The following is a 144,179-nucleotide window of genomic DNA, read 5'->3' on the forward strand; positions in this document are numbered from 1 at the left end:
TGGGAAATAACTGATGCAGTGAATACAAAATGCTATGATAATTTTGTATTTCTCCTGAGTGTTTTTTTCCCTTGAAAAATAATATCTCTTCAATAATAGAGCACACATTTTTTCATTCATTCTATAGCTAAAGTTTCCAACAGTGCTTGTTTTCATACACAACTGATAGTTTTTTCCACTTTAAATGAAATCTTTTTATCTGAATGGAGTGAACTATTCTGTCCAGGAAAGGAGAGGTTGTACTCCTATAGGAAATACACAGTGATTCAGATCATTTTAGGAAAAAAATTAACCTAGACGTGGTATGAAGACTGGTTGCTAAATACCACATTTACTACCACAGTTTCCATAGTGATTTTCAGACTGTAGCAGGCTGGAGGCTAAACTAGAAAAATAGGCATAAATACAATTTATGATAGAAATAAGGACAGTATTTAGGAGCATCTGTTTGTCCCAGGCACTGCACCAAAGCCAGTAACAGATAACTTTTCAGAGTCCTACCATCTACTAAGTGAAGCAGAAAGGCATTGCTATCTTTCTATAGTTAGAAAATTGAGTTACAAAGAAATTGAAAGATGTTTCTTTCACAGTCATATAGGAAGACTGCTACAGAAATGAACTCCGATCTGTTGAGTTTCAGACCAGGTTATAAAACAGGCTTCAATTTTCCATTGAGTAAATTTACCCCATTTAACTGTTACTCAAACTGCAGATTAACCTCCTGTGCTGACAGCCAGAAGGAGCAGACTTGCATGTAAATCCAGTATCAATTTGTGGAGATTAGCTACTTCCAAGTAATATTATTTCCTTCTATCATGTCAATATTTCTGCCCACAAAGGAGTCTCAGTGCATAGGGCATTTTAAATTTGGGATCCGAAACTGGCTTTTAATTGCTTTGCCAATTTAAAACTTGTGAGTACAATCAGACTGTAGCAAAACAGGGACACACAAGTCCAGTGCTGGTAATTAGACTATCATTGGTTCAAACATTTCCAAACTTTCTCTGTGAGATATTAATTGCCCACTGTGAGTTTCAGGCAAGCTGCCACCTCCAGGAACGAGCTCTGTTAGACAAACCCTCTAGCTCAGCACTGAGCACCATTTCAGTAGGCTAAGAAAAGAGCTACAGATACATGCACTCAAGCCCATGTTCAGAAACTGCACTGTGCCACTACAGGTTAGGGCTTTCTTAATTCACCTTCAGACAGACAAATCTTTCTAAAAGTTCACCACGAAAGGCACAGTGACTCTGAATATGTGTTTGTGTGAAGTTCACCCCTAATCTTTACATGAGCTAAGAATTATTCCTACGCCTTTTATATATCTCTTTTTTTTCCCCCTTGTTCTCTTTCTGCAGGCTGTTCAGATAAGGATTTTCATTGTCATTGTTCCCACTCTACTCAGAATAAGTGGAGTGTATGAAAAAGCCAAAATCACAAAAGGACTCGCAAATACTGATGCCACCATTGGACTTGAATTTAAAGTTATCTCACAAGGACACTGCTAACATTTATCCTCCTCTCTGTAGGCCAACAAATTAAAATATTACTTGAAGTCTCAGATCAGTTTCTGCTAGAGCATTTCATTTTGACTGATGTCCTCTATTAATATCAGGGATGCTAGTTAGCTTTAAGACACCCCAAAGGGTAGTCAGCTAGTTAAAACTCCACATGAACCTCATGCCAGCTGTTTAGCCCCTTGAAAGTTTTGCTGAGCATTGACAGAAGACCTTATCAATCATTACAACTAAGAGCCTTCAGACTGTCCCTTCTAAGGGAAGTCAGCTGAAGTACCATCTGCTACTTTGCTTTCAAAACTCATTGGTCTCCTCTAAGCCAGCCACTTCACTTTTGAAATTACATTTCTTTTTCAGGAGAGTGATGGGCTGATGAAGAAAACTTTTTGTTTTAATAATCAGCAGTTTCTATGATGTGACATAATTTTTGCAGTGCTCAGGGCCTTTTACAAATCAAAAGGAATCCAACTAAAACAGTAATTAATGTCAAATGACTAGTCACATACGGTCGTATTTAATTAAAAAGTTCTAATCTTTGATTAAAACTCCTCACACGTTCTTGTGACTGCAAACTGTTGTCTAAAAAGAGAAAGTAATTGGGTACATAATCTATTGTGTCTTCTAAATGACACCTGCTAATTGTCTCAGCAGCAAATGGCAACAATTTAATTTAGGAAGTCAAAAAGTTTATCTTACATGTTCAACAGATTTTTTTTCTATATTATATTCCTTTACCACATTAGAAAGATCTCCTCCTGAGTGATCTTTATGCCTCTAAAAATTTTCTGATCTCTAGCAGCATGATTTCCTATAGTAAATTCAAAAGATATAATTTACTGGACCATTCTTTTAATGTGCAGTTAATGTTTTAAATGCCATTAATCTCTCTTTTTTTCTAAATATTGATTTATCTGAACAGTGGATGCTGCAAACAGGTTTTTATACTCATAGCTTACAAGGAGAAAACCAGGAGAAGTAAGCCACAGACATTAGCTCCACAGGAATTCTGGAATTCAGAATTTCAGCTGGTGAAAACTGGCAGCTATAGCCACATACAGCACTCTATTGACCTTGTCCCTTTTCCTCATCCTCTTGGGGTCTTAGCTTCAGTACCAGCAGTACAAAGAGCAGAAGTGCCTCAGAGGGAAGAATATTCCTTACCAGCTTCTACTCTTTTTTACTTTTACTCATCAGTGAAGAGTGCAACTGTGATTTAGCAAAAATTATAGTCACTATTATGTTTGTGTTTACTGCTGAGGTGCTCTTTTTTTCTAGGCTTATGGTTAATCTGCTAGCTATATTTTTTCTTTCTGTCTTCTATGGCATGATCATTTGATGTCTGCAGTTTTTCTGAACTAGAATTGTAACACTCCAAATCTATTGGAGTGAAATTCCCAACAAGCATTTTGTCTGCTTTATGTCTTATTTTACCAATATATTAAAAAGCTCTTTGGCATGTTGAATGAAGCATACTCAGAGAAGAATGCCATCACTGTCTTTTGACAGCATATGTTTCAAAGCCACATGTAATCCAGAGCCAAATGGTAGGTGAAGTGTGTCTGCAAATATATTTTGGTTCTGATGGCTTCAGACACCAGTGAGCTGCGACACCTCCAGTCAAAACTACCTACTTAGGCACATTTTCAACTTTCTTGCAACTGAAAACACATCTGGACCCACCCTAGTATCAGGCACTGGGATGCTGCCACTACAAAAGGACCATTGCTACCCAAGTGGTGGTTGTGAAGGTGTCCATGTGGAGTGGCTGGATGGGATCTCCTAACTGAGTTGAGTTCTACAGAGAATTCTAAGTCTTCTTTTTCATCTATAAATTTACAAAGAAAGGAAAGAACTGCTTTCACTGCTGTACAGACAGAAAAACTGGAGCACAGCAAACAGAAAACAACTATCCAAGATCATAGGCCTACTCAATAGTAGATTCAGCAAAATAAACTTGCATCATCTGATTTCCATATTCCTTCTCTACAGTCAAAATATAAAAATAGCTATCAATACATGTGAATGTATAGAGACAGATAACAATATAGGTGATCTAGAAAGCTTTCCGACTTTTTCTACAGTAAGTTGGCTGCCGCATAGGATAGTACATAAATGCAGCAGAAGTGTTGACCACATTTTTTTTAACATAATCAACTTTCAAATATCTGAATTTGAGTTCCTCGGACAAATAATCTCTTCTGACTTACCTACAGTTTCTTCAGTTATTCATCTTCTGTTCCTGCCTGCTTCATGCCTTCATTATCTCTCACCTGCTGTGACCTCTTAGCCACTGTAACCTTCTTCCTTCTAATCTCTCTCCTCCAGTCCACTCCAAACACTGCAGCCAAGGTTATCTTTCTTGTTCGTGACTTTGATCATGTCAAGTCCTCTCTCAGTCCCTTGGGTGGTTTTCTGTCTCATTACTCTACAATGTCAAATTTCTCCTCTTCAATTTTGAGGCTTTGCAAGAGTCTGCCTAACTCCACAAGTGGACTGAGTCCTTACTCCTTCCTGGTTCTGATACAGTCCTGATTACTGTGTGTATCCATATCTCATGCATGACTTCCTTTTTCTATTCCTAAAACTGTTTACAGTGCCTAAAATATCCTCTCTGCTCTAACCTGCCAACGAACTTAACACTCCTCTTTCATGTTTCTTTGCTCATTCTGTGTAAATTTGTTTATGAGTGCTTTGGAGCAAGAGGCTTGTTTTTGAAAATTCGAGGTGTTTGTGAAGTTGCAGGTATAACAACGAAGTTGACAAAATAATTACAAAATTTACTTCATCCACTTGCATCACACTGTAAATAAATATACAAAGTAGCATTTAAATATACTCATACTAAGTAAACAAAAGAAATGTCTCCAATTCTCTTCTTCAGATTTATAGTGCGGCAAAGGAAAGGAATAGTGGTTACTATGTGTGAGTCAGATATAATTGACAAATTTGATTCCGTCATCAGATTGCCTTTCTTTTGAAGGCTGACCACAACCATCTGGTATGTATTTAAACCACAGCCTGAACTTTATGGTGGAGTAAATTTTTGATTCTCATTAAGATATGACCCCTGAAATATTATATGAGCTCTGTGACTTTCTCACAAGAGTCTTGAGCCATCCATTAATTTTGAAATAAATATGGTGCCCTTCAACAAAACAGCTTCTACAGGTATGCCTAAATCTGTAAAGCACAAAAAAAATGTTTGTGGGCAAAAGTTTATGGCAGCATTTTGATTTCTCCCCTCCTTAAAGAACAAACAAACAACAAACAAAAAAACCCACAAACAGAACAGAACCTTTTATTCCTAGGAGTTTCCTAGGCAAGGGGCATTTCAGCTTGTTTATCACACAAATCTTCCCCATAACTCAGCTATTAAGCAACAAGATTCTATAATCTATTGTGAGTTAAATTAATGTTTGTAAATCTTTACTGTTGATGGTATTATAATACCAGAAACATCTAAGGGTAACTGCTATCAGTTTTATTGATAGAAGCAGTGGGAAATTGAAAGAAAAACCTGCAACAGCAAATCAGTAACTCTTTCTGAAGCAAATGCAGTGTATGAGATAAATTTCTTTTAGTTTAGCTATGAAATGAACTAACAAAAGAAATAACAAAAAATTCCTGGCCACAAAAGATTTGCATTTTGATATGTAATTAACTTGATTAATTAGACGTATGGTTCTTAAACTGTAATGAGTATACAAATGAGAAAAAAAATTTAAAAATTCTTTATCTGATGCCACCAAATGTGGGAAAACAATCCCCCTCCAATTTATCAAAGTAATTTGAACAGAAAAAGAGATAAAATGTGTAATTATAAAGTGATATAGGAATTAATCTGATTGAGAGCTCAACATTCAACACTGGTCACTAGCTGCTTAAATTCAGACATGCTTTCACATTTGTGACACTTACACATCTGGAGACACATGCCAACTTCATCTATCTGCTCGAACAGTGTTGGTAAAAGTTCTTTTTATTATTCTTTCTTTGAAATACATCAACAATGCTAGAAAAATTGACACCTATAGTGAAAACTCGTTGTTAAATTCGACCACACCTGCTAATGTCAGGTGTAATTGCACTGGTTTTAGCAAAAATGTACCACAGATTCTACTCCCACTCTGTGGTGCTAGTGAGTTAGTGTTGATAATGACCAAATCTAAATATTTTGATTGCAAGTACTGGATTTGAAAAAGGAAATTAAAAATTCAAATTTCACTGAAACAGACTAGCTTTTCTTTTTCAGTATATCTCTGAACCAAACTGAAGCAGTGTGGCAGCCAAGTATATTTACATACTTAATTTTAAATAACTTACATTACCTTTTAATAGGATTTTTTTTTTCTAGCTGGTATGGTAGAAATCTTACAAATTAGTAACCCCAAACAAAAATCATTGTCATGCTCACCTATACTAAAATTTAAAAAATCACCTCTATTTTGAGTACCACAGTGCATATTTTTACTGTCTCCACAGTGAATGGCAAAATTGTATAGGCAGGAAGGCAGGCAGGCAGGCAGGCAGGAAGGAAGGAAGGAAGGAAGGAAGGAAGGTAGGTTAGTTTAGGACATGACAGTAGTCAAGCACTGTTCAATAGCCCGTGGGTCTCAGTTTCCTTGTTACTGTGGAACACAGCAGCTTTCCATTTAACATTCCAATTTTCTCCCTGTGTGATTTTCAGTGATGTGACATTTAGAAGGGATGACAAAATCTCAATACTTGTTTATCCCATAGGTCAATATTCCAAATAGTTGTCTTGATGCATTAGAAATGTTAGCTGCATTACTGTTAATATTGACACCTGATATTTACTTCACAGAAGTAAAAAAGGTCATGTTTTTATCATCTCTTTCTTCCTAATTAATTGCATAAATATGTTTAATACTGGAAAAGACCTGTTAAACCCAATGAGAATTTGTTCTGTTCAGAAGGGTAAGTGCTAGGCCTTGGTTACACTAGAGCCAGCTATGACGAGATTTAATAATTTTAAATTCATGCCATTTATGCACAACAGTAAGTCCCCCAATATACTTGTATTTGCATAACTCTGGGTAGTAACCATCTTTGTTCCCTTTATGTGATAAGGCGTGAACACTAATTATTGTCATTTTTCTTTTTTTGTCCACTGAGTGGAAGGACGACATGCATTAGAATCTACCAGAGAGCATCCACAGCTTCAACTCTAAATGAACATATTGAAAAAGAATAATGTCTCCAAACAGAATAAAGAGATTAATATTCAAATTTACTCACTACTTAGTAGAAGCCCTACACTTTGAATATGTGGGCATTTAGGGATGTGTTGTTTAGATCTGCCAAGTGTAATATTGTATTGTATCTTATTTTAAACTCTTTGAGCTAGACAGCAGAGACAATAATTTGATCTCTTGAGGTGTTTCAAAATCCTCCTGTGAATTTTTGACATTTTTCTTTCATGCATTTACTCTATGATAAGTGGCTTTTCAGAGGTTTGGGTCCAATTTCCTTGGGACTGTAGCCAGTTGTTTGAGAAAGCTGCTGTTTACTACAGGACAATAAACAGTGGCCCCTGTTTGTGAATTCTTCCTCATAAAATCTGTAAACCAAAGAGCTTGCTACATGAAATGCTTTAGAAAAGTCACAAGCAAAACTTTAGAATTCTCCTCATTCATTTGTTAAAAAAAAAACAAACAACCAAAAACCCCTGAAAGAAATTGTGATTAAAAGTTCATGAATAATTGTTTTTCTTTAGAAATTCAATTGCATGGGGACTTCTGTGATTTTCTCATCATATGAGCCAAATGATACAAGGATCACACAGATGAAGGCTGAAATCTGGTTATGCTTTGATGAACTTTTAGTTGGAAAATGCAATAAGCAGCTACTTGGTCTGCAAGAGCAGAATCAGGACTACAGTCATAATATCACAGAGACAATTTATGTCTGCTGAACAAGTGAGTGCTATACTAACATGACTAAAGCCTTTAAAAATCAGAGACAATGATCAGAAACACCACATTAGAGAAGAAAATAGCAAAGCAATTGAAAATGCATTTCTTCAGCAGTTTTCTATATGATTATGCATTGTAATAAGAGTTCAATAATATCTGAATTAGGACATTTTTGTGACCTAATACATTTCATGCAGTTTGACACCTCATATTAGCAATTATTTTATCTTTCTTGTGGTCGTATGTGGTCTTCTCCAACACACAGGTTTTTTGATAGACATTCATCACTGCAGGATGAGAACATCTAATACTAGTGCACCAAAACTACAAATTAATCTGCTTTAATTTTGTTCTGGCACCCTTGCTTGAAATAGAAGTGTGTGACCTGCTTCATCTTTATAAATTAAAATTACCTACATACTATTTTGCATATATTTTCACTAAAGCAAGCTAAATAAAGAGAAAAGCCTTGCAACTGAAGCAGAAACTTCCTAAGGTGTAAAATGGTCATTGTTTCTCATGAGATTTCATTCCACTGTATCGAGTCTGTCCACCAGAGATGTCAGTCCCTCTCCAGATAAACTGTATTTATGTCAGACTGTTCTAATGACACAAAACCCCAAAACTGTCAACCAGTCGTCACAATAGACTCTGTCTTTTTGATACCCTGAGTCATTAAGCACCTTCAGATAAGGGTGAGATGTTGAACTTGGCTGGTGTGCTCTGAGACAGGCTTTGTGCCCTCACATGTCAGGTGGCAGCAAGCATTATGCATGCCCTGTAGTACCCTGACAAACAGAGTTCCCCTGCCAGTGAGGGTGTGTTTACAGCATTACACAAACAGGATATAAGTGATCCTGATCATCATTCACCATAACCAAATGGCATGTTCTTGTGCCTTAGAGATGCTTACATGTGCTTAGTTTGTATTTTCAAATAAGTTTTTAATTAAAAAAGCAAATTTTACTTCTTTGGTAAAGATTTAAAGAACAATCCTCCAAAAAGCATTTCATTTAGGTTTGATATGAGTTACTGCATGTTAAACAGGAACTAGCTATTAAGAAATACAGAGTAAAACAAGGATAAAAAACCTAATTATAAGTCCCTACATCTAAATAAATGTATTTAAAATAACTATGCCGTTTTAGTAACATAACTGACTCATTAGCTCTAAATGAAATACCTGTAATGTAAAACAAATCTTACCTTAAAACATTACCCCTCCCAATATAGTAGACTCTCCTTTATACACCACAGTGGATGTGCTTAGTGAAATAGGCAAATGGCAGAAGTTAGCCCTTTAAATATTTAATGCCACTGCACATTAAATAAAACTGTCTGCAACATATATTTTGTAGTGATTTATTTGCAATTCAGATGTTATCTCTAGATGTATGTAGAACCGCTAAGTCTGCTAACAATTTTAGAAATTATAATAAAACAGAAAATTGTAGCAATTCATTTATGTTAATTTACTGACACTAAATTCCTTAGGGCAGCAGCCATGAATACACTTTCTTATATAAAACTAAACCTGTTTTGGTACCTAACACATCAACATTAATGACAGAAACACTACCCAAGATTTATATTTGCATAGATTTCTTTCTTTGTCTTACTTTACTTTTTGCATAGTTTATCCAACATATTTATGTACTCATCATTAAGATGCCTTAAAGGACCTAATTTCCAGGACATGAACATTAAACAATTTTTTAAAAAATCAAGCCTGTTTTATATGTCTTTAATAAAGATAGAAAAATTCACTAAGCGTTTTTAGTGGTCTTAAGGACACAGTATTTCATATTTTAATTTTAGGATCTGTTTTTGTTATTGCAGCAGGTTTTAGGATTTTTTAAATGTTAATTTTGCACCTTGGTTATTACATTCTGTTCCGGCGTTTTTATAGCACTGGCTTCTGACTAATCACTTATGACAAGACTGTAAGACAACAGTTTGCCTGCAGAAAGGGGGATGTATAGCAGAACCATCCCAGGAGCAAACAGAGAAGGGAATTATGACTTTTAGAAACATTATTTCCTCTCTCACTTACCCCTGGCTCTAAGGGGGGCACAAACCCCTACTGCTCTGTGCTGGCAGCCAACTGTCAGTTCAGCTTATCTCAGAGGGCCAATGTGTTGAGGGGATGAAGCCAAAGTCCTGCATGGCCTTGAGCACCAGCTGCCAATGTCCCATCAGGACAGGGACCAGTGGCCCCTCACTGGCTGCTGTCATCACTCTCCAGCTTTTGCTGTGACCTGAAGTCACACTAGCCCATGCCAGAAAGCAAGCCCTCAAGTCTCCCTTATTTTCCTGCACAGTGGGGATAAGAGTATTTGACAATCCTATTTGGTGATTATGCCACTGAAAGCAGTATAGAAACCTCAATTTGGTAGTCAAACAAGGCAAAACAATAATCTCCTACCCCACTACCCAGTTGTAGATAAACTGAACACATTGGGCAAGAACTACATTTTGTAATTCCTGAGAGCAAATTCCTCATACGTGGATCCCTCCCTGGATTCTCTCTTGCCATCAGGAGATGAAAGGGAGCTTCGTACAAATAAATGGCTTGTGTTGCACCTACAGATGTGTCAAACTTTGAAAACCTCATGCTCTAGACAGCCTTGCCTTGCTGCTAATTGGTATGTTTTTCTTTAAAAAGTGAAGATTCTAACCTTTTACTTGACAGATATGTGGGCAAAATGCCACACAACATTTTGAAAGCTTATCTATAGTCTGCTGCTTACAAGTGTTGTTTATGTTGGAGCTCACACAGGAGTATACAAATGAAAAGGGTTAGTCGGAACAAAACTGGATGGTTGGTTTCAATAGACATCTATTGAAACCAACTATCCAGTTTTGTTCCTACTACAAAAAGTCTAAATATGTTGCTCCCTTTAAAAAGGCATACAAATGTAACACTTGACTCACAGATTTTTTTTTTATTATCATAATTTATTCTAGTAGTGTCCCTGAACTTTTGGGATAGGGTGCAAAGACAGTTTCATTACCTATTTTGGGTTGTTTTTACTTTAGGTTTCATTTTTTTTCCTTCTAATCTTCTGAAATTGTAGCTAGGAGAGAGTAAATGGGATTCCATCTCTCTGAGAGATTTAGCAACAGAATTGTTTACAGAGTTGCAATCAGTCATGTTTAAAGCAGAGCTACTAACTGCATAACTAAATAAGGGAATACTTGGAAACAAAAGGGTTGCATAACAGGTAAATTTAGCTTGTAGAATCTTTAGTGTCCAATGCATAAGAAATTTTATACACCCTTAGGAGAGTTTGAAATTTTGTCAAGCAGTACAAGATGCTAGCTTAGAAAAACTAAAATGAAAAAAAAATGGAAATAACTAATTAGCAGAAATCTAGCTTAACTCCTTGGTTGTTGCTGTTACTGGTTTTGTTTCCAGAGTGAACTTTATCTCCTGCAAATTGATCTACACAGATTACTTGGCACTTACAGTTCAGGCTTACTCTCTTCAGGGAACTGGAACTTGATTTACAGCTGCACTTGGAATTCAAAAGTTTTAAAGTTTTATCTTCATCCCACCTGGTGAATTTCTGTGGATCAGGATTACCTAGTACTTTACATGTGAATTATTCTGGAGTCTTCCTCAATTTTCTGCTTTCTACCAAAACTGGAAGGTGGCAGCATCAGCTCTGAAGACACTGGTCTTCCTTCACATGAAAATTGTTGATACTCACATGTCTGACTGATGTTACAGTTTTTAATCTCTAAGCAGTGCTCTGTGAGGAAAAAGTGATGCACTGAACGTTACCACACTGCCTTGGCTACAGCCAGTAAACATTAGGTCCCAAGAAATTTTAATACTGAAATACGAGGAGAGAGAAGAGATTCAGTGACAAGCTATATTGAGGTTTCAGTGAATTCCAATGTATTAATTACTATTAATAAAATTAATATAATGATATTGTTATGGACTTTCATGTACAAGAAGCATGAGAAATATCCAGTAGCTTTCTGAGATGCTGTTGGGTCAGTAATTTTGTCTGATATAATGTTCTTTTTAATGAAGAGAAGGAAAATATTTGCTCCATACCAAGTCTCACTGAGAATAACTTTAAAGGTAGGATATTTTTCTTAGAGTTCCAGCACATGATTTTGCCCTTAAACAGCTCCCATGAAATATATTTATCAACAATTTTAGGGTCTTTTATTTATAAAGAATTTCAGGTTAGGGTCCCCATTTTCTTTGATTTCCCTAATCTTTCATATAATCAGATATGTTTAGAAATGTTACTTTGACAACAAAGGCCTGCAGTGACAGAACAAGAGAGAATGGCGTTAAAATGAAAGAGGGTAGGTTCAGGTTAGGTATTAGGAAAAACATCTTTACTGTGAGGGTTATGGGGCACTGGTACAGGTGGACCAGAGAACTTGCTGATCCCCATTCATGGAAGCAGTCAAGGCCTGGCTGAATGGGATTTTGAGCAACCTGATCCAGTGAAATGTGTCTGTGTCCATGTCAGGGGTGTTGGACCTAGATAATTTTAAGGTCCCTGCCAGCCCAAATCATTCTGTGATTCTATGATTTTGGCTTCTCCAACTTTGTCCTCTATCAGTACTTCTGTCTGCAAAATATAAATCATTTAGCCAGATCTTTGAGTTTGATCTGCTTCTACCTTTTCCTTCAAGCTAGCACTATCAGCGCTCCCAACAAAGTTTTAAATCTCAAAGATAAGATACTACCCAAAGCAAAGCTTGATAAAACATCCTAAATAAGACAGAATAGAAAAGGTGCAGATGAACATCCACTGGCTCACGCTGATGTAAAATGCCAGGTCTTCTTGTCCATGCATGGTCCCAGTCTGGCAGCTCTGCAGGTTTGCAGATTATGCAGAGTCCACTTCCCAAGCCCAAGAGAATATTTACTTTCCTTCCCTTCTGAGACTTTATAGAGTAGTTCTGTTCCCTGCTTTTCTCAGCATTTATTGGAGTTTCTACTCCTGATTTTGTTTTCTTTCCCCCTTCCTCCTTCTCATTTTTATCCTGCATTAAATTTCTTTATTTGACCATTCCCAAGGAAGGCACAATATTTCCAGAGTGCAGCCTAAGCCAAACGGGAACAAGACAATGAAAACTTGTCCTGTCCTGCCACATAATCTCTGAAAGACATAGGACTCATTAACCATTAGCAATAACTGCAATAAAATTAATTCCATCTACTAAACCAAGTATTTAAAAAATTTTAATTATGTTTATAAATGTCTAAACAAATATTTAAATCATTATATTAATGACAGGTCTATGTGTTCTAATCTCTGAGAAACTTGTCACAAAGAATTCACAAAACAGATTTTCATCAGTGAAGTACTTCATTATTCAGTGAAGTAAAGCATATTGTCCATCTCTATATGTTTTGATGTAATTTACTGTGCAAACAAAAATCGTCAGGTTTGAGAAAAATCCATATAATATTTGCTTCAAAAAAGTTTTAAAATGCTTTGGAGAATATCCTTTATTTGAAAACAGAGATATTTCCTTTCCTTTTTCACAAGACCTAGTGTCTGTATTTACAGTATATTCCTATCTCACTGGTACGGGCAGTGCATGCATTATGTTAACATGCCAAGTCATACGATCATATCACTTTGCCATGTCCTAACTCCAGCACTGGCATCATGTTATAATCAAATGGCCAAAGTGTTTTCTTTTAAAATGTTTTCATTTTTTAAAGGAAGCTATGCAAGTAAAAACACCAGCCCCCTTGACCATTATCTGAGTGTGTCTGTCTCTTCATCATTCTGCCCAGCAGCTCTGTGCGCTACTGGACAATTTCAATCAAATTTGCAAATGGTTTAAAGGTGGCTTTAGTTTAAATTTCATTTCAGTGAGTGGGTATGTATGCAATACAAACTGATACCCTGAGAGAAGTCAAGGTAGCTGTTGTACCTTTCCAGGCAGCTGCTGCCTGGCCCAGCAGCATGTCCCTCTCAGCCAGCCACTCATAGCTGCAGGGCAACCATCAGACACAGGAGGAATCTGGTACTAGTGGCAGAGAGAAAATTAAAAGACACACCTGTAGGAAACCAGTTTTCAGTATTTCAATTGCTCTTAAAGAAATTGTTTTTAAAAAACTCATTAAGAAAACTTAGTCTGTTTGAAACACGCTGAGTTTTATCTCAGTGTGCCCTGTTTTCACTGTAAAAAAAAAAAAAAGCGAAAAATGTTTCTGTATATTGTACTAAATAATCATTAAATAATGTGGCTGAAAAGAGGCATAAGAATACAGATCCTAAGACCTCACATCTGGCCTAAAACTCACCCTTACTGTAAGCCCAGTAAATGCTTGTGGGTGTATGTTTGTTTGTGTTTCCAAAACGACCCAGGTACAACTGTAACCATAATATTCCCGGCTACATAGAAGCCATGGGTATCAACTATTTCAGTGAGAATTTCACACTTAGTTCCTACTCACTAATTCAGTTTGCCTGAAGCCTTTTAAAGAGTCCTGTGCCCTGCTTCAGCAGCCTTTTCCTACTCCTCCTTCTTCTTGGGTCCTATCCTCCCATTAGCCCACTAACACCATTTGCAGACACTTACCCTCTCTTGCCTTTACCTACTGCCCTGTTATTTTGTATTCCCTTTCTCAGCAATTCTCTCTTGAACACGTCTTGCTGGTGTGACCTCACAATTACATTGACATAAATCTGCTTACATACAGAGCAACAAAAGGGGTTTCATCTGTTGTTCTGTTACAACTTTGAAACAATACTAACAAACAGAAAGAAGTCTTTGTCTATGCAAGTTGTACTACTTTGCTACTATGGGATAGATCAAATCGGTCAAATGGTTTCTATTGATTTCATTGACTTTCTGAACAGAACTTCTACAAAAAATAAATCTTTCCACACCACAATTTGTTGATCACACTTTTAGTCTTTTTAAAAGAGAAACAGATTTTGTACATTTTAATCCTCATAGTAACTGGTCTTAATGGCTGCATATTTTTAACAGTTCATTTACCTCATTTTCAGATTCTGTAAGAATGCTTGATGACTACCATCTAGTTAGATGCTTTCTGCTCTTTAAGAATATCACTACTGCCACCCTAAACACACCCACATCTCATCTTTGTTACTAAAAAGAAGCTGACCTGAGGAAATGTCTTCATTTTCTATGAGTATTAGAGTATATAAATATAATTTCACTACAGTACTTTTTGGTTTACAGCTATGGCTAAATAATAGGCTGGACAGTTTTGTCATGGCTTCCTCACACAGGTAAAGCACATGTTTGCTTATTAGCAGGTAATTAATTGTCTTATATATGGATTATTTGTTCCTCAAATTTGATCCTTGGCCTTTCTAATTTTACTTCTTTCTATTGGTCTCAAGCTGATTGGATTTGGGCTTTCCCAAAGATACATTTTAGGCTCAAATACCTTAAATACTGAACCTTGACATTTAACTATATTGATCTTTTCCTTGCCTTCCTATTTTCTTTTAGTTGTTTAGGGATTATTTGTTCTGAGACTCCTCTGCTATGCTTAAGCACCCTCCCCACCAAGACAATAGATTTTCATTTCAACACTTCTGTTTCTTATTTATTTCCTTTTTTTTTTTTATTTTTTGAAAGAAGAGAGGTTTACCTGTCTTTGCTAAAGATAGAATAATAAAGTACTGGATTTCATCATGAACACTTCACAAAAAAAACCAAAACAACTGAATACGGTTGTTATGTTTTCAATAAATTTTAAAAACATGTTTGGAGATGTGTTCTGTTGCTACTTGTTATTTAGGTTAACATCAAACCATAGCTTCCAATAAACAAACATTCAAAGTATTGAAAAGTAGCATTCCAAAGCATAATTTAACTCCATACATAGTTAATTGTTAGGGCTGTTATATTGGACTTTGCTCCTCTGTTGAGCTTCTCCTTCACAGAGTATTTAATGTGCTTTTATTGATTTGGCAGACAGTACAAGTCTTCTATGTGTGCATTTCTATTATTAAGGATTTGTGATTTTTCTAGGTATTAGCCTCTCCACAGACAAGCTTTTTCTCCAAGCACTTTTTAAATTTGTTTTCTTTTTTGTTTGCTTTTTCAGCAACAAACACAAACTATATATTCCACATATAGTGACATGGCACAACATATAGATATTAATTGCATTCATGCGCATTACCATCATACCTTTAATTTCCAACTCTTCCTTGTGAAAAATACAACAATTTCTGATGAATGAATATGAAATTATGATGCCAGTCTAAGCTATCAAATATGTAATGTGTGCTAAAAATTGCCAAAAAGTATTATAGATATACTGTAAAATCATCAAACTAATAAAACATTCATTACTTGCACAGGTGGATTAAAATCAATAAATGCCATTTTGTTGTTATAAACTGTCTGATGCAACAAACATTAGCCTGACAGAGGCATATATTCATAAGCAGGCGTGATTTTTTAATATGTATTTTTCCAGTTAGGCATTTAAGTCTTTATTGACTTAAATAACATAATTTGAAAAGATGTGAAGATGGCATGATTTCCAAGAAATCATTAGAAATAATTAATAATCATACCTGACAATGAGTATTAACATGCAGCTCTGCTCAACTTAACACCACAAAACCAAGTGACTTGTAGAGCAAGGAGTTTCATTTATCATTATCACCTGGTACTCAGCCAGAGGTTTGAAGATCCAGTGCTAGTGTTTCAGATTTTATTTTTCCTCTAAGTATTCCATGCATGTCGTTGGTATCAATGGATTGTTGTAAGCTGCAAGATGTTTGATAAAAAAAGACAAATTTTACAAGCAAAGACTCGAGTTACTTGTACCAAGGGTTATATAGTTTTTCCCTTAATTCAGAGTCCCAAGTACTTGTTTTAAAAACTGCAGAGTGCCTTAAAATGTATTGAATTCACTGTGGAGTAAGAGTATTTATTGTGTAATGCTGAGTCATATAAAAAAAAAAGTACTCACCAGGCTGAAGAAAAAAAAAAGTGATGAAGACACTAGCCTCCTCCTCCTCCAAAAAAAAAAAAAAAAAAAAGAAAAAAAGAAAAAAAAAGGAAAATTCATCCTGGGTTTTGAGGCTGTTTTTTAAACCAAAGACGAGAAACACTGTCAGAAATATATTACGTATTATATGCCACCGTAATACAAACCATTTTAATTTTTTTTTTAACTCCTGCTGGTGTTTTCATGCTCTGAAAGGAAACTATTGTTACCACATGTGCACACACTTAGGCACAGTGCACGGCCCACAGTATGCAAGCACACAGACACAGAGGCACACACACTCTCACGCCCCGCAGGACGCACGCACACGGGATATACCCCAAATGCAGCAGTACCTCTGGCACGCTAGAGGGAGCCATTACATAATTGCAATGACCCTTCCCCCCCCCCCCCCCCCTCAATTAGGAGAACTAGCGAGGAAAAATCTCTGGACATCCTAACACATCCTAAAGGTTTGGCATAAACTGCAGAATAAGGAGAGGAAAGCAGAGGACTCGAGTTGCAGTCAACCGAGGTCTCCTGATAGCTCAGGGGCTTACGCTGGTGTTTGTTCCACTTTTAATACCGCGCTGCTTTTATAGGGAACTTCTCCAAATATGTGACTTAGCCGAGCACGCCAAATTCCCTCAGCCAATGTGAAGCCCTCATGCAGAAAGCAAAGCCCATTTTGTAAACATATCCTTTATTTCATCTGTCCGTCGCTCTCACACAGAAAGTTGGCTCGGCTGACAGTAGTGGTTTTCTGCTGCCACTAATGTATGTATAGTTTATTTATACACTGCATTTTAACACGGCATTAGTTCTATAACGGTTACCAGCAGACTCGCTCTGGACGGCAAACTATCTGTTTCACAGCTACAAAGAGGTCCTCAGGACGAGAAGATGGGTCTGGAAAGAACACTCATTTGAATTTATAAATCTGCAAGACTTTTTCCAAGTCATATTATATTTATGGACATAATAACTCAGGGCTGAAGGTTATTCTATTGAGCAAGGCAAACGAGCAGCTGCCTTAACTGACTCTTTTAAGAGACTAAGAGACGCTCCTAAAATAATTCAGGAGAGTCTTATAAGTGCTCCAGAGTTGATTTTCTTCCCTTTTTTTTTTTTTTTTTTTTTCCTCCTTTCCCCTCGATGATTCTTGCTACTTACACGCTCGTCACAAATGGCAGCTTCATTTCCGTACGCACGGGTCGAGACCGGCCCTCCGGCAATCCGAGCACGCCTCAGTCCTCCCCCCGCCACCTCCGCCTCAGTCCTCCCCCCGCCACCGCCGCCCCCGGCCGGGAGCCTCCCTCGCGCGCCGGGGGCGGGGGCGGGCGCCGCTGCGGCCCCCGGCCCCTCGCGGCGCGGCTGCCAGCGCCCCGCTCCCCGCCGCCAGGGGATGCGCTCCCGCCCTCGGGAAGCGCCCCTCCGGGAGGGCGAGACCCGCTCGGGGCGGCTCCCGCAGGGCCGGGGCGGAGGTGGCGGGGGGTGTCTCCCCACCCACACGCCCCTTCTGTCGCCGCGCATCCCCGGGCCGGCGGTCACTCGGGGACCGCGTGGCGGAGCCAAGCCTTCTCCCTCGCGGTGCTCTGGGCGAGTTCGGGGGCGCCGCGTCCCCCCTGCTTCCCCACCCGTCAGCGCGGAGGACTTGTTAACACGTCTTACAAATAAATAAATAACTAAATAAACAAACAAGGGCGGCGGGGAGGCCGGGTGAGGGGGAGGCCGGGTGAGGGGCAGGCAGGGGTGAGGAGCCGGGGTCGCGGCGCTGCGATGCGCGAGCGGCCAGACACCGCAGCCCGCGCGAGCCGCTCGCGCGCCCCGCGTCCCCCTCGGAGCCGATCTAATCAATGGCACCCAGCGCCCGCCGCGGCCCCGCCCCCCGCCCGCCTCCTCCCATTGGCCGGGCCGCGCCGGGGCCGGCCGGCGCCGCCGCCGCCCATTGGCTGGCGGGGAATCCGTATCAATGTTTAAGCCTCGGCGTGAGGTGAATAGAGGCAGTCGGAGAGCGGCGCTGGGCGAGCGCGGCGCGGCGCGGCGGCCCCGCGAGTGCTGCAGTGAGGGAGGCGAGGAGGGGGGAGAGAGAGGGAGAGAGAGCGCGGCAGAGCGCGGCTCCAACTGTTGAATTTTCACTGAATTCTCCACTTACCTGCGGGCGGCTGGTGAAATGGATCTGGTTTATCGGAGATCGGCGTTCGCTCCGCGTGCTGCCTGGCTAAGACTGGCGACCGTCTGTTTGCGAGGGGCCACCCATCAATGAGGCAGAGAAGAATAATTGTTTTTTCTTCTTTTTGCGTTTGAAAGCCTCCCCGCCACACGTTGCAGAATTAACTGTGTACTTTGAGTCCGGACTCAAATAAAGGAGAAAAAACAGTGCAGAACTGAGACTGGGAACTAGATCTGTGAGCTATGTATTGGAAACCTATGTTTTTATTGCGGTTTTTTTTTTTCCTTTTAATGTGAAAGATCTCTGATATATTTCACACATAACACTGAGGAAAGGTGGTTAAAAACACTCAGCAAAACAGGAGACAGACGCGCCTCTGTGCCAGTGAGTGGATAACAGCCTTGTTTTCCTGATCCTCAGTCTCCCGGAGAAAGAGGTATAGTAAAAGTGTAGCTGGATCCGACACCCCCACCTTCTTCTTTTTTTTTTTTTTTTTTCCCTTCTTTCTTCCCTCCTTCCTTTCCAAAATATAAATCTGATTAATTTTCTTTCCTGTCTATAGAGTGAGTCAGAGAAGCGTTAGGAAGAAGCTGCAACTAATGTCTGTGAAGGGAGGAACATGAGGCGATAGTGAATGTGATTTGTTCCGCTGGATCTGACTCATCCAAGCAGATTGAAACACCTGCATTTCTGGATTTGCCATTCATTTATTTCAGGTTGTTAAAAGAACCTGAAATAATATTTTGTTACCCTTCCCCAGTATTTACCTATACACTGTATCACTAGGAAAGGTGTATATCAGAGAGGGGCAACGCATCTGGCATTGCTGCCGCTCTTCTCCCCTGTACCAAGATGCTCAGAGAGACTGTTAAAGCTTTGAAAGGACTGCAAAAAACGCCTCACACTGATCGCGGAACTGTATAGGTTTTAATATTCGCGAATTAATCGATTAAAAGATCGCCCACTTTATTCATCGCCAGGATTGTTTTTCCTCCTCTTCTCACCTCCCCTAAATGAAGAGGGCTAGGCGGCAGTGTCATTGGAAGGAGACGCTGAATAGAAAGAAAAGAGAGGCACTTGATAGCGCAGCCCTGTGAATACAGAGACTGTTTCCCTTTTAGCGAGACTAAGAAAAAGAGAGAGTGTGTGTGTGTGTGTGTGTGTGGTGGCTTTTCTTTCTTCCCCCGCCCTCCCACCCCCTCTTCTGCTTCTCTTTTTTTTTTTTTTTTTTTTTTTTTTTTTTTTTTTTCCAAATCTATGCGTCCAGCCATGGGTTGCCTGTTGCTTTCCTCTCGGCTGGAGAGAAAAGCAAACTAGAATTAAACTGCATCGAGAAAAGTGCAGCTCCTCAGACACGCATACGCACACACGCATAGACACACGGAGAGAAAGGATGTGGTGGTGGCGGCGGCTACTGGCCTGTCTTAAAGAAACCCAAGCGTGCTGCTGATTGAGCTTTCTCTCAAAATATATATTTACTGCTAGTGATGACGGTGAACTGGTGGGTTTCTTAATTTTTTCACCCCAAAACGACGGGTGGGAGGCTGGTAGTAAAGGGGGAGGAAGGAAGCTATAAATCCGAACACTAGTTTTTGCGGGCGGGGGCGGAGTGGTTTGGGTTTTGGGCTTTTTTTTTTAATGTGTTTTGTTTTCCCCTCTTGCCCTGCAATCCTCATTCCCTCTCCCTCTGATTCGGGAAGGAAACAGTGACCCAGGGTGTACGAGACAGAGAGGGGGGAAATACCGACGGCAGCGAGATGCAGCTCTCCGCCGCAAGCAATGCAAGATTAGATCTCTAAATGCAGCAAAACACTCCCTGAAAACCAACAACCCCGCGGTGCAATCAGACATTTCACTGCCGCTCACTGCACACGAAGAGAGCTTCAACAACAAGCTGAGACTTTTTTTTTCCCCTTCTGTCTCTCTCCTACCCCTCCACTCCATCAATCGCATCACAAGCGATGAGTAGCAAATAAGCTTTTTTACCTCTGCTACAGACCTGTGACCATCCCCTTCTTCTATGTATATATAAATACACATATTTAAGAAATATTTCTGATCGTTTTTAGAACAACAACCACTGCCGCCGGGTTTTTTATTATTGTTATTATTTTTATTATTCTTTGTACATCTGCGGGGATTCAAGGATCGGGAACACATCGCCTGCCCGGAGGAGAAGATCTTTTGCAAATTTTCTGATTTTTGAAACCCTCCCACTGCCGAAGTTGGACATACGAAGTAACTGCGAGGGGACTGTAAGCACGGCAAGCTCTTGCTGAAACGCTGCCGAAGCTGCTCCCTCCCCTCCCCCGACCCCCCCTCTTGCTCCCTCCCTCTGAGCTACATGGTCTATTTGCTGCCTCTCATCCTGTGTCTCTGCAGATGTTTTAGAGCAACAGGTTCAGGAACTTGAAATATAGGGGTGGGGAAAGAGAAGGGAAAAAAAAAATCAAAACCAAAAAGGAAGGAAAGAGAGAGCCGTCAGAGGAGGAAGAGCAACCCCAGCGCAGGAGGCAAAGAAGACGGGGACAACCCTGGTCGTCGCTGCTGCTCCTGCCGCCCCCACCCCTGCTCGGGGATGTACCTTTCCATTTGTTGCTTCTTCTTCTGCTGGGCTCCCGCCCTGTCGCTGAAGAACCTGAATTACTCGGTGCCGGAGGAGCAGGGAGCGGGCACGGTCATCGGGAACATCGGGCGCGATGCGCGGCTGGCGGCAGGCGCGCCGGGAGGCGGGATGCTGCCCGCGGAGCGCGGCGTTCCCGGCGGCGGCCCCGGGGGCGGCCGCGGCCCCAAGTCCACCTTCCGGGTGCTGGAGAATTCAGCCCCGCACCTCCTGGACGTGGACGGGGAGAGCGGGCTGCTCTACACCAAGCAGCGCATTGACCGAGAGGCGCTGTGCCGGCGCAGCGCCAAGTGCCAGCTGTCCCTCGAGGTGTTCGCCAATGACCAGGAGATCTGCATGATCAAAGTGGAGATTCAGGACCTGAACGACAACGCGCCATCATTCCCCTCTGACCAAGTGGACATGGACATCTCTGAAAACGCTGCACCAGGCACCCGCTTCCCCCTCACCAGCGCCCACGACCCAGACGCTGGGGACAATGGTCTGCGCACCTACCTGCTCACTCGTGACGACTACGGCCTCTTCTCCCTCGATGTGAAGTCCCGTGGTGATGGCACAAAGTTTCCGGAGCTGGTCATCCAGAAGCCACTAGACCGCGAGGAGCAGAGTCACCACACCCTGGTGCTGACGGCATTGGACGGTGGTGACCCACCGCGCTCAGGCACGGTGCAGATCAATGTGCGCCTCATTGACTCCAATGACAACAGCCCCATCTTTGAGGCAGCCTCCTACGTGGTAGAGCTGCCAGAGAACGCGCCACTAGGCACGGCAGTCATCGACCTCAATGCCACTGATGCCGATGAGGGTACCAATGGAGAGGTCCTCTACTCCTTCAGTGGCTATGCACCTGAGCGCGTCCGTGACCTGTTTAGCATCGACCCACAGAGCGGCCTCATCCGTGTCAAGGGCAACCTGGACTATGAGGAGAGTGGCCTCATTGAGATTGATGTCCAAGCTCGGGACCTGGGGCCCAATCCCATCCCTGCTCACTGCAAGGTCACTGTCCGCCTCATCGACCGCAACGACAATGCTCCCACTATTGGCTTTGTCTCCGTTCGCCAGGGAGCTCTGAGTGAGGCTGCCCCACCGGGCACTGTCATTGCCCTGGTGCGGGTCACCGACCGAGACTCAGGCAAGAACGGCCAGCTCCAGTGCCGGGTGCTGGGCGGTGGTGGCGGGCCTGGTGCCGTTCCTTTCACCCTGGAGGAGAACTATGACAACTTCTACACTGTGGTCACCGACCGGCCCCTGGACCGTGAGACGCAGGATGAGTATAATGTGACCATCGTGGCACGTGATGGGGGCAATCCCCCACTTAACTCCACCAAGTCATTTTCTGTCCGGATCCTTGACGAGAATGACAACCCACCCCGCTTCAGCAAGAATCTTTATGTGTTGCAGGTGCCTGAGAACAACATCCCTGGAGAGTACCTGGGCTCAGTCTTGGCCCAGGATCCTGACTTAGGCCAAAATGGGACAGTGTCTTACTCCATTCTGCCTGGGCATGTGGGAGATGTCTCCATCTACACCTATGTCTCTGTCAACCCCACAAATGGTGCTATTTACGCTCTGAGGAGCTTCAATTATGAGCAGACAAAGCACTTTGAGTTCCGCGTGCTGGCCAAAGACTCGGGTTCACCCCACCGTGAAAGCAATGCCACAGTGCGCGTCACCGTGCTCGATGTCAACGATAATGCACCCCTCATCGTCCTGCCCACCCTCATCAACGACACTGCTGAGCTGCAGGTGCCACGCAATGCTGGGGTGGGCTACCCTGTGGGCACCGTCCGCGCCCTGGACAGTGACTTTGGGGAGAGCGGGCGCCTGACGTATGAAATTGTGGAAGGCAACGAGGAGCACCTCTTTGAGATGGACCCCACCAGTGGTGAGATACGCACCTTGCACCCCTACTGGGAGGAGCTCAGCCCTGTGGCTGAACTGGTAGTAAAAGTCAGTGACCATGGCAAGCCCAGCCTCTCTGCTGTGGCCAAGCTCATAGTCAGGGCCTTGGCAGGGCCCCTGCCCGAGGCTGGCGAGCCGCAGGTGAACGGCGAGCAGCATCGGCGGCCGCACTGGGACTTGTCGCTGCCGCTGATTGTGACACTGAGCACTGTCTCCATCATCTTGCTGGCTGCCATGATCACTATTGCTGTGAAGTGCAAGCGAGAGAACAAGGAGATCCGCACCTATAATTGTCGCATTGCCGAGTATAGCCACCCTCAGCTGGGAGGAGGGGGAGGCAGTGGCGGGGGAGGAGGAGGCAGTGGCAGTGGAGGGGGCAAGGGCAAGAAGAAGAAGATCAGCAAGAATGACATTATGCTGGTGCCCAGTGAGGGCGAGGACAGCCGAGGTCCCCTCAATGTCATGAACGTGGTGAGCAGCCCATCCCTGGCCACCTCACCCATGTACTTTGACTACCAGACCCGCCTGCCCCTCAGCTCTCCCAGGTCTGAGGTGATGTACCTGAAGCCCGCCTCCAACAACCTGACTGTACCCCAGGGACATGTGGGCTGCCACACCAGCTTCACAGGGCAAGGGACTAACGCCAGCGAGGCTCCCCCGAGCCGGATGTCCATAATTCAGGTAGGAGACTTTTAGAATACCCTGGACCTCACTTTAGACACTGGTTTAACTTTCCCTTTCGTCTGCAGTGCAATCTGCTGTAAGGCACCACTGTAGGACCCAACACAAGTCACTAAAGAGAGGTGGACTTAATGGAAGTGAAACCAGACAACATCTGGTGGGTCTGGTTCTGCTGTCTCATTGATGTTTCCCATGTGATTCAAAAGAAAATGCCCCGTGAAACACAGAGTTACGGCAGTGCCGAAGATGTGCATGTGAGAGTGTGGGCAGGCATTTAGCTCATTTGAGGCGTGCTGGGGTATTTTCCCAGGAGACTGTCAGACAGAGGTGGGCACTTCCACAGGTTTCACTGCTCTTTGGTTTGGGGTGGAGAAGAGGGAGGGCATTTCTCAAGTGGTCCTACCACCTGCAGTAACTAATAGGACAGGGAAGAAATTGCACACTGAGGACATCTATTGCAACAGTGTATTATAGCCCTCCAATCTTGTATATAAATATGAGCTATCATTCCAAGATGTATGTTTTAATTTTTTTAAAGTTTCCTTCTTCAGAATATATATCCATAAATATATTTTTTGACAGTATCATTGGGGCCCCATTGCCTCCTCCTCTCCCCATAAGCAACTAATCTTTCAGTGCTGAAAATTCTGCTTAGTCAAATAGAAAGAAAATGTATGTGATGACTCCCTTCTACCTCCAAGTGTTAACAAAACTCACATCCTGTCATAAACCAACAAAACAACTAGTCAGATTTCCAGTAGCCTGAGTCAACATTGATGATTGCTTTATAGTGAAAGACTTACACACTCTGTCTTCCACCAAAGCTCATTTAGAAATTGTAGCTGGGCTGCATTCTGCTGCCAATTATATCCACACTGTCCTCTACTAACTTTTGTGAATGTGAGAAATGGCAGAATTTGGACCATTGGATATAGAATACTAATCAAAGAATGACTTAATTTTTAGCAGGTAGTTTAAAGTCGAAACTCAGAAGATTTATTTCAGAGCAGTGAACTTGCAGAGTGAAGGTGAGGGCAGAAATTGGCTCCAGTTGATTTAATTTAAAGTATTACTTCATGATTAATGCAGCTTAATGTTCAAACACTACAGGTATGTTCCAAAGTGATTTTTAACGTTCGGATTGAAAGCAGGCTCTGGATAATGACTATTAAATATATTTGAAATGTCATATCTGTTTTATCCTGTGGTTCTCCCAATATGCTGTTCTGAGTCATAGGGGAATGAGCTGAGCGTATCAGAAGTGACACAGACTCATTTTGTGTATGCAGCTAGTGGGAAAGAAGTTGCACTGTAGTCACTTGATGTACCCAAAGAAGATTCATAATACCTTGGAGTTACCATGCCCTGTGATCTGTGAACACCAAATGTTCTACTTGCCAGCTGTATCTAATACTTTAAACTGAATAGAAATGGCCAGTGGTAATTGACAGATTGAAGAACCAAAATTTAAGTAATCGATGACCTGGAAATGGAACATTTATAACTGGGAAAAAAAAATAGAAAAAAAAAAGGAAAATAAAACCTGCCTGTACAAGGTCACTGTAAACTAATCCTCAAGTGACTATTGACTTGTGTCACAGAAACAATTTCATTTTATGCCTATCATGAATTTGTGTTGCTATCAATTAGGTGAGTGGAGCGATACTTAAAATCTGAAATTGATTTTAACAAAAAGTGACACTTTAGGAAAGAGTTTAGGTTAGGGCACAACCAGAGATAATTTGATCTATTACTCATGCTTTAAAAAACAAATAACTTTCCATGACACTGGTTTAAGTAATGTCAACTTTTTTTTTTTTTACTGTAAAATGGAGTTGTCAGAAAGCTAAAAAAGAAACACTCCACATTTTTTTCCTACTGACAAGTGTAATAGTTACTAAAAGACAGAAAATTATACTTTCCTACCGCCATGTAATGTCTATATAAAGCAATTAATTAATGTATTGATGCTACTGAATAGTAAAGTTTCACTTGTAGTGTAAATCCCTATGGAAAATGATTCCTTCTTTTTTACAGTGTTCACTGTATAAGATCAATCATTATTTTTTTTTTCCCTGAAATCTATATAAAGGTAAAAGAGGAATTTCCTCCCTTAAAAAGTGTGTTGTGGTTTCTATAAGAGTTTTCATTATGACAACTATGGAAAATGCTAACTGAAACTCCTCATAACATATACTTATATATCTAATGCTGGTCTTGTTTTCCCTTATTATCTACACAGAGTGTTTTGGAGGTTTTCATGGTCCAGTCTGTAGATTAGAAAACATTTGGTTCTACCTAGTGTACAGCCTGTTGAAACATACTTACTGATACTATATTTTGTAGTTGTATTGGCAAAACAGACACAGCAAGAAACAGTGTACTTGGTTTCTATTTAGAAAAGGCTCAGATTTAAAGTAGCTGGAGGGGAAAATTGATCCTCTTCACTGTACTTTTGCATTACTAAAATACATTTTGTATTCTCCATCTCCACATCCCTGGAGTAAATTTTATATAAAATTTGCATTTAGAATGTAGGCACTACTTTATGTCTGGTCCTGTACTTCTGCCTCATGTAAAATTTAAACTGCAGACTTAAGAAGAAATAGTAAAGGATCAGCCCTCTCTCTGGATCTACTATATCTTGAATCACTCCAAGAAACCTGTGTCTGCATATGTAACTTACACAGTTAGGAGTCAAGGGTGTAGGCAGTGGGGAAAAAATAAAATCCAGCTGCTTTATCATCTGTTTTAGTTAATCAATCCAGTTAAGCAATTTTCTTCAGTACCTCAGTAAAGGGAAGGTTAACAATTGTGTAAGGGTTCTCTAACATATGTTCTGATTAGTTTTTACAGATATATTTTTGAAACATGATAATCCCATTCTATGTAATTCATACAATGGAACAGCATTTCTTCATTCTCATTTTCTTGGCAAATGTTTAATGGCACAATAATCTTTAAAACATTATATGCACATACATATATATGTGTGTATATATATATGTACATACTATATGGAGATGTATATACATGCTAAATATTATATTATTACTTAGTACCTCCAATTGATTCTATAAATATTTAATAGCAAATAAATATTTTCTTTCTCAGTAAGATTCAAATTTTCTCACTCTTATTAGGAGTGCATATTTTTTTTCCTTTCACTTTCTAGTAAGATCTAGTGAAGCCAGTGGGCCTTATGGTTCCCTTATTTCTCATGAAAGTATTTTACTATACAGATAGCCCAATTTATATCAACAAATACCTGTGGAGTAAAGTGTTACTTAGTGACTAGGGGTTTCAGACTGACCCAAAAGGACCACCAGTTGAATGAAATACTTCCTGATATGGGTAAGAGTGGTGTAATCTTGCCTCTCTTTAAGTGACTTCTGTTTCACACTAATCACACAATTTGACAGCTTGTGTGTTTGCTCATTACTTTGCAGCATCCACCTATGTACCACAGTTGCCTGTGCTACTTATATATGAGTCAATGAACTTCTTCAGTACCATAAAAATGGAATAATTTAAACATGCATGCATACATATATGTATAAAATGTTGGCTGGAAAGATGAGGATGCTGTATACATGTAACTTTTATTGGTGCAAGAGACTTGCAAGTTCTTAAGCCCTCTGAAAATTGATCATTTGTGATTTGATGTGCACCTGAGATTGATGTGCATTAAGAAAAGTGTTTGGTAACATACTGAGAAGTTACACATTTACACTTCACCAGCCCATGTTATATTGTTCTTATCTTCAGCAATCATTTTCTAAAGATAGTTTAGAAACAGTGCTTTCAAGCAAAAGTCTGTTACAAATATTTAAATATTGGGCAGTGCTGTACAGTTCTCATTGCCAGGGTCAAAAGTCCATGTGACTTTTGAATCACTTAAGAGCCCAATTATTAATTTTTATTGAGAAGAAGGAAAGCAGGAGAAAATGGAAACTCAACATGGCTGAAAGAAGATTTCTGTTCACTCTAGACATTAAAGAAAATTTGGCTCATCTCATTGTGGTGACCTACTCACCTGACTAAAAGAAACAGAATTTTGCTTTATTTTGAAGTGCAGACATCAGGAAAAAAAAAGTATAAACATACATAGAGGTGTATCTCTTCTACCAAAATTTTGAGTTAGTTAGTTTGCCTTTCCCTGTGTGAGAAAATCACAACTTCTTCTTGAAGATTTTCAATAGGTAAGAGTAGATGGATAAAGGAAAACAAATAGTTTCTTTACACAAATAGCTTCCAGAAATAGATTCCTCAACGTGAAATATCAGTAGTGTAGAAAACTGTCTGCAATATGCAAGAGTAGTGTTGATCATCCTAGAAATTATTTATTGCTATACTTGTGGTGTAATTGGGGAGTTTTGTAAATCAAGAATAAGGTGGGTGTGAATAAAAAAAGAGGGTGTCACAGCTTTTGTTAAACAACAGCTAAAAGTGAATGTGCAGAAAGAACTCTCAAGCTGGGGATCGCACTATCTGCTGTACCAGGCACTCCCACTGCATTTCAAGATAAAGTACAGATCATTCTTAATACTTCAGGCACCTGATGTTTATGATGTGACAATAGATTAGTGTCAAGCCCCAGTGCAGCTTCATCTCCAGGTGTCTGGTAATACCTAACAAGATAGAGTCTTCAAGGGAAATAAAAAACCCATGAGCCACATTAGTGCTGCTCTGTCTTTAAATGAACTATTTCATACCTTGAGAAACTTCTGCTCAGAAATTTCAAGATTACAAAAGGAAATCTGCAGCTGCTGCATATAAGGAGAAGCAGCTTTCATCAGAGAAGTTGCACTCATCCTCAGAGATTTAAATTCCCATCTGAAAACAGAGGTATATATGTTTTTTTAATATCTCCTACTTCAACTGAGGAATATTATTCTCTGTTCTCACTAGAACTAGTACAAGGTAACATGTTTCACCAAGAGGATACTAGAGCACAAAACATTTGCAAGTTTTCAGGTTTGTACTCTATATATTCCAGAGATTCCCAGCTGCATATTCTAGGGATGTATCTAAAGACACTAATTGTGACATGCAATTCTTGAACTACCTGCCTATGTATCATTATTGTGGCTTTAATAGTATTTTGCAAGGCTAGATGTTTTGCAAAATAATTCCTTTGAATGCTTGCATTTTGTTAATACAGTCTGCAGCTCTTTGTACAGCCTGGTTTTGTACATTGCACATTTGTGAACAAGGTGTTACATTGTTCTGCAGCTTTAGTTTCATTCACTGGATGAAGTCCATTCTAGAGTTGACTAAGGGCGAAACCTTTCCTATGCGTCCATGAAGCTTTGATTAATTTTTTTTGTCAATGTGCACAGCATAGTATAGAGGCACAAAACACACATATTTTAGGACCAGATCTGGCAACACAACATTCACTGTGGCATGTGCACAGGCTGCTGAAATAGACAGAGGAACCAGAATTTAACTCCTTTTTTGTGTTACATCTGTCCTGGTCTTGATCTGAGTTCTCTGCTGGTGATATTTATAGCACTATTATTTTAAAAGGATCATTGTTAATATACAGGTCTATTTGAAATCTGATGAACTTTCCAAGATGAAGAGCTGTAATAAAGAACAATAAAAAAAAAAATAGAGAAAAAAACAAATTAAGAATCTGAAGTGGAATATACATATTATGAAAAAGAAAACAGTCTTTCCAGAACAGAAATTCTTGTTAACAAAACCAAGAAATTCTTGTTACAAAAAAATAAGTATAATAATATCTCTGTAGAACTTGCTGTTTTATAAAAGGCATGAAGCAAGTTATGTAAGATTGAGTGTCACAGCTCTCAACTGCTCTTAAAGTTGTCTGAGCTTTCTACATCTTTGTATTCACTGTCACTACCTAAACTTAGCTGGAAAGATCCCTACAGTTTTCTGATTATCAGTGCAATTTCAGTGATCAATCTTTTGAAGAGTTATCTATAACAACGTATTTTCTCAAGTTTCTGTTATCCTTCCCCATGTTGATAAAAGGCAGTTATTACTCATAATTCAGTCAGTAGCATAATTTTGACTTCATAAAAGATTTTGGTGGTTCAAGAGTGAATCCTGATGAGACCTCTATGGAATGCAGCTAAGAATACTATGATTGGGCCCTTCATTTTGAGGTTTTTGGGTTTTGTTTTTTGGTTTTTTTTTTTTTTTTCTTATGCCATCTTTACAAACAACTAATGAGACTGGAATTTAGATGTTTTTGTAACTATGATGTGAAGTGTAACACAGCATCATAGAATGGCTTACGTTGGGCAATACTTTCAGGATTCCAATGGTAAACCATCAAATCTGATGTTTAACCCAGAATAATCGTGTGTACAGTGGAAAAGAAATCAAATACTCCATTGAACATATTGCTGAACATATGCTACAACATGTTTTCATATATTTCTGAAACTGTGAATAATGCAACATTATTATTAAAACTTATTAAATATTTTTACATGGAAAATTAGCAATAGGTATGTGTGAAATAGTCACAAATATTTCTTGGTATTTAGAAAGCATAGATACAATCTGGTTTCTCTGGTAAGACAAAAATATCATTCAAAAATTCCTCCCAAGTCACAACATCTGGATGTGAACCAGCTGTGATTTAATTAAAAAAATAGTATTTTTTTTTTGTCTTTTTTCCCCAGCATTTTTTTTTCTTTCTCTTCTCTACCTTCCTCCTTGGGAAGCATTACCATATCAGCTAATATTTACATATATGTTTCTAAGTATCATGCCTAATTTGTTCTTTCTTTTGTTGTTTCTACAAAAGTTAAAAGTCTCAAGTTATATTAGTTTTAGGTTTGGCCAGGCAAGGCACTCATTCTACATGTATATGGGTTGTTTTTTGGAATTGCTTTTGGTTTTTTCTGAAGAAAACTTATATGTTGCATGGCAGAATTCTTCAGATACTTCTTCAAGCCTGAGGAGCACCTGCATGTATGAAGAAAAGGCATTTTGACACTAGTATTAATGTTTTCCAATAGGTAAAAAAAATTCCGTGATGAGAACTTAAACAAGGATTTATTGACCAGAGCAGAAACACAGCTCTGTTTTTATCTTTAAAATATAGAAGCGATCCTCTGATGCCAAAAGGTCAGTGTGGAGCAGTTGGGACAAATTTTTGCAGCAGACAGCCTGAAAGCTTTATGCTTTATGCTGAAGTATGGCTACTTCAGCTGTAAGAGAAGTGATAAAATTAGTGCTAAAGTGTTCAAAAGTACAGGAAACAAGTAAAACTCTCAGGGGACTGCAGGGTCTTGCCTTATTAGAAAAAAGTGGAAAAAGAAAAGTAATAGAAAAAAAGTACTAGAAAGAGAGAGGTAAAATTACTGGGGAAAAAAGTTCCTTGAGCTTAAGTGTTTTATTTGTTAAGTTTTTAATGGAGCATCAAGGATATTAACAAGTCACTGCTTTTGTTGATGAGATGAAACAGACTAATGTGCAGCTACCATAATTCTTAGCCAAGGGTGCATTCTAAGCCCTACTAATCTACTTGTCATAGTGCAACCTCTGTTTTTCAGTCTGCTGTTGACTTTTTTTTTTTTTTTTAACAGAAGAAGATTCTGGATTAATTACTGTAAATCCTATGAGAAAGGAAAAAAAAGTAAATTATTAAGCAGTTTTGATAAAATACTCAGTATTAAGTACTACATTCAAGAAGAAGCAAATTCTTATGAATGTCCCTGTTAATTAGGATATTAGACAGTGCTTTAAATAACCTTCTTGAGCAGTCATATATTTTCTAGCTAAATCCCAGAGGGTACTGATACATTTCCTTCTTAATAAGGTCACATAAGAGCCAGCTCTTTCTCCTATGGCTTGCTTCCACTCGGGAGTGGTATTACCTGTAGGGAAAGGTACCAGATCAATTCATTCACTTGCTTGACATGAAATCTCTTTCTTTTTGTCCTGAAAACTGAGGAGTCCCTCTACATACAAAGACAAAACTCTATAGTTTCAGTCAGTTACTAGTGTTATTTGTACAGAGGAACAGCATAAAGATCAATTTATATCTCACTTTGGTTCACTGAGGGTATCTCCTTTTCCAACCCTCAAGACCATCAGTCCCATATTGATCTATTTTCAATAGAATAAGGTATAAGCAATCTAGGCATGTTAAGTCCTTCAAATTAAGATATTTGATTTTAGCCATGGACCTTTCTACTGACTCTGTGGCATATGTATCAGATCAGAGTTTCTCACATTCATAAAGTACTTTAACAGAAAAGTTCCTAATCTCATCCTGTTCCCTGCTGGGTGGCTTTGTGCTGCTGTCCCTGCAGCCTGCCAAAGGAGAACTCCAAAGGGGAAAGGAAAAGTCTTGTCATGGGATGTAAATGCATCATTTCAGGTGTGTGGGTGAGACCTCTAGTTGACACATTGTAGGTTCTTGCAGTGATAGTCATGCAGAGCTTTTTTCAGAGGGTGGTTCAGACCATCTACTGATCTGTATATGGCATGTGTGTATTGCCTGGACTAGTTCTAATGACACTCTGATTATTCATATTTCCAGGCCTTTTTCTGGAACACTTCCAGGCACTTTTATTATATTGAAATGGCTCTTACAGTTCATTGAGCATCCAGCATAGTACTGTTGAATATGATTGGTGCATGTGCATATATTTATTAAAACAAAAAAAATCAGGCAGTTAAACTGCATAATTGTGGGAAAACGAATCATAACAATAAAAGACCATTTAAGTTAACAAGCTTTGTGACCAAAGAATAAATGCAGGTTAGATAAATGAGACTCTAGATGTAACTAATCTACATAAATAAGCTTCAGTCTGAATAGAGGATAGAACTGTATTAAAATAATCTTAAAATGTTTTAAAAGTATTTTACTTTAATGCTTTTATCATTTCTAGTTTAATTTCATCATGTTTTAAACATTTCTTCTCTATTAAAAGACCTGAGTTAAGTGATAAACTACTTTTACATGCTTTTATGTTTTGATTAACAATGTTTACAATGCAAAAAAAAGTCTAAACTAATACAAGTAAACAAAAGTAACATCATAAGTTTTCATTCTGGTTTGGCTGTGTTGTATGTCAAAAACATAAAGCATTTTTAATGTCTTAATTTTAATTTTTTTATGTGGCAATGTTTTTTGATTGATTTTTAATTAAAGAAAAACATTAAAGGGAACATTTAAAGGACAATTTCTTGTTTACTGTCTTTATCAGCAGAGAGCAGCCTTTGTAGTGTGTGAAAGCTGGTGCATTAAAAATCAATTTCAAGTCTTCAAAGCTGTAAACTCTTGCTTGCTTTGTAGATATATACTGTTTTTAAAATCATTGGAAGCACAGTTGACAATTGAATTAAAACAAAAGGTAAATAATGGTTTCATGAACATTTGAAGGATTTTAATGTATTTTTAATAATAGCTACGGGAATTTTTTATAGCAACAGACATGTGAATAACAATTTGTAGCTTTTAAATGCATAATTTGTTCCCAAAGACAGTTTTGTGCATTCTTTTATTAAGAGAATTTTGTTTAAAACTTCTCTTGTTGTTATTCTGTTGTTTTTACTGAATACTATGATTCAAACACAGAACATGTCAGTCAGTTTCTTTACTTACTATATTTCTGTCTCGCTCTTCGCTGATTGCTAAGCAACCACTTATGATTGTTTAGCTATGAATCAGTTTAAAAAAAAGGTAAGCTGAAGTGGGCTAAACAAATGTTCATTAATTCTTAATGAAAATATTTAAATTCTAGAAAATTTTAAAAGTAACAAAGAAAGGAACATTGTCTTAGCGATGTACCTCAGATTCAGCACTTGAGTGGCTGCCAGCAGAGTCAAAAATGCTCTTTTTGTGCAAATCTAGAAAAAAGCATGTCCTTAGTCAGTGCCTGAGTAATTTTGAGGCCTGTGGAAATATACATATATATGTATAATTAAATTAATAATATTTCTTTCAGGGTAGGATCATTAAAACACGTAATCAGTGATCGTTTTAATTTAGGTCGAGAGAAACATAAAGTTAAATAGATCATTTACAGGTGTGGGGTTGCTGATGTGCATAAGCATGTGCAGAATTCAGCCCAGAATCTGTTATTCTGTGTTACCTGAACTGCTCCCTGTTGCCTCTCTCCTTTGCTTTAAGAATGCTGCCAAGCTGCAAAAGCTGTTAGTTTCACTTAGCCTCCAACTACATTTTCTTGTATTCTGTTGAGATAGTCCTGATGTCTTGATTTCTTGCAGAGACTTGAGTAATTTGATATGCAGATTTGAAGATCATAAAAACAATCCAGCTTTGATGATCATGAGCCAGATTATCCAGCCACAGCTGTAAAGCACCAAGTGTGTTCTTTTGTGATCTCTTCAACATTTCAGTGGATCAAATGACAATAAGGATATAGTGGAATTTAGAGTGCTTGGGAAATAATGAAATTAAAAGCCTTTTTAAAATGACAGCCAGACAGCTTAGAAACTATTATATTTCTAGGCTATGGGCCAGATATGTAACTGTGTGTACACATGCATACATGGATATATTCAGAAAAGAGAGCAGAATGGAATCAAAAGATCTATCTAGATGGATAAAAAGCATTATTAATGAGCAATGTGCATCTAATTTTTTTTTTTTTTTTAATATTGTATATGATCTCAACAGAGCTGTGTAGCAGTGTTTTGGAAGATGCTGTCAACATGCACCTTTTGCTGCAAACTAGAAAGCATAAAGTTTAGAGACAAATGATGTTGTCATTTTTTTTTCCTGAGGCAAGAGTATTGGTAAGGAAGGACCTCATTTTCCACTTCATGATGGAATCCTGCTATCAAACCTCAGGATTGAGAGTGATGATTAAAAGGAAGTATAATTCATGCAACATGTGAAAAGAAGCGGCACTTAACTGATTCCACAGCCTGCATAAGTTATTAAAAAGCACATGATAATTTGCATCTCATAGCTCCAAGGCGAGAAATATATCAGTCAGCTTTGTAGCCTTTGAGTGAAAAGGAGGTGAAAACAAGATGTTGTCTATCTTTAAATATACAGTCTAAATTTTGTCTAAATCTGAACATGTATTTTGTCTGTTTAAACCACATGTAGCTTCTTTTCAGGTGTAACAGGCAATAGTATTGCAAGGGGCAGAAGCAACTGTATCAATTAATTTTATTATGTATTCATTGGCCATCACATACGTGATCTTTCCCAAAAGTATATTTCTCATTATAGCAAAAATGTGATGTAACAAAATAATAATTCCTTCAAGCGTGAAATAACTAATGTGAAGTATTTTCCTGGGCTCATTTATTTCAAACAACCTTCCAGAATTTTGAAGAGAACTTCAATTTCAGTTCATTTAATATATGTATAGACCACAAATAGACTTTCCTTCATCCCCTGATATTGGCAAAGGAAACTTAGAAATGAATATCTGGATTTCCAGATTTTGACCTATTTGTAAAGCAAGAAGAAGCTGTTTCTATTAAACAAATTTAAGCTTTGGGAATTTTGGTTAGCAACTGCAAAAATACTTAGAAAAATTACTTGCGGTTATACTTGTCTTGCTGATACCTGTGAATGAAGAAATAGGTGCGCATGCTGAATAACCATGGGAGGAGAACACTTTTTTAAGGGAAAGTTTTTGTTCTGATTTAAGTTTTGGGTTTTCTATAGTGTTTTATAATAAAGACAATTACATAGTAATTTGGGTTAGAATGCATGCCCAGTTCCCCATCTCAAAACCCAATTTGTTACTACCTGTGGCTATTTCTATTAAAAAAGAAACATAATTACTATGAGTCTCAGCAGTCTATGAGTAAATTTTTGCAATTACAATGCTTCCCTTGGGCAGATATATGAAAATGGCAGATTAATTCCTGCCAGTCTATTCCTTGCACATTCTTAAGGTTACTGGTAGCTTGGACTATCATTATATTGGTGATGTTTATTATCCTGTGGCTAAGGTTAAAGAAGGAATGCTACTATAAACCCTTAGGACTAGGATGCTATACCACTGCCTTGCAAAGTCTCTGTGCTCAAGTGTGGTCCACAGCATACTAGGAGCAAGATACCACTTTTGTTTTCATGGAAAGTGGATGATTTTGCTGTTGATTCCAGCATTGCTTAGAAGGATATTTTGTATTTTATTGCTTTATGCCTCAAAAGATTTAAATAAAAACACCAAACAAACTCAAGTTTAATAATTCTTAGGAATTTATCAGGATGTTAATAAAGCTGCAGGTGGTTCCTTAATATTTTATAGCTTTTATTTTATTCCACATAGCACAATGCATGAAACACCAGTAATCAAAGATGGCCCTGAAATTATATAAATGAAGAAATTCCCATGGAAATAATTCATCTTCCAGTGTGTTTCTCTACCTGTAAACAAGTTTTGAGAGCATATGAGTACATGAATTGCATGCAAAGGCAGTGCTCCTGGAGATCACTCTCTGCAGCTAGGCACCTAACTCCATATTGAATTCCAGTGAAGTTGGAAGTTGGTGTGGCTTCACATGGGCTCATGATCCACCTGCAGGGAGCAGCATTAGTCTGTGTTACACATGATCTGGTTTGAGTATCCAGGAAGAGCAGTATGAACAATCCCACATTATTTATTTTACATTTTGCATGAACTTTTGTTTGAAATTTCTTGCACTGCACCTGGAGTGTTTTGTTTTCTTTTCCCCGTTTGAAAGAGGTTTCCACATATGCCACTTCTGGATGTCAACTTGGGGACATCTGTGATGTGGACATTATTTAGAGAAGGTTTCATTAACTATTTTCTTTGAGAGGTCATATATAAAATTTTAAAAAGTAAAATATATATGCATCCTTCAGTTGATATTCAATGCATTCCACTTTGGAAAAAAGTGCTCACACATACTGGTGCTGAGCATCCTGCTAATTAGAGAGGAAGTCCATAATTAAATCCCTGTGTTCTAACAAACCCCTCAGTCAAATATTAGCATTCATGTTCAGTCACTCTATCCCCGGTGAAACCTGCAGCAGTGTCCTAGATATTGACAAACCAACACTGCTTTGGAACAGAACGATGACTTTATCTAATCCTGGAATCTTTGCAGAGAACATATCTTATGTGGATCTTCTTAATTTTACAGAAAGATCTGATTTCAGAGTCTTGATGTGGCAAGCCATAATGAGAAGGGCGATCCAGAACATTTTTTTCCCAGTCTTTTAAGAACTTACGGGCCAAAGTCAGCTTTTAAATGCCTATGAAGGTAGAGATTACCTGTGTTAAGTGGGTGTTGTGTCCTAGATGAGGTGATCCTATAAAGAAAGGTAGCTAATTTTTCTTTTACTTGTTTTGAATCAATTTAATGTACAGTACCATCAGAAGACATTGCAGTAGGTTAACACTGAAGTGACAGAGTTGTGGATGCATGCACACAGCCCTGTGTAAGAATAGCCTTATTTTTTTTTCTGTCCAAGTCTACTTGACCACTGCTGCTATGCTCATGGTATAATGGTGTATTCAGTCAAACTTTCCATTTTATGAGGTACCTCATCATAGACACATGACTGTTATGACTTTAAAATATATTTAGGGACAGAACCTCTTGCTAAATTTGTGCAAGCCTAAATTATTTATTTTATGTCACAAATAATAAATCAACTCATCACCATCTTACAGCTGAAAATCTCCTTGCATGGCCGTGTGAGTCTGTAAAGCTTGATGATCTACTATTCTGTCATAAATTCAGCCATTATTTTGGCAGCATATTTAGTGCTTTCCTAGTGCTTAGAGGAAATAATTATGCAAAGGTATTTGTGTGAAAGTAGGGCTTTGTATCTTGTCACAAAATGTTTAGAAAATACCTTGTTGAATATTTTTAAGAAAAAAGTGGAAATGAAGAGTTGCATGACCTAAATAAGGAATTAGACAAAATCTTGAAATGTAAGTTTTAACATATGTGATATTTTTCTGACTTCCTAGGGAATTTGACGGAATCACTGCTTTTCTGGTGTGAGATTTTAGAAAGAGAAAGGGGATAAGGCGGCAGCTTTAAAGAAAAGGAGGTGATCTAGATTTACCCCTTTTTTCTGATCGCCACCTAGGAAGAAAGCTTCAGTGTTCCTCTTTGTGTGTGTTTTCTGTGCAGGCAGTGTGGCTTCAGAACCAAATCCTGCTCCATCTTTGTTGCTAATTTCTTTCACTCAGTAGGGAGGAAACACAGAACTGGAATTTGCTGCCTAGCTAATCACCTTTCCCGTCACTGCCATTACAAATCTGTTCAAATGCAACTTTCTTCAGCATACAACATATGTATCTGTGGGAATGTAGCACACCATGTAAAGGCTCGCTTAGCTGGTAATTGAAGTAAGCAGACTGATCCAAGGGCTATTGAAACCAGTTTGAAAACACCCATTGATTTCGCTGGACCTCAGGTCATGGCTTGTGGGAGTTTTATTGTTGCCTTTAGTGCGAGTGTGGGTTGGACAGAAAAAGGTAAACACACTGGGTAGATGTTAACACCAAGTTAACAGATTTTAAATATCCAGTGTCTCTGTTTTCTCCTTACTAAATATGATAAGTACAAAACAGATTAACAGTTTCTAAAGGCCATAATTTGTTCTCCTTCTCCACCATCTAGTACTGTGGTGTTTATAAGCTTTTATCTGTTCAGAAAACATTTGGGTTATGTTGCTCTTAGAAACAGGAAATAAGCAGTGGTAAGAATAGGAAAAAATTTCACTTTACTTACTGGCTTCACTGAGAATTTCTGCTAAGTAAGTCTCAAAATTAAAAAAAAAAATAAAGCCAGGAGATCAACATTGAATGTGAAAGACAGAAAGAAAGAGAGAGAGAGAAAAGAAGAAAGAAAGAGAAAGGGAAGAAAGAAAGAGAGAGAGAGAGAAAGAAAGAAAGAAAAAGAAAGAAAGAAAGAAAGAAAGAAAGAAAGAAAGAAAGAAAGAAAGAAAGAAAGAAAAAGAAAGAAAAAAGAAAGAAAGAAAGAAAGAAAGAAAGAAAGAAAGAAAGCAGTTGTTCTCATGCAGAAAAATGGGTTCTAAACATTTTTAAATTCTAAACAAGTACTTTGATCATATCCTTACATTTCAAGGCAGTATTTCAAAAGTCTCCCCTTTATTTTTAAATTTCCTTTAAATTCTAGACTTCATATTTAACATGAAAAATCAAAACAAATCCAACCGACAAATGCTATCAAAGACACACTCCTATGTGTATTGTTATTTTGAGTTCATGGTATGATATTCTTAGAATAAGCTGGATATTGTGATAAGTGCAGATTTCATTCTAGTTAGCTAATTGTAATTGAGTCTGTTATGCAGTAAACATAGTATCTGTTAGGAATACTAAGGTAGACTCAACATGGTGGGAGCCATAGATAAAAGGAGCATTAAAGCGTTTCAAATTCAATCCTTAGGTTTCATTGCACCCATCTGCTACCAGAAAATATAATGGGCAGCTTGATTCATTGACCCTTAACTGTCATTTTTGAACCATGTTTTCTTAAATCTATATTTTCAAGTCAGACTTAGAGAGTTAATTTGGTAAGAGAATACCCAGTATATTTTAATGCAATTACTTTTTTTCTTTTCTTTACTTTTTTTTTTAATATATAATCAGATTTAACGGTCGCTTGTATGTTCTACTAATCCAGTGAAAGTAGTTATTTCATATTGAATGTGGTTAAAAGCAACTAATGTTCAACTTCATTAAGACTTCTATTAAATAGAAGTTTTGCTGAATTTCTGCTATTTTTTAATTCATGAACTAATACCTTTTAGTAATTATTTCTGGGGATTTCTGTTACACTAGAATTACATTTACATGTTTCATTTCCACAAAGACTATACAGCACAAGGGCTAAATACAGATTGAAACTGTGGAGTGCTTTGTATTTTGTTTCCAAAATATATTTTATCTCTTTCCTTTTGTCCTTTTGTGTTCTGAAGCAGATATTATCTTTTTTTTTTTTTGGGAGGGGGGGGTTGTTGGAGAGTGGGGTGGATGAAGTGCCTACATCTCTTAGCAGATCTATATGTGTGGCACACAAGTAGACTGTGTCACAAAATAGCAGTTTTACTTAGTGAAAGCAGGAAACAATGTGATAAATGAGGGTAATTTAATGTTTTCTCAGCAATGGCAAACTATTATACTGTTCCGTCATCTGAAGTTTTTATAATGGAAAAAAGTGGTACATGTATTTCTTTACACAACAGGACATAATTCCTGAAATATTTATGTAATATAGAGACAGATGTATGTAACCTAACCTTATAATCCCATTTCACAGCTTTCCCAAATACTGGGGAGCTCAATAAATGGGAAGCCGATTATATTGGCACTGTAACTCTATTAATAGGATTCGGATTTGCCTTATTGACAAGCCAGTACTGTTAATATGATCCAGTATATTAAATTGACAGGAAAATTGGAGCGATAGAATGTATCTACATCCTAATTGACAGGGAAGCTCTTTCAAAAGGTTCTTAATGTGGTTTTTATTGACAGAGTAGCTTCAGTAAGTACATATCATTGGTGAGCAGTGTAAATTTATTGGATGCAACTGTACTAGCAGATTCAGGTGCAGCTATTGTTTTGTCTTCCCATACTTCCATCTTTGCTTTGCTATCAGTTGTGTAAAACTCCCTTGTAAGACCTTTATAAATGCTTGTTACAACACCAGTCTAACTGCAGCGCTCACAGGCATTTGACAAGTTGTGAATTATTTTAAATGTGTTCATCATTTTTAAATGAATAGCGGCAGTGCAGAGCAATGCAATAATGTGTCATGAATTTCATTATGTTTATTTATCGACGCTGTGATAATGTTATTGTACTTTCAGCTTGAGCTCTTTCTGTGGTGTGATGCTTGGCACTTCTTCCTACATTCTTATCTTGCATCTTCTCCAAAATGTAGTTCAACTTCAGAACTCATATTACAATTCCTTTTTCCTAGTCACATTTGACAACTTTCCACATTCTCTTCTGGGATCATGCTAATTTCATTTCACTTCTTGTTTCTCCAGTGCAAAATAAAATAAGGCTCAGAAACCTGAATTAATTATAAAAAACCCAGCAATCTGAGTTTGGTCTGGAAAATCTTGATTCCCTTTTCCATAGGAGAAAGTTTTGGGTTCAGTTTCCACAGTTTTTCTTCGTCACAGCTTGCTTAGAGAGAGATGTCTGACCTTAAACACACATCCTGCACTGGTAGAGAAGCTGAAGGCTTCTGTTGAGCTGACTTCCCTGCCGACAAAGAGACAAGCTTGTTCCTCAAATGCTTAAATCTTTTATTTCATATCAGAAAGTCTAATGTGGGTCTGGTCTCACCTCATCGTTTGAATGTCACTCAGGTCTACTTTTTTACCAGGATCACTTAAAATTATGTCATTCTATAGTGACCTTTTTAGCTTCAGTCTTCTGACTTGGTGCAATCATCAGTGAGATGAGAGGAACCTTGTCTGAGCCTTGTGATTTCTAATCCTTGCACTGTGTTAAATTTCCACAGCCCAGGCTTCTGACATCTTTAGTGTCCTATGCATTGCAGAGTAAACTCTTGTAAAAATTTTAAAAATAGTTAATTTCATTAAACAAATAGTGAAAACAACTGAAATAATCTACAATGACTTAGTATGATACCCTAATCAATAAATCAACCATAATTAATTTTGGTAACAAACATGGTACTTGCTAAGTGAAAACAGTGCATGGATTAGGCATTTATACAGGGAGACCCGCATTCCTTTGCTTATGGGAGAGGATGGTAGTGTCTGTCCTCAGAGTTTCACTTTTCAGAAGTCACTGTGCAATTGACTGAAGAGCTCAAGACCTGTTCCTCTCACAGTTTTGCTTTTCTCTTTCAAGCGAAAGAGAAGACACGAGCCAACACCAACCAACACTTTAAGAGAGAGTACAGCAGCTTCATGAGTGATATTGCCTTGTGCATTTGCCTGTTTTTACTGCCCTGTGTTTTCAATGTGCTTTTGAAGAATGCTATATATGTCAAAAATGCACATAAACACACTGTAGGACTTTTAACACCAAAATACACATCTTGCAGCAAGTGTGAAATTTCCCAAATACGTACAAGTCATATAAATTATATATCAAGGGCATTTTCAAAGGAATGAGAGTGGAGAGCACATAGTAGGATAATATTTTTTTTTAAATAGCCTATTTAATTTTGTCCTTGAAAAAAGTAGAATAACCTATGAGAGGTTTATGGCCAGTTTTTGTTGTTGGCCGGTTTTGTTGTTGTTTGTTTTTGCTATTGGGATAGTGAATTTTCTTAATGAAGTAAATCTTGTGGAAGCAAAAACTACTATTTCAGGCTAACTATACACACTCACTGGCAGTCTTATACTAAGAAGTCTTTGTGAAAAATTGTACTATGTTGAACCCACACTGTTCCTAACAAAATGAAGACAATTGTCTGCTCTTTCAAAACTCAATTTGGCAGAATACAATTCTTTTGCCTCCAGAAGAGATTACCATTATATAAGGTCTTTGTTTCGTGGGGGAAGGGTGAATACTTGGAATTCAGCTTTTAAAGAAAAGGCACAGAAGATGCTTGAATTAGATATTAAGTTGCAGTCTGATAAAGGTGAGAGATGTTTCATTTCATTTTTGCATTTAATGTTTAATTAAAAAGAAGTTAGAGTCAGCAAAGACATTTTGCTTTATTATAGTTCCAGGTAGGAACACCTACATAAAATGGAGCTGCATTAAATAATTTCAGAAAATGTGATACTTCTTCTTGTAATTCTGAAAAAAAATTATGAATATTCTAGTCATCTAATATTCATAAATCTGATTAATGTCTAAGTCTTTTTTACATATTTTGGAGTACATCTTTTCCTTATATGACAATTATTTCTAGGCATAATTTGTCAAGAATACTTAAATATTGAATTTCTCTCTCTGTCCCTGTCTCTTTCTTTCTGACCTCCTCTTTTTCTTTGTAGGCATTGATTTTTTTATTGTTTTATTAGACAGACCTGTTGAGTTGCAAATTCTTTTAAAAAAAAAATTCTCCAATTTTATTCAAACAGTATGGGATACAATAAATATTGCTAGAAATCTTCAAAACTGTGGCATAAAAAGTTTTTTATTAAAAAGTAAAGAGAAAGAGAAAAATAGCTAGGAACCTCTAATTTTTAAGAAACAGTCTGCTTTTTGCAGCAATTCTTGGAAGCAGAAGACTTATGAAGTTGTCTACTGTTCTCTTACTGAGCAATAGCAGATTATTTGAAACCTGATTGATTAATATGGTGCTGTAATTCTAATCCTGAATTTTAAAAAAAATAGTGTGTGCAGAGCCACAGTAGGACACCTTTGTATCTATAAAAATAGCATAATATTTCAACAGAAGTAAACACATATACCTTGTGAATATGAATTTATGAAAAGATAAAAAAAGGATAAGAGATTAATATAGCCCATTGCTAAAAATATTCTCCATAATTCATTGTGTAATGCTTGGCCCAGGCTGGTTCAAGCTGTTTCCAGTGATGAGGCTTTTACTGGTTTTTTTAATATGAGTTTATTTAAGGTTAATGGGTCCTATGAAGAATTTGTTTCTCGTACTCTGTTCTTGGCTATAATTTTTCATTATCCTTTCTCTAAATTAAACTTTTGGAAACTATAGCCATTCCAGAATTAATTAGTAGAAACTTAACAGTTGACTTTCAAAATTTTGAATGGCTTTATTTCTGAATCTATAAAATTTAGTATTCCAAATATACTTGGCAACAATTTTAGTTTATCTAGGTCCTCGTGTGGTCATAATATACAAGTCCTGACAGGTGCAATAAACTGAATAGTTTTGTTGACAGTTGATGCACTTGGAAAGATATTCTATGTGATGTTCATGAAAACACTGTCCAGTTAATGATTTTCCAAGTCCCATTATTGGACTTTAGCAATTATATTGTCACATTTGAAATTCCATACCAGAAAATCCAACCAGCTCAAGTTACCTAGGGAAGTTCTGGGTGCTCCATCCCTGGGGGTATTCAACACCACGTTGGATGGGTCTTTGATCAACCTGAACTGGTGCAAGGTATCCCTACCCTTTATGGGGAGAGAATGGGTATCCCTATCCATTATGGGGTGATGAAATTTAAGGTCTTTTCCAACCCAGACTGTTCTATGATTCTATGAAAAGTATATTTTGCACAGGTTTAATTTGCCTCTTCTTTTATTTTCCTTCTGTTCAATTCACTGAAAAGGTAACAAAATCAAACTGTATATTTTCTGAAAGGATGTAACCCTTTCTTTTTAAATTTTTGCAGCTTTTGAAAGGTTCCTATGCATTCTGACCTCTTTTTAAATGGCTTTTTTTAATGAGCTTCAGCTTCTGAGAAAGCTGAATCAAATGCTTGTACAGAAATCCTCAGACATTTTTCTGCAACATTACACTAATGACGGTGTTCCTAAAATTTCATATTTGATCCAGAGTCACATATTAGAACAGATAGGTAGAAGAAAATATTTGTAAAGGTCTGTTACAGCATCTGTCAAAAAAGAATTTCTGTTGAATGGTTTAAAGGATACTCTCATTGGAAATTAGCTGGTTCCACTAATCTGTGAAAATGGGCCATAAAACCAGGGCCGCTCCTCTAAAATGGCTTTGGACAGGTAGGTTGGTATCACAGACTTTAGTTTTCTGATGGCAGTGGACATTATTGCTTTTTTTTTAAATTTTAGATAACATTTGTCCTGCTACTGGACAACCTGTGCTGTGGAAGCTGCTGGTGATCTAGTTGATACTCCAGCCCTCAGTCCTGAATTACAGATATAAAAAAAATCACATTTCTTTACCATTTAACTCTGGTGACTTTTGGAGACAGATTGTTCCTGGAGATTTTTTTGGAGGGAGGGTGAGAACAAGGGTGGAATTTGTTTTATTTTGTTCTTCAGAAAGTTAACGATGCTGGCATTTGAATAATTTTTGGTTATTTAGCAGCAGACTGCAATTCCAGGCAATTCACTTCTGACCTGATGCATCTTATTTAGCTTTAGCTATTGCACTGGACATCTTGCTAGTTGTCAAGATTCCCCTATGCCAATAATACTCCCCAGGAGTATGATGTACCTGACAATGGATGACCAAATGGGATAATTTGTATTTCTCGAAGTCACATTGAGGGATTTTGGCTGATTAGCTAGAGTAGCTGACTAGAATTTAGGTGGTTCTCTGCAGGTGAACTGTGACGTACCTTTAAACTGGAACTCCGGAGTTTTGGTGATTTTGTTGTCCTGGAAAGGGCTGTATATCCAGAGAACAACAAGAGGGTTTTTAGACTTTTTAGGTAATATTTGTTTCTTTGAGTTACAGTTATGCAATTTAAAGAGGTATGATTAATTCATGAGCTGGAATGTGTAATATCACTTCCATAAATGTTAAAGTGTAAAAAAATTAAGTATATGACCTCTCACTTCAACTGGGATTAAAACAAAAAAAAAAAAAAAAAGATTTTAAGGGAGTTGGACATGTTAAACATTCATCTCTCTCATCCATTGTGAAGCAGATGTTTGCATTTCTAAGATTCCTCTAAACTGTCAAACTTTAAAATGATTTTATTTTATTTATCACTAATTTAATAGATATTTTCATACATGAAACAGTCCTCCCTTTTGATGCCTATATTTCAGAGGGCTGTTACAGCTCAATACAAACATTATACCTTCATAATTCATAGAAGAAGGGCTAATGCTTTTAGTACAGAAAGAACTCTGAGCTCTGAGTCTGTATATGATCATCAAGTACTTACATTTGTTCTTTTGTAATAATGAACTTGCTGTAACATGGCACCCAATTCATAGTATTGAAGCAAAATGCAATATGAAGGTAATTGGTCAAGTTATTATCTAGTTGAAGGTCTTTAATGATTACCATAACTGCAGAATTTCTCAGCAGCTAAGATGTGGCCATATCTTTTATTTTAATATCTGTGTATTGGCTCATCCAGGATGTATGAAATACTTTTTTGCTATCAAAAAGCAGAGACAAAAAGTATGACTTGTTCTTACAGTGGTCCAGTTTACAGTTAAGTTCTTAGAACCATCAAAAAGGAGTAATTATAATTATTTTCAGGACAGAAGTGTGACTTTTAATGGCAGAGAATTAATGAAAAAGCAGTTTATAGCAGGCATTTTGACTGTCATGAAAAATGGAAATGTTGATTCTGGTAGCAGCTGTGTTTAGGAGGAGACAGATGTCTTACGTAAGTAAAAGCATAAGGTCAGTTTTCCTGGATATCTCTATTTGAGATATTAGACATAAATAAGAGACAGGAGTTCTGGAGTTGCAAAGGTTTATTCAGATTGATGAGTGCTGGGTTCTGTAAGTGCCATAATGGTTGTTTATGAGTGTATGTACATCTCTCTTTTTGATGCACAAAAGAGAGATACTAGCTTAAAACTTGCGAGAAGAAAAGAAACAGCGGAATTATAGCTGCTTCCAAAATATGCATTTGAGATATACACACAAGAAGGCTGAAATATAATTCCTTTTTTTGTTGTTTCCAGTATTTGTTTTTTCTAACTTTATACATACTAAATGTGAAGATGAACTTTTATTCTAATTGCATATACTAAAGCTAGGATGGATGTGAACATAGTATGTGTTATAATCTTATTTTTTGAACAAAAGAATTTAGAAACTAGGGGAAAGTGCAGTGTACATTGACATACATGCTGAATGGAAGATGGTTCTATATTTTCCACCCCTTCTCTAAGAGACAAATACATCCATGGTATACAAGCACATCTATTTCACAAATTCCTTGGGAGTAACAGGTGTCTGCCCAATTTCTGTTGCAAGCAGCAGTGACTTAAATTCTGGATAAAACTTTTTGCCTCTTTTCCAAGCTCAAACACTCCAACCATACAAGAAGTAGCAAATATTTCTAATTACCTCCTACTGATAAAACCAAAAGAAAGATTAAAAAATGGGGAATGGGGAGTGGCAGGGAAGTCCAGATATCTAAGATCCCAGTCACCTGTGTAAGCACTTGCTGTGTGACATTAAACCTCAGGCCCTCAGCTCCGTTAATTGACTTCTGGCCGTGTTACGGATACTGATCCGCTGGATGCTGCTGCGAAAGCTGGAGCTGCTGCGGAGCAGAGTGGTGTGATGTGAAGTGATGCAGAAAACAGTAGAAGCTCTGTCGCTAGGTCAGCTGCAAGAAGAAGTGACGTGCGTGAATGTACAGTATGCGGAGTTTTCTGAATGATGCAGTCTCTCTTTCTCCCAAAGAACTTCAGCTAATGATACAAGGGGAATTCAGTTCCCTTTTGGCAGGACTCCATGTTGGTCTGGATCCTCTTAATACTTCTGCTTCTACAGTTACTTGGCTCATGCTGCTAAAAATATACATGACAGATTTAATGAAAGTATCTTCTTTTAAAAACTACTCATCAGCAGTGATCATTCAAAATTCTTGTTTGCATGTGTGGTTCTCATTATTCTGAAATAGATATTAATACTGATGAAAATTAAAGAGAGGAAATCCAAATATTTTCATACTTGCATTTTTCCAGTAGCATCTGAGAAACCCCACAGCTAATCAGCCATAAATTTTCTTGATTTTTTGTTTATTTTTTTCAATTCAAGTGTAATATAGCAGCATACAAAACTGTATTACAGCAGTAAGAGCTTCAGAATCCCAGTAGATGATGTAATTACGATTAAAAATTAGTATTATTGAATAATTCACTTTTTTAATATTCAAGAGTTATTTTTTCTCTCATTTTCAATAACCATCAGTCTTAATATCTATCTAATGAAAAAACATAAACAGTGTCATCTGTCAGGTTACTAACAGAGAATGCCACTTATTGGAGCTTCATTGTTTACTTTAGCAGGTAATTTGTGGACCGGAATCATTTAATTGTTCTGAGCACATAATTACATGCTGCATTTTCCAATTTAATTAAAATGTACAAATCTGAAGATTAAGGGAATTTTTGAATTATTAATCATTTCTCCTCTAGGAAATCTTGTTGCTCTGCAGGAGATTTGTCCAGTGTACAACTATACGTATTTTTTTCCTTCTCTTTCACAGACAGACAATTTTCCCGCAGAGCCCAATTACATGGGCAGCAGGCAGCAGTTTGTTCAAAGGTAAGGCCTATTAAATAAATTTCTTGGCTTCCCCATTTGCATTCTTGTCAAAATTGCTTTGCCAGAGAGTACAATTCAACTTAGAACAAGTAAATACAACACTCTCTCTCTCTCTCTTTTTTTTCTTTTTTTTTTTTCTTTTTTTTCAATATGTTTTTCAGTAGCTCCACGTTCAAGGATCCAGAAAGAGCCAGCTTGAGGGACAGCGGGCATGGGGACAGTGATCAGGCTGACAGTGACCAAGACACTAACAAAGGCTCCTGCTGTGACATGTCTGTTAGGGAGGCACTCAAGATGAAAACTACTTCAACTAAAAGCCAGCCACTTGAACAAGGTGAGTGAAGTCTACAATGCCTACAAAAGCGTAAAGTCTAAAACGTCATTATCAACCTATTAGTATTGCAATTGTGCTTTATCAGGAATATCTCTGATATTATTATCAGAGAAAACAGTAAATCTTGTCACTAGCCCAAAAAAAAAAGAACACAGTATATTTCAGAATGAACATGAAATGAAACCACAAGTGTCCAAAGCAGATTAAAAAAAAAAAAATTAGTACTTTTGAAAATGATTAGAATATACTCTATCACCACTGGCATTGCCTGTGATATATTATATACAATCCTTCTGTCAAAGCCTGATTTGGAAATTCAAACTAGACACGACTGCAACAGATAAAAGAACACCAGTCATTTATATTCCTCATGTAGTTTGGAGAAGAGGAAAAGAAAATGTTTCACATAAAAGACACGAGTAAAAATGAATCAGAAGATGTGTTTATTTCATGGATGCATTTTCCTATTTATAATGTTGATTTCACAATTAAGAGTACTGTAAGAAGTGTCATATACTAATAAAATCTTATTTTCAGTATACTTTGATTCATATCCTGTGAAGATAGCAAAGATTGAGGCTGTCTGTGAAACAGCAAAATGACTTAGATCAGGACAATGACAATGTTCTCTGCCAACATTCATTCTGACAAACAAGCATAATTATTTCCTCAAACTGTGTCCAATTCTTTTTTTTTTTTTCAGATGTGTTTCATCTAATTAGGAGGTCTTTTATTTCCAAAGATGCACTTCTTTTTTTTAGAGAATCAGACAGACAAAGCACTCGAGCATTCTCTGCCTTTATGTTTTGCTTCTATGCTGTAAGCAATAAAGAAGTGCATCACTGAATGATTTTTAAATGTTTTCTGTTTTCCATTATTTTACTTTGTTGTGGGGAGGGTATCTCAGTGTTAAAGATAGTTAGGAAATTATTAAATCAGTCAGCCCTAATAAGAAGTTATATTTCTAATTAAGCAGAAATATCTGATAAGGTTTTTATTAATTGTTGATTAATTGGACCTCGGTTTTTCACCTCTTAGCTTAGTCTGATGTGTAGTACAGTTATAAGGAAATACATGTTCAACTTCATTTTTCTGATCATGTTGAGATTGCAGTATAATTTTTGCAGTGCAGAATATTTCGAATGCTGCAGTATAATTTATTCTGTATACATTTGGAGGTTGACCTTATATGTGACCTTATTTTCCAAGTAATAAATGCCGGAAAGATTATTTTTTTCCTGACCTTTTGCCACAGCAACTCTCTGTTTATAATTGGTCATTGATCTGTATAAAGATGCAGTGCAGGATTTTTTTTTAAAGAAGCTATTTGAACATATGTCTTATTCTCTCAGTTTTGTGTGACATGAGGACAAAAATTCTGGATTTCCATCTATCAAGTATAGCAATGAAAGAGCTTTCAAATTTTTAAAGTTTCACTAGGAAACTATCTAGTATTCAGATTAAAAATGAGTGTTTTTTTAGAAAAGGACTGTATGGCCAGTGTTCATAATACTGCAGTTTGTCCAGCAGCATCAAACTCAATTCTGGGCAAAATATATGCAATCTAGTAAGCGCATTATGCCAACCATTCCCATTGCTTAATTTGATTATAATGCAAAGAGTTATATGCAGGTTTGCATTTGTCATTATACCTAGTTGAGCGGCCGTATTCATCGAGGAAAATGTATTCCAATCACTCAGATGAATTCCTCATGTTCTTATGAAATATATATTAGATTGTGGACGTTAAGTACTGTCAGCCACTGATCTACAGCAGTGGCTGTTTATGTGAATTTCTTTGCTGAAGACAATAAAATTATGGGGATAGAGAGACAAACTATTTTTTCCTTTTTTTGTTTTATATTTTTCTTTCCTCCAAATATAATTACAAATAGTAATGATATAAATTTGTTTGCTTGAATGAACTCTTCCGTCTGTAGTGTGCTATAATGAAATCATTGTTATAATATGAAAACTGAACCTGCATCAAGCACCTTATGGGATTTCAGGTCATCGCAGTAACAAATGTGGTGCTATGTGGTGCTCCCAATGAAATCAATGATTACTTGTCATTGAGCTTAGTATGATTAGGGTTCTTAGCCCAACATAATATTTCTCTTTTGAAGGAAAATAAATAAAATTGTTTTCTCTAGTCATAAGCCAAGTTGCAGGAGGGTAAGAAATATGATATATGTGATTAGGGTAGAAAAATAATTTAATTTTTCTTTAGAGAAAAATTGTTTTCTGGGAAAAGGAGATGGAAAGCTTGCTAGAAACAATTGTCTCCAGCAGTGCCTGAAGCAATATCAGAAGTTGTGGTTCTGTCATCATTCTGGATTATACAGGGATGGGAATCCACTATTTTGTAGCCATGTTCTAGGCTTGATTATTGTCTTTTAAAGATATTTAAAATACTTTAGCTTCTGCTATTAGAACAACACTAATAATTAAATCTTATGAAATTATTAAAAAATTATCTGGATTAACTACGAAGTTAGGATCTTGATATGACAATCCTAATTAAAAAATGAGGTAAGTTTGACATATTCTTCATGTAATTCCAAACATTATTGTCAGGCATCCAATTCTGCCCATGGCAGCAATAAGAATTCTAGTTGTACCAGTGTTTTGACTACAGTTTTGGCTACTCTAGCCCAAATTAAAAGGCCATACTGTGATAAAAATTGTGTTGGCAGCACTACAGCAATTGTGCTTCTCTCACTAACAAAGTAGGAAATTTTATGAAAATAATTTTTTGTAGACAAGATGTCTTCTGATTTCAGCATAAGATGGAAAGCAATCAAGATTACTTTATTATTTTCATTTGATTAATGAAAACAGTGAATGATAGAGCCTGTCAGTTTACTATTGAAATAGTTGATTTCAAGGAAAATCTATCCTGATAGCAAGTTATGTCTGGTAGTGATTTTAAACATTTTCACAAACGAGAAAGACAATTAAAATTAGATATAATTAATCTGATAATTAATGAAATGCTTATAAAATGGCCTTAATGAAAGGAAAGCAGAACGCTCCCCCAAACTGTAAAAGTTACCGTGACAGTAAGTCTTGTGTTACAATAAGCATGTCCCACTTTAGATATTTCATCTCAGCCTTATACTGTCTTGCTGTTATATCCAAGCCACTTTCTGCATAAGAATATCTCTTATAGTCTCTTAAGCTTACTTGTGCTATCTTAATCAGCTGTCTTACTAAACAGCTTTTTCCATATGCCTGCTAGTCTTTTAATAGAATGGTTTTGGATAAATTAATTTTGTTTGCCTGTCTTTTTTTTCCACTTCTATTGCTGATACTTTAAACCCTATCACTAGTTTGGACAGTTTGAGATCACCCTACACAGAAGTCTTACAGGAATTAGTAGTTTTGAACACATCTATTGTAGCATGTAATATTCACTTTTTGCATTTAAATAACAGAGTAATTGTTTTGTATGGTATGATTTAAGAATAACAGCAATAATCTGCATTTCTTTAAAAGGTATCCAAAGCTGGAAATTATATCATAACCCATAAAACATAAACAATAATATCTACAAGGGAGACGTAAAACAGCAAGATGTTAATTTTATACTTAGCGAGTCCTGCATATGCTTACCTTATAATCAGTAAAGAATACCAAGTTATGGATTTTTCTGTAGTTACTCATAAATTATTGTCTTTCTTAGATTTCCCCAGGAATTTTTAGTTTCTTTTTCTTTTGTTCTGTTTTTTTTATTCTTCTGTCTGTGTTTTCTTGTTCCATTGTAAATCTACACTTTCATGTGTTTGTCAAAAAAACTTCAAGGGATTAAATATCTCCAAATTCAGTAGCTTTGTTGAGTTTTTGCTTTATCACTGTGCGTTACATCTTTCTTTCAACACAGTTTCTTGCCATTCACGCTTGCATCCCATAGAAGAGCCATTTCTGCATATGCTGTTGCCTCATTAACAATAGTGTGGATCCTGAGAATAAAGAAAATAACCAGGAGCAACTGCTTGAAGGAAGGGTGAAATGAAACTGTCCATAACATAGTTGTCAGGGTCCCCTCTAGGACCGAGGCTGCCCATCAGGCTGCTCTGTAAAAGAGCGCCATTTTAGTGTAGGGTATTGTTACTAGTATAAAGAAATGTAATGTATCTACATGAAAAAAGTGCTACTAAGTATAATTTGAAAATATAACAGCTCTTTCTTCATCACAACAAAAATACATTTGCATCACAACTGATGCAGTTCTGCATGTAAGTCTTAGAAATAAAAATTTTATCCATTCTAGAGACTCTCTAAGAACAGTTTGTTACCCTTTGTGTTTTCCCACTGAACGTGTTCACATAACAGGTCTGTAGTAACTTGTTCATCTGCAGTCTCCATTTCTGAACAAGACTGATCCTAGAAATCAGGTATCCTGCATTATCCATCTGCAGCAGAGCAGAAATTACAAAAATTTTTTACCGCAATTTTTCTGGGCTATCCATTAATTTTCTTGGCATAATCTTGCTAGAGTCTTTTGGATAATTAAAATCCATTCTGTTTAACTGAGTTAGAATCAGTCTAGACTGATAAGTGCAGAAAGTTCATCAAGCACATTTCTGCTGTCTGACATCACCACCAATGCTTTCCTTGCCATTGGGGATGATGAGTTCTTTTATGACTACACCAGCCTAATGAGATAATAGGAAAAGAAGATTGTGGAGAAATATTCCTTTTCAAAGTTTGCAAAACTGGTGATGGCCTTTTCTGAGAAATTGATGGAGGCTTGGAGTCTCCAGGAGCCGGCACAACATGTGAAATCTTTTGTTCAACAATTCTTCCTCCCATGGGTTTTCTCGTCTGGACAGAACATCTATCACATTCTCTCTGTGCTCAGAATATCTGTCAGACTGCCCTTCTTGCTCTGACACCACTTAATAGTCTTTATGTCCAGCACTATCATCCTTTCTTACTTGCTAGCTTCTAATATGGTCAGGTAAGATGCTAACTTGCTGTTTACTTGCGTACAGTATCTATTTTCCAATTTCATCTGATGAATTATTTCCAGGAAAGCTATAAGAGCAGTTTAATTGTATTGAGGATCTCTTTCCTTTTTTTGGTATGTCTCAGTAGCAGAATCTGTTTCTAGAATTGTAAATTCTGGAAATTTTTAGGTGAAGCCCACATAAAATTAGGTATTGAGTCTTGCATTTTCTTCTTCTGTTTGTTATTTTCTATATATTTTTCTCATCTTTTCTTTTGGTTTCGTGTTTTATGCAAGCACATGTATGATCCTAGATGAGGACTAGCATAGGTCAAAGAAAACTAATCTGTAATGTAACTGTTTCTGATTGACCAAATTGGTTATCAATAAGCTGAAGATATTTGATTTTGGCCTTATTCTAATAATGAGATTTTAATATTTAAATGTAGGTAGAAGTGCAGAGCTTTATGAAGAATAATACTATTCTTTGACATCTACTCTGGTGTGCATAGCAAGTTCAATATGACACTGGAGCCACTGACATTACTTCTTTCCTTTTTTCTGCTGTGATCACTTGGTTCAGTGAAGCAGTACTTCTAAATATATGAGAATTACCAGCATTATTATTGGTTTCATACTACTTATAAGTCTTTGTGAATGGTGATATTGAAACTTCAATTGGGATTAAACTTTTAAATTTATATTTTAGTCAGAGGAAACTAATAAAAAGTTTCAAATATTTTAAGTGTCTTGATCTCAAGCATTTTAAGATGATCTAGGTAATACTTTTGCAAGATTTTGTTACTTGGGCTGAGCTAGACTGCGCAACTATTCAATAGTTCCCTTTTTTGAGAGATCAGAATTATATTCTCCCTTGTACCAAAGTTAATGAGCCACAGAGAAGAATGCAGGTCAGTTGCCTTTGCTGTACAAATGATTGTCACCTTTTCTCATGTTAATACCTAGTAATCTATGACATATCTTTTGCTGTATAATGTCTACAGCAAATTATATGATGGATGTAGACAAAATAAAGAGAAAACTCTCATATCTGCCAACTTTTCTTCACTCAGAGTATTATGTTGAAAATCTCTCATGGTTTAGCTTCTATTTTTAGACAATCTCCTAGTCTACCAGCCAATTTAAGTTAATCTTTTAGATTTCAGCTATTTTTATACCAAGTTGAGATTTGTGATTGAAGCTGTGTGACTGCTTCAAACAGAATCCAGTTTGTTTGGTGCTTCCTCGTTATAGGTGGGAGGGCTCCCAGGCACAGCTTCACCACAGTGTGCTCTTCTCAGAAGTACACAAGCAACTTTGGTTTTCAAGCAGTGCTATCCAGGTAATGAAGGAGAAGTCTGAGGAAGAAAATATTTGTCCTAAAAGAGCAGGAAAGTCAGAAAAAGAAGTGAAGTGGCATCCTACAGGAGGAGGGATATATTCACTTAATGCCTCATGACTTCTCTGCCTCTATTTTGTTGACACAAAATAGAAGAGTGGTGCAAACATTCTAGCAGCTGAAGTGACAGTGAATACAGTTTGCATCAGATTGCCTTAGCCTATTATTGCTGCCTGTAATTGCCCATTATCCTGCTTTTCAACCGGGGCTGTGTTCTGCCAAACTGGGGTTTTAATCAGGTGCATGTTTCATCACCTGGCAGATTATTGCCATCATATATCTGGTAGCTGTGAAATTTTGTGAGCAGCATATCCCACAATTAATGCATTTAGACAAAGATAATGGGGGCAAATTTCTATAACTGACTTTCAAAACGCACCGAAAGAGCTTTCTCCATCAGTAGACACAAATATGTCACTGTGGCAGAGAGGGATTACAGCCATTCAGCACAACTTCATCTATGCACCATTTGGTGTGTCATGCTACATTTTTAGGTCATTGTGTTTCTCCTTCACATTATTTCAACTTATTTTATAGTTTAAAAACACTTCAGTGGTTGAAAATTAGGTGTATTTTTGACCTGTTTTGTTTTCATTGGACGCTTCACTATCGAATCAATTTAGATAATGCCCTTACTAACATCTGAAAAGTTCATGACTGCACCAATAAAAGTATTCGTAAATTTCAGAAGAGTTTTCTTTGATGAGCTTATTTGCAAATTAATTCATACTATGCACTTCAAGATCACAAGTCTATTACCATAAGTCTCGTATCTGAGATTCTAATATTTGGTGCTGTAGCTGTTGGTGCTCATCTCTTTCTGCTTTACTTCAGAGGCAACAAAGCAGAATATCCCTCCCCTGTCTCTAGTGGAAATCTCATTACATCCTTGCTGTACTTTCTGTTTTGACACTGCCTTTCCTGGGGCTGAGCACAGTTATTGTACTGCAGTTTGTTCTTGAAAGGCTTAGAATCCATAAGTTATCTTTTCACTTTATTCCCACCAGAAGAGCAAGGGAAGGATTTGCAGTTCTCAGTAAGATGAGGTCCTTCTATGTCAAAATCATTATCTTCGGCTAACATTTCTTCTTTTCAGATTCTTTTTATAAATTGAAAGAAAAGTGGGGGCATAGAAAGATCAACAACTTTTGAAACAAGGAAATCAGAAAATAAAGAGTTTTTATAGTATCAGGCTTTATGAATTTCCCTGGGTGATAAATGGATGTTCACTACTTGTGCTTACTTTTGTTAATGAATATTTCAGGGCATATATTCATATATTGGATGAATACTTAATATCAAGGAAACTATTGTAACAGGACTAGAGAGTCTATTCCTTACTCTTGCTCTGTGTCTGAAAATATCCTTGAATGGTGTACTTACAGGTTTCTTTAAATTAAGCTTACACAGAATTAGAGTATTAAAAAAAACCCCATACATATTAAGGTATGTGTGTTTGTTCAATAATATACAGAAGGCAAAATAAATAGATCTTGGCTCTTCATCATTTGAAATCATCATTTTATGATTTACGTATTTCCTCTTATTAAGTCAACAGAAAATACTGATATGATAAATCACAATAGTGGACAAGATTTAACAAAATCCCATTGCATATTGCAGCCACATTCTTTTCAACAAAAAGAGGCAATGTTCTGCAGATGGAGTTCCCATGAAGATGACACATATTATTAGATGACACATATTAGTTGGAAATCTGAATTATTGTATTTATCAATAGTTCTATGTCCAGCTGGGGAAGACAAAAGAGAAGTGTCTTAAATAAGAGACAGGAGTTAATTATTCCATTCAGCATTGCTTTAGCTGGAATACTACTAATTGTATTTTGTTCTTCTGGAACAAAGAGTATCTCCTAATGTCTGTGCACAGTAATAGAGACTGTCCTTTCCATGGCCTTTTTTCTGTTTACATACTACTTTTCTTCTATGCCATGGCTTCCAGAGGGGGAAATGTGGTTTATTTTAATTTGAGCCAGAGTTGCAGCATGCTCTAATTAGGGATACATCTACAGTATGCAGTTTATGGGCATATGTTAGAGATAGATCTGGAAGGATTCAAAATCAAAAAAGAGGTATAATAACAGCAGAAAATAAAGGTTTGTGAAACATCACCTGTAGGTGAAGTTTGAAAGAAGTGTTTGTTTAGAATCTGTTTAAGTGAAGAAGGACTGGAGTGAAGCATAATAAAGGTCTTTTTGTATATGAAGTTGCTATGAACAGAATAGTGCTTGCATTTTCTTTTCTTTTTGTTTAATTTTCTGGGAGAAGTATTTAAGTTACATTTGAGACACAACTTCATAATAAAGAGGGGTAGGCACTGTAGTAGACTACCCCTGTAAGTTAAAGAGTACCCTTTCCTGGAGATTTTTAAAACAGATTAAATGCACATTTGTCAGTGATAATCTACATTTATTTTAAACTGTCCAGGGCCAGAGGATCCACTCTAGTCCTGCTTTTTATGGTGCCAAAATGAAATATGGGGATGTATTGCTCTGTCCAATCCTGAGTAAAACATACTGAAAGACAATATTTGCTCTGCTCTGTTCCTCATCTTCTTCTCTGTGAACATCTTCATCTTGAGGAACTCACCATGTTAGAGAATTGCAGGGAGTGTGGATTATTAGTGCTTCCCAACAATAATATGCAGCATTTGGCATGGTCCTGGCTCAGAGACAGAGCTGCAGAATGATTAACCAATGGAACTTAGTGAGAGTCTGTGTCTCTGTAGACAAAGTCTCTGTGCTCCAGTGATACACGGTGCCATGGATCAGCCTCTGTGCACCTACTGCCCAACCGGATCTCCAGAATGGCAGAACAGCTGGTTTCCATTCCCTGCTGCTGCCTTCTCCTGTTCCAGCTGCTGCACTCAAATAACCTCCCTTCCCCAAGTGGGCTTCATATGGTTTGAAAGGGACTTAATGTACCTCAGTGCGTAGGGAACTTTTGATGCATATTTCATCATGTTTCAGTTCTTTCTACAGGGAGCACTGCATGTATAACAGATGTTCCCTGACTACTACCCTTTCCTGAAGGTGACATGCCCTTTTTTGTGTTTCATCTCTAATGTATATAGAGCTGGTAATGCCTGCATGGTACTAAAAAATAGTGCTCCATGGCTGCCCCTGTGCTGCATGCCAAGCTATATTTAATTCCATCTGCTCCCCTCTGCAGAGTGAAATGAAGAAGAGCATATGCCCAGTACAACCAAGTCAAACTGTGGCACAGATAATACCCCTTTATTTAAGAAAAGTATCGGTATTTTTTTTTTAATTTAGGACCCTATTCTTCCAGTTTTTTTAATTCATAAATTGTTTCATATAAATTAGTGGAGATATTAATGTAATTACATATAAAAAATGAGTAGTCTTTTATTATATATTGTTATTAATGCAATTTTATTAATATTGTATTGTACATATGTAGTATACATGTCTATATATGTCCACATACATACTCGTAAATACAAAAATAAGACATCATTAACTGATATCCCTGAAAACCAAATTTTGTTATCTACATAAATCTTAAAATTATAGAAAATTTAATTTTATGCTTGCTTGTTTTAAAAATGCAACTATGAGAAAAATTCACAAATCTGTTTACAAAAAACATTCAATTTTTTTCATAAAGGTTGTTTTGTAAAGAATAGTAATTCTGAGGCAAAAGCTGTCAGAATAAAATAGAGTTTATAATTGTAAAGCGGTACTTTACAAATAAAGTTTTAAAATATCTATTTAATAATGTATAGCACTATCTGACCCAATTTTATTTGAACAAATGAATACAGTTCTTACATAAAAAGTGCAGTTTAGGTTCTGCATTGACAATCTCTAGACAGCTACAGAGCCCAAAGAACCTTTCAAAAGGCGCAAATCAAACATAAAAAATAAAACAGATACAGAACTGTGTCTGTTCTGACCCTGTGGAGAGACTTTTGCAGCACATCTGTAATCTTCATGGCCCTGAGAAGTGTATACTGGATCTGTGTGTGCTGCTGAATATGAATATCCTTGCACTCTGTGGGGTATTCCTGCACTTTATGGAATATTCCTGCATTTCATGTCTGATTAGTTTTAACAAGTCATATTTCTTTTCAGCATTGCTAATTTGATTTGAAGCAAGGGTTCTGTCCCTTATCCTTATGGTATTTTGTTGTTGTTAGAAAAGTTCACATAAATTGCTTATTTTTGAGGGGAAGTACATGGAGTAGAGAAGGATGGAGACAAAAAGCTACAGTGAACATTGAAGCTACTGCTGTAAGGAAAGCTTTAAACTCAGCTTTTAGTTTAAGCTTTAAGTAAAGCTTTAAGTAAGCTTTAAGTAAAGCTTTAAACACCAGCTTTACTTGCTGGTGTTCTGCTTTTTTGCTTCTCAGGATTACCAGAGTACATGAATAACCAGAGCCCATTGCTGAACTGGACCATTAAAATTATTTTTAAAAAGCCAACTAAACAAAAACAAAAAACAAACAAACCCCAAAAAAAACAAAAATCAAAAGCATCCCAAGAAACCAAAAAATGGAACAACCCAAAAAAACCTAGCAACAACAAAACACCCAGACAAAACAAAACAAAACAAAATTAATTTGGCATTCATGTTTGCAATAAAAAAATAAGTCAAATAATTTGGACTTCCAAAATAAAACTTCTCTCAAAATTTGTTTTCTGTATTATATTGACAGTGAAAATAAAATCTCAGAAGGTGTTTAAGGCTATGGCATATAAAATTGTGAATTTTTCATATGGATACCTTTTTTTTATACAAAAGCATCGATGATATTTATATTTTTGTTACATTTATAGTCTGTTTATTAATTCTTTATTATTAATGAATATTTTCATTCCTTTTTTTATTTTCCTGCGCATTCACTTTTTTTTTCTTAGTTTATGGAGAATAGCAGAAATATGTTGCTAAAATTTTGGCACGAGAGAAGAGCCTCCTAAACACAGTCTGGACTGTTACTGATTACTGTGAACTCACCTTCCTTTTGTTATTGAGAAATCTTACCTCAATTACTAATTCACCATTATTTTACAGTGATTTCAGGAGATGTGTAACCTTCATAGGTATGGCAAAATAAGTCATATTTAAAACCTCAAAATAAGCCAGTATTTAAAGCCTGAGAACTCCATTGCTACTTAGAACCTAAAGATTACTTTAAATTCTTTAAAGACATAGATTCTGATGTCAGTAGAAGCTCAGATTTATTGTAAACTTATTAAATGTCTTTTTCTGATATGCAGAAGTATGGAAACTCCTCACAGAGTGAGAGTTAGATGAAGAAAAAAAATATAAACTGAGATATTAAGGGTGTGGGAGCATAACATATAACACAGAGGAGAAAAGAAAACCAAACCAGCAATCAAGACATTCAGATTTCATAGGAAGTAAGAAACTGTTAGAGGTAATGTTTTTTTGTTAAATTTAATTCTCTGCCAAAAAGTGATAAAAATTTGTATTTTTTCTAGAATCGAGCTGCATTTAGATATTTCTAAACTGGAAACATTTCATATCAGAAAAGTGCTTGCTTTTTTGCAGAAATTCATCATGGTCAGCAGAACTGTACTACCTTGCCCATATTGAATCAACACAGTATGCTATTTTTTTTTTGTTATAAATTTACAAAATATATCTTTGTATTTTTGATTCAGTGTCAGGTAACAAATTTTTTTTGCATAAGGCTTTGTATTATAAAAAGAAGTTTTCACAAAACCTGGATGATATTTTTCCTTTAGATGTGTGAACATAATACTCTGGAAAATAGAAAAAAAAAAATTAAGAGAAATGTTTAAGACAGCTAAAATTACTCTTCAAAAATCTTAATGAAATACAGGATATTCTAGTTAATGGCATCTTCATTTAGACTGAATTTTACATTTCCAAAATAGATTTGAAACTAAGGCACCAGTTTTCTTCTATATTTTTAACCCTTTATAAATACAACAAGATAGAAAGACCTGAAGGTTTTTTTAGCTACAAGAAAAGGAACAGAATGCTTCCCAAACCTCTAAATTTTCAACCCTGTTGAAGAAAAGAACAGCCACATGTTCTCAGGAACATTGTCCCTATCATTTCACCTCCTATCTCACCTACATCTGAGCTAGTTGCCCTAATTCTTTATAGTTAATTAGCTGATGAGCTCTCTAGAACTGCTGAGGAGTGTGGGGTACTTCCAGAGTATGATTCTTTTGATCTGTTTAGGATGAATCACATCCTCTTTACTGTCAGTAAAAGATGACTAACTGATATAAATAACTGTATATACCTAAACCTATGAAAGAGGAATTTCTTCTCAGGTTTTGAGGGAATGAGCTTTTTGCAGACTGACTCTTGTTTATTACCAGTTTTGGGCTTCTGTGTTTCTTATTTGTGTTAGAGGTGTTAATTGTTCCAGCCCAAATTTATTCTGGAGACATCATCACAAATTTATTTAGCAAATCTTTCCCATTTCATCAGTCATGCTGTAGAGGTGTTGAATCTCTCTTGCATGGCAGAAATATGATTTCTGTTTGCATGCCTATTATTCCCTCTTCCATATATTTGCAGATGGGAACTGTTTTTTTCCCTCACAAAATCAGGCGACTGTGTAAGGAGCATTATTTTTTATGCTTCGCTTAAATATTTATCTACTTGGCTTTTGGTTTGGATTCTTATGGCCAAATTGGTAGTGCCAGAAGCAATGGAGTATGGTGTGTTGGAGGTTTAAAATTAGAATCTGAGATCAACTTTCTAAAAAGCCCTATGTGCTGAAATGCCTTACTGAAATGACTCACAAGAAAAGAAAGTCATGGTCTTGGATTATATGGACTTCTTAAAATCAAAATAAATTAACCTATTTATCTGACTGCTGGAACTATTTTAATTTCAGTTAATTAAGTACCAAGGGATGAAGAAATATATTAATTTACGGATTAATCTCTGTGTAACATATCTGTACCTTACATAATGTTAATCTTCAGTAAATTTTTATCATTTGGTGAATGGAAGTAATTCATGAACTTTTTAAGCCTAGCTCCTTATAACATCTAAGAAAGTTCTTGTATGTTCATTAAATAGCAATGGATTCTGGAATAGCTGTTAATCCCCAGCAAATACATTTAAGAATCAACTGGCATTTCATAAACATACAGGAGCAATCCTATTAAATCTAAGTAAATATTTGTTTAAGAAACTGCAATTCTATCCCCTCTTATCACACCCACTGTAGGGTGTGCCACTCTGATGGCAAGGTGAGCTTTATCTGCATGAGTAGACCTGCCACTCTCCTCTCAGCCCCATCAGCAGAGCCAGCTGCTGGAGGTGCTGCACATGCTGGCACAAAGAAGTGTGCTTCTAACCTTCCTGCACTGTGCCCCTGAAAGAGATAAACTAAACTAAATATGTATTCATACAACTACATGAATGTCAGAGTTTTCTGCCAAATAGCTGTGAGAAACGGGGTTGTCATGTATATTTTTCACACTTCTAGATGACATATCTTTGCCAGCAAGGCTTCACAATATAGATCTGGTCTCACAGGTTGCTATTCAGCATCCGTGTTATTGATAGAGAACATAGTCTGCTTTCTTGCAAGGCTCACACAGAGAAAGACTGAACTGCATTTTTGGCAAATTGAACACTGTTGTCAAGAATATGTTACACATCTTCTCATGTACAGATTAACCCTAATAATGACTATTTAACTCTGTAAGTGCCTCTCAGAACAATCTCAGAAAATAAATCCTCTATATTGTACATCACTCAAATACTTATGACTGTATTCTGCTTTTCTGTTTGCCCTTTCAGCTTTGTTAATGTAAAAACAAGTAACAGAGTAACCGTCCTATCTGGATTATTTTTTCACAATCTCTCAAGGCAGTTCCTTTTCTTTGGGAAATTTGAGTATTTTCTTCTGATGGTTCAGATTTTATCCACAAAAAAAAAATTATTTTGTTGGTTTCTTCACTATTTAACCCCTTCTACAAAGGATGAGAAAATAGAGAAGTAGTTTATAAAACAAACAAACAAATCCTCCCCATTTTAAGATAAAAAATAATGATTTCTTGTGAAAATATTAATTAGACAGTTTTAAATTACTAAAGATTGGTGGTTCAGAAATTAAGGGAAATATAATTTAAATTAAGGTCCCATATAATACTCTATGCTTTGCTATTTACAGCTAAATTTGTAGTTCACAAAATATTCTAAGTTTATATATTTTACAGAACAGGAAAGCCAAAGTGTTTATTACTAAAAATAGTGTAACAATTTCTTCAATTTACATCCTTGCACATCTTTTAATATCTCTCTACCTTGCCTTGTATCAATAGAGCTAATACAGGCCAATTTAACCCTTAATATTCTTTCTGATTTGGGGTTTAGATGCCTCAGCTCTTTGAAAATTACTTAATTTTTTTTTATTTACTACCATCAGAAAATTTCACTCTAAGATAAGAATTCAATATTATGATTATTGTATTCCTGGAAAAAATAGAAGCGATTTTCAAAAGGAAGGACTTTAAGCTTAAAGCATTTGATTTTATGAAACTAAATTCTTAATAAGGAATTCTTTTAATTTTTGGTACAGATAATTTAATATCTTTTATTAAACTGAACTAAGCTAATACTTAAAAATAGCTCCCTGACATTCAGAATAATGGATATGAAGGCAAGAGTAATAAAAATTGCTGGGAAGGTGCAGTGCCAGCACTGATTCAGCAACTACCACACTGATTTAAACATTTTTTTTGGTACATAAGATATTAATCCGTAGGGCTTTAAAAGCATTTGAAAAGAACCCCACCTAAAAAGGGTTGAGATGTGGAAGTTACACATGGAGTAACAGATTCTGACTCATTGTGCAGTCTAGGACAACAGTAGTATGTGTCTGTCCTTCACTTACAGCAGCTGAAGGTAATCCAATCATCCACCCAAATGCCACATCTGACTCACCTTGTGGAATTTCCTGTTACTCCAGCGTTTGCACAGAGACTTCAGGACAATTACAATTAAGAGGCTAAAGAAAAGAATGCAAGAAAATAAAAAAAATAAAAGGCTTTTTTGTCAAACCTGTGAGGATTTTTGTTTTGTGATTTTGTGTTACGGACCCTTAGCTTGTCCTGCGCAACGATCTCTACAACTTTGGTGGGTGTTCAAACACCCTGCTTTTGACTGAAACCTACCACCTGATAATTTCACTGGCAGCGCCTAGTTCTTGCTTTAGGAGGAACAGTAAATAATTGTTTCCTATTAGTCTTCTCAGTGACAATCACAATTCAAAAATCTTTTCATATTTTCCCTTTGTTGTGTCTTCTTCAAGCTGAAAAATCTTAGTCTATTTAATCTCTTCTCTTATGAAAGCCTTTTCATAACTTTGATCATCTTTGCTGCTCTTTTTTGTCTTTTCAGTTCTATTATATTCTTTTGAACATGGCATGAGCAGATCTGAATACAGAAGTCTAGACACAGCAGCTATGGATTAAAAGACTAATGTTTTGTGGTTTAATCTTTATTCTTTTCCAAAATACCTTCTTTTTCTAACTGCTCTGCTGATGAATTATGAGCTGACATCTTCATTTAACTGTCCAGACTAATACAGAGATTAGTTTTAGAGTCCCTTGCTTGGGTATTGAGAGTTGTTAATATTTTCCATCATGTATATTACCTGCATTTGTTGAAACTGAATCTCATGTGCCAATTACTAGTTATTCAATTGCATGACTTCTATCTGCAGCTCTTCACAGTCTCAGATTTTGCTACTCACTTTTGTTTGATACCAAAGCTAATTTAAGTGATGCTGTTACAATGCTCAAATTTCATATTTGGATTCCATATGGTCTGCTGATTTGTTAGGAATAATTTTACTCTATTAATCTTTTAGTTCTAGGCAGTTTTAATGACTCATTTCTATCCCCAAAATATCTGCATTGTAGGAATCACCCTGGGTTCCTTATTTCCAAAAATTTTTTTTTACTTTTTTAAAAAATTATTATTTTTTTTAGACGCGAGTACTTATGACCTTATTTTCTTTCAGCACTCTGTATGTGCAGATTCTCTGTTAGCCTCACTGATCCTCTGGTAGACTTTCATTTTTTCTGATTTTTTTTTAATAAAAGTCCTCATTAATTTCAGTGTCATGAACAAATAATCTTCAAAACCTTTTTCATACTTCCCTACAATATTTTAACATTTCATGTGTTGTACTTAATTCATTTTTCTTATCCTAATTTGCTCACAATTTTGACTTTTTTCAGAGTATCTTTTTACTCTTAATGGCCTTCTTCAGTCTGTTATTTCGCCATGCTGGCTATTTTTTGTCCTTTAAAAGCGCTTTTGATAAATGGTATACAGTTTCTCTGGACTCCTAATATAGTATCTTTAGGCAGTCTGTCATGCTGTCTTCAAGGATTTAGTCTTTTAGTTGTCCTCTTCAATTTCTTTTCAAAAAGCTTTGTCATGTTCAGGTAGTTCCAAATTTTTTTTTTAGTTAAATGATACTGTAGCTTTTTTTTTCCTTTCCTTTTTCTCTTTTCTGTAGATGTTAAATTTGAGAGCTTAGTGGCCAGCATTACAGTGTAACTTATAGTTACTTTTTCCACCTGGCTGTTGAATGCTAAAAAATAAATCAAGTAAACAATGTTTATCCTCTCCTAACTCTTTGACTAGTTGTTGTAAGTGCATTGTACTTCATCAGTCCTATGTAATTTGTATCTTGGAATTATAATTATGCTGGGTTACACTGGCTGTTTTCTTCCTATTACCTTTGTGAGGCATCTTTTGCATCACATTCCTCTCTTACAACCAGCTGCTGTAGTTCTAATCCTTTAGACTTTAAAAACAAAGCTTAGAATCAAGTAAATACATTATTTTGGTCTGGTTACCAATTTTTACATTCCCTGTTCAATTAGGATTTTATTTGCTGAAATTTTTCTTTGCTATTCCCTCTCCGAATATGAGCAACTTTTACTCTGCCCTATTTGTTTTTTCCTTTTTCACTTTACAGTTTGTGACTTCAGTCTACTTAATAAGTTATCTGAGATTACAAGTTTTTCTATACCTTTCACTTGACTTCAATCTAAAAAACATTATCGTAGAAAATTCAAATGTTACCAGCCTTTGGTTTGCATAATGCCTAGTCTTCCTGAATATGTACCATTCATTGCAAACATTTCCTTGGTTACTATTTAAAATATACCCTCCTCTTACCAATTTTCAACTCAAAAGAGTATATGAGCTTTAGCATCTAAAATACAGAAAGTAGAAGCAGAATCTCTACAGAAATGTGGAAATGCTGCAGAAATGTGATGTCATTTTCAGTTCTTTCTAAGTCCTTTCTTTTCTCTCTTTCTCAGTAAGAGAGAAAGGAAAAAAAGAAAACACATTTATTCCAAATCAATTATAGAGAGATCCTTAGCTGTCTCTTTTTCATCTTGAATTTTATCTCTTGCTTGTGATTCAATTGACTCAAGTCTGCCTCTTCATAATGAATTTTTATGAGAGAGAGAGACTTGATAGTTATACCTGTAACTAATATTCAAGTGAAATTAAATGTTGCACTTCCTTTTTTACTGGAAAAAACACCCACACCATATATTGGTCGTCTCTGATGACTGCCACCTATTTCCTATTTTCAGCTCCTTCTGGTTTTTATTCTCACTCTTCCTGGGAGTTTTGGCTACTAAGGATAACCTTTTTATGTACATATACAGACAATGTCCTTTTTTTCCTTGGTAATATCACATATCAAAGGCAACAATGATATTTTTATTGATCCCTTGTTACAAAATTTTCCAAATGCCTTGTATATTATCCTCTTGTCATTTTGACTCACCTCACCCTTGGAAAAATACTTTTAGAGATCTTTCGCACCCTATTGTGGCAAAATTCCACTTAGGAATGCAAACATTATTATTGCAATCTTCCCCTCAATCTAGCACAAATCTTGATTTTTTTCTCTTTTTCCACAGTGAGGCACCTGTGAAAACTTGTCTAAATTAACCTTGCAGAGCTATTTATTTTATCTTTATTTAGGCTTAAAGTACAGTCAGTCACTTCGCCTGAGCTTAAATCCAAGTAAATCAAAGTGTCAAAGTGATTAAGAGTAAAGCGAATCAGGACATTTTAGATCTGAATAAGAATTAGAAAAACAAGTAATGAAAAGAGTAAAACAAGAAGAGTATAAGAATATCTACTTAGTGATTTTATGCAATTGAGCAAATCTTCTTTGTCTGTCTTTAATTTTTCAGACTGTTTCTGTGTAGCCTCAGACAGAAGTAGGTGAGCTTTTACATGCTCTGGTGTTCACTATGGAGGTATTTCATCAAAGAAATGCCTTGACATGCTCTTCCACCTGATGTTCAAATCTCATTTATGGGCTGCAGTGGAATATCTGTTTGGGTTGCTGTAGCTCCTGACTAGGCTGCCATAGCTTTGTGGGGATTGCTGCAGATTCTTGGTTGGGTCTGGTAAACACAAGGTGATTATGCATGAGAGAAGCATGTTGGTAATGCATCCTCATTCACCTATTGCTCAGATCCTATCAGTAACACCCTCATACTCGTAGTTTGTGCAACTAAACCATGGAACTCCGATGTCAGGGATTCTCTGACCCTGCAACTGAGCTCAATAGCCTGGCCACAGGCATAGCTTGTAGTCTCTTTTACCCTGCAGTACAGGAAAGTCACCTCCTTGTGTAACCACCAGGAGTCCATTTCACAGAATTTCTGTAAAGGTTCAAGGTAAAATCCAAAAGAGCATTATGCTTAGAAGAAGGATCACACAGCCATGAATCCTGGCTATGCTGACTTCTGAATCATGTCTGCAACATGAGAGCTGGATCAGGCCAAAGGTGGGCTCAGCACAACTCCAGCTGTATGGAAATTACAGGTACAGCTTTTACACTAGACAGTTTTCTGCTGTGGCAGTTTTACACTTATTAAGCCAGCTAAAGAATCCATAGAAAAGGAATCAACATTTTGAGCTCCACAGAGTGTCACTCATGTTCTCAGACAAGAATAGGAGTCTAGCAGTTTATCTAAGGGGCTTAACATTTTTTTCCTACGATTCTCATTCAATTACAATATATATTTATTTAAAATTCCTTCATCTGGAACCTTAGGAAAAGATAACTTCTTTCCATCTCAGTTTTACAAAGAGGTTAAAGTAACAGCTGAAACTTGTGGAATATTTGACCCAGACATGTCCCGTTAATAGCTCACTTGCTGATTCAAACAAGCGATGCCATCAATGCTGTATTCAGGATTTCCTTACTGAAAAGAACAAAACAGGTCTGAATGTAAAGTTATGGTACACTGCTCTGTCAGGTTGAACAGCTCAAAGGTAGACAAAGATACCTGCAACTCTGTTCAGCTGAGCTTGAATTCCAGCCTGATGCATGCTGAGAGTTAACATTATATGCTTTACTCTCAGAGGTGACTGCCAGCCGTGTAACTCTTCGAGTGTGTCCTGGCATTTGTTCTATCCAGCAGAAATGGGTTTCATTCCAAAGGAGCTCTTCCAAATACTTCAAGGAATAGTGTGCAAGGAACGGTGAGTTCAAGGGAAAAAAAAAGAAAAAGACAGTAGTCTTATATAAAAAGAAACAAAATCCATCCTGTTTCCTTGTGAAAAGCATTAGGATGTAAAAAAAAAAAAAAATTTTGAAGTCATATTTCTTGTGAAAAGACAAAAAGACAAATAAAAGTACAGGAAGTACAGGACATTATTTTTGTTAAGAACAGTATGCTGAAGTCCATAGGATTCAGATCTTACCTAACCTTTAATCACAATTCCAGGTGCCTCTTCTTGCAGCCTGTGAGAGCCAGCTACCTCAAACATTTAGATATCAATGTGAGAGTTACTTGTGCTCATCTGTTTACTGGGCAAGTGTCTTGGATGTGACCTCACAACTCTGTTGGAATAATTTTATCTCACTGCACCCTGATTTTCAGTAGAAGAGTGGGAATTTGATATGTGGATGGGGAGCAGGAGGCATGGTGTATCCCAGCAGATCCACACAACGCAAATTTGATGTAGCCATGGAGGTGTTAGTGAGAGGCTTGACTTTCCAACCTGTAGCTAACAGATGTGGCTGCTTTATTTACTGCATTTAAACTTCTGTGTTTGTTTACTTTAGTTATTTTTCTTTGATTGTTTCCTCAGTGCAGGAGAATGACTGGAGCTCGTGTTTATTTCTTGTGATGTGTCTTTTCCATCAATTGACTGACATCAACTGAGAACATTTTGTTTCTAGTCTTGAGAGCTTCACACTCATGAGAGTGGCCTAGAGGGACACAACTGTCTCATTGTGCAGTGAACAGAGAATTATCCTTGGATGCATCCTGCTCAGCAAAGCCGTAAATATTATGGCCAGGTTCTTGAACTGGTATTGAAAATAAATGGAGGACCAATGGAAATATGAGTTTTGATATGACAGGTTGAGGTAGCTTGTCCTCTTAAACAAATAACTTTTTTTGTTCTGTGCTTGTGTCCTTGCCTGTTTTCTGTATAATGCTAAGTACAACCATATGAGCAAGACAAGTTTATCACATTGATTGCTATCCAATCTGGCATTAAAAAAGGACAATGCTTATTGAGGTAAAACCAAAGAATTTCAGTTTTTTTCTCTGATGAGAAGGATGTCTGATGAGATCTTGAGACTTTGAACTACTTGAGTACGATTAGGGTATATAATTTGAGGAAACAGAAAATATTCCTAACATACAGATATTCAGAATGTTGTTTTTTCTTTCAGCATCACATCCTTCTTCATCTGTCTGGCCTTGAATAAGCTGTTCTTTGCCCTTTAGATTTTGTGACACTGCTCCAGAAGATATAAGATTGGGGTCCATGAGTCTGTGGCCCATAGCAGCTCCACTTACACTGTCTTTGTAATGCATGTGGGCAAGCTTGCAATTAGAGCTCCCAGGAAGGATCAATGCTAGAAGGGCATGAATGTGTTCAAAAGAAGGAAACTTTTAACATTAAAAGGAGCAATAAAAATACAAGTAACAGTTCATAAGTATTAGATCCTGATAGCAAGGATGGGATCTCTCATAGTCTCTTCAAAATTAGAAACTTATTTTCACAATTTTATCTGGTTTAAATCAATTAACCATCCTGGTTCCATACCGTGCATTCTCCATTCTCTAGATGAGAATTTTAAAATACAGGGACTTATGTTCCCTCAGCAAGTTAGTTCAGGAAGGTGAACTAATTTTTTTTTTTTTAAGTTCTTTTAGGCACTTGAACCTACTCACTGTAAAATTGAAACCAGGTAGAAACAATGAGTAGATTCCAGGCAGGAATTATCTGGGTTAGTTTTGCATATTGTAAAACCACAGCCCAAAGAAAGGAGAAGCTTGCTTCAAGTCAGAAGGTAGGTCTCACTAGGGACATTTCCTAGCCCAAAAAATTGTGAATCCACACTGCAAAACTGCTTAAAGCAAAACTAAAAGATAACAAATGCCATGGATTTTTTTTCCACATTTGAGTAAAAAAATTGTGCAAATTATCATCAAAACATCTGAGCAAATGAAGAAGTGGGCAGTCACTTTAGTCTGTTGCAGGTTAAACAGCTTTCTGAAACTAGGCACATCTTGACACAGAGATTTTTATGTGTTTTTCCACAGTTGCTGCAACACGAGAGAAAAAAAAGATAAATCTTTTCCTACGTCTTCTAAAATAATCACACCCTTTGAATAATAATTTGTGCTACATATAGGCATGTTGCAAGATAATCTCCAACTAATTACATTATCTGCAATTTTGGGATTTTTTTTCTTTCTCATGTAAGCTACTTGTTTGGAACCCAGAATGAGTGAACGTTCATTCTGCATATGCAAAAAAGCATAGCCTTAGAGTTTAAGCAGTAGGTTAGATTTTCCAGTTACCAAGCCAGATATACAGCAGGATGGAAACTATCATTGTGTAAATGATGAGACATAAAGCTCTTAATATGAATGTGTAAGTATTACTTTGCATTTAAAAGTACAAATTTTATTTATAAAATTTACTTACAGATAAGATATTAGAAATTCCACTCATTCATTATGTAGTGATTTATGTTTGTTTTACAGATCTAACCAGATTATAAGTGCCATTTTGTTAGTAAATATCCCAAACTTCATCATTCCGGGCTGAGAAAGTAGTGCAGATTTCTGCTCAATTTTTATTTTTTTCAGGGTAATGACTTTCTATTCTACCATTTAAAATTTTTAGAGGTATATCAAACAATAATGCATTTTTCTTGCAAACTGTAAATGACTACTGTGAAATAATTATTTTCCCAGCAGAAAATTCCAACTTATACTTCACACAAACAAATTAAAAGAATTTTAAAGATTCTAAATCTATAAAATTAATTTTTTACAAATAAAATACACATGCCATTGTAATGCACCTGGTCATATGTCTTAAAAATCTGAAGTTCATAATAGCAAAAAAACCAATTATTTAATTAGCCTAGATAAAGTAAGTAGACATTCCACTCTAAGGCATGAAGTTTCTAAACATCTGTAGTATTAAAGGAGACACATAATGAATGAATTACAAATCTACATTAGGAGGAGTTTCTAGTTCCAATAGGGTGCAAGAAAGACATTTTCTCCGTAGTAGAACAAAAAGAAAAAAAAATCAGGCATGAAGACTGCCAGTACTTACATGTGTTTAAATTCTTACCACATCTCCAGTTGATTGACATCTTCAATAAGCTGGTAATGACCCACTCCATTTGCTTTAAATGAGTCTTAGATTTTTAGATCTGGTGAGTTTTGTAGAATGTTGAATTAAGTAGATTTAATTGCCTTTTTTTCCGGTTTTTGTTTTCATTTTAGTAATTCATCATTGAAAGGAATAGTATTATTTGCCATCATAATAAAGTTTCTCAGGAACCTTTCCTTTGATTTGACTCCTAGATGCAAAAGTGAGTACTAGCCATTATGAAACAGTATTCTTCCCTGAGCTAGGCTTTGTGTATTAGGTAGCAGTTATTCATAAAATAAGAGTTTTTCTCATGCCGACTTTCAGTTTTTTAAAGTAGTAATTTAGCAGCTCTCTTGGAAAGAGCTGTAAGCATGTTGGAAATCAAAGATGACTCTGGTTCTGTTCATGAGATGGGTTGGTACTGCATTTTTATTAGCATATTTTCTTTCCTTCTACTTTGATACTTTCAGTCCTTGGGGCACAGAGCTGAGAAATATAGATTGTAGCTATCATGCCAAATAAGGAAAACAACATAAGTGATGATGCAAAATGTATTTTCTCTGACAGTGAACAAGCAGAGACTGGCTTGTGTAAAACAAATTTTTACCATCTGACTGTGATGGGCTATTCTCACCACAGTGATACCTGCTGTGGAGCAGTGTTATATTTAGTTGCATTGTAATAGCATTTCTTTCAACAAGTGAATTGCATATCGTAGAGATGGTGGTGGCACAGGAAACCATGGCTATTAGTACACAATCAGCATTTTATATTCAGACATGAAAATCTGTATTGGTGCCAGACACTATCTAACCTGAGATTGTGATAGAGGAAATTATTGTTGAGAGGGAAGTGGGGAGCTGGATATCAAACTGCCTGTGAATGTAAGATTTTGTTGCAGCAAAACAAATAGAACCCTAACTCTTCCCATCAGGAATAAATAAACACTTAGAAGACATGATAATTAGTGAGCACTCTAACTTCCATTCGTGTTGGACATTCATATGGGCAGAACTTCACTGTACAAAATCTGACCTCAGCCCTGATGCAGACTTGCACACCAGTCAGTTTTCCACAAATGTTTAGCTAGCTCGCATCTGTATAAGGTGGAGTGTGTACAACTGCAGTTCTTACATATACATCATGGAGGATGGAAGTCCATGTGAACCCGAGCAGTGGACACTCCCTGTGCCTTTTTGGATAAATTCTGCCATCTGTACTTCCCTTCAGAAGGAGGATAGCCAAGAACTGCACTCATCTGGTAGCCACTGCACTTTGGAGGAAAGGGAGTATGCCATTAGCTGAGTTAAAATGAAATACAATATCCGGGTTAAAGTAGTCACTGGGCTCTCTGTGACCTCATCCCTGCAAGGCTGCAGCTAATCAGTGTTATCTGGTGAGGTTGTATTCTGTCCCCTCTCATACAATTCCTATCTGATCAACAAATGACATATGATCTTTAATCCATCTTTGTGTCTCCAATAAGCATCAAATCTGTTGGGGGAGTGGAGGACAGGCAGAAGGAGAAGCAGACTAACCTTTGCAGCTCGATTACAGAGAGAACAATTTGTTTTTGTAATTAGAGCTCAGCAGTGATCTCTGTTTCACTGATACTCAGCTCGGTGTAAACAGAACTCAATTTTGACAACTGTTTAGCTCACGGCACAGTTTTAAAGTATTAAAGGATAATGGAAGACTTATTAGATTAGCTTTTGCCATGATCTTTTAGTGTCCCAGATAATTATTATTTGTGATACAGCTGAATGGTTTAGGCTTGTGTTAGTATTAGGCATGCATTTCTGCATAATACTTTATCTGCTATTGATGGGCACTAAAATATGTATTAGGAAATATACATTTAGTCAGATTGCACAGGTATTAGTGGTATTTTCAAGTGGATCAAATTTTTCTTTCTGTGATTTTTTATTTTGTTTCCATCATAGCAGTTCGTAGTTCCTGACTTTTATTTTTTTTAAAAATCTGTACAGTTATCTTCATCATTATTCTTATTCACACTTGTGTGACTTTTACCAGAATCCTTTGATCCAATCATGACATTTCTCCCCCAGCATTTTAACATTCCCTCTTTCTCGTGTGTTTTGGAGTTGCATAGCTTTTTCTTACAGTATCACCTTTTCAGGCTTTCTTATTTATTATTTTAAATCATTCATTCCTGATAGTCACATACTGTTTTTCACCTTGTTATTTGACTTTTCTTCTAATTACGTTTTAATTAGGGTATGTTGTTTCTACCTATGATCTTATAATTAGCATTTTTCCTTTCGATCACCTTTTGTCTCATTTTGCATAAGGTATTTTTAATCTTTTCACCACTTTTCCCTACGCAGTTTTACCTTTCTAATTTTTAGTTTTTCTGGCTAACCTCATTTCATTAGTTTGACTCCCTATCCTGCTTTTGACTTGGAAAGAGTTCATTATCTTCCTAGTAGCTGATGTGATGCTGTGTTTTGGTTTTAGTATGAGAATAATGTTGATAACACGCTGATGTTTTTAGTTTTGCTAAGTCGTGCTTACCCAAAATCAAGTTCTTTTCAGCTTCTCACGAAGGAGAAGGCTGGAGGGATACGAGAAGCTGGGCACGGGCATAGCCAGGGCAGGGGACCCAAATTGGCCATGGGGATATTCCATACTGTATGGCAGAATGCTCAGCATGGAGACTGCGGGGAAAGCTGGCCAGGGGCCGCTGCTCGGGAACTGGCTGGGCACCAGTCATTGAGTGGTGAGGAGCTGCATTACATATCAATTTATTTTCATTTTCTGACCCATTAAACTGCTTTTATCTCAACCCACATATTTTCTCACTTTTTTTTCTCCAATTCTCTCCATCATCCTGCTGCAGTGGGGAGTGACTGAGCAAAGTTGAGTGGTGCTTAGTTGTCGCGTGGGGTTAAACCACGACACTCCCCTCTGATCAGAAACATTACTTCTAATCTTTTTTTTATTTTATTTTCCAGTAAGTATTGTGCATACTCTATTGTCCTTGTTTACAACAATGTGATTTTCTTATTTTAGAAATCTAATTTTGCAACTTTTTGGCAGTTCTGTATAGATTAGGGCAATACACTTGAAGGTGATTACATAATCACCCTGGAAACAGCCTAAATTGCTGGAATACATGAGAAAAAAAAATTCTATAGTGTTTTCATATTTGAATAATTGCACTCTCTGTTAAAGTTTGTCGGGAGAGCAAGTCTGTGTCAGTGACTAACTTAGTCATTTAACAAAACATGAGCACTAGTCCATGAGTGAAATGTGGTTGTATTTTCATCTCAGTCTCCAAATGAATATTGGTGGCTCACATTATAAAAGCACAAAGACTACTTAAGGCAAAGACAGCTCTGTGAAGGTTAATGGCCCCAAATCCTTTCTGCCCTAACCAATTTTTAATGTTTTGGTCGGATTTGGTTTTGGGTTTATTTTTTTCAGATTACTTCTTAAATTTACTCGTCAAAACAAGAGTCCAACAAGAAAAGAGTGTAACAGTGACTGTGCCCTGTGATCCACCTCATTCTTTATCTTTTATACAATAATCCTTATGCTGTGCTCATTCCAGTGTGCTGCCATCCAGCAGGATGGTTGGTTGCAAAAATGCAGTAACTTAAAAGCATGCAGGCATATATATATATATATATATATATATATATATATATATATATATATATATGTATATATACAAAATGTGCACTCATACTGCCAAGTTATCATGAAAAGTGCAGGTAGCTCTCTGAAAGTCAGCCTTTTTCTACACTGCTTTTATTATGTATTAGATATTTCTGTTTATTTTATTGATACTCATCACAGCAGTCTCTGAGTACCTGCCAGCAGTATATTAAGCTCTTGACTTAAGTTCTCTCATTTTCCCTAGAAGGAGAAAACAGCTGAGTGCATCATTGAATTAATGCATCTTTGGTAGTCAATGTCCCAAAGGACTCAAATTCTAATTAAAATTTGTAGTTGTGGTTGAACTATGGCATGTCATAGAGAAAACTGAAGACTGGACCAAGAGCCTACCACTTTCTCCTTGGCTGAGACAGTTTTGTTGCCAAGGCTGTATAGGCTGTTCTTTGTGACAACTTCATACTAATAAAGACATAATAAGAAACATGACGTATGTAGTCAGAGAATCATAGAATGATGTGGGTAGGAAAAGACATTTATAGATCATCTAGCCTAACCTCTCTAACAAAAGCAGGACTCAACACCTTCGTTGTGAAAAAATCCTTACATCTTATCTGAACATACCTTCCTTCAGTTTGAAACCATTGGACCACGGTTCTGTTACCACAGGCCCTGGTAAAAAGGCTTTCTCCATCTCTCCTCTAAACCCCCCCATGAATACTGATAGGTTGCTGTGAGGTGTCACCAGAGCCTTCTATTCTTGCAGGCTGAACAGACCCAACTCACTCAGCCTGTCCTCACAGGAGAGGTGCTCTGTGACTTTTTGGGGGTCACCTCTAAACCCTCTCTAACAGATCCATGTCTTTCTTGTGCTGAGAATAACAGAGCTGGACACAGCACTCCAGGTGGGGTGTCATGAGAGAGGGGTAGAGGGACAGAATGTCCTCCTTTGTCCTGCTGGCCACAGGCTACCAGGATGCAGCCCAGGATACCATTGGCTTTCTGGGCTGTGAGTGCACATGGCTGGGTCATGTCCACTTTTTCATCCATCAGAAACTCCAAGTCCTTCTCAGCAGGGCTGCTCTGAATATATGCATCTCCCAGTACTGATGCATTGCATTTTGCTTTTTTGAAGTTCATGAGGTTAAAGATTCTTGTTCCTAAGTTTTAGTAGACAAAGAGGAAAAAAAAAAAGAAGAGAGAGAGAGAGAGATTACTTAAATAGTGCTTGAATTTCTATGTTAAGGATTTATACTGCAATTCTCTCTCACAGAGCCTCTCTTTTTCCACAGACTAGGTAGGGAGCATAAAAAGGGCAACTTTTCAATTTACATATCTAAGCAATGTAGACCTCCCAGAACACAGATTATTTTATTCTTTATACTGGTAGAATTTCAGCCCAGGAGACTAGAATATAGTTGTGAGAGTTTCACAATACCTTTGTGAGTCTTTTAAGACCATTTGCTCAGCTGAACTAGTAAATATGCCTTCATAAGCTGATGTTTTCCACGTGTCTCCCCAGTGAAGGTAGCATCATTTTCCTGAGATAAAGATAGAAAAAGCTGTCACCTAATGCAAGCTGTTCGCTTTTTAGTCCATATCATGTGAATTATATCAGGTAATATATAGGATCAAATGATCATATTTAGGTAAGACCTGAAGGTACACTGATAATTATACTATTCACCACAAGTGTGGGTACTATTACTCATTTCTGACATAAAGGTATAGCACATTCTCCCTAGATCAAGGAAGATAGACAGATCTCATTGTTGACAATATTCAACAACATTGAGGTAGAGAAGTATAAGAATAATTAATGTCTTATCTTTCTCTTTAGATCAACACCCAGTGTACTGCCAAGTCTAATCCTTGACCCAAGTCCAGACTGAGATTCCAAGAATATTAAGTTTGCTAAGTTTTTGTTTTTTTTAAATATAATTAACACCTTCTTGAGCTTACTCGAGATTTAGAAAACTGGATAGAGTTGGTGAATCTCAGCATTTTTTAGAATACTCATTTTGAGTATTCTAAAAGAGAGATAAGTATTCTAAAAGAAAAGAGAGATGACTTATTTGAATGTCTGTTCCAGCTAGGATTGGAACCAGCCACCTTCCAGTCAACATTATTTGTCTTCCTGAGCTGCAAAGGGCATAATTCAAATTTTTTGGATTAACATTTACTTAGAGATGAATTTCTTTTATTTTTTTTGTGAATAGCTATATTGAAGTTTGAGACTTTTGGTAGACACATACCTTGAATGATTCAATTATAAACAGCATATCAATTTCCTTATTTTTCTATTATTTATTAAAAGATTTATTAAAGGGCAATGTTATTTTAAATTACCATACCAGAACAGCTTGTTCTGTATATAAATACATATTTTATAATATTAAAATTGTAAAAACAGTTTTGTGTAGAATGTTGTATTTACAAGACTAGAGATTCAAGCACCAGACACCAGATAAAACTTTTTTTCCTGGGATCTTTGACAACATTGTCAGAAAACTCTAAAGTGGTGAAATCTGGAGTAAGAAAACAAATCAGGTCTCATGAGGAAGAAGGCAATTATCAGAATACATAGACCAGCACAAATATTGAAATTTGAAAAGAATTTAAATTAAATATCAGCAAACCTTAACTAAGTCTTTTCAACTTTGTAAAAAGCATATTTTAAAGTCAGGAAAAAATCTCTCCACAAAGACAGGAAGAAATTATTCTGAGAAATATCATGTCTCGGTAGAACCTTGCAGTGATCTTGTGTATATGTCATAATTATATTTTTACTGTTGTACAAGAAACGTTACTTAACAGCAATCACAAAAGCTCTGCTGTTGGTAATACTAGGAAAGAATCTTGAATTTCATATATTGAAAGAGAAGGGAAATAAAATAACAGACAAATTAAACTCATGTAAAATATACTTTACACAATATCATAAAATGGTTTAGGATGACTCTTAAAAATCATAAAACTTCCAACTCCCCTGCCATGGGGAGTTGCCATGAAGGGGAGTTGCCTCTGAACCAGGTTTCTCAGAGCCTTATCCAACCTGTCCTTGAGCACTTCCAGGGTTGGGACATTCACAACCTGTGCCAGTGCCTCACCACCTTCACAGTGAAGATTTTCTTCCTAATATCTAATCTACAGCTACTCTCTTTCAGTTTGAAGAGATTCCTCCTCGTCCTGTCATTGCATGCTTTTGCAAATTGTCTCTCCATCTTGTAGGCTTCCTTCATTTATGATGGGCGTGTGAAGAAAATCTCTACCATAAACCATAGCAAAGTCTTGTCAATCCCATATGAAAGACCTCTTTGTATTTGTATTGAAAATGCTGCTACATGGTTTTTATTTTCTCTTTCTCACTTTTCTTCCCTCCCCACCCCCCTATTAATCTAATAAATTTCATTTAATTGCAGTCTGGATGGATTAATTCCAAGAATCTAAATTTTCTAGGCATGCATAAGGGTACTGTAAGTTTCAACACAGTCCATGGCAGGTAGTTCAAAGCAAATTTTCAGGGCAATTTTGGGATATGCTGGATGCAGGATATCTTTCAGATTCTTCCCACATACTTCTGCTTCCAGTCTTCCTCTTCTGCTTTGATTCCTTTGCTGGGGGCAGGCGAGGATGATGTGGAACAGCAAGAGTTTTCTGCAACTTCGATAATTTAAAAGTGCAACTATCAAGATAGGCCTTTCAAGTATACTGAATAACTCCTTCATGAAAATAATATTTTTTCACAAAGTAATATTTTGCATTACAAAAGAATTTTTCTGTTTTGTATGCACATATTTATGGCTAACTTGACTGGGCACATTACAAAAGCTATCCATGTAATCTTTCATTATTAAAGCAGTTTCTAGCATTAGATAGCTGTTAAAAAATATCAAATGGTTTTTCCTACCTTTTGAAAATGGGACATTTGAAATCAGACTTTGGTTTTGGTTGGGTATTTTTTTTTTCTGATTTTGGTCTTTTGTTTCTTGTGGTTTCTTTTTAAGTTGAAAATGATTGCTAAATTTCTGCCTTGGAGACAAACTAGCCATCATTCAGAGAAACAAAGGAAAATTAAATCATTTCATAATCTGTAACTTTCCTAAATGTAATTTTGCCCCTCAAAAAGATATTAATGCTTCAGATTTCTCTAAAACTCATATTTAGTTAAGAAACATCCTTTTATTCATCTTTGTCAAACTTACTTTACCAGATATGCCATTATTCAATGGCAGAATTTCTCTTTTACTTTAAAACAACAGTTTAGAAGCTGCAGGTTTTTGACCTCCTAAAGAATAAATGTTTCATAGATAAACTAGGAATTTACATGTGTCTTCTGGGCTAATTTTTAACTATTTATCATGTCTTGTGAGAAAAATGAAAGCAAATAGTATTTTTCCTTCAGCAGCAGCCATCAGATTATGTGGTGTCTCAGTAACAAAGGGTAGTATCTCATCTATATTGTATATAATACATTAAATATGGAGTGCAAATAAATTTAAAAAATTCATGCAGCTGACAGGCTGAAAAATGTTAAAATCAACATTTTTGCACAAGCATCCCGAATAAATGGAAAATATTCAATAGTTTTCTGCCATACCAAGAATATAGAACTAAATCAGTGACAGTATGAATAAAAATCCCAAGTTGTCCAGTCCTCAGTTTTCAAACAGGAGCAGTTACAAATTATTAAGCCCATAGGGAAAACTTTTTTCCTTACCAGGCTTGCTAGGATTCATCTCATATAAACTCAATCAACATTGAAGGAATAATTCCAATTACAGTGTTTATGTGAACCTGAATATAGAATCTTCTAATTACAATAGGTTGTACATTCAATTACACTCACTGTGTTTTATTTACATGTACCACATAAAATGAAATTCATTCTAATTCTGCATAGTATTGTCTTTTGTAATTTGCATCTTCTTGTTTCCCTTTGTGTGAACTGAAGATTTCCTAGAATTGTAGTACTTTTTCCAAAGTTAGTCTCAACAGGTTTAAACATTATTTAATTCCAGATAAATGAGAATCCTTTATTTATCCTGATAAGAATATACTTTGGAAATTAAGTAGAAAACAGCATCTTTTATCTGTTCCTCTGTATAGAGGAACCCTTATATTTTAGTCGAAGTTTTGAATATCTGACAGTATAAGATTTTGCCATCTTGTTTAAGCTAGATATCAAGTTCTAATTACTGAAATTGTTTGTAAAATGAGGAATAATTATCATGGGCCATGGCTACTTTTGAGATAAGTTTATGTCAAATAAAAAAGCAAAGTGAATTTATCTTGAAAAATAATCCATGTACATAAATATGTACTGAAAGACTACAAACCTTTATACAGAATATCATTAAAAGGTCTGGAAGTCTTTCTTGTTGTGGCAGGCTACTGATCTCAGTCAAATTCCTTCAACATTTCCTGCTAAATGTGCTACATATCCAATAAAAGCCTTATAAACACGTGCATTTTCCAGACTTACTTTCAGGTGCTTCCATATGTTATGAGACCATATTCCAGATCAGGATAGAAATGTATACAAATTAGACAAGAAGCCAAAGGAAAAGAAGAAGAAGAAGGAAACATCTGCAGTACATCAATGGGAAAAAAATGTTTAAGCTGCCTGTTATTAACTGCTCAACCTGTTTTATGCTGGATTTCTGCATAATTATGTTACAGAGGAGGGGAGAAAACAGATGTTGAATAAAGATTGAAAATAAGAAAATGAGACTGTTAGAAAAAAATAGTTGTGGTTGCTCACAGCTAGACATTTTTTGGCAAGACTTTTAGACAGCAATCTATTTCTCAAATTCATTGCCCATTTCTGCAAGATTAATGTAAAACAAAATGTTTCTTTTTAAGTCTGATCAGTTGAACAATTATACAGCTCCAATAATCCCCAAGTCAGTCTTTCAAGAAAGCAGCTGAATGTTTCCTCGAGCAGTTTCATAAATTAGATTAAATGAATATCATATCAGGTCAGAAACCCTATAAGCTCTTTTCATGGGAAGTTGATGATAGCTTATGTAATTAGCTGTATTTTTCATCCTCTGCAAGTATCCAGATAATCCATACAAGATATATTTTTCACAATCTTTACAGAATGAATGCCATCAAACTATACTTGAATGTTTTCTATGTTTCTCATACTTGTGTCATGTCTTAAAGCCAACAGAACTATAATTTTTTAATAGTGCCTCAATTTCTTTTTTTCTCCACTTAGTTGATATTTTCTGGTACTGGGTCCAACTGCATTAAGAAATTTCTGGATAGAGCTATCTAAAAAAAAGGGACGTAAACCACATGTAGGCCCTACACTAAATCATTTGCATCACTGATACACTGTATGATCGATTTTACCCTGATTATTACCTGTGAGAGTCAGAGTTACCTGTGAGACTGAGAATTATTCCTGAATACACTTTGCAGTGGCCGTTGACTGAAAGAATCTTGTGCTTTATTGCAACTGCTACCACACTTTATCAGACATGGCTATTCACAGGATTAAGATTAAATCTGAGACCATTTTGGAAGATGGATTCAGATGGGAAATGAATGCTTTCTCCAAAGTTTAATTTTCTTCTTGTTACCTGAAAATATTTTATTTTTCAAGCATTCCCGACTTTGCTTTCCTTTGCTATCCTCACCCTACATACCATCACAAGTAGACTTCAGTCTGTTGATCTGCTTCTTTCAGGTGAGCAAGTACTTCATCTGTTAGCCATCTTCTCTTATAATCCAAAATTTACATGTGAGATTATAAAGATGTGTAGGGTTTGTTTCTGGAAAAGTTGCTGCTTAAAAAATCACATACCAGAGCCTGATAGATAGTTATTGTTTGAAGAGCTTACAAATAATTTGGTGAAGAAACAGCATATTTGTATTAATTTTGCATTTAGGAGATTTGGACATAAAAAACCTGTTCAAAATGATTTCATTGTCTTCATTTTGGCCCTGATAGAGGTCTAAAGGAAAGCATGCTATTTGAAAGTAAAAATGTATAAAAAAGACCATGTGAACCTATATTACTTTGGGTGTGCCGTGTGCATGTGCTTTCTCTAAATACATTCTTATTACAGATTGCAGGTGAACAGCAGTAGTTTGATGTTATATTAGGTTTAAAATCCCAGTTCCACCATTAGCCCCAATCTCTTCAGGAATGCATGGTTCACAGTACTGGTAGGGTGATGGATCTCTCTGTAGAACCAGAACAAATCTTTCTTATGATTCATTTTTTGCCACAGATAAGCCATAAGACAAAGACAGCAGATTGATGGAGGTTTAGTTTTTCTGCTCTTGTTTTAAATAGTAGATGTAGAACAGATTCTTCTATTTTATAGCCTGAAGCTGAGCTGTCAACATAAAAGATGTACGGACTTAATACCTGAGAGCAGGGCAGAAGAATGACTTCCCAGTTTTTTTTAACAGATTAAACCCTGAACAATATAGCTCATTACTACCTAGTCTAAATGTATTGAAAAGGCAGTTTTTGCTAAAGCATGAAATATTTTGTCTTATTATTACCTTCTTTACTGAAAGACACAAATTTCAGCTGACAATGAGAAAGTCCTTCATTTGCAACCTGCCTGTTCATGCTGAGAGAAATTCTATACCTGACCAAAACCATAAAGCCTGAAACAGTATTACTGCTTTTTGCTTATGTGAGTGAATGTGACTGACTCTCATTTGTTGTCATGTAGCTGCAGTTGGTATACAATTATGAATTTATTTAATCTTTACTTTGTGCAGGAAACCCCCAGAATTCATTGAAATATTCAAACTAAAATAACTAAAGGTGGAAATCATTCAGGTTTTTGTTCAGATTTGGAGATTAATTCTATGGTTTATTTTTAGTTTTGGATATTTTTTTTCTCAATGAAAAAATAAAATTGGGGTGATTTCAGAAAACCATATGCCAGCTCTCTAAATAGCATTGATGGAACATTACACATTTTGCAGAAGGAACAGAATAAGAGAAACATGGGCAGAAAAAACAGAAGATCAAGATGAGAAACAAAAGACTGATGAATAAAATATAAATAAAATTATTTATTAATAACATATTTCTTTTACATATTTGGCAATAGCTTATATTTCATTAAAGCAAACATACTTTTCAGAAGGTATTTCTCCTGTTCATCACCACAGTTATCCAAATTTATTCCTAAAAGGAGATCCTCTAGACATGCATAGGATAAAAAATCCTGCTGTTTTTATTTCAGCCCACTTCCTTTTGACTAAAACTCTGGATATGTGGAACAACTTCAGTTAGACTTTAGCCAGAGCCCACTTTTGGACATCCATTAAAATTTGCTACTGCATTTTTTCTTCCCACCAAGAAGAATTACTTCTTTACTAGAGATTATGGAAGTGATTAGAGCCATATAATTTTGCTATATATTTATGATAGAACCAATGTTGGTAAAACAGTCTTCAAGTTAAAATGTGCTGAAATGCAATCTTGTGTAGATCTTATTAGACAAATAACATTTTATTTTCTAGTTTTTTTTTAATATTGGTTGAGGAAAGAAATCCAAAACAATGAAACAAAGCCATACCTAACACATCTGAATTTAACCAGCACAATTTAGAGAAACTAAAAGTTTACCTTAAAATGTTTTATGAGGCAGGCTATATGTTTTTTATTATCACAGGTTCCTTTTTGATTTTATTTTGGTTTTAATAGGATGTTGCCTTTAGACAAAGCAGGTATATACCCCACATTCCCTTTATTTCATGCTTGCCATCACATATTATGTACATATTTGTAAATTATTGCTTGTGCTTTGAATTCTTTATATTGACCAATTACAAATTCTCCCTTTTATAAGATTTTTTTTCTACTCATGTAGAAAATGGCATGCGTAAGCTTGCTAGATTTAAAGATCGTTGGCCTGAACATTTTTATTAATAAATTTTTCTTCCTTGGGTGAACTGATCTTGGATGGCACTTAATTAAAAGTGTTTTCAAAAAGTGATATTTATTGTTGGCTGGAGGTCTATAATATAGTTCACTCTGGAGGATGGAATTGCTTCTTAGCAAAAGTATTTCTTCAGGTTTTGGTTTTTTCTTCCCTCTAATACTTATGTTTTGCTCTGATAGAAATGTGTTGGCCTCTTGCGGTTAAGTTTTGCCCTGTTATCTCTTGAAATGTCTTTCTTGTCCTTTGCTCCAAGTGTAAGTACAGAAGCTAATCTGTAATCTTTTCATTTTTTAAAGTAGCACTAGGAGACCTTTTTTTTTCTTATGGAAGGGATAGGAATTTTTAAGTGAACTAAATTAGTTCCTTCTTGACTTGTGTAGGATGGTATGGTTTTCATTAATCATGTGTGAGTGTGTTGTTACGTGATGTAACACAGATGGGCACAACAAGCTGGAGCATGTCTTCCAAGAAATTTCAAGACAGCTTTCTTGAAAACTGCTATGAAAAAATACAGTTTTGTAGCAGGAATGATTAATCAAAATAGGACTTTGCCTAACACAGAAACAAAAAGAAACCAATTGGAAGCCACTTCTGCAGCTCTGCTCGTAATCACTGACAAAATTCTTTGCGAAGTGACTTGTTACAGAAGACTGTATTTAGGGTCGGGAACCAAGTATTTCTGCAAAAAGATAGTAACCTACATCCATATTTAGATATTTGAGTGCCAGGTTGATCCATATTCATATACCTAATTAGGGATTTAGATAACTGTAAATATCTACAATGGCCTACACATGATGTTGATTCTCCTAAGTAGGACTCCATATGCTCTCACTCATGGACACCTTCCTCGGAGACATTCTAGGATCAGAATCTGGCGCTATGTAACTCTGACATTCCTTGTCAAGGTGTAAATGTGTGTACCTGCAAGGAGCACAGAACAGTTCTGCACATTGAGTGGAATGGCTGAGTTAGTTCAGAGTCAACCTGGATATTTTGGTGAATTATTTCAGGATAATCTAATAATTAGTGGGTTTCTTCAGGATAATCTGCTCCTCCATGAGCAGTCATTTAAACATATTTTACATTTATTTGCTTAGCCATATTTGAAAAACTTGGCCAATTAACAGTTTGTGGTACCATTAATGATCTCCTAAGTCTGTTTGAGATATTCAAGGAAAAAAAAGAAATTCTATGTAGGGAAAGCAGTCTTTTAACAGTTATGGAAAGAATAACCTGGGGGCTTTTTTAGATATTTTTCAGTGGTTTTTAGTAATAAATCCATGAAATTACATTCTGTGTCTGCACATTCCCTGATTCAGAACCCATAAGTTCTGAACCAGTATCTATCCAAGGACACAGGACTCAAAAGTAAGTTTCCATGAATTTTGTGTATATAGACAGCTGTAATGGACTATTTCAGTGTTCAATATCAGTGGAAAACTGATGTCACAGATTATTAGATGCTGAAGCCTCTTGACTGAAGAGAGTCATTAACAAAGCCTCAGTTACTTAGAAAGCTTCAAGCAGACTGTGTCTTCCAAGACATGTTAGTCAATACAAAACTTTTCAGAAGAGAAGCTTTAATTAGTTCCACTGCTCATGGCACTGTGTGATATTATAACCACATTATCTTTGTAGGCAGTGCAACAGAAGCCAGTCTAGGGAATAGAACCAAGCACAGGGACACTAACAGCCCCTTGGAGCAGCTCAAGGAGGACACAACAGTCACAAATATTTGTATTTTAGTGGAACAAACAGCACAGAATCAGGGAATCATAGAATACCTTGTGCTGGAAGGGACCTTGAAGATAAGATCCATCTACTTTCAACCCCCTTGCCAGGGACAGAGAAACCTTGCACTAGACCAGCCCCATCTAACCTTGCAAAAAATATTCAAAATTTTGAAAAAGTTCAATTTCTCTTTGGTTACAGATGCAAAGTTAAAATATGTGGGCCACTAAGATTTGTAAAGTTGATCAGAACATGGTGCTAATGATACAAATGTTTTGGGTTCAATCCATGCGCTGGCCATTCGCTTAAGATTTGGACTCAAAGATCCTGGTGGGTCCCTTTCAACCCAGAATATTCTGTGAAGTCTGTAATTGTCAGTGAAATGACTCTCCAAAAATCAGGGACAAGCACACTTACTTCTGAGGCTCTTGGAACTCTGGAAAGGCATTTGATTTGCATACATTGAAAGAATAAACGTGAATTTAATTCAGGGGGCTGTTGTACCTCTCTTTCCCTTCTCACAAAACCAGAATATTTCTAGGATAAAAATTAGGGATATTCTCCTGATCTGCTCCCAGGTCCACTTTACTGAATGATGGATTCTGCACTTCTCTAAGAGGTCTCCATAAGAGGGTGATAAATAAAAGGGTTTCCATAAAACGGAGATAAATAAAAAGGAAGATAAATAAAAAAAATAAATACAGGTCCCCATAAAAGGGACAATGCAAACAGCACAGCATGTGTTAGGGCTTCTTTGCTTTGTGCATAAGAGATAAGCTCTGGTTCTTTGTATAATAACTAATTACTTGCAATTATCACCAGTTGTATTCATGGGGCAGGAGGCACTTTTATCAAAGAATAAGATTACAGTATATGTTCTTTCTGATTCCTTAAAGCATCTTATTAAATTATCCTCTATTTGTGATTCTTTACCTGCTTTTTCTCAAATACCTTTAAAGCTGCTTGGTAAGAGAAAGCATTTTAAAAATGTCCTTGAACTCTGAAATGAATTTAGTATGTATAGAAAATTGTATTCATGCTTCTTAGAATCATCTCTTTTCACCTCTTCATGCATTGTTTTCCTCCAGGTTGTTGTAACTGCACTTGATTGAACCATAGGAGGCTAACAGGTGCAAAATTAGTTTTACATCTTTTGTTCTGCTATGCAAGCATTGAAAGCTTTACTTATAAGTTCAATTTTAATGTGGCTTTTTCCTACTTTTATAGGTATTTTTATAATTGTTAGTAGGGTAATTAAGTACTTGTCATACATTTCTTGAGAAACATGTGACAAGTTAGGTATTGTAAAAAAAGCTTTGACTTTATGATATAAATACAGCAACATCCTTGTGAACATTACTGTTTATATATATGAAAGTGATCACTTGCAAAATGTCAGTGGGGTACAATAAGTGGCCTTTGGTCCTTAACTTTTTCGGACTCACACACTCCCAAGCACTACTCTCTTTTGCCAGGATCTGTTTCAGAATTCCACACCAATATGTACATGGAAGTGACATAATTAAAAAATAAAAATAAATTTTCAGATAATTATCTTTCAAAATTTTAAGCAAGGTTGAGCTCTCACAGACAAAATAATTGTCTAGGGCAATAGCAGCTTTTCCATCACTATTATATGCCCAAGTTAATGAAGATGATGAATTCATCTTTGATTTTAGTCATGTGTGGTCTCACTGAAAATGAGGAATATTGTATATTCTTTCTGAAGGCCTTTAAAAACTGAAAGATTAAAATTTATGCCATAAACAGCTGAGCAACAAATTTGACAGACCTTACCTTAGTGACCACCTAGCACACCTGAAGACATTGATAGGGGACAAAGAATACGTTTTAAAATAATTTTGTCTTTTTTCCTATTCCAAACACTTGACTTTTCCCAAAATTTTGGTGGGTAGAGAGAGGCTTTAGACTGGCAAAAGAAATCTAAAATTCAGGTGTGTTTTAGCACCTGAGGTGTTTCTACATTTTAAGATAATCACATGGCATGAGTTAAGGATTTTATCTATATTACAAATCTGTTCTCAGAAGGCTTTACATTTCCCATTGCAGCCTTTGATAATTCAATTAGTCTCTCAAAAAGTTGGGAGCAGCTGATAAATTCACTTTAATGTTAAATAAAGTACCCCAGCAGGTTTCTCTTAATATCCTTGCTTCTCAGGGAGCTTAACTCTAGACCTCCCAAATGCAACTTTCTGCAAGAAATATGAGGGCCTTTGGAGCAGATTAAAAGAACTGTCTCTGCCAACATAGTTTCTCACCATTAATAAAGTTGCTTCAGATCATGGCAGAAATCTCACTCACTCAAATGGCTGTCTATCCAGTTTAATTTATTTTAATTGGCAGCCTTTGGTCCGTCCATGGAACAGATTCCTTGAATATGATGAATTATCCCACGAACAGAGAATGGCATTACACAAGCTGAATTTAACCCTTCCCTTTAAACATTGTCTTTTGGGATTCCCAAATCCTATTGGCAGACACTGATTGCTGAACAATGAGTAGGAGGGATTAGCTAGATCTGCATTGACTATGTCTTTGGAGGCTGCTGACAAAAAAGCCAGTTCTGTTTGTCTACTTCTAGTAAATGAATAAAGAATGTGTTACATGCAAAAGATGATGAACAACAGGATTTAGTGTGGTCAATAGATGCATGTCCCTGCAGATATCATATAGAAAAGCAGAGGGAAAAATCCTAACAAAAAAATGCTCCTTTACTGCTCACAAAGAGTTGGCCTTAAAAGGCAGGTTGTCATTGACCTTCTGTACTGGATTACAGTTTTGCTAGGAGGAAGCCTTGAATTTTAGATGCATTCATCCATGTCATCAAAGATGCATGTTGTCATCATAGTTGGAGCAGGCTGACTGGGACACTGAAAGCTTATAGAAAATGCTGCATTTTCTTCTCCAAAGTCAGAAAATAAAAAGTGACTGAAATATACATATCCCTCTTTGTGTGAAAAGATTTATCCTGTATTTTTACCCCTCTCTGATTACCTCTTTGAAATCTAATAGGCAATTACACTCCAGAAAAACATTTGCTGATTGTTTTATAAAACAGATTTTCACAGTAAGCAAAATAAATATATTACTTTAGATATGATTTTTTTCAAATAAAGATTTCAAACAAATTAATTTCTAATGAATTAGTCATAGGAAACTTTAGGGAAGATGTTTTACATAAACATTTAAATTTAATATATTATTTCTTCTCTTTTGTTTTTTGTCTTGAAAATTAGATGTACATAAGACCTTCTTTTCATTCAGTGTTTAGCCTAACAAAGAATTGCCCTTTATTTTCCCATACTAGTTCCACTTTTTCTTAATATAATTATTTACTTTTTAATAGCCCCTAGCTACCAAAAAACCCATGCTCTAAGCATGAAAATATCTACCCTGACAGATTCTATCTCAGTGTATCTTGTGAATATTAGCCTTACTTCTCTCTTGAGTAAAGACTCCGAAAAACCTCTTGAAGTGCAGGTGCAATGAACTGCAAATGAACTCATTGAAGACAGTTTGTAACATCAAGCTGGAATTGAATTTATTTGTATATCATGAAGACCAATAAGCTGCAGTACCTAAGTCTAACTGTGGTAAAATTTCACAAGATCATTTGATAATGCAGATACACTTACAAGATTACTGTCATTGGTTTTCCTCTTGATTATGTTAAAAGAAAAAAATAACTGCTAAGTAAGTGTATTATTTTTTCAGAGGACTGTGACTGGTATTTTATGAACAAAGGTGTTGACAGCTGTTTATCATCATAGTCTGGCTCTCTGAGAAATACCAACTTAACGTTGTTGAATGAAATAGTGCATGCCAAATGTTAACTGAGAATTTATCTAAAGAAGGAATACTTGGGCTGATTTTGAAAGCAACAGATTTAATGAATGAAAGAGCTCAGACCCACTCAGCCTTTAAAATAAAAATTTTGAGATGAGATTTCTGAGAATGGAATCAGCGACTTATGGGAATTCCAAATATGCTGCTTTATATAAATAGATTTACAAGTTGTCCAGTACTCTGCTGTGTTTAGGATTCAGCTAGGTCTGTGAGCAAGCAGAGCCTGGGCTGCAAAAATCAAGGTGTGGCTGGAAAGAAGATTTGGCTCTGCTCCCAGATTCCTTCAGGAGACAGGACGCTGTTCTGGTTAAGTTGGCAACATTAAACTGGCTTGCTCTATAGACAGAGTTGATCATCTCATCTAGATTTCTCTTGCTAAATTTCTGGAATTAAAATAAAATACCACTTCACACCATGTCAAAATATCCTTTGTAATTGTGGAAGAATCTATATATCAGCAAAGTCACTCCCTGCTATGCTCCTGATATGAACTTGGAGTCAGGGCTGCAACTGCAAGAGGGGTCTGGATCAGCTACAATTTTCCTCAATGAAGAACATCAGATCCCAATGTGTTCCTGCAGGCATTCAAAGTGCAGCAATTTGTCACAAGTCTTAATTCTGTGAAAAAAAAAAAAAAAAAAAGGCAGTTCCTTGTTATAGGCATGCTATCACAGTGCAAAGGAAGAAGGAAATTTGCTTTTTCCTGAAAATATCTCAGTGGAAAAATACCATGAAACTTGATCTGACAAATATTCTGTGGATTTCCCAGGATTTATGTGTGCATGGAATCACTTAGCTATTAGCTTGCAAAGGGTATATTTTCTTACCAATGGTAGGACAATGTCCATTAGGAGCACAGTGTGGAAAAGGGGACTCATGTTGCTGAGTTACACATCTCAATCCCACCTGCATTACTTTAGGAAGAACTTGGCTCTTAGACACAAAGCAGACAATTTTCTGAGTGCTGAAAAGCTTAGCTTATAGGAAAAGGCAGACCAGCTGATACATATCCCTAACACAGACAAAGACAACTTCAGGACATCAACTCTGTGCATGTGAAGATAGATAGACCTGCCTATGAAGCGTTCTATGTCTGGATCTTTTCAGTGGCATTCTAAATGGCTCTCTGAAACCATTCCTATCCATTATCTCCAGAGATGACATAAGAATTTTAGCCTAATTTGAGTTGTCAAAAATTAGATTATGACTTTCTCTGTTGAATGAAATTATTCTGTTTATAGCTGCTGCTATGTCACTGATGAAACTAATATACAGCATCAGAATCTACATCCTGTGAACTTTTATTCAGTTCTTTGACTGACAAGAACTCTCCCTTACACAGGAGTTTAAATGGAAGCACTATCTAGTTTGCTTGTTGCATGATAGTAAAACTTTTAACAGGACAGGTGAAAAACTTGTGGCCTGTCTTCCTATTTCCTAGGGTTTAATGCACATGCTAGGAAGAAGTCAAACTCTTCAGATGAACTCAGCTGTATGAATAGCTGAATAGCTTTTCTCTGAGTTCTAAATAGACTTGGGCAGGTACAGTTGCATTAGGAAAGTCTGTGCCTTACATTCTTGCTCAAAGAAATAAATCCTAGTAGAAGAAGGACCTTGAGGATATTTCATCTTTGCTATCACGACTAATTTCAGATGTCAAACCAGCAACTTTTTTTTTGTTTTATTCCCTCCTCTTATTCTACTGGAAGAACTAATTTCTGTGTGTTTTCTCAATTAAAAATATTTTTTACTTTGCTGGGGGATTTTGAGATGAACATAGACACAAAGGTTAAAGTAACTTCAAAAGGCCTTCAATTTAGTATTAGTTCTATGCAGCTACCTCCATCTTTCAGACTATTGCTGTTCTGCATGGTCTGTCTAACCAAAGAACAAGATTTTCCATGCTCTTTGATCTCTTAAAAATATATTGAAATCTGAAATCAAGTGCTTTGCCTGAATCTTGACTCTGCTGGCAACAGTGATCTGAATAATGTAGTACCATGTAGAGTACCCCAATAACACCTAAATAAAATGGCATATCTTCAGAATCAGTTCAGCTATTTCTAGCAAATGATTAAAAGCTCTGAAGTCTGATGTGGATAAAAGAGGGGTCATAAACAACCAAGACAGGAAAAAAAAATAAAGGAAGAATAAATAGGAAAAAAAGGAGTTCAGTTAAAACAACACTATTTGCTTAAAAGATTGTTCAAAGTGCAAATGCCATGCTAAGACAAAAACATAATCTCTACCCAAAGTTACACAGAAGGCACAGCTAAAGTATTTTTATTATAGCCCTAGTACAGAGTTCATTGGAAATCTTGCCAATAATGCAAAAACAATGCCACAAAAAAAATTCATATCAACCCTTTCATTTATTTCTTTCACATTACCCATCTAGGTTAGAGGGTTTCTACACAGCAATAGTGGGGACAATTAAGTCTGTTTAACACAGAGACAGATGCCAGATGTATGCATGTAACAGTTACAGGGGAAGCATATGCATAGTATCAGCTCTACAAATAGTCAGGCTCCCTAGGCACTCAACAGTTTTGAAGCTAAGGGAGGGAATGTTTTTATGTTATAACATTTTCCCTTGGTGGTAGCAAATTATCTGCCTTGTATCCATCTTCAGCTGGAACTGCAGAGTCACTTGAGAGCTTACAAATAAGTTTAGAGCTCTGCTAGACTGTTTCTTAGGTACCTGAGAAGTGGTATACATACCGCACCTTAGCACAGGCACCTGTGTAACACGTGGAAACAAAACAACAACAAAAAAGTGTGATTCTCTTTCCCATAAGAAAAAGTTTTCTCGCCTTAATTCCTTACAGAATTTGTTCAAGGTCAGGCTGAGCCTTACTTTCAGATATGGTGCTTTATTTTTGTCTCCTTGGGAATTAAAGAAATTCTTCTTCTCAAAGAAAAACAAAGCAAAGTTACGATTTTTATTAGGAAACCCAGAGGCTGTTTTTGAAGAATTGTGCAGTAGATATTGGGGCTCAGATTTCTCTGCTTCCATTATCTGTGATAATTAGAATTCAAGCTAATAACAACTGCACAGGCCTCTTGCCTTTTTTCTCCATTAAAACAATAAGCCTGGGAGGAGGGGGATCCATTAAAATAATGTTGTAAAACACACAATTAACCCTAAATGAAGTAAATATTATAGTGATGAGTTCCAGTATATTAAAAGATTGCTTTAAATATTCTGAGAAAATTAACAATGATCCATACCTAGAGTAGGTTTTACTGCATTTTCTAGCAGGTTTTCCCCATTTCTAGGGATGTAGTATCTTCATCATCTCTACAGAGTAAAGATTTTCTTAAGGAATGTCAATAGATTGATGTTAACTGGCTTATTCTGAATCCTTCGTAGTTTTAAATTTAGCAGCTGCATCTTTTACTTGCTTTACCAGAACAGTGTTTAACTTATCTAATGCCTCATTGCTGATTTCCTTTGTAGGGTGTTCAGATAAGTAAGCTGAGGGCACAGCTAACAGAAATTACCCTGACTGCATCTTACTTGGTGGTGATATCTGTAATTAGCTTTTAAGTCTATCTCCGAGACTAGAATACACTTTTTGTAAGAACATGGCTCAGATTAGCAGTTGCTAGACACCAGAAAAATAGCTTCCAATAGTTACCAGGCTTAAAAAGTGAAGATATTAGTGAAAACAAGGAACACATAATGACAACATCTTTGGAAATAATTCCCCAAATTGACAATTTTTCTTAAAGCTGTCTTTTGTCGCATCAAAGTAGTCTGACATCAGTTCAGAAATTGAAGCTATAACAAATGAAAAGATGACAAGTAAAAAGGTGAGTCTCAGTTGAGCAGCTGAACTGCTGCATATAAAAGTAACTAGTAGAAGAGATTTTTCTGTATTAGTGGTGTTAATATCTATAATCTCCTCAGTCCTTGAAATATAAGAAGGTGATCTATAACTTAAGAGTTCTTGTTGAAGGATCTGGGAAAAGGAAGATATGTATATTCTTTAGATATCTTCAATAAGTGTCTTTCATAAATTAATCCACTGTTCATGGAGAATGTTAAAATGTGGCACTGAGTCTGTTTACAGGTATAATTCTCTTTGCCAAACTGGTTATATTTAGAGAGTCAGATTTGAAAAAGACATCCTTAATTATCCTTTCTGATTGATCTAATTGGAGCACTATCCAGGCAGAAAGTTAAGTAGGATAGCATTATGAAACTTAAATTGTTAAGAGAATTTGGGTTCTTCATAAAGTGACACAAGGGTAATCCCATTCTGCAAATCTCTTTGGAAAGTGGTAACAACACACCAGAAATCTTCTAAATAATAGTCTAAGGGACCCTCTAATCATATGATAATGAATACGTTACTTAGCATGGGGAGGACTCTACACAAAACTCTTAAAAGTGTCTTTTTTTTGTAAGAAGATATTTCTGCATCTCTATGTCCAAGTGAGAGCTCCTTAAGATGTCTATACAAACTAAAGGGTTTTTTTTCTGAGAGCAGCAACATGAAAATTGTTCTTCCTCCTATTCTGTCAGGTGCATTGTAAACCTCCCGTGAAGTCCAAAGTATATGGCCTGCTTACGCCATCAACCCTTGAAGCAGAGAATGATACCCAGTAGGGTTTTCCATCTGTCAGTATAAAACCCACATGGTCCCATTATGGCTGTTAAAAGAGGTTTTGAATTTAAATCCAGGCACACTGGCAGGAATGGGGAGGAAAAATACTCTCTTTCACCAAAGTGGCCATTCAGATTTTGAATGGTTCAGCATCTATGCAGCCTTTGTAATTGTTTTTATGAGACTTTGCAAAGGAAAACAGGTACCATTTGAAGAGTGTTACTGCATCGATTTTGTTTTGGACAAAACCAGGCTCCTACACGGGGGCTGACAGACTTCCATTAAACAGAGTCTACCTACAGTCAGGATGTAAACAGAGCCATCAAAAGAACATTGAGATTTCTTCAGAAACCTGTCATGTCTCTCTCCTCAGTGGCACCCTCCTCAGTCAATATCTGTAAACAAGTTGTCATATCCAAATTTGGGGCAAGCTTGCAAAGCTAAAAGCTTGGTACCTTCTAATTAAAGATTTGTACGCTGAGATAATTGGCAACTCTTAAGGAAATTTCAGTAGTGTAACATATAGCTCATCGCTGGTGGCTTGATGGTCTGACAGATGGAGATAGCTCCTTGAAATTAAGGAGCTTTTATATTGGTATTTTTAGGAAATGTCAACAGCATGATTATATTTTCATTAATGTTGTCTCTTCTTCCCATTCATTGCTTTTGTTTGTCATAATCACTTGTTACCTTTTGTCTCTAACTACACAATCTGTTAATATTTGTATAGGCGGGCTCACAATGGTCCTGGTTAATGACTGGATTATAAGCATTGCTGCACTACAATATGCAGCATTTACTAAGTGCTGCAAATTAGATATGGAAATCATTGATACTATAATTATGACTAGCTCACAATAAAGTTAGTAAAAAGAATGTGAATATCATGCAAATTGTGCAAATGATTACACAAATTCAATTAAGTTTCAGATTTAAGAATCATTGCTAGTGCTGAAACAATGCCACTGTAATATCTTTTGCACTGCCTTGATCAAGAGTGAAAATGTGCGATGTTAAAAATGTGCTTTCTGAAAGATCCACGGGGCTGTCCTCTTCTGTTAATTACTGCAGTTTAGTTTTCCTTCTTTCTCAGGAAACAGCTTGGGGCTCTACAACAAAGATTTAGAGTTTAAAACTATCAATGTGTCATATCGCTAAAGTTTCCCAGTAGCTTCTCAGCTAAGTGCAGGGCTTGCACATCTAGCCTTTGTGCATTTTCTACCTGCAACCCTGGGCCAGGAAGACTTTCTTATGTGGGATGGGGAAGAGATCAAAATGACTGTTTCATGACTGTTGTATGGTCTTTTCACTGCAAATTAGAGTCAGGGCCAGCCAATTTATAGGCAAACAGCAGAAATCAAGACTGGGTGTCCATTTTCTTCTTTCTCCTCTATCAGGAAGAAATGAGGCATACTTTTTACTAGTTAGATGTTTTCAGTTTATTGCCAAATATAGAATTGTGTGTTTGTACCACTGAGAAAATTAGTGAAAAGTGTCTGGGTCACAGGTAGAAGCTGTTTTTCTGCTGCAGAAGTTTTGACATTGTTGTGAATTTTGGAAGCAGAGCCTATCCCTGTCTGTGACTCACAGGTCTGATTTGCCTCCAGAACAGCAAGGCAGAGGCCAAAGACCCATTGTTGGGATCTGTGGACCAGCCCGCTGTGAGGATGGAAAATTTTCAGGTAACACAAATATTTTCTTTCTCTTATATTGTTTTTAATAAAAATATGTGATTGTCATTAAATGGTAATCATTTAATTAAAGCATACTTCTGTAAGAAATGTTTTAAATTTTCCATAGTGCTCCCTGTAATCCTGAAATATTCCTCCAATATTTATTGTCTGGGACAAATGTGAACTAGAATTAAATCCATAGGTCATCATGCTTTTGTGGCTTTTGAAGTGTTTTATGTCATAACAATATAAAACATATATTGTCTTTATCCTGTATCTAGAAAACAAGCAAACAAAGCCAACTAAACAAAAACCCAACACCACCTGTGGGAAAATGTGTAAGGATTATAAACCTCAGAAACTTGTATTTATAATATAAGGAGAAAAACATAGATCCAAGAGGTCTACAAATGTGGCAGTCCACTCTTGTTCTACTGCCAGTTATTTTGCTAATCTGAGCTACATAATTGCTTTGCCTGAAAGGAGCCTTTAAACAGACAAGCCAATATAAATACTCAGATAGGAGACCGCTCTGTTTAATAACAGCAAGAGAAGTATAGAAGTGTTTGTTTATCTCTGCTCATTTATGTCAAAATCAATTGTAATTAAACAGAAATCCAACCACAGAGGTAGTGCTTTAGCTGATTGTTCTCAATAGAAATGTCATATAGACCCAGTGCTTAGGACATGCCAAAGCACACATTATTTGTCTCCTGTAATAAATATCCACTTATAGCCTTCCCAGTTCTTTAGTAAAGGCTATTGCCTGTCTCGATTTAAAAAAAAAAAAAAAAAGAAAAAGAAAAAGAAGTAAAAAAAACCCCACCATTTAATGTAAGTTCTGTAAGGTTTTCTGGTCATATTTTAGGAACTACTGAAGTTCTGAAAAGCGGAGTTAATTACATCCTCTGTTAGATATTATGTGGCATTTATTGTCCATCTGCTTACACATATGTACAGAAAATACAGATCTTTCATATCTATTTAAGGTATTGAAAATATGAAGCATAGCATTATTTTATTAGTCTAAAACATGTACTGGTGTTGGTGGAGGTTTTTTAAATAAAATCATGGAATGGTTTGGGTTGTAAAGGATCTTAAAGATCATCTAGTTCCAACTGCCCTGTCATGGGCAGGGACACCATCCACTAAACCAGATTGCTCAAAACCCTATCCAGCCTGGCCTTGCACACTTCCAGGAATGGGGCAACCTGTTCCAGTACCTCATCACCACCCTCAGAGTAAAGAATACTGTGTTTGTGGTTAGGCCAGGGAAATATAAGCTGCAGAGAATTTTACACTTTGTTTTGTAACTGAGTAAGTTCTAAATGGAAATACTTTCAATAATGAACAAAAATTCACAACATCAAGGCTGATCTACACAAGTCAGTGTATATGTATTCATTCATAGACAGATCTTTGTCATGTGAAAAAAAGGGTCACCAAAGATGTGCTTTACCATTCACTGTAACACAATGAAGAATAGAGCATTTGAAGAGTGGAGGTATTGTGAAGCTGCATGCTTTCAAAAAGAAGGCAACATATATTTTGAAATGGGTCCTCTGGTTTATTTTTTATTTGGACCTGTTAGTTGATAGTCATTTCAGTCAATGGGATCAACCTATGAAGCATCCCTGACAATTAAGGCTTATTTTTAGCTTCCACATTCATAGAAAGGAATTTTAAAAAATAGTCAGTTAGAAGAAGGTGTTTATGCAATAGCAAAAAACAGGACATCCCCCATTGAAAGAGAAAAAAGGATGTCTGAAAGATAGGCTTTCCTAGGACAATTAAAAATAACAAAAGCTACTGGTATTTAAAAATATTTAGTCATGTACTTCGCTAGCCATATACTTATTTAGTCTTTAGTAGATGAACAAATGGCAATAAAAAGCTACATTTTTAGTATTTTGGGAGTGAGAAGTTCTTAGGAAAGGATGCACTTAAATGACAATCAGTTCAAATTTTATAAATTATAATGATCTTACTCTGTCTGCCTTGTTTAACTCCAAATAAAATTTGATAAAATAATTTACAGGTTTTGTGAGGAATAGGATGGCATAGATCTAGCTGTAGGTCTAAGTCTATGCCTCTTTATATATCCAGACCTGTTTATAGGAGTAATCAGACTTTAAATATACATAGATTCATTTATTTACATAAATATATATGTAAAAGCATTATATGCATATGTGTCTATACATATATTTATACTCTGATTTCCCATATATGGGAATCTTGACGTTTAGTATTAAATTGTATGGAGTACTTCTATATAGACTATAGTGTTCTTTATCCTATAAGTGTAGTACATAAAATATTTCTTGGAATTTTTTGGATGCTGATGTTTACTTTAAATTTGCTTTTTTGCTTTCTATGTATGTATAATTCAAATAATTAGGGACCAGTTAAATTGCAAAAAACATTGTATTTATTGACTTCATTTTTCCATTGAGTTACTGCTTAAAAAATAATAATTCTTGAGCTTCCTATTTTTTACTCTTATGCAAATTTCATATAATTAGTGAGTCAAAATAAGATATCTGTTTTAGCCATTGAAAAGAGCCAGCTATCTAAAGCATTAATTAATTAACTTCATAGTGCAATATATTTAGGGTGAAATCAGTACCTACAGTTAATTTTGTTCAATATTTATAAAGAAAGTATAGGAAATTGTAGATACCACAATAAAAGAATCTTTTTCTCTTAGATTGCTATAGAAGGCAGATATTAAATATAACTCATCTGCTAATAGAATATAATATGTAAGATACTGCTGTGGCAAAATACATACCTTGCATTGCATTTTACATGTTGCCAACATAACTTTCATCCTACACCATCTCTGAATTTCCATCCCGAACACATTTCCTATCTAGGCGACTGTTGTTTACAGATATCTTGTTTCCTTTTCTTTCTACAGCTGATAATTTAGCAGTTCTATTTTAGTGTATGTTCTCCCCTAAGTGCATAAAGCACTTCTGACTGTTTACCCTTAAAGCTCCAGAGAGTTAGGAAAACCTCCATACTGCTTCTGTTTATTGTACACACATGCACTGTTAAGGGTTTATTTTCAACGGGAGGGAGACAAGCACAGAGATAAAGACTGATGGTGCATATCACGCTACCAGCACATCTTGCTGAACAGCACAGCATATAACCTATTTTACATATATTTATTTATATATTCACCTTTAAATTGATTCTATTTTCTCATATCTACTAATTTGGCCCTTGGTGGTGATAGTTCACTTCGTGTTTGTAGTTTCTGCTACTAGTACAAAAATCCCTGTTTGATTTTCTTCGCTGTGTGGTAGCTGCAGCAGTCAAAATTACAGGCTAATGGTGAGACAAGCAGCCTATAATGTATGATAATCAATACTCAAAATCTATTCCCTATGATGTGACATTAAAGAATGAAATGCAAAAGCAGAAATTTTCAGGGCTAGAGGAACAAAGCTCATGCAATGCAGGTGGGTTTCAAATCAAGGTCATTCAGTGTATTTTTTGCTGATTTTTTGGTTTCATATTTAATTCAGTCACTGCTACCATGTCCAGGGAGCAGACATGGAAAGTCATTCAATACAGTAAGTAGAAATACAAGTATAAAAATTGCTATAAAAAATACAGGAAATGAGAAGAGGAAAGAAAATAGAGCATGCGATATATACATAACAGATATATGCTATATGACATATATGTCTTTTACTTAGAGATTGCCACCAAAGTTTGCATTTCTGTTGGCAGTAATAATCTAAACACTGTGAAAGACCCCTCCTCATACCAATGTATGTGGATGCATGTGTGTGAGAGCTGAAAATATAAATCTTCAAACATAACTTGGTTGTAATAAATTATCCTAATGAGTGTTGAAAATCTCAAAGCATAGCTTTTGGCACCAAACAGAATACCTACTGAATAAGTTTGCAGTACTTATTTCCAGTGATTGAGAACTTCTCTGAACTTTACCTTTCATCTGAGCTTGTTTGTTTCAATCTTAGTTCAGGGAATATTTAGTTTTTAAAAGAAATACAGTTCAATTGAGTTTAGAAAAAAATCAGTGTGAAAATAGAATTTTCTAGTTCTATATTTAATATAGATATATATATATGCATATATATGTGTGCTGTCAATGTACAGAGCAGAGGATTACATATATATAAATATATATATATGTATATGAATATTTATTTAATTTATTTTAAGATAATTTGATATAGACCTACTACCTGAAAGACAGAAAGAATTTCCCTGCTACAGATGGCTTTTTTGTGGTATAATGAAATAGACTGTAATGTTCGGGTTATTTTTTGTGAGAAAGGAAAGAGCAAAGAGGGATCTTACTCTGATAGAGTAATTGAAAAGAGAGAAGCAGAGAAAAGTACTGGTCCATTGATTGTGCAATTCTGAGCATTTTATGGTAGCTAACATGCAGCAGGGTTTTATTTTGTCTTTTGTTATAAAACAACAAAATTGTTTACAAATATCCATACAAAGGATAGTTAAGCTTACAACATAAAAGTTAGCTGGAAAGCTGATTAGTTGTTTAGGTAAACTTTTAAAAGTGCCAGAAAGCTTTTACTCAGAATTGTCATGAATTCTATATGAGAGAAAAAATAACTTTAGATGCTGTTAGGGAAAATCCTGAAGAAAGCACCTATTTCTCCTATTTCTGTAACTCCGCTTTAAAAGTTAGAGGCTGAACTTGACACAAGTCTACTCTGAAGGATCAGAAAGATGAAGGTGTTTTTAAAAATACATTGATTTGGTTTGTTTTGTGGAGTTTTATGTTTCTGAGTGATTTTTTTTTTTTTTTTTTTTGGAGCAGGAGGAGGTAGCTTCGTTGTTTAGGGATTTTTTTTTAGAGAGATAGAGAGTGAGAGTAGCAGTTTCCCTTGGCTGTTTTAAAGCAGCAGCTGTTTGATGCTGTAGAAACTCCAGAAAACTAGATACAGGGAACTTTAGTGGAGGTGAACTAATGGGGGGAATGAGGTGTATAGCTATGTCCTTCATTTGTATGGCTCCCATTTCATTAAGCAACTGCCACACATATGTTGTCTCTGTGGTTATGCATACCAATGCCATCTCATTCAAGTGAAGTCAAATAAAATGCAACAAACTTAAATTTCTTCCTCAAAATCTTTTCAGTTCTGCCACTTTGTTACAGTCCTAAGGTTGGGGTTATTTTACTCCTGCTTTCATAATTTTAGTTTTTATTGGCTACTAAAACCAGCATGTGGTTTAGTTTTCTTTGGAGATCATAGATTCATTGAATGGTTTGTTGTTGCAGACATCTTTTAAATAAAAATCTTTTCTTAGGATTTTTCTTCCTGAGAAGCTGAGAGGCTTCAGGAACAAAATGTAAACAATGGTTATCTGCTGCTGTGGAATGCATCTGTGATTGGCCCATCTTGGATGTTTACAATTAATAGCCAACCGCAGTTGATAATGCCCAGAGACACAAACTTTTATTATTCATTCCTTTCTGTTCTTAGCTTAGCTAGCCTTCTGAGATGAAACTTTTCCTTCTATTCTTTTTAGTATAGTTTTAATGTAATGTATATCATAAAATAATAAATCAAGCCTTCTGAACATGGAGTCAATATTCTCGTCTCTTTCCTCACCTGAAAACCCCTGTGAACACTGTCACAGTTTGTGTCAGAAAGGACCTTGAAATATCTACCATGGGCAGGAATGTCTCTCACTAGATCAGGTTGCTCAAGGTCCTGTCCAACCTAACTTTGAAATCTCTAAGTGATGGGATATCGAAAATTTCTCTAGGAAATCTGTTCCAGTGTCTCCCTACTCTCACATCAAAGAGCTTCCACCTCATGTACAAACGAAAAGAAAGCAGATTCATGCTTTCTTTTAGTTTATGCAGCCCAGGACACAATTGGCTGTCTGGGCTGTGAGCACAGGCTGCTGGCTCGTGTCCAGTTTTTCATCTACCAGTAGCCCCAATCCTTCTCAACTGGTCTGTTCTCAACCTGTCCATCCCCCATTCTGTATTGATACTGATTTCTCCAACTCAGGTGCAGGACCTTGCACTTGGACTTGTTGAACTTCATGATGTCCACGTGGCCCCCACCTCTCAAGCCTGTCAGTCCCTCTGATGGAATTCTTTCCCTCCAGGGATCCAGATGCACCACTGTGTTTGTTGTGATTCTAGGGTGCACTCAGTTCCATTGTCCATCTCATTAATGCAGATAACAAATAATGTTGGCCCCAGTGTGGACCCTGGAGGGACACCTCTCATTATGGTTTCCACTTGGACTTTGAGCCATTGACTGCAGCTGTTTGCATGTGACCATCCAGCCACTACCTTATTGATCTGACAATCCATCATCAAATCCATCAATCTCCAATTTAGCATCAAGAATATTGTGGCCATATCAATATTTGACCATATCAAAGGCCTTACAAAAGACTTTGCCGTGTCCACTGATGCATTCAATGCATCCTAGAAAGCCACCAGATTAGTCAGACACAATCTGTCCTCAATGAAGCCTTGTTGGCTGTGTCTGATGACCTCCCCATCTTCCATACGTTTTGATACATCTTCCAGGAAGATATATGCCATGGTTTTTCCAGATACACAGCTGAGGCTGGCTCACCTCTATGAATTTATTGTTTAAGGCCCCTATGTTACATCCTTTTCCTCAACAATCACTTTGTACTGTTGTCCCTTTACCTAATTCTCGCTTGCTTTTGGTATTTTTTCAGGGTTTACACCAGACATAGATTTTAAATATCATTCTGTATATGAGCTCCCTTCCTTGAAGGGAGCTCATATACAGAATGACACTTTTTCATACTACTGTATCACTAAAAATATCAGTTCTGAGCAAATGCTTGCAGTTTAACATCACTGTGACATAATGCAATTTTAGTTTAATTAAAGTCCTATTTATTCATATCTTTTTAGAAATGTGAAAAACAGTTTATACTCTTGGATTCCCTTAGATCATATTTGGTGTTTCTTTTGTCATGTTTCTGCAGTGCAATAATTCATTAATCAGGTGATGATACAAGATTACTAGGAATTTATTTTCTAATTTAGAAAGATGATGATTGCTTAAATTCTCCCCATCTTTGGCTCAACATGTTTGTTTTGCTTATATGAAGACTTGTTCTGCATGTCTGTATGTGTGTTTCATCCTTATATTTAAAGGTATGCTAACAGTTTTTGGTCTAACTGGAATTCCATGCACTTTTTGAATACTAAATTCCTCAAAAAAAAAAAAGAGTATTGAACCCATATGCCTATTTTGTGAAAGAAAAATTATTAAGATCAATGTATAGTTAACTGAAACCTAGAGATAATAAAAGGATTTATACTATTTATTATTTTTCTTATTCCTGATAGTTGGCTAGAGTTGTGAGTACAATTATAAGACAGTTAATATTGGCCCAAATGTAACATATTTAATGCAAATGACACTCAAGCCGAGGTTTTTAAAACAGAAAGTTTTCTTTGAATTGTAGAATAAGAAGTACCAAAACTTATGTTCTAAAAGTGTAGCAAAGGAATCTCATTTATCTATATTCTTTGAAAGAAATAAGGATATAGAAATCCTATCTGAAGACATCATCAGTTCAAATAGTGTGTCACCATTTGTCATTCTTCCAAATTGTACGTATTGAGCAAATCCATTTTCACTTAGTTGCACCAAAACAAAAAAGGAGAAAAGTGATTATATGATCCATACTCATGTCTAATAAAATTGCAATATGCACTTTTTGACAAGCTTATATTTAATGCATACTGATGGAAGATTTTAGTTCTCTGTTCTCAGCAGGAAAAGGAGGCTTTTCAAGAAAACCTTTTGATTTTGTGACTGTCACACAACATAACAATTACAAATGAAATGGAGGTGACAAAAAGGAAAAAAACAGCTTGCTGATTTTTATGAAGTGTTTGTATTTCTAGAAAGGCAGTCACTGCACAGTTATTTGATTTGAAAAATTAATCCTTATAATTCCTTTTGAGTTCCCTAAGTACTGTTCACTCTTTTCTAGCATGAGTTTTACAGAATAAAGCCTAAAAGATTCCTACAACAGATTAGTTTACAGATGAAGCTCAATTCCATTGAGAATGAGTCTCTAATGACCCCTTTATACTTCCATTGGGCTGTGTGAATGCTTTAATATGTGGAGAACAGAGTTAAATAAATCTATTGTCTCAACTAACAGGTTTATGCAAACCTTCTGAAATATTTTAATTACAGCTTCTTCTTTTTCTCCATAATTAAGAAACCAGATGTCAAGTAAGCGCATCACGTGACGATCATCGCCTATTCATTAGACTAAATAAATCCACTTATAATTAGAGTTTTTTCTCTTTCTCCTTTGTTTTGCAGAACAAGAAGAATGTGTTAACTGCACAGATGAATGCAGAGTGCTTGGTCATTCTGACAGGTGTTGGATGCCACAGTTCCCTGCAGCCAGTCAGGCTGAGAATGCAGATTATCGCACAAATCTCTTTGTACCCACAGTTGAAGCTAACGTTGAGACTGAGACATATGAAACTGTGAATCCCACTGGGAAAAAGACTTTTTGTACATTTGGGAAAGACAAGAGAGAGCACACTATTCTCATTGCCAATGTTAAACCTTACTTAAAAGCCAAACGTGCCCTGAGTCCTCTGCTTCAGGAGGTTCCCTCAGCATCGAGCAGCCCAACCAAGACATGCATTGAGCCTTGCACCTCAACAAAAGGACCACTGGATGGTTGTGAAGTGAAATCAGGAGCCTTGGCTGAACCAAGCAGCCAGTACTTGTCAACTGACAGTCAGTATCTATCGCCCAGTAAACAGTCAAAGGACTCTTCCTTCATTGCATCAGATCAGATGGCTAGGGCCTTTGCAGACGTGCACTCCCGAGTGAGCCGAGACTCCAGTGAGATGGACTCTGTTCTGGAGCAGTTAGACCGTTCAGCCCGGGATCTAGGCAGGGAGTCGGTGGATGCCGAGGAAGTTGTGAGAGAAATAGACAAGCTCTTGCAGGACTGTCGGGGAAGCGACCCTGTGGCCATCAGAAAGTGAGGGGGAAAATAAGGACAGGCTGGCAGTCGCATTCCTCTTCTGCTGATTGAAAGTAAATAAATAAATTCCCTGGTTGTAACAGAATTACAGGAATGAAGGAAGACCAATGCTGCTTTAAGGCTTTTAGTGAACATCTGAAGTGCCCACAAGTATGTTCTTTTCACTGCTCTTTCTTTTTGACAGATAACACTGGTTTCATTTTGACCAAACTTTCATTAGGACAGAGTCAAGTACACCAAGAACAAAATGAAAGAAGGAAAGACAGTGCCATTTTGACAATCTGATAGGAAGGTGTGAGAAAGATGGAATGGAAATACGTCTGATACTTTAAGACTGTCCTCAATAGCTGATGTTGACTTTACTGTTTACGTATAAACCCCAAGAAAAACAGGGTTGAATAATGCTGATCTGTGGTGAATTTCCAGCAGCTGCCACAGGCTTCTACTGAAAGTCCTATAAAGAGTTCTTGTAGTAGTCCAAGCGACACCAAACATTAACATTCATTTGTGGTAAACATTTATGTACAAAGTTATCTGCCACAAATATGAAATACAAAAAAAAAAAAAGAAAAAAAAAGAACAATAAAACAAAAAGAACCATTCCAAATCATTGTTCAAGAAAACATATCCTCATCATTAATGAAACACTACATATCATATTAAGGTTAAATGTAAAATTATATAGTCCATCTTGTCCTGCACACACATAAGCTAATTCACTTGATAAAATTAAAAAAAAAGATTTTAATATCTATTTAGCATTTTAGTGTCCAACAAAGCTATAAGTAGTTAATGATAAGTTAAAAAAAAAAAAGGAAAGGAACTGAAATAAAGTTTGGGAAAAAAAGAGTTACCTTAACGGTAATACAGAAAAGAAATTAACATTATTAACACTTTTTTATTCATTTGTGGACACTAAAATAGCTCAGGAAAGTGAAAATGTCAGACATCCACAAAAATCACATGGTCATTTAAATGTGCAAATGTAAGAAGATTCAGTGTGTTTACATCAAATGACATATTTTTATTGATTTATTGCAGATTCAGTGCATATGAGCCAAATTGTTGAGTGTATAAGAGCTATATTGTGTATTTTATTAAATTAATATATAGTTGTGTTGCAAAAATATTTGGGCTTATATTGTAAATGGCAAGTGTTGCCTCAGTAGCTGTCGAACTCTATGAGTTTTGTTTTTTCCTGCTTCCTTTTCCCCATGGAATATGGGAAGCAGCGCCTCAGAGCAAAGTCTCTTGTTTAATGTATGGTCTACGAAGTACTGCAGTACATAATCTGTTCAAAATATGTTTGAGTGAGCTGATGGAGCTAACTGAACAGCCTACAAATACATCCATCAGTCATGGTTATGTGCAAGTCCTTGTAGAAGCTTCTATTGCAAGTCCATGTTTGATAACAAAAATTACACTCGAACCAACATCTGGAACCTCCTTGGGTTTGGTTCTTTTCCCCCCAACACATGCAGCCAGCCTGTTCAATGTAGGATACTTGACTGAATTCTTCAGAGATGCCACCATTTAAAAAGTTTTGATGCTAAGTTTATAGAGCTGAAAATTATGTCAGTGCCAATGTGGCATGAGCAGTATTTTATCTGATTCTTTAGAATGTGCAATAGCTTACTGCAGTTCTAGATAAATACTGCTTATTCTGGGGGGTGTTTTTAGTTAGGTTTTCACTTGATCTGAATAATATTTGCAGAATAACTTAAAATAACTTGGGATATAGTTTTTACTTTTTATTATTGTTTTTTAAGAATGTTTTTATTGCATTTGAAAATTTCAAAATTGAATTAAACTTGGAAAAAAACAAATGAACTTACAGAGTACAAGAAGAAGCAGAAGAATAAAATGTTTAGCTCAGGATTTGTCCCTTATATACTTTAGATATTCTGCTGGAAATACCACTATGGCACATTGTTTAAAAACTATGAATTTGGTTTCTTAAATTTAATCTTAACTATAAAAACATTTATAAAAGGGGTTGGCAATCTGAAATACCACAAGCCATAGTTTTTTATCAGTTCAAAAACAAAAGTTGACACAACAGCCTATTTTAGTGTAGGAATTTCATTTAAATGGTGATCTTAGCTAGTCAGTCCTACAATGAATTGTCTTTGGGAGACACCGATTCTGACAATTTAGTTTGCTTTTAGCTCCTGCTAAAAAATGTCTACAATTACATGCAAAAGGAAGGATCTTGTACATGTCTTATCAAGCTACTCTCCATGTTTTGGACAATTTATGTATCTAAAACGTGGTGTTGTCTGTGTTATATAATTTTGTTTCGTTTTTTTTTTTTCTTTTTGGCCAGGAGACCCGAGATTGGTTTTGCTTGATAGCTTGATAGCTTGAAATTCCATAGTGGAGAGGATTCTTATTGTTTGATCAGTCTTTTCTACGTATTTCTGTGGTGCCCATCACTTCAGTGTCTGTGCACCAAGTCTTTAGCTCTGCCAGTGAGATCCATTATTCAGCAAAATCTACGCCAGTATGTAAATGCAGTCAAGTGATGGAGATTTGTGTATTTTATAAATGATTTTAACACTGAGTAACCAATTGTACAATTCATTGTATGTTTCTGAAGACATAAAAACCACAACATTCTGAGAAAGGGCTGTGCCAATGTAAGAGGAATTTACCTTAAGGCTCTCTGTCACTAGTGATTTACTAGCTTTAGCTGTTTAACACATTATCTGTATTTAGTAGTGATTATTTATTTACCACTCTGAGGTAATTCAGAATTCATGACTCACAGCTTTCTGGAGGAGTTTAGGAAATCTTGCTTTTATTTAATTTGTCTTTCAACTGCCTTGTTTTGTACAACTCTGGCATACTGCTTCCCAGTATAAGATTATCCCAGGTTAAAAAATTTATTTCACAATTTAGAATGGATACATAATGAACCAGTAAACCAGCAGAGCTTATACAATGTGAGTTTTGCTGGTTCAGTCAAAATTAACATGATTGTGTGTGAAGGACATACTGCACACAAAAGATTTTAAAGTGTTTTTTTTCTCTGTGGTATCTCTACTATCACCATTGGAGAAAGAGGCAGGAATGAAAGATAAAGTTTATGAGTTATTTCTCTCATTTTTTACACACATGCTTTATAAGACTGAAAGGAAATATCTGTCACAAGAGTATAAAAGGAAAGTTGGAGTTAAGAGAGGCAAGTAAAGCAACTAATAAACTTGTACTGTACACTGTGAATAGCGAATAAGACATTCTGTATTTTTTTTTAATTAAAAAAAGCCAGCAATTGGGAGTTCCTTGTACAATTGGCCAATCAAATCAGAACTCAAAATCAGACCTTTCTTTTTTCCCTTTTTTCCTTTAATTGGCATATTTATCAGGAAACAGATTCTTCTGAACTGTGATTTGCCACTTAAAGATAAAGGTTTCCCAATCCAAGTTACCCCTAGAAGTCAAACTTTGTTCATAGTGGAGCAAGGTACACCATTCAAACAAGCTTTCATGTTGCTTGCTGTCAAATGGAAGGGAAATTGCTGAGGTCAAGGAGGAGTCTGAAGCCTAGCATAACATACATCCACTCATTATTGTTTAATTGCTTTCTTTTGACATCAGGCAGCAGTTATTATTGCATTAATTTAAATGGGAGTTTTGGCTATCAAGATTTGTTGACTTGAAGTGTAATTGAATGAAATCTGATTAAGGTTTTGACTTCTCTGGCCCAATTGTGATACAGGTTGGCATTCTCATTTATCAGCCCCTGTCTCCCCATATGGCTCAAAGTTGCACCAATGACTGGTGAATGACACAAAAAAACCAAACAAAAGCAGCATACATTGTATGGATTTTTCTCAACCGCTATTGTTTAATGGCTGTGTTTAATGTGACCTATCTGGAAAATGAGGACTACGAATAAAAAGCGATTACTAATAGTGGTGTTGCCTGCTTTTGCATTCATTAACACAGAAGAAATGTGTTAAACACTGCATACCACAGGGAGCCTGATGGTAATTACTTTGGAAAAGCAACTTGTGGCAATGCGGCTGTTACAGCTAGTTATCAGTTTGCCAAAAAAATGACAGTTCCTGCTTCATTTATTAGAAATGTGTAACCGTTTTCTCTCAACAGGAAAGTGGAGAAGAGTTTTCATCAAGCTGGGTAGGTTTATCTTTTAAGCAGCTGATGCACTGAATCCCTACAGGCTGTTATTTGCTCACAGAAACATGGAGCTGAATAAAGGATATTTTGGTTTAGTACACTGGTGTGAGTTCACCAGAAACATTTTAAATGGGGTGGGGCTGTAAGTTCTTAAAGATTGTCAGCCTAGCAGGAGAGATCAAAACACTGCTTGAGTATAGAAGTGGAGGACAACCTGAAGAATGCAAAGAATTAGTTTTTGGTTTTTATCTTTTTTAATTGTGTCTTTCTTAGGAGTGTGAGTAATTTTATTCATGTTGCTGTAAACAATGAGAAATTGCTGGGAAAAATATTACTCAGTCCTATGTCTGGTTCTATGAGTTTGTTGTTATAATTTAACACTTTCATTAACCTCTTTTGTTTGGTTGGGTTTTGATGTATTTGAGCATTATGATCAATCCCTCAGAAAGTGTGGCCCTCTCTGTCTGCTCCTGTGTGACTGTAGCAATGACATACCCAATAGTGTAAAGCCTGTAAACCAGAATTTTTAGGTTGTTTTTGTTTTCAGTGGGGAGTTTTTTGAGTTTTGTTTGTTTATTTTGATGTTTTTAAAAGTAATTAAGTATATAGGCATTGCTTTTGACAGCTAAATAGAATTTCAGTTTGTTCAGAACACTACAGGTATTATAAAGGTGTGTACTATTCCTGCAGACAGAATTACTTTTTAGCCATTTCATTTTTTTTGCAAGTCTCCTCTCCAGAAACAAAACCAGCCTGCATCTAGATAGCTGCCCATCTCAGGCACTGAGACCCAGCAAGGTTATCTCCCCTTTTTCTGGCTACATATATCTGTCTTTCTAAAGGCTAATTTCTAAAATCTAGCAAGTCACTGTCTGTGCAGAGTCCTGACAGAATGTACCTTCTGCTGCTAATGACCTCACTGGACATGGGATGTTGCTTTTACTGTCTTCAACTGTGGGTGATTCAGAGCTTGGCTGGATCTTCAGTATATGTAGAACAAGTCATAAACCATCCTGGCTTTTCTTTACCCAGAACACAGTCATTGATTTCTCATTTGGAAAGTGGCCAGTCCGTCAAACAGAGATTCTTAGATCTCCTTTAAGCCAACCACGTATTACTGCTTCAGGGTGCTCACTCATGGGATAAATACCCTATCCTTACCCTTTATTGAGTCTAAGACATGAAGGCAGCTGAAAGCTTATTTCTTCACTTAGTAATGTTTCCCTAAAAATGAAATTTCTCCAGTAGAAAGGACAACTGTCTGCTGTACGCATAGTTTGATTTGTGAAAGGTCACCTTAGTTTCAGTAGAGCATGAAGAAATGGATCAGGGAATTAATGAGCCATCTAAGAATTTTCCAAGATGCATACTCCATAATGCATATGTTATGATTCAGGGAAAAGAGCACAGTATCTTGGTTTATTTATTGTTGATGGTTCCTGATAATGCCTGGCTTATGAAAATATTTAGTTCAAATTTTGGGGAAACATTTTTCTCTGTCTGGGACACAAATTATTTTTAATATTTTTTTAAGATTTTTTTTCCTAAATACAGACTAGTCATATGTTGGGCCTTTGTTACTTTGTGAAAATGGTACTATGACATGGTTTCCCCCTTTAGGTTCTGTATGTTAGATATGATACCTTTGATTTGGGCAAGACTCCAGAATGTCTGGATACATTCCAAATATTTATCTTGGTGAGAGGTAATAGTATAGGACTAGCTTGAAACATAGATGATTGGACAGCAGATTCAGATGTTGACCTATGGAGGAAAGGAATAATGAAAATTCCATTTCTGTAAACATTTTATTTGATACTTTGAATACTAACTCTATGGAAATTTTTTTATAGTGCACCTACTGAACTGCTACCAAAGAACTAGGGGAACAGTTGGCCAGTAATCCTCAGTGTTTTCCAAATCAAAAGCAACACTGAAGTTTTATCTGGAAATCAATTTATTGCTGTAGCAGTATAGAAATGTCAGCAACAAGAAATACTCCTTAAGAAATTTGCATTACATTTTGCAATACCTGTACATTTTCCATTTTTGTGAGGGCAGTCGCAGTCATACAGTCTTGTCAGTGGTTTGATTTGAGAGCTATAAAAATGGATCACTAGACTGGCATCAGCATTGAAACAAAAACACCATAGGTGTCTGACCATCAGGAAATGACATCTATTTCTGTTATTGCTGTCTATAGGATAATGTTCCATGCATATATTTTCTAAGCATTTTACAACAGGCATCAATTATATGCTGCATGCAGTAATGATTTCTACAAATGACCCTCCCAGTCACCACTGGTTTTTTTTTATGTGTCAATTTAAAATTCTTTACACTGAAAATTTATCTAATGTGGAGAATTTAGAGTAGAATTCTTGTCTTCACACTACTTCTCATATAATAAAAGATATTTATCATAATTTTTGTAGATAAGACTTCAATTTGTTTCTTTAAATTCTTTGATTTAATAATTGATTAAAGTTGATTAACTATATTAAAACAATGTTTTTATCTTCCGATTAAAATACTTATATTTTTATGAACAAATTCTTCATTCACTCTTGTGAGTACCATGGAGAATCTCATTAGGAGTATTGCAACAAACTAGTCAGCTCTAAATAAGAATATTTTCTTGAAAACTAAACATATAGCCTTTTCATCTTCAGTGAAAAATCATTTATTTGGGGATTTTTTATACTGAAATTATGAGAAAAAAAATCTGATATATGTATTCTGAATAACTAATACATTTAACATCCTCTAACTATAATGCAGTTCAAAGTAGTGGGATTTCATTATGAGTATATGTTTAGGAACTTACCTCATCTTAGACCAGATGAGAAATTGAATTTACTCTGAAGACATTTGGAGTCTTTATGCTTGAAGATGCATTGGCTATATGAATGATTCTGTATTCCCTTGTGCCTCATTTTAAATTGAGAACAAAAGTAGTATAAGCACTCCTATATAATTTAATAAAGATTTGTAGAATACTATGTGAATATAGTAAATACAGCAGAGAAGAATGCATGTGAAACTATTTTAGCACCATTATAGTACTATTGCATTATAAGAGATTTAGAACAGAGATTAGCAACTGTTAATAAGCCTTTATCTTTGATCACAAGATAAGCTTCTTAAAAGCACTGTGGCTCTGCCTCAGTTTAAGGGTTGTAGTGCTAGTGAAGAGTACCACAATAAGGGCTCTGTTCAGATTCTAGGTTTCTTTTGTGCTGTCTACTTCTGGAAGATACTCCAGAGGCTGGTAATTATGCTTCCATAATAATTTTCTGCACCTCCAGTGTAAGTGAACTGATCTCCCTGGTATATATCAGTTCACTGCCACACTGCCACTCAGTGCTCCAATGTTACCTTAGCAGAGTCTGTTTAGGTGACTTGTTTAGGGATCCAATATGGATAGGAGGTCAATGTTGTTACTACATCTTTTTGGATATGCAAAAGTAAAAGTAAGACATAGCAATCCTCCTAAAGGAAAAGAACACCCACTTTTTGAAAAAAAAAAAAAAAAAAAAGAAAAAAAAAAGAAAGAAACCTGCATAATGACAGCAAGCACAGTCAGTCCTTTAATTTCCAAATGAATCATCTCTTTTAAAAGATTCCTACTTCTGCACTTATTAATAACCTTCTGTGCACTCCTAAATTGTAAAACCATTGCAGCTGCAGTATTAATGTGGCTGGCAGTAGAAATCAAGATAGAGAGGAAAAGGAATACTATGCTTTAGGCAGACATCCAGTTCCTATTACATCTTATCCCTTTAGCAGAGGTGAAATGTCGGGGGCCCATCATATTATGGCAACAGGAGGAGAAGTACAAACAATTGGAGGACGTCTGATTCAAACACTCTTGTTCAAAAAGCTTTCATGGAGATTTGCCAAGCTTACTGTGGGATCAAGAATGTAAACCTGAGACAGCTCTGCTGATAACCAGTAATTCCTGTAGTCTAAGGTGATGTTCACATCACCTCCTGCCTGGAAAAATTTCAAGCTTCCATGGGCAATGACAACACGCAACTGCAAGGAGCCACCAGGTGCAGCTGCCAAATCTTGAACACCATAGCTTCTTGTAAGTGCATGCCAGCTCCCCTCATTCACTTTATTTCCTTCATCCTGAGTGTTTATAAGGCATACTAGTAAATGCTAGTTGACACTTCCAAGCCTTGAAGGGTGGTCTGGAGAAAGAGCAATCCTGGTTCAATGCCTGTGTGTGTTAGCAGAAAATGCTTTCTTGCAGACAGATAAAAAATCAGAGTTCTATTTGAAGAACCACCTGTTTCCTAAGTTTGAGAATTTCTTTAGTTATTACTTTTGTTGCATTTTATAAATAATCCAGAAAATCTTCAGCATTAGTGAAGCTAAAAGCATGCTCATTTTTAACAGCAACATAAATATTAATCACAATCACCAGTCAAGATTGAGGATTTTATTTGGCATACCATGTACAACCATGCAACAATTATGTAAAAATGGAAGTTATTATGAGCTGTAATTAATATACTGTGTTACCAGCTGACTCAAAGCACTTTGCTCAGCATCCTTGGTTTTAAAGACTGCATCTAAGTAGTGGTAAAATGTATACTAAATTCAGTAAAGCACATCAACAGCCCCAGGCTTTCTCCTCTAGTGGTGACTATCACTGAATTTTATTTCTGCTGAAATCTTGCTATGAAAAAAAAAGAAAATACCAGCATAATTGCTGATTTACCACCACTGCTTAATCTAATTCAGTTCTTAGTGGCCCATTAGCATAACAGAATTTGCATTTTATTTCACAGAAAATGTTATGACTCCACCTGCCTTAGTTCAGAAAACATATCAGAAGCAGGAAAAATGGCACAAGCAGAGAAATTACAAACCACTTACATTTACTAGAACAAATATAACAGGGGAAGGTGTAGTGGTACATGTAGAGTATACCATCTTTTCAAGTGAACTAAAAGTATACCAACCCCCTCACATCCTTCAGTTCCATCACTCAGTTTCCATTTTATTGGGTTTCCACAACTCAGAAGTAATTTTCAAATGTGCTGCTATCACATGCCATTATCCTTGTAAAATTTTATTCATTGTGAAGACTGTGACAGAAAATGTGCAAAGACATATGCAGGGATATGGTGCTTTATCAAACTATAACATTGCTAAACATAACTCCTTTCCTATTGACTTGGACCTAATCCAGACACTAGAGATCACTGAGAAATTACAAGTTATCACACCCTGCCCAGAGTGAGGTGATCAAAATAATAACAAATTAAGGATATTTTGATTGGCATTTTATATGTATTTCTTTATGTTTTTCCACTTCCTTTGAGGCTCGAATCCTAAGGGTGACAGCTGTCATTTTAAAGGTGACTCATTACAATCCTTTACAGAGTCCCCTAACAGATGGAAAGGTCTTTGTTTCCCAGGGAACGCTGACAGGTTATGATTTCCAGAGCTTTTAATCATTTTAGCAACACTTATACACATCTGTCAATTACTCTATTCAGTGATATTAATAATACAGCAATCTGAGAATGACAAAGAACACTCTCCTTTTCTTGAAAACACAACTTTTCCATCAAGACTGGAAACACCGAACAAAAACACTTTTGAAGAGCTCTTTTCTCCCAGACAAATCAGTGTTAAGTTCCAGGGTACCTGGTCTGGCTGAGATGTGTTCATTTTCCCCACAGCGGCCCTCACAGCGCTGTGCTCTGCACTGGTAGCTGGGAAGGTGTTGGTGACACACCAGTGTTCTGGCTGCTGCTGAGCAGGGCTGGCACAGCATCAGTGCTGCCTGCCCAGCACTCCATGCACACTCCCACCCCCAGCAGTACTCTGGGCATGGGAAAGACCTTGGCACTGGACATAGCCAGGACAGATGACCAAAGGGGTGGTCTATATATCTTAGACATGAAAGCTGAGAGAAAGGAGGAGGCGGGAAGGAGGGATTCATTATTTATGACATTTGTCTTCTGGAGCAACTGCTCTGTACTGAGGTCCTACTTCCCAGAAAAGGACTGGACATCACCTGCTGATGGGAAGTAAAAAATGAATCTTTTGTTTTCCTTTGCTAATGCACACAGTCTTGCTTTTGCTATTTTTAATTGCTCTTATCTTTTCCCGTGAGGATTTTTTGCATTTTATTTTCTCCTTCTTCTGCTCTCCTGGAGAGGGGACTGTTAGGGCAGTTTGGTGGGCACCTGGACTCCAGCCAAGGTCAACCCACCACAACCAGCATTTATAGTAACAAGAAAATTTTATTTTCATAATACATGTCCACAGAGCTTTTCTTCTCCTCTCCTGAGCTGCAGGGAAGCTATAAATCATTAAAACATACAACCGATAAAACATGACAAGCTGACATCACACAAATAATTAAAATCAAAGTCACTGTGCAGAAGTGATAATTTTGGTCAGGTACAGAGTAATGGCCTTCACTGTGGTGCTTTTTCTGGTTGTGATACCCAGCATTTGAAGCTCCCAAGGCTTCAGAATAGAGGCAGCAGATGTGTGTGCACCAGTAGATGTGGTAGCTCTACCTCATGACTTATATGCAGTTCATTCATTCATTATACAACTGAGGGTGCAGACCCTTTATGTAAACCAGGTGTGTTTTTGCAGTGGTGTTACAAGGTATCCACACAGAAGTTACATAGCTGTTACAGAAAAATGACTCTGGGATATTTTGAAGGGTTTTTTTGACATCTATATTGTGTTCAATATGAACAGAAACCTGAGCATCTTGGTATAAACCTTTTATAATAATACAGAAAACTCTTTCAGAAAAAAACTTTCACAGCATCTTATATATATTTTTTTTTTATTTAGAGGAAATTTTATGCTGATACTTATTACAAAAAGTAAGTATAGCCCTAATGTTCTGCAGTGCAAGAACAACTTAACTGTACCTTAGCAACAGAACCCTCTCAGCTTTCAGACTGTATTTTTAAGAAGTCTCAATTGAAAAAATTTGTGTCATCAGACAGTACTTAGAACTATTTAATATCATCACAATAGCATTGGATGACCCTAGAGAAGGAGTTACAGCTTCTTTTTAAGCACTACTGATAAGCAGGGAAATGTTTCATACTGAAAAATATTACTGAAGCAAAGCAAAACAAAACAAAACAATATTTCAGATAGTGAAAATCTTATTATCTCCAGACCAGTCACAACTGGAGTAATATGACAGAATTTATAGGTTATGGTCTGCACAGGCAATGTGTGCTGGAGCCAGGAATTTGACTTGCATTTCCCTATTATTCTAATCCAGACCTTGAACTATTGCAACCACCTTTTCATTTTCTTCAGGAAGATCAGATACTTTATGGATCAGAAAGGCAGTTCCTAGAATTTAAACCTGTCCCACAACAGTTTAACCCCAGCCTTTAACCTCTTCTCTCTACATACTGCGTAAGCGCTGCTATTCTTCCAGCAACAAAATTGTCAGGAAGGTTGTTTCCCATCATTTTCTCAGGGGCCTTAGACCCCTAGGGTCCTTGACATCTCCTTATATATGCTCTTGAAAAAGATATGGACTATTCAAATGCTCTTCTGTAAAGTAAAATAAGTGGCAGCTGGCACCATACAGTTCTGTTATAATGAAAACATGAGGTGGTTGCCATTACACAGTCCTGCACTAATGAGAACAGTAGGAGTCTAGCATTACAATGGTCTAATGAAAACAGGAAATGGCTGGCATTAGATTGGTGTAATGAAAACAGGAGGTGGCTGGCATTATGCTTATACAATAAATAAATTAAGATTTCTGGCCCTACCAATCTCATCTAGATTATATATGATTCCAGTGTGCAAGAGAGAAATTTCTGTAAATCAGGGACAGCGACAGTAAAGACCATTCTTTGTTACATCATCTCAGAAGCAGAGTTGTGTCCTTTTCCTTTCAACTGTTTATTTCTTTTTTGGTGCTTATACACAAGCAAAACATGCACATGTTTTTAAAAATTGGCATGTAACCTGTACAAACTTTCATTTAAAAGTAGCCAAAAGTAACTTGTTTTCTGGTGCCTGTCATGATTTAATGTGAAAGGTTAAAAATAGCTTATCAAAAAGTGAAAATTGATATGATTGGACTTTTTAAAATGAATCTCACACTTAGCTCTCCTAATCTGGGCTAAGTATGCAATTGATAATACTTTGGGGTGTTTAATTCAATACAGAGAATGAGATCAATACTTGCTGAGAAATAAGGAAAAAAAAAAGGAAGAAAAAATTTAAGCACAAAATCAATCATTTAGCTAATGTGCTTTGTTCTAGGAACAGAAGAGTCAGGTGTTTTTTTTCCTTGTTTTTCAAACTAACCCATCTAGTTGAGTCTTTTTAATTATTATTACACAAGACCATGTAGGTCTTAGACAATGAACAGACCACCATCTTCCCTTTTACTGCAATTTTTAGAGCCATCTGAAACTGATTGATTCTCACTCTCCTTAATCTCGCTGAATTCACCATGAAGTTTGTACAGTTCAAGGCCAGTACATTAAGGCACTGCATCAATCCACTCATATGCTACCTTTCAGCTACTCAGTATCCCATTTCTCATCTTCAAACTCAACTGCATTGTTTCTGGACATTTTCCACTGGAAACCAAGAGATTAAATGAAGCAAGAAAATGTTTGGAGTATGATTGTCAAAGCAGCAATTAGTGTGCTGGAATGTTCCAGCATAAAACACTGTGCTTCCTGCAGCCTGTTATTCTGCTGATAGCTTTGGTTTCCACACTCAGATTGCAGTGAAAATATTCCAGTCAGGTAGCTCGGAGTGAAACAGCAGTGTGATGCAAATAAGGAACAGATAATCAAATCAAACTTTCTAATCGAGTTTTGCTATGCTGACTCTCTTATTTCTCTCTAGCCTGCAGTTTGCATGTTTTACAACACTGCAGAATTAGCTTAAAGAGTAAATACTTGTGAGTTTATCCAATCCTGTCATGTTTCACATATACAGAAGAACAAATGAAGGAAAACAATTTTCCTGTGCTGCTTCTATTATTACTTTAATTTCTTTGCATCTTTGGTGTGGTTCTGATTGAATCCTTTTGAAGGAGGGGAATAGAAGATGAAGAAGTCAGAGCGGTAAATCATGGGTGAGTGCTGTTAATAAATTTTTACTTTCTTTTTCTTTTGTTTTTATTTTTTCATTAAACAACTGAAGAAAAAAAAAAAAACAACAATAAAATACTCACACCTTATGGACCAGATTTTAAACTAAAACCTATGGCACTGGAAGCAGCATATGCCTAAGAAAATCTGCTGTTATGCACTGTGTGTGCAAGCCGCAGACGTGGCTTAATCGAGATAGGAGGCGACACGTGCCGTGCATCTGAGATTAGCGTCTGGACCTCAGCCATTAATGCTGGCATCCCAGGAACTGACTCATTCCTCTGCCAAACTTCTGCTGGGATTTGAGTTCACTGAATCCGACTCACAGTCTTTAATCCCCCCAAGCAGTATCTTTGTGTATTGTGGAGCTTGCAAAACATCCAGGTGGTGGCCCAGCTATGACGGCGTCTGTGTAAGCTCAAGAAACAAGCTGCTCTCTTTAAGAGTTCTACTATTCAGAAAGTTTCTAGCCCTCTATCATACAAGTCTGAATGTCAAAGCTCCATTTTCTTTGGTTCATTATACTGAGTAGACAATAGTCATATTGCCCTTCCAATCTCTTTGAAATATTTGAGATCTTACAAATGTCGTATGCTATAAATCTACTTGATGGGTCTCATCATTCTGTAAGCAATATTTTTCATTAGCTTTGCAATAAAATGGCATTTTGCCCTATTTTCAAACTAACAAATTTTGTCAGGGTTGGCATCTCTATTACATTACCAAATATATCACTCAATACCACCTGGTGTAATTGAGCCTTGTTATATGATTCAGATAGTTGCTTAAACTATGGATTTTTCAAAGTCAAATTTTCTGGCAGGAAGAATATTGTTTTAATAGAATTTTAGATAAATAGGTAGTATATCACTGTAGCTGCTTGTTTTGATTTAAGATAATTAATTGACCTCTGTGTACAATATTCAAGATCATTCATAATTTTGTTGCACACAAAAATCTGTATAAAACCATTTGATTATGCTTGATTTCTATCTCAGGATACATATCAAAACTAGCATCTGACAATCACAGTAGAACATGAATGATTGTGACAGTAAAGTCCCTATATGAACCAAGGTTTTTGTTTTAAATAATATTAGGAAATATGTTCTCTTCTGGCTTTCTAAGTAACTAAGGAAACTGGCATAATGAAAAAGGTGCCTATCCTTTAATGGAATGTGAAAATTAAAATTTAAAATCTAGCAACACACACGCACTCAAGGAGAAGAACCACAGGAAGGTAAAAGATTTAAAACCGAGTTGCATAGACTCGGCTAAACTACATTCTGAGCCAAACCTTTTTCATGGATGTATTCACCTATAACAAGGGACAAATTTTACACTACTACATGGTTAGCTAATCAAAAGTTCATCATTCTTATCTGGGCATCTTTATTCACATTTTGGAGCATCCATTAAATAAAAATATTGAAATGGCATCTAGACATTATTTATTTCCCTGTGAGTGGTTTTGCTTGTATTTTCATAATGAAGAAATATTTTTGAAATATAGATAAATATTTAAAATGCCCTTATTTTACCACAATAAAAAGTCTGCATTATAATCAGCTGTTCTGTATAAGAGATTTTTTTCTTCTGTCCACATTACTAATCCAAATTATTTTGCAAATTTTTCTTACACATTATATTTTATAGCTTCTTTAAGGCACTGTAATTTCTTTGATGACAGACTCTGAGATTTTTTAGAGTATATATGACCATGAGAGATTTGCATTTTAGCTACAGTCTGAATTTTCAGTGTACATAAAAAATATTTTACTACATGATATAGTTGTGCCAGATCCAATCAACTAAGTGGAGCTCACCCTAACCAGTTCTTGGGACATCTCCAAGGAAAACAGTACTAAGTAAAACTCTGCTAAGTAAACTAGATTGTTTACCAGGGGATCCTGTCCTTTTTTTCCATGTCAACATTAAATAATCAATATTAGTCAAAACTATTCCACTCCATAAGTTCCCTGCCTTTTCAGAGCTTATAGTGGAACATCTCATTCTCCTTCTTCTTGTACTAAGAGGAATTAAAAATTATGTTCTAAGTTTATATGGACTCCTTCCAAATGTTCTGTCAACTGTGGTATTCTGCAGCCTTGAGCATCTATTACATGGCTGCCAGAAGTGGAAGAAACTGTTACTGCTGCTCCAAGTGGGTTCATCCAAAGCCACATTTCTACTGCCATCCTGGTTTGGGAAAGAGTGGAGAGCTTGTCTTGCCTTGAGCTGCTTCTTTTTGGATTGCAAATAAAACAACATGTCATTGATTATTAATGGCTGAGAAGCAGTTTTTGTAGACAAACTATATTTACTTCTGTGGATTTTTGGACCAGATTTCAATTTGAATTATTATATTAGCCAAAAAATATTTCCTATCTTCAGGAATAAGTTGAAGCTCTTCGAGAAAATTACTGTTTCTGTTCATGCAGGTAGATTCATTATAACAAATGTTTGTACAGTTACTATGTGAATGAAAATTATTTACAGAATATTAGAAAGAAAACACACAAAATAGCTGTACTGCACACACTGCCCTGTGTGACCACACTTCCCTGTGTGAGATGTAATTAATAGGTAAAAAAACTTCTTTGTATTTGGCCATGAAATATATCTCTTGGAACTCTGGTGATAGAGAATAACAGTAGTTTATAACCGTGTAAAATTCTGTCTCATTAACCATGCACTCTTATTACATGCAATGTAATTATACTAGCCAGGGAAAGATTTCATATCCTTGGGGAAAAGTTAAAGCTCTCCAGGAATCGCGTGTTTATACTTCTAGCATATCTCCTAATGCAAGGGTTGGCTGGGATGACATGGGATGGTGTTCTACTCACAAATAGAAAAGATCTGCTGGCAGTCTTAGATCTGGCTTGAATTGCAGCATCTCCAAAATTATTCACTTAAGGACCTGGAGGTGAAATGGGAAGGCAAGCAGAACATTTTGGACTCTGAACTTTACAATTGCATATTTCTTCTAATTCAGGATGTTGCTTGGGAATTCTTTGGGTAGCTGCCATGAAGAACAAGGATGTCAAGGAAAGCTAGGTGATGTTTAAGGAGAGCCTAAAGACAGCTCAGGAGTTAATCATGGAATCAAAGAAACTTTGGCTGGTCTTAGTCCCTGGGAAGATCAAGAAACACATGCTCTTGGAATTCATATCCGCATCCAAGTAAGGGAAAACAAGAAGAGTAATCAGGAATACTCAACATGGATTTTTCAAGAGTAAAGTGTGCATAAAAAATCTTTTATCACAATGCACTTTAATGATTTGGTACAGGATAAGACAAAATGGTGTATGAAATTTCTTGACTTTAGTGAGTTTTTTTGTCATTCTCCACAGATGAAGAAGTATGTGTTGAGAAAACAGTTAGGTGGGTTTGTTTCGAGGTTTGAATATTAACTGGCCTCAGCCACAGCAATGACCAATGGTTAAATATCTTTCTGGAGATCAGAGTTCAGTACCATAGAAGTCCATGGCAGGACATGGAGAGTTCAACATTTTCAGTGACCTTGATAGTAACACAAACTGCACTTAGAACATCTGCAGATGAAATAAACTGGAAAGAATAACTGTGGCTATGAAAAATGTCATCACTCTACCCAAAGAGATTGCAATAAACTTCAGTAACAGAGAAAAAGAGAAAACTCTTGAGGTTCCATAAGAACAAGCAAAATTATCTGAACCAAGGGAGAAAGGATATCATGCATTAACAGAGGTTAGGAAGGGACTAGGTGAGTTGAAGGCCTTCTAAAGAGAGCTTGAGGGTTACGGTGTACACGAGGTTGGAGACAATTCCACAGCTCCCTTTCTTCCTGAATAAGACAAACTACATACTGAGTATGTAGCTGTTATATACAATATGTACTGATATGTACAATATGAAACTGGCCACAAGATCAATAGAAGTTATTCTTCCCTTCTACTTAGCACCAGTGAGCTGCATATAAAATACGACATCCAGTTTAGGACTACTCAGTTTAAGAGAGATAAAAATCGAATTCAGGAGGATCTAATGGAGGACTGAGCTATAACCCATAGGAAGAATTCCCATTGGAGAAGTTTGTGGAATACTGTCTCTCATGAGAGGAATGACATGCTTGAGAAGGGGGAAGGACTCTTCTCCTAGAGGACAAAGCAGCAGCAGAAGCAGCATGTGATGAGTTGATTGCAACCCCCATTGTCCATCTCAGGGGCGATGAAGGGAGCTGAGGGGAAGGAAGTAGAGATTCAGTAATAAACTTGAGTCTGGGAAGGTACTTTTAAGTCCTGTTCTACTTCTCATTGTGGTACACTGATTTTGATTGGTATCGAATTCAATTAATTTCTCAAAGTCAGGTCTGTTTTGACCCTGACAGTAATTGTGAATGATCTCTCCCTGTCCTCATCTTCTAACAGGAGCCTTTTATTGTTTTCTCTCCCCTGTCCAATTGAGGAGTGGTAGAGCAGCTTTCTTGGGCACCCAGCATTTAGCCAGATCAAACCACCACAACTGGGCACAGGCAGCATTTAAGTCTCATTGTCAACAAAGAAAGAGAGAGAATAACTGATAGCAGAAACTTCCTGAACTTTCCAATTCCTCACCAAAATCAAACTCAGACAAAAATTAGACAAAGCTTTATTCTAAACCTGAAATGACTAAACAAACTATATCTGCTTTATATTCAGTCATCACTTTCAAGAATTTCTTCATTAGACCAAGAATATGCTCAGCATGTCTGAATTTAATTTTTTTCTCACTAAGCTGTATTTTTCAGGAAATCAAAGGTACTTTTGTTAAGTCAGAACTCTGAGCATACAGTCCAGTTTCTTCTAATACGTCTCACTGAATGCAGTTAACATCTGGAAAACTGTGAATTTAATTAAATACACATGGATATCCAGAATCATTCATTTTCTGGGTATCCAGAATCTCAGTTTTCCTGTGCCATCACCTCATGGTTAACTTTTTCTCTGTCTGCTTTTTCTCACAGCACAACATGAATTAGTTTTTTAAGACAAGAGGAAGAGTGATAGGAAGTTCCAGAGAGAGACAATACCAGACTTCCTTACCGAAAACCATGTTGTGGTAATATTTCTGCCTGATAGTTTGTTTCAATAGCTTCAGAATTTAGAGAACTTAATAATTTACCAAATCATGTCAACTGCAAAGAGAAGAAACAAGATATGTGGGAGGCCTTGGATTGTGGGAGGCCTTTATCTTTATAGGACAAAACCTTTCAAAATTTCTTCTAAAGCCGTTTGTCTTCTTTGCTGAGAGAATAAAAGGGAAAGCAATTTCCACTCAGAATATCTCAAAGTGGATCTCTGTGTCTATTATGCTTTCTCAAGGTTTATCTTAGTCACCCGATAATATATGACCACACTCTAGATGGAACTGTGCATCTTAGAAATGCAATTTGCATTCAGTCTAGCATTCACATTTTTAAAATATAATTTTATTGTAATGCTTCCTGTATAATGTCTTCAATAATTATTGCTATCTGCTTCTTAGCCCACTCAGCTAGAGCCACCAGTACAGTTAGAGAGAAGAACCATCAGAAGACAAAAATCCACCCCAAATCTTTCTATAAGAACAAGACTTTTTAGATACAGGAAAAATACATTTTTTTTAGATACATTTTCATTCTTAATGCTCCACGGGTGATAAAGAAGGAACAGGTGGCTCTTCATGGCCTCCATGGTCTGGAAGGAGGATGAAAGGTGCTGGCAGTCTTTTGTCTCTCTCGTTCCCAAGGTGACCTGAACCCCCTCATGCCCAGAGCATCCATGAGGAAGACAAGCTGCTGTGGTCAGTGCTGCCTGAGGCACTGCATTTGGCCAAACCCATGGAAAATAGATGAAGGAGCAAGGGTGGGAAAGCAAAGATGAGGCCCTGCCATGTCCTGAACCTCCTGTCATCATCTCCTGGCATGGGTGATCAAGTTCTTCCCATCTTGGTTACTACACAGGTAAGAGGTACCTATGATCCCTTGGGACTTTGCCGGTCAAAATCATCTGGTTCCAGGCATAGCGGAGCACTAGCAAAGCTAACACAAAAGAGCAACATACAATTCATTTAGCATGTGATTAAGCTGATATCTTTATTATGGCAAGGGAAGATCGAAATTGAACATTTCAAGACCAAACGATGGAATTTCCAGATAGAGTATACTCCAAAAATTGTGTGTTGCTAATATGTTCTGTTAAAGCCAAAGGCAAACTTTTTCAGCTCCTTGAATTGCATCGCATAAGGGTGGAACTGTGAAAAAAAAAGTGTTAAAAGCAGACAGTTTTTCTATAATGTTTTTTCTACCAGCTCTATATAATAGGTGTATTTTGATAAATTAGGCCGCAGCTGCTTTATTTGCAATATTCAATGCTAAGTTATTGATGCTGTGCCTTGCTGAGAGATGTTTTTTTGTAGGAAGCTGCAGCTAAATGCAGGATTTCGTCCTGCCTGAACCCCAAAGGAGATGAATCAACTATCCAGGCCACATCTTAAATTATCAAATTGGAATACAAATGCATCATAATTAGAGGTTTTAGCGCAAATCTCTACCCAAGGAAATCTATTTTCACTTTCTTCTTTTGTTTGTTTGTTTGTTTGTTTAAAAAATTTAGAGAGATGTCTCTAAAAAAATCACTGGGTTCCTCCAGCACAAAAGTACTCATAGCACCTTCTACATCAACCTGTGCATTCTTCCAGCTTAGCAACATTCCTAACAAGGGTGTATGAAGAGTCATGAAGTGCCTTGTTCTCACCTTGTGAGCACTTAAAATGTAATTTATTGTTGCTCTCAATTATTGTAGATTCCACAAGTGTTTACTATTTCTGGAATCCTGGAAGCTCACAGCCACAGGGTGATGAGTTAATGTAATGATCTGATCTATTTTAACAGGAATATGGTGGCAAGTCAAAATAAGATATTTAGGCTAGTTTGCATGACTACTTCTGGAAACTTTAATGAACTGTCCAAAAGATGTGTTAATATTATGGGTGAAATACATATTTCAGAGATACATATATTTCAGAGATACATATATTTCAGAAATACAACATTTTTTTCACCCTGAGAATAAACAATTTCTTAAACAAAAAAAACAAAACCCAAAACAAAAAAAACAACAAACCAAAAAAATCCAAAAAACAACAACAACAACAACAAAATACTGCAAGAGAGAAAAGGATAAATTAACATATGTGTTATTTGTATTAATTATGTAAAAGGTCCTCTTTAGTCATGCAATTACATTTCCATCTAGCACCCAAAAAAGGAGTTCAAGTGCTTAGAAATTTTACAGCTGCTCTCTGCCTTACATACTACATAAAATTTATTTCTTCTATAGACAAAAACTGAAAAACTTTCAGGTACCTTTTATCAAACTTTCAGATGTTTATGATTTTTTTCCTTCCTCTTCTTCCATCCACCTGTGGTTTGCTTTTTGGTCATAAAAGCAGGCAGCTTCTTCCTTTCCTTAGTTCCTTTCCTGTATATCAAATTATTTCCAGGCTAGTATTAGATCTAGAATGTGGATAAAAATGCATGTCAGAGGTGTTTGCTGGTAATATTTGATCCTGATGCAAATACATCCTTTGTCTGGAACAATATGGGCCCTAACATGCCACATGGGATGAACAGAGCACTTATTTCCTTTAACATTGTACTACAGAAAGAAATGGACTGTGAACAAAATAAATTTATTACTCTACAACACAAGGTGCATTTTCATTTTGTATAAAGCTTTCAGAGCATATCCTGTCTGCAAATGAAGAATGATTTTTTCAGCATTGGTTTTATCAGAAACAGACTGCCTTTTGGCCTTTCTTTTCATACTTCTGACACAACTCTTAGAGCCATATAGGATTTTTTCACCTTATTTCAGGAAAGAATCTTTACTTCTGGCAGATGGCATTGTAGACTGCTGGAATAAGGTCTTCTAAAATAATTTTGGGAAGATGAATTAGCTTCTGGAAATTTTCTGTGCAGAAATGTAAATGATGGAGATTTCCCTAAATAAATAGCTTCTAGTCTTGCAAAATAATCAGTCACTTTTGAAAAATTTTGTTCATCATGTGCATTCAGCAGGAACAATCAGTGAACATTAAGCAGACAACATTGAAATTATAATTTAAAATAATAATGACATGATTACTCAACCATACCAACAAATGTTCCTTAAAAACAAAATAATAATAATAAAAAGAAACTACAGTCTACTCCAACAGAAGAGTTTAACTCATTTACTTAGATAAAGAACATTTCCCTTTCTACAAAACAGAATCAAAAATACAAAAATCTGGTGATTTTGTTATGCTATTTATTGACTTGATAGAAAGATTAAAGAAGAAGTCTTTGCAATATGCAAAAGGTCAGACTAGATTGTTTACATTAGTATTTTCCAGCCTCAGCTCTGATGAATCAATGGTACACTCATACCTTGGAACATGCCACTATTTCCAATTATAAAAGGCAGGAGGAAAACTCTTTAATGAGCAGCTTATTCAGTAACTTTTCACTCTAGGGAACTCCTGCTACTTCCACTGAAACATTTGGCACTGGACATGTCAGAATAGAACATCATGTTAAACAGATTTCTGCTCTGATCCAGAAAGTCAGGAGGTTCACAGATTCATATAATCAGAGTGCTACATGGAAAGCTTCTTGACACTTTTTTCTTTTAAGCAAAGATTCTGGATGGGCTTATTTACTCTGTTCATAAATATTTGACCACTATATTTGCTTATGCAACACAAATACATCATTATTTATACTAATCCTTAGGGATATATTTTTTTTCCAGTTGTGCTTTTTATAGTACCCTGCTCTTTGTATAATTTAGGTTTTGAACGTCTGTTATCACCAGCAGTTTAAGCCTGCACAAAGAGTACATAAACACACAGATGTCAAAGAAAATGTTTAGGCATTTTGGGAGTGTTTCGTTTTTTCCCATTCATTCCATTTCAAAATTACCTTAAAAATAAATAATCTTTCATTATGTGGTAGGGCATAGTATCATACAGTGGCTAAAGGATTCCATTGGAGGCTACTGCCATCCAGTATTACAGAAAACTCTTTCCTCTCTGAGTTCACTTGTCTATACTTCTCTAACCCACATCATCATATACCCTATGTCAATATTGCTAAATAAGATAGGATTGAGGCCAGTCCTGCACCCTAAGGGACAGGTTGGCTCACATTTGTTTTTTCCACAGCTAGCTATGTCCTTCAACAATATACCGGTCTCATGGGACACAAATGCCTCAGCCTCAGATGTCTTCTACAATATCTGTGATGCCCTTTGGACCCCACAACGCTGCTAACAAGTCTTTGCCTGTGAAAGAGGGGTATGTGAGGTAGATGGGAGGAGAATGTCTCAATGCAAAATGCTTGAAGTAATATCTTCAGCAGATACCCCATGCTTGAAGTTCAAAACCAGTATTTTTGAATCCAGGCTGATAGGTAGTAAGAGGATCATGAGGACAAGATACTTCACAGAACCCAGAAGGAACATGATTTATAGAACAAAAACATTTAGTATTTCAAAGGTGTATTTGTTAAGGATTGGACTAAATCATTTCAAGCTACTATGCTCCATTTCACCTTGTGAATAGTCAATGCCTAATGCGACCTGCAGTGGTCTTCCTGCCAGTCAGGTCACTCTTCTTAAGCAATACTGACTGCAAATGTTTCTCCTTGTCTTGACCAGTCATGACAAAACTTATCAAAGGGGTTCTTTTCTGGAGATTTGAGACAAGATATTCTTCATCCCTACTTCATGGAAGTCTTTGATCTGTCTGTTAAAAGTGATCATTAGTGATGATGGACGTGGGTTTACAAGAAACCTGACCATCATTTCTTTCCTTTCATAATGGAAGAAGTTATAGATAACTATTTTTATTTTATGAAGTTCATTTCTGTGAAATATTTATCTTTTCCTTTAAGCCACAAAGTTCTTGAAGAGCTGCATTTCAGGATACCCAAAAGAATGGGAAAAACTCTGAAACAACAAAATATATGGAAGCTGCAAGCTCCAGTGCAGCTGCATTTACTAAGTCTCAGAAGAAAGCCTGGAAACGAGAACTGCAGCCTCAAGTGTGTGTGCAGTGATCTGAAAGGAGAACCAGTGCCCAAATTCTTCAGGGTCAGGGAAGTGATGGGAAACTGATCCCCTGAGTTCCTGTGGTTGTTATGCTATGCTGTGTCAAGATAGCAAGCAGCTGTCTTGAGAGAGGTAGTTCATATCAGATCAAAGTTCAGTTTCTGTAGATACCTGTTGCAGGATATCTCTCTCAGATTTTGAAATTTAAGATTCATAATTGCCCCTCTAAAAAAAAAAAAAAAATGGGGGAAATGTAATCTACAGCAATTGTAAATGAATAGGTATCCAGAAAAACTGATTTAGGAAAAGAAGGCAAACAGTCAAACACACATACACAAAGAATATGCTAAAATAATAAAAAATATATAGCAAATGAATAGAAAACTTTATTTGCAATTGTTCATAACTCAAGATCTAACAAGCACCTCAGCAGATAAAGAAAGAGTAGCTTTATAAAGGTCAAAAAGAGGTATCTTTTCATATAGTGTGTACTCAAAAATGTTTTTTATTTTCATAGGAACTTGATAAATTTTATAAAACCCCAAAAATGTTTAGAAAGTGAAGTTCCTTCTGTACTTGCTAAAGAAAAAGGTCTGGATGAAAATTCCAATTCTAGAAGCCCTAGACAGCTGATGCCTGTAGCAGGAAAGCAAGACCAGAGAAAATGTCACTTATCCTTGTCTTCTTCGACATCTTCCTCTAATCATTCACTGCAGTCTACGGGATATTGGTCTAAATGAGTAATCTCTTTTTTTTCTGCTATGGGGACACTAATGTTCTTGGAAGACCTGTAGGATTTTCACATATGACACCTTATAGACTGGATTCAATACTAAACATATTATCTCCCACTTGAGATAGATTCATTCATTCAAGAAATATAAACTAATAAACTATATATTCTCCCAGAGTGCCCATGCAAGTTGCTTGAATGAAAACTACCTCTACTGATGGTTTGAGAAACTGGTTTTGTATAAATAAATATATACAGATTTATGTTTATGATGCATACTTCTCTCTGTATAAAACTCAACCATTGTTCTATCCTAAGTTGAATACAATGAACGTTTCTGTCTTTTTTTCACTGAATTCAATGATGTAAATTTGACTTACGTTGATTTTTATCAGCCTAGCACAGATGATATTAAGACAGCAGTAGCTACACACTGCAAGGGAGTCATCCTTGTTCTCTAGGGCCAAGTGCAGTGATTTGTGTCCAAACTACATATTATTTGCCTTATCCTTGTGTAAGACCCCCATAAAAGTCACTTAAAGAGCCTCTTAAAAGGGCTTGTGTGGTTTTTATGTATTCTGAATTAGCTTCATGGAGGAAATAACAACAAGATATTCTCAAGGGGTCAAAACAACCAGAAATTTTACTGGTAACTTCAGAAAATCAGACAGCTCTGACAAAAGCTTAAATCAACATAAAGCATTCAGTCAACATAAAACACATCTGAAAGCATTCACTCAGCCCATTCAACTTAGCCAACTCCAAGCCTGCCCAATTTTCAGTTACCCAAAACTCTGCAAAGAGAGAATTAGGAGAAGGAGAAAGAGAGTAAGACAGAAAAGGTATGGAAAGAACAAACATAGCTATCATTCCTGGTTCCAGTGGTGTTCAGCTGTCATAACTTCCAAGAGAAGGCAGTGTCAAGATTTGCACTTGTCTCATGCTTCAGTTTGAGTGGCCTTTGGCCCTCCTGGGACCTTCCTCCAGGTGGGACTTCCTCTCTGGTGGCCACTTTGTGTTGGGTTGGGGCTCCAGGGGTGAGTGTGGAGCACTGCCTCCAGTGTGCTGGTGAATCTGAGGATACAAGTCTGGTGAGTAGCTTCATTTTCAGATGTTTGTATTGGTGAGATTTTGAAGGACTGGGATGGGAACTCTCACTAGTTCAGTATTATCTGCACCACATTATGAGAGAGGGTTGTGCCCAACCTCAATTTGAGTTTTTGGATAAGGTAAACTGATTCAGGCACTCAGAAAGAGCTAAAAATAAATGAAAGATTTTTGACAGAAAAAGTAAGAAAATAATTTGTCTTTCTTTATGAGTTAAAGCGTACACCTTGTTGTTTGTAATACCTTGTTTTTCCCAACTAATTTCAGTCAAAAAGTGAATGTACTGTAGTCAGTATAGTAAAGCTGAGGTGAGTGGTTGAATCCTGCCAGTCTGTTGATAACTGGAGTGATGCCCAAAGAGATTTATTGCCCATTCTGCATGGTAATGAGCACTCAAAGATGCAGCTTTTAAAAGCAAGAACTTAACCTTAAAACCTGCAGTTAAGATTTCCACAGAGACAGCTGTGAAAGATGCAATGGTGTTGCAAAATAAACAAGTAGAAGAGTGTCAGATACATAAAGTTGCCTGAAAGTAAAAGAAAAAGCCAGGAGTAAACAAGATATGAATTGTTTTCTGCACTGTAACTCCTCATATGACCTTAATGTTTTGCTATAAATGTGAGCGATTCAGAAAAAGAGACCATAGAGGATCATATTTACAAGAAGTCTTACATTTCATCAAGAGGATAAGCATATGAAGCCAGAAAAGAAAAGAGTATATAATGCATTATGTGATGGATATTAGCAATGACTGGGATTCTTCCTTACTGAACAATAATAGGAAGAGGAAATCTGTTTCACATTTTAGAATACAATTCAGGATGTTAACAGATAATGGTTCATCTTCATATTGAATATGTTGTAGGAAAAAAAATGTATCTGGAAGATAATCGTAAAGGATGCAAAAATCAAACAATACAAAGTTGCAAAACGACAGTAATAAGGTTGCTTTAAATCAGTTTTATGTTTAGATGTCTACACATAGGTGGAACCAATCTTTCCCTGACTGTTCTCAAGGACACTCAATTTATCCATTTAAAAACCACTCATTTCAAGAGAACAGAATCACTAAACACCCAAAGCTAAGGCACAATCTGTATCTATCATTTACAGCAACTGCTACTCCTCCTATGGCACTGCCTTCATTGACATAATCAACCCTCTCACTCATTTGATGCAAAGTTGGGGATGATGTTCATTGACTATTATCATTATTCAAAATGACTGATGTAAAGCCTAGTTTAGCACACACCTTTCAGACCCTGCTCTGGAGACTGAGTTACTCCTTTTTCCCCAGACTCTTTCTTCTCTAGAGTCTCAAATGCTAGCCAACAAAGTCTTCACCCCTGCCAGCCTGTGTTGCTGTGGTGCTGGTTTACAAGTGAAGTCCAGCAGGACAAATGGGTTTAGGAGAGCAGTGTCTAGATGCTCAGGTCAGCCAAGACAGTGTCAGTTCCAGATGTTCTCCATTACAGGACTAATGTGAACAAGGTTATTTTGCAGACTAAACAAGGGGTCTCAGACTAATTTTGCTGTTTTAAAGATAGACATCTAAAAATTCACTTCCCAGATGAAAAGGAATGGCTGCTTCCTGAAGTGACAGGAGCCCAGAAGGGAGCCATGGAGACCCTAGAGCAGGCAGAGCTCTCTGTATGGGATGCAGTCCTACAGGGCTGGAGCACGGTGGGCAGATCTACAGGCTCTGCAATGTCCCTCATTAGCTGTCATCGTGTTAATCAATCCATCAGCTCCAGAATACATCCACAGGCTCCCATCAGGGGCAGCAAGACATGGGACAGAGGCAGCCTCTGAGGTAAGGCAGAGAGTCCATCCATGAGACTACGGGATCCATCCATGAGACATTCATGAGAATGGGGTCAGTCCAGGTGGCCAGGCTGGAGACAGGAACCCCTATAATTTAGCCCAGAGAGTGTTTGGAGGTCCAAGACAGAGATGAAATTTGGCTTCTGGGCATGTGATCAAAGTGGCAGTGGCAAGACAGAGATGAAATTTGGCTTCTGGGCATGTGATCAAAGTGGCAGTGGCAAGACAGAGATGAAATTTGGCTTCTGGGCATGTGATCAAAGTGGCAGTGGAGCAGCCAGGTGAGGCTGCTCCAGGATATTAAAACCTATTAGTGCACTGATGACACAAATTTAATATGCAAGCTAATTCTCTGCTCATTTTTGGTATTGCCCTTCCTCTGCCAAACTTACCTTTTTGTTTTTTGATTTTTGGGGTTTTGGTCTGAATTCTGGTCATTGCTGCCTTTCTTCTACACACTTTATTTCCCAAATAATCCTTCTGATGGATGCTAATTTGTACAACACTTGCTGGAATTAAGACCACACTACTGATTTATGGAGACTTCTTAGCTTTTACCACATGAATTATCATCATGCTATTCATCCAAATAACTTGGTGACATTTTTGATGCAAGTATTTCATTGACTTATTTACAGACTTTCCTGGGTCTGCAGAGTTCCTGTGTTCCAGCTGGGATAAAAACAGATCCCAAGCCATGGAAATGCACTGCAGCACATTCTTCCTACTTCCTCCAGTATAGGCAATTGATTTAGGCTGTTTTGAAGCAATTATCATCTGTGAAACCAGGAAGCCTAAAACTGAATATCAGGTGCTTTTCCTTTGCTAATGATTTTTGCAATACCTTCTAGTCTTGACTGCCAACTTTGTGTTATTTTTTTTACCTCACTGCACAATCTTTTCTTTCAGATCATTAATAAAATTTATTAAAAAACATGGAGTTAAATGTGAAACCTTGGAGCGCCTCTCTGTTAATGTGTTGGCATTTTTTTAATCCTCACATTTTCTATTTATTAACCAGTTCTGTCAGTTTTATCTCCCTTAGTCTATCTTTAATATTAAAAAAAATTGTGCTGTACCTATCACCAACAATTTTCAAATTTGCTCCTTTTTTTTCTCTTTAAAACAGCTCTCACCTGGTTTTACGGTCTACAATAGTCTGGATGCTGATATTGATCTAATCAATGAAAAGATGTTAAGCAGCCTCATATTACTGGTGCCTTGTGTTGGAAAAAATGGTATGAAAAGAGGTGGTGTAAGTGTAAGTGACATATAATAAATACTGTCAGTGCCAATGAATCTTGAATTTCTTCCCGATCAGTGTCGACAGTAAGAATGTCTGTACCAATATTTCAGAAAGACTATACCCCATTAGTTAGGGACTTGGGTTGGGTCATGACTGAATTGTGATAGAAAGTTATCAGACTTGATAGAATTTCAGCTCATGTGTCCTGCTTTATAGGGAAAGGAGGGATACTAATATTTATACCATTATAAACTAAGGATGAAGCTCCGGCTCTATCTTTTGGGATGAAACAAATCCTAATGGGATGTGTTACACATGCTCTGTGGAAAGCTTCTGAATTGAACCATAAATATGAACATAGTAGGAAAGACTATAGTAGGAAAGACTATAGCAGGAAAGACTAACATGTGAATACAAGCTCTGAGGTGTGATAAATTTTCCAGCCACTTTAAAACTGAGCTGTTGTAGAACATGGAAAATCTAAAGCTTAGGATTCTGGCTTGTTTTCTGTAGATATCTATACGTCACCAGTTTTTTAAAGAGGATAACTAAGGCGGTTAAGTGACTAATTTTCATGTTGATGTAGGGAGGATGAACCTGTGCCTAGACAAATAGGAGAGTTGATAATCTAACAGGGAAATATCTGTGGATGTTGGGTCACCTATGAGATCAGATGCAAGCTAAACTGTGATTACATTTTTAGTGTCTAAATTTTGTTGACATTCCATTTCAAACACTTAGATTCTCATTTGTATATGGCCAGTTGAGAGTGTAGAACAAAACTTCAGCTGAAGTCAATGGTACAACTGTAATGGATAATCCCACTGTTAGTCCCAGTTCTTTCAGCAAATAAAAGCTCAAAATATCCCCTTCACAAACAGCTGCACACCAAAAACATCCTAGATACACACATTTCACACGCACATTTCATGTTGTCCTTGGTGTAGTGAGGGATGCTTGCAGAGATGCTTACACTGTTCTGCTTCCTTTCCCTTCAGCTCCTTCAATTATCCCACAAGGTCTCCCTCCAATATTGATTTGCAAATTACCTCCCTTTCTGTCATGGAAATTATGCATTTGAGGACATTACTGAATGCATTCTAACAAATCTTAAAAGGCATTTTTAGCAAGATTCTAAAGCCTAGGAATCCTATTTCCTTGTCTGTGGTACACTCCATTTGTTGTGACCTATGAGATACTCCCAGACTGCTTGGTGCCTTCAAGACAATGAGTTTGTTTCCCTTGATTATATCATTCTTCATTAACAAAAGGCTCAGAATTTCACTGGCACATCAGTTCTTTTCATATTTTGCAAAAGATCCTAAACAGCTTATTAAAAAAGCAATAATAGTATAGATTAATCATTATGAGGCTGTCTATATTACAAAGTTCTGAATTAATAAAAAGCTATTCTTTTTGTGTAAATTCAAATGTGCAATCTTTATTTATTAACAGTTTTGACTAACTGTAATGTGCGTCACTATTTGTCCTTCTTATCCCTGACTTACTCATAGCCTTACACACTTGGTTTTATCTCAGTCTGAGAGTGACTTAACATTAAGTGACCCATGCTCAGGCTGAGGCTGCATTGTCTCCTCTAGTCCTTGCCAGCTGCATATCTGGCCAAAAGTATTTAGAAAGGGGACAAAAAGCCAAACCTGAAAATAAAAAAAGAGAAAAAAGAGCAACACAGTATGTTCTAATCTTATTTATTTATTGTCAACAGAAGAAGCTAACTGAAATCAGATATAAAATTAATTTAGTTGTTCTCTCAAAACATTATCTTTTTTTAACTTGATTGTACAGATTATATTGTAGTATCTGTAATGGTCCTCAGAATCTGGTTTGTATTAAATTAAGAAGCCTGTATGTTTTTGCCACTTGAGCCATAATCTTTTCTAACACTTATTTTTTATTTGGTTCAACAAAAACAGTAAAAGTTGTAAATAGCTTTTTTTTTTTTTAATGTCTTTAGACTTTTACACTTTTTTTCTTTTTTTTTTCTTGCCACAGAAATACTTTTATCTCTGCCTAGGCACATGATGACTACTTACAGGATTTAGCATGCTCAAAAGTTGTTAGCAGTTTGTCAATGCAATAGGTTAAGGTGAAAATGCTTTAGGTAGAAATATACATATCAACATAGCAGAAATGGATGACAGCAACGGATTTGCCTATGTATTATGGAATACTAAAGGTCCTATTGCTGCTTGTTCATGGTTTTCCTTTCATAATGATGCTATAAATATTTCATTACTGTTATAATTTTTTTCTCCTTTGTAAAAACCAATTTCACATTCACTGAATCTGTAGTACATTAATTTCACATATTTCTACCTCACAAATAAAACCAAACCAAATCCTATCATTTTTAAAAGTTATGTAACTTATGAATATTGCTTTCTGATGTCATACTTACCATGTCTTCTTGTAGCCCAGGTTATTTAAATCAGGAGACTGAGAAAAAGAATACATACAGTTGTGTTCAGTGAAGGACTACTTGCAGTGCAAGGTACATGTTCAAACCCAACCTCTCAGTTATGTTATCTTCTCATTTCTAGTGTTAGCTCAGAGAGACTTAATAGCCTACGTTGTGGAAGACACAGCTGCTTCTCATTAGGAAATATCTATACCTACACTTAAACAGAAAAAAGGAAATCAGATTACTTTCAAAAGTGATTTTGATGCTGTTTTATAAATTGAGATTTTTTTTTTTTAGTGGATTTTTATAGTGAACATAACTGTTTCTTTAACTATCTTTGTTCAGATTATGATTTACCTTGACGGCTGTTTTACTGATAAGATAACTTTGTAGGATTAATTATTAACATTTGACTTTATTTTATTCATGCAAGTGTGTGAAATTCTGCCCCAGTCATTTGGTCAAAGTCTAAACACTAGAAAAAGATCTGCTCTGAATTAAGGAAAGATTACAGTAAATAATCTGTTTGTGTGTTTTCTTTTAGCTAAATCTAAAATTCAAAGCAAACAAAGATATCAGCCCAACTCATAATTCTCTTCAAGATTCTCTTGAATTCCTCTTTGCTCTGTGAAGATTTGAGATTGTGGTTTTGAAATACAAAGTTGGAAAAAAAGATTATGTCAAATGCCCAAAGGCCATAAACTGTAAAGAAAAAGGCTTGTACCTAATTTATGAAATTTGGCAAGCATTGCATTTTTATGGTCATTTTCTGTCCTTTTTTTTAAAAAAGTTAAAATGTCAAATGGAGTTCTGTAAAGCATAACACATGTTCTTTCCATTCTCTGGTGTGGATGTATTTGGCTTTTTGGGCATTCTTTCACTGTTAATACTTACATCTGTTGTTTAAAATGCTATTCCTGATACAATTGTTTTTTAAATGCAAACCCATATGTGTGATCTCCAGAGAAACTGGTAAATTTTACCAAATGGGCATCCCTAAATTGCATGCCATCTGCAGCTAGTGATGAGAGGACTAAACCCAGTCAGCTGTGATCTTCCACCACTGCATCTATCATTTTGATTGGCTCTAGGGAAATCAACAGCTTTTGGCTTGAACTTTCCTCACCCCAACAGGTTATTATGGACTGGTTGAGATGTACTGGCTAAAGAAAGATTTCTTTTATCCACAGTTGGGCCTCAAACTGTTTTCTTGTGGAAACCAGCAGAAAAACTCCAAATTTCAGTAAAGCAAAAGCAGGCACATGCTCTACCTCTGATTCAGATTTTATGAGGTATAAGTGTGCAGGCTTTCTAACTCAGAAATTCTGTTAAATTATGTAAAGCGTGGAGGAATTTAAGAAACATTATTATTGCCAATGTAATTGTAAATTAATATTACTAGGAAAAAAAACAATGAACTTCTCAGAGCAGTATGTTCACATTCTGAAGGCATAATTGGCAAAGTGGGAATTAATGTGTAATAGCAAGTGGGAATTAATGTGTAATAGCATGTGGGACTTTAGGATCATCTGAGAAAGAAAGACAGAGAGAGGAATAAAATTGGGAAGCTAATGCATAGATGCCACCTCACTGGGGAGAAAGGCCTTTGAAATCCCACTGATCTTCCACTATAATATTTTCCATCTACCCCCACCATTCATTTCTACCTCGTGACATATTCCTTTAAAATAATAAAAGTTATTGTGAGTTAATTAAAATTGAAGTTAAAAAAATAACTGGAAATATACTGAGGTACATTTTGTTCTAAGTGACAAAAGGCCTGGCTAATATGAGTGCTTAAACTTCATGAGCCTAACTATACACTTCATAATTTGCATTTATTTATTCCCTAACTAGATGAACTAATAAATTCAGAAAGCAAGATCTGAGAGCCAGCTCTGAAAAAAACCTGAACAAACCCAATCACAAAACGGACCATATCAGTGCTAAAATTAATCTTTGTTCTTCCAGATAGGTTTGATTTCAAGTTCTGTCCTCTGTACTAGAAGCTTAATATGCACATTTGTCTTGCTCCTAGATCATCTGTAAAATCGAATTCCCCATGAAATTTAAGGGAAAGAATGGCTGGTGTCTCTGAATAGCTTTATTTAATGTCTAGGTGCTGTATTGCTCAAAAATGTTATAGTTTGAGTGCCTAAAGTACATGTGTTACAATTCAGCTTCAGTTTCCTAGGAAGTTTTTGTTAAAGGTCACAAAGTAAAGAATCATTGCAATTTGGGAATTTCTAAGATATTCTGAGGGGGAGTCTTAAGGATAACGACGTGGGGATGACGATTTCTAAACTGCATGTGTATTTGATGTTAGATGCCTGAATTATGATTTTGCTCCATTAATTTATAGCAGGGCATCTCAGGCCCCACCAAGAGCTTATTGATTGCTTGCTAACCGATGAGATAACTCAAACAGGACAAGCTGTCTTACAGTGAGTGATTTTGGTGCCATGGGGTTAACACAGGTCTGGCATCTCCCAGCTGCCAATAAACATCTCACAGCTGAAGTGAGATCTGGAAAGATAAGCTGGATTTCTGACCATCAGACACCTCACTTTAAGACTATAGAAACAACACCAAACTCCTAGAGAGCAGAAATCTTCTACACCTTCCCTGGAAATATGTGGAGTTTTTCCTGTGGGTAGGGATACCGGCTGTGTGGCTACTGCTCAGGGTTTAAGTGAAAGGGCTCTGTGTATGTTATTGTGGTTTTGGTGGTAAGTTACACTTGACTCCTAATCAATACGATTTCTTTCTCTGGCTTTAATATTGGTACCTCAGTGTCGTGCATTGTTTTATGTTGGGCTGTAATCAAATAGAAGCTCCTTTAGTTTTATACTGTGTAGTGAGAAATTCCGATTAAGGTCTTTCATCTGTTATTTCTTCATAGTTTATTGCAAATTCATTTTTATAAATAGTCCTGATTTGGCATCATAGGAACCTGCAGGCCAGAGTGATTTTTTAAAATTTAAGCTGTTGCCAAAATCCGAGGCTAAAGCAGGGCTTGTCTGAAACTCCCACTCCTCCCATGATATCATTGGATTCTCAATGCTGTAGTATTCCATGTGTGAAGTGCAAAATACATCTTTCTCCCACAACAGAATGCTGTGAAAGAAAATAATTTAAAGATTATTGAAATCTCAAATCCTACAGGAGTCTATTTGGTAGGATCTCTAATTGAATGCTTTAAGTTTGACATAAGAATTTAAGGATTATAAGATACATTATGAAAGAAAAAGGGAAAAAAATCTAGAAGATGGAAAAACCAGGACAAATTATCTGGGAGATAAAAAAACCAGTAAAAATATTTTTACAGTGCTTTATGGTCCTCTTGTTCACTGATTTTTCTTAAAATCTTCTGCACAAAATTTAAAGGTATTTCAACATCAATCTTTCCATTCCACTTGATTTCTTAGTAAATCAGATGCCTAAACCCTTTTAAGGTTTTTTTTTTTTTTTTTTTCTGCCATAAGTGGCTAAAAATTCCAAATTTAGATGTTCTGAACCTGCATTTGTAAAACATTTTGCAAAACATTTTCCCATTGAATATAAGATTTACTGTGAGTTGTCTCATTTCTCTTCAGTGCTCAGTGGTGTAGCATCAGTCCTGGTCTCATCAATATGTTTCAACAAGTGTGTAAATTTCAGGGACAAGGAAAAATCAATTACAGCCAAAATGATAAAAAACTCAAAATTGTTTATTATATAAGGTAAATTGATGTGTATACTTGTCTCATTATTGTTGTTGCAATTAAGCCAGAAGAAAAGTATTGTGAGGCACAGACAGCAGAGTCACTCTCAGAGAGCAGCAAATTCCTTTGTAATAGTTTATGCACAGTTTGCTATCACCAGTGTATTTTGCTAAAAATACATGAACTGATGCCAGACTCTGACTGCAAAATACATTGGAAATTTGCTGTAAGTGCTTCAACACGACTCTGCAAGCAGCAGAAAATAGTAGAAGGCTTTTGCATTTTGAAAACTTTGCTCAGAATAAGGTATATTATTTTATATCCCCACTTGAAAGAGCCACAGGACCATCACAGTGACTTTTTCAAATTATGTTCTTTCCCTTCAAAATATTGCTCACTTAGATATCTGAAGAAAGGTGAGACCTTTCTATTGATTTTTCAAGTGTTTTTTTGCTGGTGTGCATTCCTCAAGACTAATGTTAGCGCCCTCTCACAGCTTTGCACCATTACCTTTATTTATTACATTTACCAGAAACGTTTCCTCTTTGATTTCCAGTACCCAAAATCGTGAATAGCTGCAACAGCTGGGAAAAGATCAACACTCTAGTGCTACGAACTAAAGCCTGCAAAAGCTAACATGAAATTATTCTCTAAATCAATGCTAAGAAATATTTATTAGTATCTATTTTTATACAATCACAGATGAATAATAGAAATGTAAAGTGAGTTTCATGCACTTTTGTATTTTCAAAGAGCAAAACCCATACCACTGTGAGTCAACAAGGACTTTTGTTATTGACTCAGGTGAGGATAGGATACTTTGGCTTCATAAGGAGAGATGTAGGAAAAAGGATGAAGATGCAGACTTTCAGTTACATTTTATTTTAACTCTCTGCAATTGTAGAATCCACAAAACTTTTCTTCACATGCAAAAGGTGAAGACTGACTCCTGACTAAGGAGGAAATTACATACAGTATATGAGAGAAGATGGGTAGGATAGCAAATTTTACCCAACTGAAAATATTTTGCTTATTTTCCCCCTTGTTTCCCCAGTGTTCATGAACAGAAGCCATGAGCTGTTGGGGTTTCATGTCGGAGTTCTGTAACCTCATGCTACATGAAACTCAGCTAACTTGAGAGGGATAATGGATGAATTGAATCTGCAAGTACTTGAACAATTTTCTTGAAGGAATCTGAGTATTTTAAACTCTCATTTATTGCATCATTTTTCTGCCTTACAAGACTGACTATACTAAGGGTAAGTATTTATCTTTCAGCTTCTATTTGAAGACAATTCAACAAAGTTTTTTTTTTTTAAAATTTTATTTTAGAGGTAAATGCTAGCAACAACATGGAAATTTTACTTGCAGTGTTCTATGGAGATGTACTTCTTGGCTGTACTACCCTTCCTATCAATATGGATATCCTGTTTCTGAGCTTTTTGTAGCATTTTATTGTGACAGTTTCGAGTGAAATCCTTCCTTTATTTGTATTTTTGAAAAGAGGTATTGAAGAAAAACAATAGTTTCTCTATATATCTGTTCCCTTTCCCTTCTAATTGTGAATCTGTTAGAGAAAGTTTTAAATACAGAAAAGAAAGATGACAGCTTTCACAAAAGTAAAAACTAGTTTTGTTTTCTTAAATTTTTCTAACAACAGAGAAGGGAAGTATTTGATTTTACAAAAAAACATGACTGTGATTTTTTTTTTCTCTGAAGTTTTTTCCCTTTCCTTTGGTGGCACTTCAGGTAAAATCTAATTTGCATATTTTATTTTGTGTACATGAAAAATACATACACAAGGTGCAGTTGTCTCCATGCTTGTGGTGTGCTGCACTCAAGCTGCTCCTCTGAGACAAGGAGAGCCTGCCTTGTCTCCCTAACCCACTGTCAGAGAGGATATAATTATGCAGATTCCCTGGTACATTGGTCTTTGTTTGGGGCATGCACAGAAGTGATGCAGTTGGAGCTACAGAGCATGGAAATCCTTTTCCACTCACTTCCATACAGAAGATGAACAATGGAGAACCTTTAATAGAGTGTCTGAAGTGAAAAGCCATCAGGGTGAATACCCAACTCAGAAAACATAATAAAGGAAACTGCAGGAGGGGGCAAGGAAAAGACACTGGCTGCTGACTCCCACTGCTTTGTCTTCACTCTCCCAACTTTGTCCACTACAATCTGGATTTTGCCTTTGTTCTTGTCATTGAATATGCCCTTTGGAGTGACCCAGTAACAGTGACCCTTCTGGAGTTCACAAGCACAGCAGATGCCAGCTTGTGCTGCATAATGGAAGGGGATGTTCTCATTGTTGCGTTCCAAAGACACTGCTCAAGCTGGTTCAAATAAAATGAGAACCAAACATAGTCTTCACCAATGCCTCTCCCAAATGAAATGATATTGTCACTGTTTGTTTAAAGTGTAATTTTCCATAATGTATCCTGTAGTCTGATTTTTCTGGCTATCTCTAGACAGGCATTCAGGGACACTTGTAGACATTGCAGGTAAATAAATTGTGAATTCTTCCCAAAAGCTGCTAGAGGGAGAAGACCAAACTCATGCCAGAGGATATTCTAAAATTTAGTACCATAGATGACAATGACCAGCACCCAAACATGTTACCAGACAGGTACAAAATGACTGAAATAGACATTGTGACTGATTCCCCTGCTAACAGTTCTGATCTGTGATGAGAAGTTGCTTCGCTAGAATAATATTTTCTTACATGCTAGTATCATTTTAAGTATGAAATTTATGATTTTTCACAGCCTAGATAGTATAGGATGAGGAACCACATCAGCAAGATCTAAGAATAGAGGAGTAGCTTTTGGCTGAATTAACATTTGCCCATGAAACTCTTTATAGCTTCAAATTTTTTGCAGCAGGAATTATCTTACCCACCTTCTGACATCTATAATGTGGATATGTACATGTGAGCTACTATTTGCAAATGTATTCAGTGACAAATGAGAGAACTAGACACACTCATCAGGTGTGTGCCACCTGTCCAATTTTAACTGTCTGCTCCAGGCTGACTGGACACAAGCCCTAGAAGTGCCTGCTTTTTTTCACTGACTGTAGACTATTTCAGACACAGCAGCCAGCTAAGATGCAATTTACTGATTGAAGAGATAGATATAGCAAAACGCATTCTGATTAACACTCTCTGCCTTCATGTTTGAACAAAAGATTTACTGAGAAGTAAGAAACTAGTGCAGGTGAAAAAATCTCCCTTTGGTCAGTTGAATTCTATGCTCAGTAAGTCTTACTGACTTGGAATGCATAACTCCTCCTAAACACAAAGAAATAAAAAACTCAAAAAAATTCAAGTGATTTTTATATTCTGAGTGAGTAAATTCCTTTCTACAATGGTTTCACTGAGTTTATGCTGTGGGAATACCATGCTGATTTAGCTGTGATTGCACTTTCCACACTCACTGGAGCAGAATGAAGCAGGTTTTGTCCTTATTGAGTCCTAATTGTATTTGTTCATATAGTCTAGTCATGTTGTCCTTGTTTTCAAAAAGGTTTCATCTCCGTCTGGAAATGTTTCTCCCACTATTTTGCAACTCTCTTTAGAAATATCTAGGGAATATTTCCAGGTCTTAGAGATCTGTTATGCTTCAGATGTTCTAATTCCTTGATCACCTGTTCTGGTTGAATGGTACCTCCTTCGATATTTTTTCTTCCTCTCCTGGGAAATTTATGTCTGTTTCTGACAGCCATCCCAAAACCTTATGTGTGAACACAGAGACAAAGAATTCATTTGCTTGTGCTTTAGTTATGTCTGTCTCTTCAGTCAGTGAATTACCCAGGCTGGCTCTTAGAATTCTTCCAATGACCTCTTGTTCAATATGTTCTTGAAGTGAAAAAAACCCCATTGTTATTTATCTTAACCTCTTCTGCAATTTTCCTTTCATTTCACATCTTTGCTACTCCTAGCAGATCACTGTGTTTTCTACTGTGTTACATCATCTCTTCAGTTATGCTCATTATCTTAATACCTTTCATCAGCCTCTTTGTGGTCATTGAATAACTTTTGTACAGATTCCTTCAATTTTGTTGTTGAGGCTTTTTTTTTTTTTTCCAGATACTAGCTAATTGTGGCAATGTCAGAGCCCACAGTTTGAATACTGTGTGCAATTCTGGGTCCCACAATTTAAGAAGGCTGTGAAGGTCCCTGAATGCGTCCAGAGAAGTGCAACAAGGCAAGTGAAATGACTGGAAGAAGTGTTCTGTGAGGAGCAGCTGAAAACTTTGGGCTTGTCTCATTTGGGAAAAGGAGGCTGAGGGTTATCTCCTTGCTCTCTGCAGCTTTTTGAGGAGGGGAAGGGGAGAAGCAGAGCTGATCCTTTCTCCTTGGTATCCAGTGATAAAATACATGGGAATGGTTCAAAGCTGCCCTAAGAGAGGTTCAGATGGAACATTAGGAAGCATTTCCTTACCAAAAGGGTAGTCACACACGGTTCCTAGAGAGGTGGTCAGTGCCCCAGGACAGTCAAGTGTTTAGGTGACATTTGAACAACGCCTTTAATAAAATACTTTAATTTTTGCTCAGCCCTGAATTGGTCAGTCATACTGACCATGATGGCTAGACTAGATAATGTATATTCCTTCTGAGTGAAGCATCCCATTCAGTTCTATCCTATAATTTATTCATCAGCATTTTCCAATTCTGCATTGGTTCTTTATTGTTTTATTTCATTTGACTACACAAAACACACAAGCAACATTAAAATGTGCATGGTGGAATATGTGTATCTGATAAGTGTAGTGAGGCTATTTCTTTCTTCACCACTGAGCTTCAGTGATCTTGGACAAAAATCCCACGGGCCAGACATAAGCCAGATTATACATCCATAAGTGGCAAAGTGGTAAAAGTGAGAGATTGGGCTGGCAGACCTTTGTCACATAAAAAGGTAGTTCATGGCAGTCATTGCACCTCATTCTCTCAGAGCCAAAGGATTAAGTGCTATAATAATCAGCCAAGA

At 36.5% G+C, this 144,179-nt stretch overlaps 1 protein-coding gene across 5 annotated transcripts; it reads left to right on the forward strand.

Moving 5' to 3' along the window:
- The first annotated feature begins 18,451 nt into the window (after nt 1–18,451).
- Nucleotides 18,452–108,698, forward strand: PCDH17 (protocadherin 17). Of its 5 annotated transcripts, none has more exons than XM_054271430.1 (6): nt 18,452–19,039; nt 20,304–23,809; nt 47,844–47,902; nt 48,064–48,236; nt 95,674–95,748; nt 104,100–108,698. In XM_054271430.1, exons 2-6 carry the CDS (start codon nt 21,182–21,184, stop codon nt 104,780–104,782), a joined length of 3,618 nt encoding a protein of 1,205 aa, XP_054127405.1. In that variant the 5' UTR covers nt 18,452–19,039; nt 20,304–21,181; the 3' UTR covers nt 104,783–108,698. The 5 variants fall into 5 exon arrangements, with proteins under 5 accessions (XP_054127405.1, XP_054127407.1, XP_054127406.1 ...); XM_054271432.1 differs by having other exon boundaries at nt 48,067–48,236; XM_054271431.1 differs by having other exon boundaries at nt 20,311–23,809.
- The last annotated feature ends 35,481 nt before the right edge of the window (nt 108,699–144,179 follow it).

The sequence above is a fragment of the Melozone crissalis genome, unplaced genomic scaffold (genome assembly GCF_028551555.1).
Source record: "Melozone crissalis strain CALT ecotype California unplaced genomic scaffold, PUWL_Pcris_2 ptg000013l_1, whole genome shotgun sequence".
Taxonomy (NCBI): domain Eukaryota; kingdom Metazoa; phylum Chordata; class Aves; order Passeriformes; family Passerellidae; genus Melozone; species Melozone crissalis.

Bases quoted from the DNA above. Each gene is read 5' to 3' on its own strand.
- PCDH17 (XM_054271430.1), top strand. From the start codon at position 21,182: ATGTACCTTTCCATTTGTTGCTTCTTCTTCTGCTGGGCTCCCGCCCTG. The intron at 23,810-47,843 runs GTAGGAGACTTT...TCTCTTTCACAG, and splicing joins GCCGGATGTCCATAATTCAG to ACAGACAATTTTCCCGCAGA. The intron at 47,903-48,063 runs GTAAGGCCTATT...TATGTTTTTCAG, and splicing joins AGGCAGCAGTTTGTTCAAAG to TAGCTCCACGTTCAAGGATC.